The sequence below is a fragment of the Eleginops maclovinus genome, chromosome 5 (assembly GCF_036324505.1).
Source record: "Eleginops maclovinus isolate JMC-PN-2008 ecotype Puerto Natales chromosome 5, JC_Emac_rtc_rv5, whole genome shotgun sequence".
In the NCBI taxonomy this organism is placed as follows: domain Eukaryota; kingdom Metazoa; phylum Chordata; class Actinopteri; order Perciformes; family Eleginopidae; genus Eleginops; species Eleginops maclovinus.
In genome coordinates this window covers 3897899-4042077 of record NC_086353.1, presented here as the reverse complement: position 1 = coordinate 4042077, position 144179 = coordinate 3897899, and the positions used below count along the sequence as shown (strand labels likewise).

General features: G+C 40.9%; 3 protein-coding genes across 3 annotated transcripts in view; 2 read left to right on the top strand and 1 right to left on the bottom strand.

The window, feature by feature from the left end:
* LOC134864100 (neuropeptide FF receptor 2-like) overlaps positions 1 to 4296 on the top strand; it is a 5138-nt gene extending 842 nt beyond the window's left edge. Inside the window, exon 2 of the mRNA XM_063882874.1 lies at positions 1020 to 4296. Within this exon, the coding sequence (XP_063738944.1) occupies positions 1020 to 2016 (997 nt within the window). The 3' untranslated portion in view covers positions 2017 to 4296. The remainder of the gene's footprint in view (positions 1 to 1019) is intronic.
* Positions 4297 to 41280: 36984 nt separating this feature from the next.
* On the top strand, positions 41281 to 106062 carry mad1l1 (mitotic arrest deficient 1 like 1). Its single transcript, XM_063882862.1, has 18 exons — positions 41281 to 41409; positions 42722 to 42885; positions 42970 to 43110; positions 43279 to 43458; positions 43546 to 43670; positions 43813 to 43894; positions 45744 to 45874; positions 47038 to 47152; positions 47625 to 47686; positions 52685 to 52771; positions 53465 to 53609; positions 58289 to 58429; positions 58952 to 59008; positions 60441 to 60532; positions 61873 to 61963; positions 75436 to 75661; positions 80719 to 80912; positions 103466 to 106062. The coding sequence occupies exons 2-18, from the start codon at positions 42742 to 42744 to the stop codon at positions 103613 to 103615; spliced, it is 2163 nt and encodes a 720-aa protein (XP_063738932.1). The 5' UTR covers positions 41281 to 41409; positions 42722 to 42741; the 3' UTR covers positions 103616 to 106062.
* Positions 106063 to 118317: 12255 nt separating this feature from the next.
* Positions 118318 to 129546, bottom strand: LOC134864079 (protein ELFN1-like). Its single transcript, XM_063882847.1, has 4 exons — positions 129257 to 129546; positions 128012 to 128165; positions 126379 to 126545; positions 118318 to 124651 (listed from the first exon to the last, which is right to left on the bottom strand). Exons 1-4 carry the CDS (start codon positions 129544 to 129546, stop codon positions 122545 to 122547), a joined length of 2718 nt encoding a protein of 905 aa, XP_063738917.1. The 3' UTR covers positions 118318 to 122544.
* Between the last annotated feature and the right edge of the window lie 14633 nt (positions 129547 to 144179).

Below are 144179 nucleotides of genomic sequence, written 5' to 3'. Positions count from 1 at the left end.
TCTAGTAGTAGTAAGTCTAATAGTCTGTGATTTAATCTCAGCCCCCATTTAAAAAAATCTTTTGTTCACTTACAAACCATGATGCGGCCTGACACATTCACAGTGAGTCATTAGAGGCCACTTGGCCAAAGTCACTCCATCTATCATTAGCAGTTCTTGTGTGTCCAGCTCTGTTGGCGGCCAAGTTCAATTCTCAATGGCCAATTTAGCATGTGGAATCGTAGGACCGCTGTCACCAAGAGAGTGGTCCCTGAGGAGCTGCTCGATAAAATAAATCAGTGATCTGTCCCGTTTAAAAACATTTTGTCATTCTTTTTGCTTCCTAAGAACACAGGCTATCAAAACCAAAGCAAAGCTAATTTTACATTTACTCAACTCGATGCAACTTTTCGTTTGCAGGTCGTCTTTGCAACTTGAAGTAACCAAATGTCAATATGTAATCGGCTCTACCGCCAATTCTCTATGCTATTAAAACAGGTTTAGAGTCCCTGTGTTGTTTTCCCTAATCATGAGACCTCTCTATTGTGTGCGCTCTTTGACATTATAGCCTCATTGTCTGCCACTCACTTTGCAACAGTGTGCTGGGAACTGTGGGAAGTAGTGTTGATTATCCAGAGATAACCTTGAACCTAATGGGTGTTTCAAGACAATGGTGTTGTTTACAATTCTGTCATATGGACCCTTGTATCTTGTTGGTGAAAAGAGAAGTACATGCAGAAGTCTGAAAGGAGCTCGTTGTTATGTCAGTGACAAAAAAATGAAAACAAATGAGCTCCTTTCAAGAATACTAATGAGTGTAATCAAGCTGCGATCCATAACTTCATAACCTTTTAATTATATCCTCAGGCATATCAAAGAGCATAGTAAACGAGTGTCTTCAGCAACGGAAAATAAATACACCTTAATTGTTTCATACACAGATGGATATCATAGATCGAAATAGAGAGAACATTTCATTTATGAATATTTATGTTTTTAATGTGAATTCCATAAAAATGTTTTTCCCTTTTCTTCCTCAGATACAACGTGCTGCTGTTCGTGATGCTTTACTGCCTGCCAGTGACCTTTAACCTCACTATAGGCTTCCTGACTGGCAGGCGGCTTTGGGGAGGAAAGAAATCCACGTTTGCTGATCTGGATCCCCGCAGCAAAGCTCTGCACGCCTCACGCCTCAAGACGCGCCAGAAGATCGCCAAGATGGTGGTGTGTCTGGTGCTGTTATTTGCGATGTCGTGGCTGCCGCTCTACTTGGCTGACCTTTGGATCGACTGCGAGGAAAGGCCACCGTCTTGGCTCTTGCAGACGCGGCCTTTTGCTCAGTGGCTGGGCCTGACAAACTCCAGCCTGAACCCCATCTGCTACTGTTTCATAGGGGATCTGTACCGCTCGGCCAAAGGGATGCGGAAGCGATACTACCAGAAAGTTGCGTCTTTCTTTGGCTCCTCTTCATTCTCAGGCTCAGCGGCCGTGGCGTCTCCTGCCACAGTGATTACAGACTCCAAAGGGACTTGTGCTGAGCGCCACCATATTGCCGCTGCTGCTGTGGCAGCGTCTGCATCCATTGTTGCGATCCCCAGGCTGTTAAGCTTGGCTAGGGCCCAGTGCCTGGGGCAGAAGGTCGGAGACAGTTCAGACAGCCGAGTGGGATCTGACCACAGTATCTCAGACTGGTGTCGGTCCAGTCCCAGTGTATGTGACAGCTCTTTGTTCCCATGCCAGCTCCAAATACCCCAGCTCTCCATACAAAGAGTAGACTTCCTGCCCACAAGGAGACACTCCGTGAATGAGAACACAGGGTCATTACCTCTAGGAATCGAGTCTGTGGAAATAGGTTTCCTGCCTTTGAGGCGGCATTCGGGGGAGAGAATATATGGTCCGTCAGCTGATAAGAGAGACATCATTACCATGGGCAGGGATGGTCTCCGTTTTTCTGGGCAGCACAGAAGCAAAACATCACAAACCTACTTTCAAGTGGAAGACAGGGAGGATGAAACAACCACTATGACCAGCCTTTGAGAGCTAGTATCAGCAGGGAAATATATTCTTTATGTGTCCGTCCTGCAGGCAGCACAAACACACACAGCTTCTGATTCATTCTGCAAGTAGACAGCGTTGGTTAATCCCTTGCAAAAGCCACTGTTTGTATTGAGGATAAACTGAGCTGGTCTTCACACTAATTCTTTCGCTGTTCAGTTTTCTCCTGGTACCAACAAAAACTCAGGGGCTTCATGATCAATGATTCGACCAATGAGCTCAGGCTGACGAAAGCAGTTGGAACAGTGGCGGAGAGAAGCCTCAAGGGGAAGAGTCATGCTTAATAGCCTCCGGCTGGAAAGCCAGTTATCATTAAAAATATCTCATTGAAGCAGTGCACCATTACACTCAAGTCATATCATAAATTATTGAGCTGCAAGTCACAGTCGTGTCTAACATTGGATCAAGACCATAACCCAGCAGGACATATGAGTGTGAGGAGTTTATTTGCTTCTCTTTCTCTCTGAATGATAGGGTAGGAAAATACTGTATCAGAGCTTCTGACATCTATTGTCACCCTCATCTTCTGCAGTCCGCGAAAGATGTACCTTCGCAGCAGTTGTTCATGCGTGCAGTCATACAGGAGATTTGAATGAAACATATAAATCAGATCATCTTAAACCTTCCTTATAATGACTTTTTTAAAATTGTCTTATGAACTGTGATATTGCTATTACAGGTAGGAAGGTATGATGCACGTATAAGGTGCATCAGATTACGAAAGTTGGTTAGGTTGTCCTAAACAAGCTAGTTTACGTCATTCAAAGGATGTTTTAAGAGTCAGTTAGTCACCCCTAATTAACCAAACAAACATGATTTCTCCTTTGCCTTAAGTGGTTTCTAATCATGGAAATAATTGTGGATTAATTTGACCTGGTGTTGAGATAACGTTTCTCTAATTTTGATGAATGCAATTGTGGTTATGGTTCTCAGAGGATTTAAAAATAATTGTTGCATGTGTCTTTCCAAAATCTGTGTCCTAGCCATCTCAATTTCCCTTCATCACTCAGTTTGACACTGTTCATAATAGTGTGTGGGGATAATTTCACCCCAACTAATCAGTAGTTAATTAGATAAATCCGTCTTGCAGATCTCATCCTCAGTCAGCAGTGGAGTAATGTTTGCAGGAAGCAGTTGACATGTTTTCTTGCGGATTTAAGAAATATGCCAGTTTTTCTTGTGGAGACGTCACCAAAACATACAGTGTGTCTCTTTGAGGCCTTAACAATTGGCTTACAAAATCCATATGCAAACCGGATTGTTTCAATCCTACATTGTTTACATCCATGTTTAGTTCCTAGCAGTTTATTTTTTTAAAGATATATTCTGCCATCTCTGCTTTATCAGATATACGGCGCATGCAATGTACCACGGGAAGTAGAGGGGTTCCCCAATGGTGTTTTTCTTTCCTGGTAAAGCCTGCATATTGCTGTGTGTTTAGATGTGTGTTTGCTATCAGTAAATCGGTGTAAACCTGTGAGACACACGAAGCAGAGAAATCTCAAAACCAAGACAAATTAGTCTGGGAATTCTAGATACCACTAAAGGTTAGTCAAACATGTTTCCAATTTAAGTGAGCTGACCTTTTACATTTTATATATCAAACTGGCTGTACCATGAATAGCTGTATAACAGTTTTAGGAATTGATAACAGGATAGGGGTTGGGTCAACCGGATTTGCTGCCTGATATACCAGCAAATGCCTTGTTGAGTAAAGGACTGACAGGGGGTGCAGTAATAGCTTTAAAGGTTAAAGAAATAGAACACACACACACACACACACACACACACACACACACACACACACACACACACACACACACACACACACACACACACACACACACACACACACACACACACACACACACACACACACACACACACACACACACACACACACACACAAATGCATGTACACGGACAACACCATCTACCCTCAGGCTGCTTGCAGTTGTTTGCAGGGCAGAGGTGGTGAATAGCATGAACTGCTGTGACATCAAGCTGCTAATCACACCCCCTCCCAGCAGAAGTGAAGAGGTGCAACACTTAAGGCATCAAATTGTGTTGAGACTGTCCTATTTATGTCATTGGATAACGTTGCTTTGTACCTCTATGCCATAAACTGTGACCGTGTCTTTCATCTCTCCTTCTCGCTTTACTTTCATCTACCTCTCTCTTTATCAGTTTTGCACTTTGTTGATAGAGGGCATGTGTAATTAAAATTGTACATTTGGTGTTTCATTAAAAAAGCAAACATTTTGTCCGTTTAACTCGATTAATTTTCTCATATTTTCAAAGAACATGATCAAGAACAGAGCTCTTACAACTTGTCCTTTGCTAATAGGATCTTAATTAACGGTGAGTGGCCTGAAATAGACGGGTACAAGTTTCTGCACACTTCTTGGATCCTTTTGTCCAATCTTCACTCCTCTTCCGCCAGGCTTGATTAAATCTTAATGGGATCGGAATTAAGTTATTACTAACTCTCATTGCTTTACGAGAAAAAGTTTCAAATAAGTAGGAGGAGGGAGCAGCTCAGAGCCAGTCTCATGTTTATGAAATGGACACATCGTGAAAATCTAATTTTGGTGAAGAGAATTTGGCAGCAGTCAACCGTTTCTATTCTATCTTCAAGCAAACAACAACAGAACAACACATTAAAAGGTTTTTTTTTAATTGGATGCTACTCTTGGCAAGATGATGAATTTGCCTGAGGTTTCTAAAGCTGTTAAAAATAATTCTGATATGGCTTTGGAAAGGTAGGTTCAGGAACAACAACAACGAGGTCAGGGTTTTGAACGTAAACATTCGTTGTAATTGAGCAAATAACTGAAGCTGTCATCTTCTTGGGAAGTCGTTGCATGTCATTGGCCTACACAAAGAGGACAGTACAGGCTGGAATTTAGTTTGAATCTTGTATGGTTTAAATCCATTTGTAATCCGCTTTATCTGAATCAGTCGTCCCATTCTGAGATAAACATGGATTTATGTCAAAAACGTTTGGTCATTTTGTGGTTTGAGTCGATTTTAAACAAATGGCATTCAAAATATCATTTTTTTTCTTTGCCTTATTCAGTCGATGAATGCATGTCTGAAGTTTTGTAAGACAAGGTGTCACCTTCAGGGATCACCTTGCTCCCCCTCCCTCCCTACGTCTCCCTGAAATAATGGATGACTCAAAAGTGACACGGCAGGGTCTGGGACGGGGTTTCCATTTAACCTTATCATAAAAACGAAGTCTTTGCTTTTAGAATATAAAAATATTCTTGCCAAATTCAGATGATTAATAATACAACGTTGACAGTTGTAAAAACGATGACGAGCGGCGAACGGAGCGACTTAACCGCTGACTCATTACAACAGGCAGAGCTACCACGCCCCCGTAGTTTTAAGCCTGGATCCCCTTCTTTAAATACCGATGGATGAAACATTGTCAGCAAGCTTTAAAGGCCTTTCTCAAAACGTTGTCTTACTAACAGTCATTGCATTTTGTGACATATTTTGCAGAATATTTGAAAGTCAAAAACAACAAGGATATCATATCCAACAGTTTATACAACTCAAAATGTATTTCTGGAACGATGGTCACATTTGTTCCACCATAGGAAGTGTTGATATGAATCAATGCTACGTTTTCTATGCTATGTTTGTTTCTACCTCTGTAGAAAAAGCAATTTATATTTGTCATAGTTTACACAACATCTTTTTTGGTTGTTGCATGAAACAAATGGACTGTTTCATGCAACAAGTTGAAGGGACCTGAGAGCACGGCATCAGTTTGTAAGTTTCAATCAGGTTCTTGAAGCACTCAGAAGAGTCTGGTGAGCACACACACACACACACACACACACACACACACACACACACACACACACACACACACACACACACACACACACACACACACACACACACACACACACACACACACACAGGCTCAAACACAACGTAATCTCAGGTGTCCCAAGGACTTATGATGAGGCACTTTACCTCATGATTGCTTTCATTTCTTCAGACATCCAGGCTGTTAGATTCTCTCAGGTCTTTTTTTGGACGAATCCTCTCATCAATCTGTATTTTCTTTGCACTTGACCCAGCTTTCTGCTTCTTCTTTTTCTAGTTTCTTTGTGTTTTGGCCATGGCCTTACTCCATGCGTCATTGCGGCACCAGTGTCAGAATCATGCACTAACAATAGCCTGCTTTTCTTTTCTTGTCTTGGACAAAATACAAGGGCCATTTAACGCTAGAGAGCATGCCCAGTGTAGTGAAATGCACGAAAGGCACAGACACCGTGAATCAAAAATGCTATGAAATGATCTGCATAATGAAGAGGTAACTGCTGCGGAGCCATAAACACAAAACACAGCTTATATTTTATTGAAGATGTTGATTACAGAAGGGAAATGGATTGCACAGAAACTATGTTCTGCTACTGACACAACCTCAAATAGCTTTTACTTAGCAGACTGTGCAGTAATGTTTCTTGCCACAGTGTCGTCTGGATGAGGCGGTTTATTTTGGGCATGTGGGGCAATTTTTATACAATAACCTTTAAGTATTTTGTAATTTAAGTTGTACACCAGGCTATGTTGTGTTTGAGAATTGTATTTCTCCTGCTCTCTTTCCCCTCGTTGTCCACAGCCATTGCCTCCAGACAAGCACATGAATTTGCAACCGTTACTTGAACTAGTCATAAATTCATACATAATCCGGATTGTGATCCTGATGCTTCTTTTCTTTGTGACCTTCGGGGCAATCAAAACCCTTTCAGATGATATACCGTGATTTGAGTTTTCTGACAATATTGACAAAGCCTTCAGAGATGGAGAGAAAATGTTGCCTTTAGTTAAGCCTTCGTAAATCTGTCGTGATTTTAACTTTGCTGTGAGGCTCAACATGTTCGTCAAAACCGTGAGCAGAAGATAAACAATCAGCAACTTCTTCTCTCGCATTGCTGATAATGTCCGACTCTCTTTATGATAAGTCTGTGTTCCTTTTTTGAGATGTTTTATAGTGGAAGGGCACAATTTCCAACACGGGTTTAACTTAAGTGAAGTGAACATGCATCTGCATTCGTAAAACAGCAAATAAGAAAGCTCTCGCTCTGACATGGCATGTCATTTTGCTAGAGTATCTCAGTTGTTCCTCTAAACAGAGACATGAGGAGGTGCACATGTCTAGTTTTCTTTAAGAGCTTCTGTATTACAATATGCTAAAAAGCATTGGGCCATCTGCTCATGCATATAGTTGCACTTCAACCACTTATAGCAGAAGGATCTACTCAACACATACAGTGTAACAAGCCTGCACCTTCCATACTGCATCTGTTATCTGGCTCTCTAGGTTTTTATTTACTATGTTGAGCCCTGATTAATGTATTCTACAGGATGGAGCATTAACACAAAGATGTTTCAGTGTTTACAAACTGTTGCAGTCTTGCAGGAGGTGATAGGTCTTTTCTACATCAGAGATTATGACATTATGATATGGTTTTTTGACTTGTAAACAAGCGGAGGTCTTACCAGTATCGATGATGATAGCCTTGTACTATCCACGTGTTTACCCGTAAGCCATGAAGGTGTGACAGTGAGCCAGCCAGAGCGATAACCGGATCTTTTAACTTAGGAAAATAAATGCATTTCAGCCAACACTGATTTTAGACAACCCTGTTTGTAAACTGCCATCTGGTTCTTGAAGCACTCACTGTGATGTGATGAGTGTGCGAACACATCTTCATTAAAACAATTTCAAATGCCCTGAGAATTCATGCTGCGACACTTCATGATTGCTTTACATTTTCCAGATATTTAATCCTTTTTTTCAATCCCAGATCATTTATTCCACATCGTTTCATCAATCTGCATTGTTCTTGGTACTCTTTCTCCCTACCACTCTTTATTTTCTTCTGATTTTGGTCATCTCCTTACTTGTTGCATCACCGCTATATCACTGTAACACATTTATTCTAACAATATTTTTTCCTTTTCCCTCCTCCTTCTCTAGCATCTTCATATTTCCTTCTCTCTGCTCTTGTGACAACAGACATTTGCCACAAGAGCATAGAGATGTGCAATGCTCTCTAAAGGCACGGAAAACATGAACAGAAAATGCTGTAAAATAGTTTGCAGAATAATGAAATCTCTGTTGCAAAGAAAATACACAACTTATATTGACAAGGTTGTTTTCAGGAGGGAAATTACTTTTTGTTCAACTGTGATAATGACATAACTTCCATTTTCTATTTCCTATCAAATCAAACATTGATAGGACACACTATGATGTTCCTCTATATTCTTTTAGACAATTTAAAAGAATATTTCTTAATGTGAAAAGGTCAAGGCTACACTTTCTTTAATGCACGTTCATACATGGCAACCGTTTTCTGCATTGATATTTTAATGCCTTTTTGTTCCCCAAGCATACATTTTGAGGGCATCTAAAAGGTCACTGGAAAGACTCAAAGCAGCAAAGTTAATAGTCTGTATATATATAAACATCAGTATGCCTCTCTACACTCAGCTATTATTTCTGCTGATTCTTTCCTTGATAATCATTGGTTCTAAAATACCTCTTTTAGTCCTACAGTGCAACATTGGTTAGGGTAAAATCCGAAGATAATTATTTACAAAAGTTCTGTCAAATAACTTAATGACCAACTGTTTTATTATTGAAGTACTTTACTTGAAAATGTTGGGACTTGCAGTGCTTCAGTAAAAGAAGCCAGTCAATTTGATTTTATAAATTAGACATCAAACGATAAAATGCCTGTCCTTTTGGCCAAATGCAGAAGGGCACATATTCAGACTTTGTTATTCAAGCTTCATGGGCACTCAGTTTCCCTGGGCAACTAGATAATGTCAACTGTCTATAGTTTATTTGTGGTTGTGTTTATTTTTTTCAGAAGTGCTTTTTCACACTCTCTCTCGCTCTCTTAGATAAAGGAAATACTGCTGTGATATTGATTCAGTCCAATGCATAAACAAAAATAGCAGTGAGTGAATCAGCTCACTCACCAGATGCAACTTCATCAAACCCGAGAGGCTCAGAAATCTATTTAATACTTTCTCAAAAAATTAAACTCTCCGCTGTCTTTCCAAAATCATATCATCTCCAGATTGAATCAGCCACGACCAAGACACTCCAGACCTGACCAGGCGAGCAGGAGGTCACGGTTCTTCAAAATGTAATTTAGCAAAAAAGCAGACAACATAATCTTGCTTGATTTAAAAAGCCTTAGTCTGGCACAGATAAGATCTTCATTTTATTAAACCTTTTATTATTGTTGCCCAATTGTTAAATCAGAGCCAGTTGTTGAATCCCTTTTATCTGTATTTGTGTGTCAACATGGAAGGGAGTATATGATGTGTTTAACCATATTTTCACTGCTGAAAAATGGGTTATAATTACACAGGACTATTACGAGTGTAATTACAGAAGATTAAAATATGGAAAGCATTCTGTTGGCTTTGGCTGACTGTCAGCCCTGCAGCCAGCTATAGCCTATGAAAGCTGGGTTGTAATTGCAGCATGTGAAAATATCTTCCACCAGTTGGCAGCTTTGCATGTCATCTGTCACCCTCAAGAAATGGATTGTTAAATGTAATGCAATCATAAGCTCAGAATGTGAATATCACAGTTATGCATACCACCTGTGTTGGTAATGAACGTAATCAAATATTTGCTGCTGCTGCTGCTGCTGCTATAATTATTTCATCTTTGACGTTTAAAGGATAGTCCCCAACTATTAATTGCTTTGTCTGAAAAAGCTGATGCAAAAACAACATAATTCTCAAGGTAGCTTTATACCAACACTACATACTTTAAATACTTTTGAAGCTAACTTAAGAACTGATTAGCAGTCAGTGAGAGCTGATACTAATCCAGTGACAAATCAGCTGAGTAAATCCCTTTTTTTGTTAACTTAGTGGTCAACATGTTGTGAGGATGCATCCAGAAAAACTAGCAAAATGCCTGCTCTGCACATTACAGCCATGCTAACAGCACTATGAGGCTGAACCTATGGCAGTGAGCTTAATGCTAATGTCAGCATGCTAACATACTAACAATGCTAACATGCTGTTTAGCAGGTATGCTATTTACCATATATATCATCTTCATTTAGCATGTTAGCATGTTAATAGCTAACAATGACAATACTAACATGCTGATGTTTAGCAGTGTTCATAATCTTATTTATAATTAGCACGCTAATTGCTAATTAGCAAACAGTCAACAGGCTCTAGTTGAGGATGAGAGGCAGGCCTGCCAGCTGTGATGTGTCATGGTGCTTCACATTAATTCACTTCTGGGCACCATCAAAATCTGTTTCGGAAGTCATGGCAATCCATCTCATCGTTGTTGAGGTATTTTTGTCTGTAAAGTGGTAAACAAAAAGCTTACAGGACACTAGTGCCATCCCTAGAGCTGCACTAATAGCATGGCTAAATGCTATGGGGCCTCTGAGAGCATGCTGTAAAAATACATCCTCCTTTGATTGTGTTGCAACCTAAGGAAACGGGGGTGGCAGAAAAACACATTAGGCCAATACCAGATATCCTGGATTACTATGTCTTAAGCTAAAATACAGTTTATTGTGCCATCTAAACTTGTTATGGTCTGATTTCAAGGCTTTGATGCTTTCTATTTTTCCTTTTAAGTAAGGAAAGTGATTAGTAAGCGACTATGAGTTTGCTCGACCTTGCACTTTTCTGCTGTAGTCCTAAGCACTATAGCAAACATGCTGTAACTGAGCTAGAATTTTAAACATTGCTTTGTCAAACACCAAATGCACACAGACTTCCTCAAGTTCAAACTCACTTTATAAGCTTCTTCCACCCTTGCAGCAATCCAACAGGAGGTATCACACAAACATCAGTTTAATGTAGACAGATTGTGATTTTACAATGAAAATTAATTAAATTGACCGAAGGCTCAGTCGGACTTCATTCTTCTCTGCATAATCTTGTCTTTTAAACATTAATTTACAAGCCGATTAGTTTATGAGTTAAATGTGTAATGCCCAGCAGAGTCGTTAGGGGAAAAATACACATTTTGTAACATTTAATAATGACCCTTTCAATATCAAACTAAGAAGAGGACCTTTCTCTACAATGACAAAGCACTTAAAATAAATGTTTAGTTTGGCTCATCACTCATTTATTCACCCATGAATACTTTTCTTATTATGTTGTGTAAGTAATCTTCAATCCCTGCAGCACTCGATTTCTGAACAGAACAGAACAAATTTGCTTTTACAAATTAGATAAACTTTTAGTTTTATTTCAAGGAGACAATGTTGCTCTGCAGGAATTAACTCTTGTTTTTTTCAACTGAAAAGACCAATCTGCTCCGTGTGGCTCCAGCAAGTTTGAAGGTCAATAGAAACAATGTTGTCTTGATGTCTGTTTTTGATTGTGAATGGAGGAGCCATTGATCCTGGTGGCTCACTCTCTGTTTTGTGCTAACCCCGCTATTTAACAGCAGACTGCAGGCAAATCACATTGCTAAAATCCCAGTTTGCATGATTTTGTCCCACTCCTTAAGCAAAATGAGTCACGTCAAATCTGTTAGTTATGTTTATTTATTACGTCTGTCAAGTCAGGTTTTCATGTGTTCACGTCATGTCATGTCTGTCTAAGTATTTATGTCATGTCTAGTCAATCCCCCGTGGTTCATGTCATGTCTCACTTTCCATTTCCTGTTTTATTTTGTACTTACCTCTTGTCTCTCATTTCAGACTCTGTTACTTCCTCCCTTTGTGTGTTTTCCCGCCATCGTCTGCCCCGCCCCTGATTGTTTCCACCTGTTCTCTCTCACCTCATGTATAAATAGTCCTGTCTCCCCCTGTCCAGTGTCAGCTCGTCTTGTTCGTTCCCTCGTTCAGTCGAGCCAGGCTTCAGGTTAGAGAAAGTCCTCTTCAAGTCAAGTGTGTTACTATTCCAGCCAAGTCAAGCTCAGAGGAATCTCTAGTGTAGAGTTAATCTTGAAGTTCTCTTTTTGTTAGGTTTTGTTTTTCCTCCTTGTGAGCGCTTTTTGTTGTACTGTTATCCCTACTCTGGTAGAAGGATTTTTGTTCATTTGTATTGAAAGATCTTTTTGTTACATTCAAGACTTTGTCTCTGAGTCGTGCATTTGGGTTCTCCTGCCTTGTGTCGAGGTCGTGACAGCTCCTCAGCTATGTACCTCAACATGGACAGACTGACACTGACACTTACTGACGCTTATGTCCCACCAAATGCACTTGAACTGAGCAGTGTGTTTTCTTTTTCCCTCTACTGTCTTTAGGGAGTAAAATATTGAGCATAATGGATTCCCTTGAGCTTTTAAAACCAATCAAAGTATTATCTAAAAAATGAATCAGAGGTGTTTAAAGGAAATGCTTTGTAATTCTGACAGTGAAAATGAGTTATTTATTACTGCAGTCTAAACTTTAATCATCTTTTTTACTGAACACATTATCACGCCTCTGTGATTTTGCCCTCACAGGTGAACAGACTGCTTTTTCACAGTTGCACAGATTTTGCCTTGGGTGTTTTGCAAATATGCTCTCACTTAATTACTCTCTCTTTCACCAATTTTTTTCGCATTTGCCTCACACTTTCAGGCCTTCATTCACTTCATCCTGAGCTGATCGGCGTGCATTCGACCGTAACATGGTCGCCAGTCAAACTTTAAGCTTTATGTTTGTTGCCTTGTCTCATTAATAGACTGGATAAACAGACACGAGCTCTGAGTGGATTTAGCAAGTGAGAAATAAATACATAGAGCATACTAAACAATTTGTCTAAAGAGGACGTCGGGGGCCAGCGAACCTTGCCAATGCATGACTCAGCACACACACACACACACACACACACACACACACACACACACACACACACACACACACACACACACACACACACACACACACACACACACACACACACACAGAAAGGTACATTAAGATTACCTTCTGGCAGGGACACAGAGTTTTATCCTGAGAGCAGCAGATAAGCTTTTCTTATTCTCCCAAGCGCAACAATCGAGATTGTTGTGTGTGTGTGTGTGTGTGTGTGTGTGTGTGTGTGTGTGTGTGTGTGTGTGTGTGTGTGTGTGTTCGTTGATGGACAAACCCTACTGTAGCCTGAAGTGAAGGGCAGTGCTCCCAACGATGGCGGAGGCTCTGTCAGTAAGCTGATGTGTGTCGCCCTCCTCAACGATTTCCAATACTCTATATCCAAATGAACTGAAGCGGAAACCATACGATTTTCTGACTTGGCGCCCTAAACCTAGGGAGATTTGCTTGGTGATACAGCTTCAGTCAATCATGATTACATGGTAATGGAGACAAATGAGCTCCCGAAATAGCTGTTTGGTAAAAAAACAAAAGAGGGGTATGTTCCTGCAGCTGTGATTCAGCAACATTGGCTTCTCTAAAAAAACATCCCCAAACAGCTGATCTAATGTGACTGTAAAATTGTGGTTTGAATTTGAACTTAAGCTTCACTGTTTTGTGTTTTTTGCACATGTTCTTTATGATTTGGAAATGTGGGAATACAAATGATAGCAAACGATTATACTTATGTTCTCTCTTTCACACATTATAACAAAGCACCAACACCACACCTCACATGAATTGGTGTGAATGGAACTTATGTGTATATGTAAAGAGCTGTACAAATTATGTTCGTGTACCATTTACTCAAAAATCCTTCCCAACACTTTGGAAAAGGTTATGATTAATATTCAAAACGTCCCTCTCTTCTGAAGCAGCTCCTCTCAGCTTCACAGAGCTTTAAACTGAGTCTCAGCTCAATGCAATCTTACCCCTTGCAACTTCCCTACGTTTTAATTCACTCTCACTGCTCTCATAGCATCTTTTCCATGTCCTCACACCAAAACAAATGCATTGTGTTATGAACAGTAGATGTGGTGATATGGATTCATTTCCAAATTGTTTGTATTTCCAAAACAAGGCCAGCAGTTACAGTTTTTTATTCTGAACTTTAAACCAATAAGCTTAACAGAGACCCTATTATGCTGTTTTGGGTTGTCCCTTTCCTGTGGTGTGTTATACTGTATATCTTCCCAAAGTCCCACACACTCTCCCCCCTGCCTGTAACGCCTCCATAGGACTCCTTTTTTCACTTCGGTTGGCTAGCGCTCCATCACATTGTACGCGATAGGCTAAGGGGCGGGACATCTTTAAGCAGTTGACGAATCACAACAGAGTCGGACAGCTAACCGATCAGAGCAGACTGGGCTCTGGTTTCAGACAGAGGGTGAAAAGAGGTGCTACAGCACAGGCAGTATGAGAAAAATAAAGAGCTTTTTGAACATTAAAGCATGGAAACATGTCCCAGTAGAGGCAGAAAATACAAATATGAATCTTACTTATGTAACTTCATCTCAGTTTACAAGCAGTGTACCGCTCCTGCCATGGGAACAGCAAATCTGAAAAGCCGGCAGTGAATGTGATGTATTTTTAGCCCTGTGAAACAACGTTGACATTTTCACCTTTAGATACCCAGTGCTAGATTGGCTCAAGCCCCCTGTGACTCTGAGCAGTCCAAACAGTTTTAAAAATGGATGAATGGATGTAAGAGGAAGCAACCAAGGGCTTTGGCTGGTCCTGATGTTGACACACTCAACGTTGTCAAGGTGGATTGATTTTTAGATGTTATTCTATTTAAAATAAAATCTTTTGCCCAAATGTCTGCAAAAATGCTTGGAAATCTCAAATGTCCCCTAGCTTTGCTGACCCAAGTCGACACAAGTATACATTTATTCTTCATATTTTTGTCTCATCTTTCAGAAAATGATACAAATATATAATGGGAAAGTGGTCATTTCTAGTAAAATGGCTTTGCTTTGAAAAAATACCCTAAATATGTTATTCAAGGACTGTAACAATGGAATTAATATACATTTAAGCTTCATTTTTAGCATATTTTTCTGTGAATAAGTGATTTGGGAAAGCGAGAAATTGAAAATGTGTTTGTGTTTTATTTATTTACATGTCTCATTGACACTTTATAACACAACAATGGGTCCGGAGAGGATTGTCTCCCCTCTGTTTATGTACAGGTTACCGAAAATGACACGAGTAGACATTAAGTCATCAGTCTTTTGTCTCATCTTTCAGAAAATAATACTGATGCATGAGGCACGGCGAGAAGATTACTGACATCCTTCATACCTGGCTGCCATTAAAGTCAGTCTCTATAGGAAGGTGAGCCTGAAGAGATTTGTGCTCATGCCAGGTATCAGCTGTTAGAGGAGGCTGACAGCCACCGTTATAAGAAGCTATTTATTCCTTTCCACTGTAGGTGTAGCCGGCCAGTTAAAGTGGTTAAGTTCAGTTTGAATGGTCCTGGTTTGGGTTTCAACACTACAAGCCCTCTGGCTCATCTGCAGAGTAATGTTGTCCAACCCAACAACACAATGCTGCTCAGAAAACTGATGACAGCTACATGTTTCAGTCTCTCTCCTACGGTTCTCCTGTCTATCTCCCTAAGGCTGCATTCAGACAAAAATAGCACTAAAAATCACAACAACCTGTGTAGGTGTGGATTTGATGCTTTGAGTGAGAAAATGGAAATACTGACTAGGAAATGTCAAGGAGGGAAAGACAGTGGATGATAATTTGCACTTTCTTGTGTCACAATTCAACACATCTGGCAAGCTATTACTGCAGCAATATTAGCCTCTTCCTCCATGCGTGGCAAACCTAGATTGTATGTAAGAAGTGGATAAAGTCAATGTGACATCACCCACTGGTTTTGGCATTTGGTTTCTTCGTCATCTTCTATTTATGGAGCCAAAAGGGACACCAGAAGTAGAGGCCGAGACACATTTAGGTGAGGAATATTTTTCATGAACAAAGACTCAAACTGTGAAGGGTTAAATGTTTAAGACCAACACATTGAGAGCACTCCAGCACCTTGGGGTAACAACCTGTCAATCACAAGGAAGCCCCGCCCTAAAACATATACTGTTTTTATCATCTATTTTAAAAACAGCTTTTTCCAGCAGGCTGTCAGGAGGCTGAACTCTCTCCCCTCTCTCCCACCTCTCAACCCTGCCCTCACTGAACCCGGACTTTAACACCCCCCCCCCCCCACACACACACACACACACACACACACACACACACATTATGTGTATAGGATTGATGTATACATATTCTATATATATTTTTATTTTTACTTTTTTTAAATACCTCGGGACTGTGGGAAACGTATTTCAAACTTTCTGTCTGTACACACTAATGGAAAGATTTGATTAAATGCGACCATAATTAATTAAACATACATCAAGCTTAATGAACAAGACGTTAAACTATCGTCTTCTTCAAAGAGAATTCGGGAAGATGGTTCAGGTCCATCAAATCACGGAGAAATAGACTCAAGAACAGTGTTTCCCTGAGTGCCATACGTGAGCTGAACAAAGCCAGACAATCAGAGCACTAATGCAACGGAAATGAACTTATGCCCTACTAAGTATGTGTTTACATCCGACTGCAGATAATATTTGACCTCATAACGTTTTTTAGAGAATCCATTTATTTGTACCTTTGTTATTATAAATGTACGTATAAAACACGTGCAAAAGCGTCATGTGCAACAACTTATTTATTGACCTTGACTGTATTGTTGTTTTGTATTTGAATGGCAATGTTGTGTTGTATTGTTCTGCACCATCAGGAATGCATAACATTTCGCTGTATTCATATAGTGACAATTAAAGGAATCTTGAACAATTGAATCCATAAAATCATCTGGAAATGTGAGGTAAGATAATAAATGTAATAAAATGTTATTGTTATTTTCTCATAGACTTCTATACAATCTTCTTTTTACGATCAGAGGAGTTAGCCTGTGATGGATATTAGAGTGAGAATTATTACTGCTTAATGGAAAATGTGTATATTACACACAATAAGTATCTAATAGTATTTAGATTTTCAGGCACCTTAAACTGTTTTGCTTGCAGCCCTACGCAGTGGCAGCAGGAGGGTTTAGTTGGCTGTGTTTTTTAAATCATTGCTAATATTTGTCGGAGTGCAGCTGTTATTTATGTTATCCTTCTTCTTCTTCTTCTTCTTCTTCTTCTTCTTCTTCTTCTTCTTCTTCTTCTTCTTCTTCTTCTTCTTCTTGGTAAATACCCACATTGGCCATGCTCGCGCAGGAGAATATATGCAGCTGGCAATGCATTCAGCTTTGTCAATGGATGTCTTTTGATGGAGGTAGCCGCAGGTTTTTTGGCTGGCTGCTATATCAGCTGCTCCACTTGATGAAGTTTAGCCATTGTGTATTCATAGGGGTGCACTCACACCTTTGCTAGACTGTGTCCTTTTAAGTTCAGAGCTCCCGAAGATACTTTATTCCTTTCATCCTTCCTTTTGCGACCATCAGTTTTTCTCTAAATCCTTATCTCCAATATCCTGATATTCTGTTTCATCCTTTATTCACCTTGCGTGTTTTACCATAAATCCTTTTTTGCTAAAATCTAATTATTATTTCATCTTAAGCTCTAAAAAATGCTCAAATAACCTTCCGTTTATTGTGCTCTCTGCAATTACTGCCGGCATGTTAGGTATGTGTGTGTCTGCATATCTAATGGTGTTGACATCCCCGGTCATACCTCAACACAATCAACAAAGCAGCTTAATTCAAACACACCACCAACGACATTGATTTGACTCTTATTCGCATTTCTTTGTCTTTGTTTCTCAAGGAAAGACTTCTTGATCACTATTAAAAGCATGTTTACAAAAAGAGAGTGTGACGATGTGAAGTAATGACCTGCTGCGCTCTGGGCTCTGCGTATGAATAGCTGAGTATATTAAAGAAGACATGGGCACTAAATCACAAAGAAACACCCCTCACCTACTTCTACACATGAGAGTTGGTGAGAGTTTGACTTTGAAACTAGATTATAACTTCTGAAAGATTCAATTACATGCTATTTCTCCTACAAATAAAATGTTGGATATTGCTTCTACCTCACAGCTTACTCACTGCAATATGGTATCTGGGGTTTTATTGCTTTCACCACATTTAGTGGAGATGTGTTTGGTCGGGTACCTAGACTGTTGATTACAGCACAAAACTCAACCATATAAATGTTGTCTGTTTGTGTAAGAGTTAAAAAACTAAAAATCTTCTTATGCATAATCATTTTTAGAGTTGTTGGCTTGAGGATTTTCTTACTTTAGAGTCAGGTTTCGCTCCTGTTTTCAGTTTTCAATGCCACAGAAGATTTGGATTGGATTTGTTTTCTTGGTCACAATGAAACATCACATAAACAACATGAAACCTTTTTTAACTAACATGCTTTGACAATACAGCAGATTAGAGTGCAGACATTTCTGTTTACTTCATTGCACATTGCTCTGTTAAAATAGGATTTATCAATAGAGTTCAGCAGCTTAATGGAGGCTGGAATAAAGATAGCTTCATGTCATTTGATCTGGCCTCACTCGCCAACTGTCCCTTTAAATTGTCTCCCACAGGCTTCACCTACCTTGGGATAAAATTCTCACCAGACCTGACAGAGCTATGGAAGCTTAACTTCTCTCCCATGGCAAGTAAAATAAAGAAGGACCTAGATAGATGGCACGATCTACCCTTATCCCTTATGGGGCGCATTAGCCTAATCAAAATGAATGTATTCCCCAGGTTATTGTATCCCCTACAAATGCTACCCCTGTGGATCTCCAAGAAGGTTGCTCTTGATATAGAGAGGGCATTCTCTAGGTTCATATGGCATGGCAAGAGGCCCAGACAGAAAATGAAAACATCACAGCTACCCTCAGACAGGGGAGGCCTGGGCCTGCCGAAAATAACTCTCTATAACTGGGCATGTCACGCTCGCTCCTGTGGAATGGTTACATGCTCATCTCGAATCCAAGCCCTGTCTAGATTCGTGGTCCGCTTTGCCGTCCTCACTTTGGAGCTTGGTCATGGGTGATAAGAAAAAGCTACATAGGGATGTCAAGAATAACCCAATTATATACAACACAATTAGAGTGTGGCAGGAAATCTGTAAATGTATGGGCAGAGGAGGTCATACCTCATTCCTGACCCCTCTTACGAGGAACCAGGATTTCCCCCAGGTCTCCTTCCAATATTTTTGACATGTGGCATGGCAATGGGGCGCGTGTGATTGGAGACCTATACGACAATAGGATGTTAATGACTTTCCAACAACTGCAGTCCAAATTCAGTATTCCCACAAAACATCATTTTGGCTTTCTCCAGGTCAGGCACTTTGTTGGATCCAGGACCTTACTCTCTCTTGACCCAGTCATGTACAGTGATGTTGAGAGGTTCCTTATTTCCCGTAAAGGTCTCACCCGTTTCATCTCTTCCTTCTATGCACTGCTATACTCTCTTAGTCCAGGTGATATCACAAGCATTGCACAGAAATGGGAGAAAGATCTTGACACAGAGTATATTGAGGATGACTGGCAGGAGGCCATTGTAGTATTTACATGTAATAGATTGAGAGACACAGTATAAAATATTACACCGTCTACACCTGACTCCTTACATACTAAATAAGATGGGCCGTCAGGTTTCACCTCTGTGTATCAAGTGTCATAGAGGGGTAGGAACATATTACCATTAGTTCTGGCAATGCAAATTGATAAAAAGATTTTGGGGAACGATCTCACAGGAACTGAGTGTCATCTTTCAAGCAAAGGTGAAGAGGGACCCGTGGCCTTTTCATCCTCGGCCTCCCCTCAAAGGAGGTGACTCTAACCCGTTTGAAGTTCAAACTATGCGACAAATTACTACTATTGGCCAGAAAATGTATTTTAATTAACTGGATCAATGATAAACCACCTACTGTCACCTTATGGTATAGGGAAATATTCCGGGTCCTCCCCCATGAACGCCTTAGTGCAGTTGTGAAGGGTAATGAGGGGTCCTTTAGTGAGGTGTGGGCTCCTCTGCTCAACTATCTACCTGACGAAATGACTCATCTAGTGACGAGGGGCCAGTCTTCCTTACAATGGCCACGCCCACCTGATATAAATCCGTAAGGGTCTTTTCTTACAGTGTGGCACTTACTGCTTGATGTATCACTGTTTACTGTTTACTTGATGTACCACTGTTTATTGTGGGATGCTGATGTGACTGGGACTACATTGTTGGGAGATGTGTGTGTATATAGAGCAATATGAGGAGGGTGCCTGCTTGCACTGCGGGGGCAGATGGGGGGCAGTTAACTGGAAGATTTGCCTGCTAAGGATAGATGGATGGCAACATTTTATTTTATTTTATTTATCTCTGTTACTGATATGATGGCAAAATGTATATTTTGTGTTTCTGTTGAAAACCAATAAAAATCTGTTAAAAAAAAAGAAAAGAAGATAGCTTCATGTTGTTGGTGTCACACCTCCTCACAAAGTCTTTGTGGTCTTTCATATTCAAAGTAAATGGGATGTTCAGCGTCGGTAATGACGTTTGTTTCGTGTTTCCTGACTGCCTGCTGGTACAGAACTGAATGAACTCTCTTCCAAAGGTAATGAAGCTTAGCGAATGTTCAATCATAAAAGACTTCATGCCAGCTCTATGATTTGTCTCTTTCAATTCCAACCATCTGACTGAGGGTGTTCTCTCTCCAGATTGGGCCACGACCTTCTGCCAGCCTCTCATCTCGATGCTGTCAGACTTTAAAACGTTTCCTCTCTCGACTGCTGTCATTACAGTGCGAAGGATGTGACCCTCCTCAACTCCATTCAGCTTCACAACAAGCGCCTATGGATTTCTCCTCTAAGTTCATGACACATACATCCCATCCGTCCAGATTCCCATTGATCTTCACCCATCACCATCACTGTCAAAACTGGGATGTTTCCTGTACAGCTCAAGGCATTACTACTAACAAGAAAATGGAGTCCAACAAAGTCTTATCCTTTACGACTCCTGTCATATTTCTGTTATGTAAAATATATCATTTTAATAACTCTCTAAGCCTCTTTTTAATCAAATCTCTCCTGATTTATATCATCTCCCAGCTCCGGTTCCATACCTATCACGTTAATATACGTACATGCTCTAAATCTCAGGAAGAGAGAGAATAAGCACATATTCTCAAAACTGCCTCTGTAGAGCAAAAAGTTGTTGTTGACTTTTGATTTATTTTACCTGTGACAATTATCTTTCCCTTAAGAGAATCCTCTAATGTCTTTAAACTGATTGTAATGACTCTTTAAGTCTCTTCCAATTAAGTCTCTCCTGATTGAAATCACATCGTGGCTCCCAGTTCCGTACTAAACTCAGTGATCCATCCATCTTCTAAACTAACCAAATATTCCCATCATCGCCTCTGTGAAACTCATTTTGGTTGACTTTTAATTTCCTTACCTGGGACAACATTTACCGTACCTGAATGTGCTTCTAATAAAATGGGAAATTCAAATTAAATACCAAAGGTTGGAACAATCAAGCTTCTTTTACATGTTTTAACATTGAAGTCATTTCATACTTCAGTTCATTGCATTAATCAGCCCATGTGTTTGCTGTTACTGTATAAGCACATTTGTACATCGTAGTCCTCCTTAAGATTATTTAATAGCCACTTAAGTTACGGGGGAACCAAAACATATATAGTTAGAAGGACAGGAAGGAATTTTTCTAATATGGTATTGGTTGGACAATGTGCTTGTTACTAGAAGTGACCATTTGATATATCACGACAAAGTAATTTCTTATTTTTCAAATGTCAAGCAAGCGACACATGTCAATTTCCGCTTGTTACATAAATCCAGTACCGTCTTTTTTTAAATAAACTTTCAATCAAATAAGAACAAAACTAAGTTCAGGGAAAGGCAACAAAACAATAGGTTAGGTGTAGGAAAACATTGTTTTTCGGGTTGAAAATAACTAACGAAGTGTCATTATTGAGGTATGAAAAGTTCTGTTTACAAATAAATTAACGTTGACTTCCACTTTCACATGGGACAGGGAAAGTCTGTTGTTCTTGGACCCATCTGTCCTCCCAACGTTGACCTCCTTGTTCTTCTTACTTCTTGGTTCATGGTTATGTAGTTTCGATTCAAATAGATTTAGTTGTATATGAACGAATTATAGTGCATTCATTTTCATTCCTACCCTCACCTATGGTCATGAAGGATGGGTCAAGCGGCCGAAGTGTGTTTCCTCCGGAGGGTGGCTGGGATCTCCTTAGGGATCAGGTGAGAAGTTCAGTCATCGAGGAGGGACTCGGAGTAGAAATAATATTTGAACGCTGCCCTCGGAACGAATCCCGCAGTCATATCTGGTTGATGTGGACAGACAAAGGGAGGTTTCAGACCCTCTGCCGGAACAGCTTCCCTTGCGACCCGAATCAGGATGAGCGATGGAAAAGAGGATGGATGGAATGGTTGGCTATAAATAGTGTGTGAGAACAGCCTGATTTGATGCACTGTTGATTTACAAGTGTTGATTGTTCAGTTTTAGTTTTGACAGTTCATTTTTCAGACAAAAAATTGAAGTCCATCATGAAGATATGAAGCCTATAAAGATCAGTGTTGATCAGCCGCCTGCTGAGATGTCTTTTGTGCCTTTTTTCCATCTGAACTGAGCAAACACTTTCTGTTTCAATATCCCGACAGCCGAGAAACCTGCTGTGACCATTTACTGTCTGGTACAGAAAACCAAGTACCTGCTTCAGGCTTGATCTAGTAGATGAATTCATTAATCCTCTGATTTACCAGTGAACATGATCATCATGATACAGCTTCTCTCTGCAGCTGAACTTGGAACATTGGATTTTTCTCATGGACCTGACTTTGTGTAGCTCATTGTATGATGTAAGTGAGCGTAATGTGTATATATATGTCAAAATTGATCTGGTTGAAATGCAATTCTTCTATTTATAACCATGGTTTTTGCTTGCACTTGAAAAGAGACTAAATAAATTATACTCCAAGATTTTCTTTTGAACAGATTTCATTAACGTTTTATTCCCCACTGACTATGATATTGATTCACTGTACTATCTCTTAATGCATATCGAGGTGCAACAGAGGTGCTAAGTTCAGCTTAAAAGCATTGAAGCCGGATATATAGCCCACGTATGGGATTAAAGCAAGTTCCCCCATATATACTCACTCAGTGACTCACTCCAACCTGCTCTCTAATGATCCATTTCCATTTTCCATTTCAACCACCTGCCAGCCAAAATGACACCTACAGCGTAGCTTTCGAAACGCTCATCATATTCATTGAAATCACTTCCATATATGCATGTGTTGCATATTATCAAATTGTATGGAGATTTACATATCCCATAGTAACTTCGCTTTGAATTCCGTCAACGCAGGTTTGTTTTTGGGGTTTTGATATGTTGGTTTGTTGGTTTGTTTGTTTGTCTGGGTTACAAAAAAGACACCAGCCTGATTTGCATGAACTTTATTGGAACTGTGAAGCATGTAAAAGGCAATTATCTGCTGGCTTTGTGACTGAAATACAAACCAAACCACTCACCAAGACCCCCAGGTTGACTGCGAAATAATTGGGTCCTTTGTAATTTCATTAAATGCACATTTGACAGGCAATTTGCACTCCATAATACAGCATTAATAAAGGCGAGACCTGCATTATATTTTTATCTTAAAGCCTTGTCTCGCAAAATGGCCTTTTGCCAAAACCTAATTCTCTCCAAGAAAAGAACGTGAATAATACAGAGTTGCTCCTCAGGCAAGTTTAAGTATATTGGGCTGTTTAAATAAAATCCTCTGGACGTGATCTTACATAAGGTGTGTATTAATAGATTTGTTTTCATTCTGGCAGGAAAACACCAACATATTGAACACAATAGCCACAAGCGGTTTATTCACAACTATTAAAAGTTATGTTTGTGTCAACATAATGAATTCAAATCCAATGCTTACTTCCCATTTCAACCCATCAGCTTCTGAGTCTAAATTACCTGCTATGTTCACAAGCGTGTCAACAATTTCTATCTACTGTTTGGCGCTGGGCATGTAACGCTTTCTGCTGAAAACATTTGACTGCAGGGTCTTGAAGGGATGTAAGAAACATAACAAAAGAAAAGAGGACATTTTCTTTGAAAGAAAAGCGTAGAGCGTAAAATCAAGAAGTAGCAGAATTATAAAAAGTAGTTGAAGAAATGAAAGCCTCTTAATATATACTGTGTGTGTCTATGTTGATTATGTATGTGTATATATATACTGTATATATAAGTGGGTGCTCAGATGTGTTTGTATGTATACTGTATATAAACATATGTCTTTTTAAAAATATTTTTATATATTTGTATTCTTTAATCCTTGGGATTGTGGGAAACAGTATTTCGATCTCTCTGTCTGCACACACAAACTGACAGATGACAATAAAGTCGAATTTGTAGTGAAGCAGCCTGTAATACAGTGTTTAGAAAACAGAGCAGTGTTTATTACAGATAAAAACAGGGCTAGTCACTAATCGCACACATTATTTCATCCATTCAAATATAAAAATATTGAACAAAGCAGCTCTAATGATCTTAATCTTCTGTATAACCCCCCCATTGTGGATATTCCTAAATGATTTGCTTTATCAGATGACCAGAAACAGTCAGGTATCTTTGCAGCACATGAACACTGGTTGGGTTCTAGGTCGCTGTGACAAAAAATGAAAACAAAATGCTGAAATGTGCATTGCTCCGAACGGGAACATACAGACGAAGGACACGAACATATACAATGCAGGGTGTTTTAGTGGAGGTCAACCGGGGTCCAACAGCAGATTTGTGCCCTGGGGCTGAGCAAGTTATATCAGACATGCTGACTAATCCGGGCCCAAAGGTCTATAGGTCATACATCACTGCAGCCCTCTGTGAAATATCTTCTGTTACACTCTACAAGGGCAGCGCCACCAAGGGGTAAACAGGGTCAATATTATCAGTGGTGATGTCATCAATGTCCAGCTCTCAGATATATGAGATAGTGGAGAAAACCGTAGTGGGAAACCAGAGGTGGGAAGTAACTAAGCACATTTACTCATGAGAACAACTTTGAGATACTTCCAATTTATGCTACTTTGTACTTCTACACCACTACTATTCAGAGGTAACTTGTGCTTGATGCTAATGCTTGTGTCCTTTTACTCGAGTACCGTTTGGATGCAGGACTTTTACTTCTACAGTATTCCTACGCTCTGGTACTTCTACTTTTACTCAAGTACAAGATCTGAGTACTTCTTCCACCTCTGATGGTAAAAAAGTAAAGCCTATTCTCCTGTTTGATTTTACTTCAACTCTGAGGAATAACCCAAACATCTTTCATTATCTGCACTCAATTTTTACCTTGACTTTTACACCTGCTAAAAAAAATGTTGATTCGTTCGACCCTCCCTCACAATATTTATTTATTTCTGTGAGTGTAGCTAGAATGCGTGACTCCTCTGCTTGTGTGTACACTGACTTGCTAACGGCTAGCATCATTTTACAGCACAGCTAGAATAAAAACAACAACAATTACAAAAACAGCAGATTGACAGGCAGCAGTGTAGGCCTGCACCGCCTATTAATCCCGACTGCGACACAAACCTTCTGTTATTTTCACGAGTCACTGACAGACAAGGAAGTATTTGCAATAAAAGTACAGATGGCAGCTCAGAGAGGAAAATAACACTGTTAATAAGGACATAAAATACATATTTCTTGTCATCCTCCCATGACAACATGCCTCAGTTATGTTGGAAATGGGTTTTGAATGTGGCTAAATGAATCAGGCAATAGTTATGAGAGCTAGTGGCTTTGCTGCATTAATTAAAATACATGCCTCTGTTGTCTGTTTCAATGCTCCCCATGACCTTTCAGTCTGCCTATTGAATGCATCACATAATAGCATGGCTCATTGTTGCTTTCACATCCATATTACTCTATGTGGGCCAAGAGTCTGTATAATGGCACACAATGACTAATTAGCACTAACATAATGTGGAAGTGGAGTAATAATAAAAATATAAGTAACACACTGTAAAAACACTTAACAACGGATCAGATGTATTTGTGTGATGAATGAACGATGCTCTTAATGACAACATTATTATCTAACCCTGCAGTTCCCACAGAGAAACAGAGGGTTTAGTGCCTTCAGCTTCTTGTTTTGGTTTTGTTTCTCAACTTTATGGCAGCCATTTTCTTGCAAAATAAGCTCTGCACACTACCTTCCCAATATTAATAAAAATGAATAATGTTGGAAAGAAGATATTGGAGGATTAAAAGGATTCATATAAAACTATTTCTAGGTTAGAGATAGGTTATAGTTTCCATAAACACAACCTAAAATGAATGTGTAAATACAAATAAACTGTTTGCCTAAACTTTTTTTAGATCAACTTTATAACTGGATGTCAGTTTTGGGTTTATAGGCTCCCATTATTGGCTTAGAATTAAATGATTACCTCTTTAAATATTAACATCTTCTAAATATCACTGGTTTTAAGTAATTATTTCACCACCATTCATTAATGATGAACAATATAGTATTAAAATATCTAATGTTTTAAAGGAGGCCATTTTCTGAACTGTTTGGTAGTTTAATCTCTAACAATATATGATAATCTATGGACTTAAAATATATCTTGTTAACCGTATTTTAGCTGCTTATTCTGACTATTTTTCTCAGTAAAAGTGTATAATATAAGCCCTGTAGTACTTTGTACTTTGTAAGGCTACTCTACTGGGACATGTCTCCATACTTTAATGTTCAAAAAGCTCTTTATTGTTCTCATACTGCCTGTGCTGATTGGTTAGCTGGCCAGCTCTGTTGAGATTGGTCAACCGGTTAGAGATGTCCCGCCCCTTAGCTCGTACAATGTGTTGGAGCGCTAATATGGGCGCGAGTGTAACAAAGTGATGTCGCTGTGTTACAGAAGTAAACAAAGGAGTAAAATGGAGGCGTTTCAGGTGGGGGGCGGGGGTGTGTGTATGAGAGGGATTTTAGCCTTTGCAGACCATTTACATGCACAAACAACTTAGTAACACACTGCAGGAGAGGGACAGCCCCATAATCCATAATAGGGCCTCTTTAAACAAATGGTTCCTTCCACCATTGCAACCATAGACACACGTGTGAATCCTAATGGATAGTGTTATACTCTTGGGTCTCTCAGCCAGTACCAGATCGATTAGCTCTAATGACTCTTTCATTCTGGATGGGTGCACAGCTTGAAAAGACACACAGAATACTTTATATATATAATATGTCAAAGGTTATTGCCTGTCAGCACCTATCTTTGTTTGACCAGCTCCCTGAGAGTATTCAGTGTTTGAAGTGAACTGCTGACAGGTCCATGGAGGACGGACATCAAAAGCCTGCTGGAAATAATCAGAGAGGAAATGATGAGCTGGACCTTTCGGCCAGAGTGAACAGAAGCTGGATTTGGATCTGTGTGTGATTAACTGCGTGTCTGATATCATGAGAGAATAATCAAAAGGGAATAAACACTGATGAAAGAAAAAAGAAAACTGTCCCAACGTTTTAAGGGAGACATTTGCGAGAGATACAAATTCACATTTAGACAGGAATCATAAACTTCTCTCTCCCCTTTACACACACACAAACACACACACACACACACACACACACACACACCCACCCCTCTGCTAATGTTAGAGGCCTTTTATGTGAGATAGGTCGATCTATCACACTAGGCTTTTTTATGTTTCTCTGATCTTTTTTCCTCTCCGTCTCCTTCATCCTCAAAGACAGGGTAGGATATAGTAGGAAGCAACAAATTAATACTTTGTGTTAACCATCTTATAAATATACACTATAAACATAGCAATATCATAAAAATATGAGCTTCGAATTAAGAAGCAAATAATAAAAAATGGTGGTCCGAAAATATCATATTGTGACATCTTGTGGTATTTATAGACATACGACCTGAGCAACTGCTATCCATCTAATGCTGATGGGGTTAGGAAGCTCTGCTGCTCTCTTCTCTCATTTATTTGCAAATAATATTATTACACTTCCTACCAATAAATGTGCCTTCCCATGCATGAAATAAACAATAAATTGTACACCGGTCACGGCCTATGCAAAACATCCTTAACTGGCATTGTGGCCTAATCCTGTCCTGACGGTGGAACTACAGCAAGCCTCTAATTTACAGCTATCACAAAATAATTACAGTCATACCTGCTGCTTTTTATTTTTCTCAGGATACGCAGATACAATTATTTATTCCATATGGTGTGATGTGTGTTGTGTATGCAGCCTGCGGATACATGCCGTCCCCCTCATATTGGATTTGGAATGCTGATATGAATGCCAATATCTACAGTCAATATTGGATGACGTCGCTATCAACAGGTTAACACAACTCTGTCGGGTTAGCAGTCTCATACGGCCTCTTTTCACCCTCTGTCTGAAACCAGAGCCCAGTCTGCTCTGATTGGTTAGCTGGCTGGCTCTGTTGAGATGTCCAGCCCCTTAGCCTATCACGTACAATGCACTAGCCAGTAGAAGCCGTGAGTGATACACTATGGTACAGAAGTTAAGAAAGGAGAGAAACTCCCTCTGGAGTGAACGTTGGGATTTAAGCGTTTGCAGACCGTTTACATGCACACAACCTATATGTATACAGAATGTATATAATATCTTGTTTTTCATTATAATACAATATTTTCAACATTATTATAGTTATCTTAAAATAGTTTTTTATGACGGCTCTAGTTTTTGGTTTTATTTGTATGTATGTATATGTATGTATGCACCATAACACCAGGACAAATTGTTAACCTACTTGGCAATAAACCTGTTTCTGATTCTGATATAACACACTACAGTAAACGGGAAATCCCCAAAAAGCATAACAGGGCCCCTTTAAAAACATACAAAATGTCTGATAGATTTCAAAATGCTTTCTTATCTTTGACAATATTTTAAATTCTATCCTCATGTAAACTATTGCAGTCAATGTGGAGCATCTTTACACTTCAGTTTCCCTCTGAAGAAGCAATCTGTCTTTGTAAAAAAGAAATAAAAGGAATATATTTCTAGTCTATAAAGAACATTAATGCATTCAAGCTGTTTTGATGAATGACTGTTTGACACTATTTTAAAATCTGCATTTACATACACCCTTGAGGATGGCCGGAGTCATTGTGTGAAGCCATTTTTCACCTGACAGGTAGCTGAATAAAATCTGTACTCGCTCATTGTTTTCTGCGTTTCTGAGCTTTAGCCTTGACTTATGCAGAATGAAGACAAGCTAAATATTACTCAGGCGTGTGCTGTGTGGATTCGACTGAACGATTACAAAGATTTAAGAAGTTTGAACCATTTTGCTTCAGAAAGTTCGGAGTATCGACCCAACTGTACATTTCATTTGTCTTCCCCCTCTTTCTATTTTTATCTTTGTCCTCCCCAGTGCTGCACAGCGTCTATAATTTGTTTTGCTTTTGACTCAGATTGACTTTATATTTTTCCAGTGTATCGCCTAATGAGAAAACAGTGAAGCAAAAAGCATCACAAATTGCACCTTAATGGGTAGCAGCAGGCCATTGTCATCCATAATGTGCAGTCATATTGTGATTCACTGATATGTGATAATTTTTTGTCAACAGGCGTGACTGCTCTGTGTACATTCATGACACTGGAGGTGGAGAATAGAACGTGAAATGCACTTAAACTGATGAATTATAAATACATTCGACAATAAACATCAACAAAGTATTTTTAGATGATGTGTTCTTACTTTTGCTGTCACACTTTAATAGATCTGGGGTTGATGTTTGAACCAAACTATATTATGTGTACTTATTTGTACAGGGGAAAGTATTTAAAGCATGAATATATAAGGCACAAGGCATTTATACTTTACTGAGAACTAGGGATGTATGAACATATGGATACACTAGAGTATAGTATGTGATATTATGTTTTGTGATACTGTGTATGTAACCCTGTCTGTGTACATTTTTACTTTGTTTGTTTCCCTAAAGAATCCTTCAGGCACCGTCTCAGATGTTCTTACTGACAAGCAGATGTTAAATTATCCGCTGAGATTGCACAGAATGTAATGTTATGATGTTGGATGTAACATGGACTGCAAATGCATATCCCAGTGTTCTGAATACATAGAAATATTCATATTTTATACAAATGGGGGGGTGTGTTGTATACAAGGACAGTTAAAAGCAATGGTCACAGTATCGTAAGATATGGCATCGTAAACCCTTGTATCACAAGACGTGTTGTATCCCCAGATTCTTGGTCATCCACAAAATCCCTCATGTAAATCTGGAGGAAACTCTGTGAGTACACCAGGTTACTTTTGGGAACTGTTAAAGTTTGTGCACATAAAAATTGACAATCCTCGAAGAGAGTCTTCCACTGAATCGCTCCACACTCTCCCGTGGTTGAGTGGGCTGATGATAAATGAACACACTGCTGGGTGGTAAAAGTGGTACATTACTCAGGAGTAAAGCAACACACGCACGCACACACACACACATTTACAGGAGCTCGATAATAGTCTTTTTTTTTAAGAACAGATTGTACTGAGACTTTCAGTGGTGACTAAGATAAGAACAGTTTGAGTCCAGGCTGCAAAACACACCTGCGACACAATGTGAATCTCAAACACAGCCACAGAAAACGTGTGTGTGTAACTGTACCATAATAAATGTGTTGATCAAACAATCAAAATGCATGCAAAGGTGAATTTAATATGAGGTAATTGACCTTTGTTTTCTTTGAAGCACGCATCACAGTAATTATGGTAAAAAATGCAGAAGCAATTTGGTGATATCTTTGCAGTTATGGTCGTGACCTGTCAAGAAATAAAATCATAAGCCTTCTTTGCCCGAGACCGAGTAAAAACAAACCCAAAGCAAAACCGATTAGATTAATGGTTGGTTTCCAGAGCAAGATTGTTTCATTTACTTCAATGCTACTCAAGTTTTTAGTTTACTTATTACTAATATACATAGTCTTGGAACAGTGTAAAGCAAAGTATTTTCATAAATGATCAAATGTAAAGACCTGGAGCATTTACCAGAAAAAAAGCCAGATATTTTATTCAGAAGCTGGAGTTATTTCTGAATCTGGAAACAAAAATCCAAATGAGCACTCATGTTGCTCAGAGTGTGTTGGATGGGTAAGTTCAAGCAGGTGAACATGTTTTATTTTCACAGTAAAAGGATTTCAGAAGACTCAAGTGTGTATTTGACATATTTATGTGAAAAGGGCTTAAAGGATGAAACTGATTTTCATTTTTAACACAACACATAAGAATTCATTTATATCTTCTAAACTTCACCTCTTCCCTTTCCCCCTGGCCTCATTCAAAACAGAGATTAATTGCCTTCCCCGGGGACACTAAATGTAAGTAGGAAGATGGATTTTGCTTTTGTTAAACCATAAATTACTTAGCTGAGGGTTAATTGATGGATTAACCACCCTGCTGTCTGTATATCATCACAGAGAGAGTACTGATCATAAAGAAAACAATATTGACGTCGATGGAAGAATAATAACGCTCTTTAATTTACTCTTCTTTCTTTGTTTTATTTGTACTATTTTCTTCTTGTACTGACAAAATCAGTCAACCACATATTGATTAGATTTGAAACAAATTGTGGAAACAGCTGCTGGATCCTTGTGTTTTACAGTAATGTGCATTCACTAAGAGATGTTCTGTGAACCAGTGGCATCATTAGCCATTCATTAAGGCTTTTTTCATTGCCTCTGTTAAAAAGTGTGACCACAGCAGCTGTCGGATACATAAGAGTAAAGCTGTGCTCACCAACATGTGACATTTCATCACAGAGGCAGGCCGGAGGAGGAGGAAGATGGAGAAAAATCAATAGGACAGAGGACATGAATCTTAACCTAGAAGTTGGTCCTTCCAATATTTTCCCTCTCCTCTTTCCTGCTGTGAGATTCAAAAAAATGTCAGCCTCCATCTCCATTTGACTTGCACCCACGTAGTCCCACCGAAGCTATGGTGGAAGGAGTCATTTTCTAGAAAGTGTCACACAGATCACATAGAAGTGAGGAAGCCATTTTTAAGGCTTCATTGATCACAAAGGATAGTCCTCCCAAGTCTGTGATTTACAGTAAGTGCATCAGTGTTTGATTGAGGGCATTGTAAGGATGTTACGATCAATGAGTAGACCCAAGCGCAGGACACGGCAGAGTGAGTTAACCAAGTTTATTCAGTTGGTAAGGTGTGTGGGAGTCGAGATCCAGATGGAGTGACGAGGACGTGGCAGCTGGTGACGGGTAGACAGCAGGTTGACAATGGTCCTGGAGCACAAGATAACACAAGTTAGACGCTAATCAAGGTACGGAAAATAACCATTAGCTGCTTTTGATGCCTCTGCGTTAATACCACTGTGGTTGATCTGGCAGAGAATGGTTGGGAAGCCGGGGTTGATATGCCGTAGCTGATGGCTTGATGGGAAGCAGGTGTCTGGGAGAGTGCAGAACTGATTGCAGCAGGAGAGTGGAGGTTGAACTGGGAACCAGGAGGAACAGCCACATCCACACAAAAACCAACAAATACAGGGAGAGGAGCAAGGATGGGGTGGAGAAACAAACACACACAAGGGAGATGGCTGGAGCAGTACAGCCATCTCCCTTGTGTGAGTGAGGTGAGTTTACTAATAAAGCAAATTTCAAAACGGCAATTTAAAGTGATTTAAAACTGCACAGCTCTTCAATTGCACATATGACCTTTTTTTATTAACTATTTCATAATTTAAATTCCTTGTAAAAATGTCTCTAAGTTTAATCATAGTTATAAAAATACTTTTGAATTTCCTCTTAAAATCGATCATTAAAATCAAGCATTGCAGATCTCTTCTTTTTAAAGAAAATCTTGTTTTCCTGCAGAAACTCATACTAAAAACTCTTTACTGAATAATAAAAACAAGAAAACAAAGCAAACTCAGCATAAGGTAAACAGGATTACAACTGATGTTCTAGAAAGAGGCATTTAAACAAATCACTGGTAAAAACGTGCTAATTATTCACAGATGGCACAACTTGTTCCCTGATGCTGAATCTCTGCTGTTTGAGCGCTGAACTGAGGTACCAAGCGTTGATCTGCGATGATTTGATACTTCAGGAACCTCTGGTCTTCATCTCGATTCCGACTGATTTCAACCTCAGCCACGAGGAAGCCCTGAAGACAATTCACTTCTTCTTTGGATGAGCAGCAGCCAGCCAATTTCCTCATAACTTATTGGGAATTCCTCGTATGTGTCAACCTATTTGGCAAAAAACATATTTCTGATTCTGACAAAAAACAATAAAAGCATGTAAACATATAGTGAAGCAGAAAGACTTTAAAAGGCCATTAAAAAAGCAAGCTGATACACATAAAAAGAAAGTAAAAATAAGACGGGTGTAAAATCCAAGAAAAGTGACTATAAAGGTAAGTATGGAAAGCTATGCGCTGCAAGATGAGAAGAATGTGATCAAAAAGGGAGGAGAGGGGCACATATGGTGTATCGATGTTTTATATCTTGCTGTAAAATGCTTCTAAAATGCCTCATTGTGGTCTCACCCACCAATATGGTAATCCTGAACTATCAGTCTGTGTGCTCGTCCAGTATATGACTGGTTTTCATAACAGCTGAATGTTAAAGATAATCCAGGATTGTCTCCAGAAGCAGCGACTGAAAATGCTGCTAGCTCCACTGTTGCAGATAAGCGATAAGTTTGTATGTGAAACCTCCATCAGCATCAACACTGCATGAACAAACATACAGTACCACCAGCCAGTAACTAGGTATTCCTGTGATACTACAAGGAAGAAAACAACAAAATAATATCCTGGCTAAAGTAAAAGTCATGAATACACAATGATCTGCTCCTGTGCTGTATATGTGTACATATATTAAGCTCATCCCCTGGAAATGACACCAGACAAACCCTTAAGTCGTATATACGAGTGGTGTTTTAAAGCAGGATCTGTCAGTCTGATCCAAACTAAAAAGACGTATTGTTGTCAGTGGGGAGATGTATCACAACTTAACGTATGCAAAAACTTAAAGTATGCAGCAATACAGCAATTTAGAAATGATAACCTCAGATAATCAGCATCCTGCAGACAGTAAACACGCTGTTATGATTAAATATGTTTGCATACTTGATTGCAACATGGCATCTATAATGTGTGCTTCACTTTTCAATAATTTGAATTCAGATGTTCACTCTCATAAGTAAAGCACCCTCGATTCATACTGCTTCAGTATTAACACACTGAAGATTGAGGAGAATATTAAACATGATATAAATCATACAATATTGATCTCTATCATATGGGAAAACCATCAACCAGCTGCTGCCGATGAGAGACTGAAAACATGTGTTTCTTACATGTATTTACAGCAGTCAAACTAATGCATTATTTAAGAGGCCCTTTAATGCTTTCTGGGGTTTGAGTAGTGAGTTATATAGGTTTTGATGCATGTAAATGGTCTGCTAAGGCTAACATTCCTAAGTTTCTCTCCCACACACTCCCCCCCCCTGCTTGAAAGGCATCATTTACTTCAGTGACATCACTACGTAACACTTGTGCTTCTATTGGTGAGCGCTCCCACACAGTGTACGTGATAGGTGCGGGACATCTCTAAGAGGTTGACTAATCACAACAGAGCCGGTCAGATTTCCAATCTGAGCAGACTGGGCTCAGACAGAGGGTGAAAAATATGAGAAAAATAAAGAGCTTTTCGAACATTAAAGCATGGAGACATTTCACAGTAGATCAAATACAAAATAAACTATTTCTTGCTCAATAAAAAGGTAAACACAGTTCTAAGTAACCATAGGTGAATTGGATCACTACCCCATTAAGACTGCTAACCCTATTTATTTTTGTTGACCTATTGATAGCACGGTCATCCATTATTGACTGTAGATATTGGCATTCATATCAGCATTTTAAATCCAATATGAGTGGGACCGCATGTATCCGCACACTGCATACACAACACACATCACACCATATGGAATAAATAATTGTATCTGCGTATCAGACTCTTGGTTACAGCTGTTTTCCCACAGCTTGCTCCTATTCTGCATCCCTTCTCTTCAAAAACCCCTGCCATTTCCTATCTCTTCTACCCTTATCCCCCTTCTCCCTTTCCCCCCCTCCTTTTTAATACCACCCTCACACCCTTTCATATTCTTATCCTCCATGTCGTGATGCTTCTTCTTCTTATTGTGTGTCAATCAAGCCACTCCAAGGAGAAAACCCATCTGTGCGATTTGGTTGAATTCCAGCCGATGGCAAGACACACTCTCACACAACGAATCAACACACACTCACATTAGATTTTCATAACACACCAATTGAGTCCCAATGGATTGCTGTTGGGAAGACTATTGATCTAAAAAGAGATGAATTCATGGATATATAATGCAGATTACATACATTCACATCCATATTTGTTTACTCTATTAAAACAACTGCGCACCACTTGTATATTTAGGGCAGGTGCTGGGGGATAACATATTTTTGTGATGAGTTCTGGAGTGACAATATTGCTGTTCTCTGGGGGGGGGGGGGGTGGGGGGGGGGGATGCCCCGCGGACACAACATGTGTTTTAAAATCCCAGAGTGGAAAAAGTCAGAAAATCATCTGACAGACATTTTCCCTCCATGTGTTGACTGCTTCACTGCACTCCTCATTCTGATCATTAATAATTGCGATTTATTTTTAATTCCTTCTCTGATTGTGGTTCCGTTATGCATCATTGCTTCCCTCTTGCTGTGTGTGTGTGTGTGTGTGTGTGTGTGTGTGTGTGTGTGTGTGTGTGTGTGTGTGTGTGTGTGTGTGTGTGTGTGTGTGTGTGTGTGTGTGTGTGTGTGTATGAGCATGCACGTCACACATAAACTAATATTGTTGAAGTATTGCCTCGGGCTCGAGAACAGGGAGACTGAATCAGCTATTGACTCTGTCCTTCTCATTAGAAGAATGAAAAAAAAACTACTTTATTGATTCCTCTCTTTAACCTTTGCCTCATTTGATCCCTAACATTGTTTTCTGTCCTACCTTGTGCTTTTTCTGCAATTTCCGCCTTTTCTTCTTCCCATTTCTGCCTTCCTTATTTTCCTTCCATCCCGACCTTCCTCTTTATGGACCCATCAGGAGTGCTATTCCCATTTCTCTTTCCTGACCTTCTGCTCCCTTCACATCCATTTTTCTTTTCACACCTATTTGGCCATTTCCCTCCTCTCTCTTCCACTTACTGATTTACAATTTCAATAGTTACTGACGCCTCACATTGCTTGACCATACAGTGACCTCTTGTTCTGTCTACTGCGATAGAAACATGATTTGACTTAATTTCCATCTCAGGCCCTCACACAGCAGCTCCCTTAACGAGTACTTCTGCATCACAAGGATTTCGTGATTCAAAAACACAAACAATAATTTCAAAGGTGAAGCCCAGGTGTTATCAACAACAAGAAATGAAAAGGAGTTAAGTTAATAAAACTCAAATGTAGCGAAGCAATGAAAATAAATTTTAAAAACTTTGTTTCCTATGTCCTTGACATTTGCCCATTAGGAAGACGCATTTCAAAACAACTCAAAGCACAAAAGCATGGGGGACAAAAATGCTCTTCCACTCATTAACAAAACATACAACAAAAGCAAACCATATCTCAATCAAACAACACAACTTAAATATCATCTGTTTAACCTTAAAATGTGTGTTTTGTCGATGCCATTTGTTGATCCTTTTCATAGTATGTGCCAAATACTGCAAGCAAACATGTCACAGCATGTACTGTATTCATTCCAGTATTTTAAAAGAGATAACAAAAGAGATGCACTTCGAAATTTTGCAAGAACAGTTTTTTATTCATTTGATTTATTGTATGCAGTTCTGTCCAGTCCTTTGAATAACACATACAGAAAGAACCTCCTGTACATCACCCCCATCCTTCACTCACTCCACTGGCTCCCTGTAACCAATCACCCACAGAGTGCTCATTATGCTCTACAAAGCCATCAACCACACTGGCCCCACTTATACCTCGGGGAACTGCTTACCGAACAACAATCTAAAACTTCTCGCACCCTCAGGTCTGGCAGCTCCAGTCTCCTTGCTGTTCCACGGACAGAACTGGCCAGCATGGGAGACTGTGCTTCCTCCTCCCTGGGTCCACATCTCTGGAATTATCTCCCAGAGAATATCAGGACCTCTGCATCACTCTCGGTTTTTTAAGAGAAGCCTTAAGACACATCTTTGCATGTCCTAGTTTACTTTAGTACGATGTTTGATCTGTTTTTACACTAAGCTCCCTAGTTTTGTACGTCCCGCTTTTTATTTTAAAAACGTTTCATGGATAATTTTAACTCTAACTAATATCATTGAATTATGAAGCACCTTGAGATGACGTTATTTTTAAAGTGTGCTATAAAAATAATATGTATCATTACTACTGTAGACTATAAACATTCAGACATGTGTTATGGTATTGATTTGAGTTTGAGCTTTTTCCATCATTTACCCTTAAGGAATTTGATCAAGCTCAGAAATAATCACACATCTTGAACTGGATTGAGAAGGATGGATTGAAGAGTTGTTTCCCACAGGTATATTACATGGAGATTCATTTTTTAGTTTTGTTAGTAGATATTTCCATTTAGTTTAACACACATTTAACACTTTAGTTTTATGTCTCTATGAGAACTGTTATGAGAAATGTGTGAATTTGCAAGAGAAGAATTCTGCTGTGCTTAGAAGGTGATGATGAAAATCAAGTGGACCCAAGCCTCACAAGTGTGTCTTAGCAATTAAAGAGAAGCTGTAATTGTGTTTGATTTTGTTACTTAAACCTCTCAGATAACACGTTATCCCACACGTTGCTTTAAGGTTAATTGAATTTACCATTCTGAAGTTAATTGATGAGCTAGAAAAATTGACTTTGCTAACAAAAAGCCAAGGTAAGAAAATAAACAACCCTGAAATAATATGGATTTATATTGATAATATGTCAGCTGCCAAAACCCTGTACAATTTACATGCCACTGCAGTGTTGATGTTTGTGTTGATGTTTACATGCTGTGAGCGGAAAAGCCACAGAATATCAGATGACTTTTTGTGAGTTGCTTTCACATTTACTTTTATTCACAACAGATGGCAATGAAGGGCACATCTGCAGGCACTTCTGCTGATTTAGCCCTAATGTTGTGTGTGTGTGTGTGTGTGTGTGTGTGTGTGTGTGTGTGTGTGTGTGTGTGTGTGTGTGTGTGTGTGTGTGTGTGTGTGTGTGTGTGTGTTGATGTGTATGAGCATCTGAATATGTGTTTTTTTTTTATTTAAATGTAGGCTACAGTATCTACGTCATCTTGGAGATATGGCTGTATTGAGGCCTACCTCAGGAGGGCGAGGACAGGTGGAGGCGGAAAGGAGGACGACACAATACCAGAGAGAGGCAGAGCGACAGACTGTGACAGATAAGGAAAGACAGCAGGCAAAAAAAAAATGTTTTAGCCACTAAGTGACGGAGATATGGAGTCCATGAAAAGAAGACATGAGAGGCGGGGGAGGGGCAGGGGTTGTAAGGACAGCTGACCAAAACGGATACTCTTGGGGGTGAAAAGATGAGAAAGAAAGAGACAGAGAGAACAGGAGCCCTTATGTCACTGTGAAGAGGACACGTCTTCTTTCTGACCTTTTCAGACAAATTCACACCCCTCTTTCCTCCCTCCTTTTGAGATCTTCCCCATCCTTTAAAGAAAGTGCTCACCCTAGTTTTCTGTTTGGGTTTTCCAGCTCTTGTGTTTTAGATATATTGGTGAGAAAGGACTTTGACCTGTGAACTCTGGACCTGCAGCCCTTACTTAATTTGACTATTTGCTGCACTGTTTTAAATAAGCCCCTCTTCTAAAGCATCCCAGTGTCTACAGTTCTTGCAGTTGTCACAACCGTAGTGGCGAGACTACTGAATGACTTCTCTGTCCTCTGTGTTTTCTCTCTGGTTGCGACACTATTTAGTATTCATTTTACAGGTGAGGCCTTGGTCCTTACAGAGCCCTTTCCCTCCCCAGTTGTCATTTTGAAGAGGACACGTCTTCTGTCTAACCTTTTAAGTCGAATGAACACCCCTCCACCATCCCTCTGTTTGAGATATCCGATAACCTTTAAAGAAAGTGCTCCCCCTAGCTTTCCGTTTGGGTTGTCCAGCTCTTGTGTTTTAGAAATACTGATGAGATAGGGCTTTGGCTGTGACCTCTTGACCTTTCTGCCTTCAATTAATTTGACTATTTAAAGCTCCTATTTGCTGCACTGTTTTAAATAAGCCCCTCCTCTAATGCCTCCCATTGTCTTCTTCCAGTTGTCACAACCATGTTGGTGTCAATACCAAATTACTTCTGTGTACTCTGTGTTTTCTGTCTGGTTGCAACACTATTTAGTGTTCGTCTTACAGGTGAGGCCTTGGTCCCTACAGAGCCCTTTCCCTCCGCAGGTGTCATTTTCAAGAGGACACGTCTTCTGTCTAACCTTTTAAGTCGAATGACTTTATCGCCATCATCCCTCCGTTTGAGATATCCCCCGACCTTTAAAGAAAGAGTCCTCTGTGGCTCCCTCTAGCTTTTATTTGGGGTTATTTGTGAGGAAGGCCGTTGACTCTGACATACAGTATTGAGCTGCTGTTGTCCACTGGGAACTCTTCATTTATATAAAGCTCCTACTGTTGCTTCAAACTGTTTTAAATTAGCCCCTCATCTAAAGCCTCCCAGCATCTACAATTCTTCCAGTTGTCACAACCGTGGTGGCGTGACTACTAAATGACTTCTGTGTACTCTGTGTTTTCTCTCTGTTTGCAACACTATTTAGTATTCATCTTACAGGTGAGGCCTTGTCTTTTCCGAGCCCTTTCCCTCGCCATGTTTACAGTAATCCGCTGGGCCTGCAGTTCCTTTCAATCATCAGCAAGACATTAATGTATGCGAGGTATAACAGGAATACTCTGGCCCATTGCCTCAGACCACAGCACTTGTTACAGAGCTAGCTTGGTCTTCGGGGCAGCGCTCTGGCTGTCAAATGCAGAGGACGAATTTCCCCTTGGGAGGCAATTAAGTATTTAAGCACAACTGGATGCATAATAATCAAAGACTCATTGTTGGTTGCAAGGGTTGTAACACTGGCTGTGTTTATCTCGTAGTTTGTTGTTTACCAAGATGCGAATAAACATGGATTTAAAAGCTTATTACAATAACATTGAAGCCAAAATGTTATTACCAGTAGCAACAACCCATATACTGTTTGCCATTAGTGCCACACGTGGACATAGTGTCATTGCTAAATAATGAGAATGAGAGTCATAATCAGAATCCCTTTATTCTCCCCACAGAGGTGACATTTTTAATGCCATCAGTGCCTGATTATTCTGCTATGCGTGTACATTATTACACTTAAACACACGGAGTAGCATGTGCATTTTCATGATGGAGAGCCCATCACAGCTTGCTTTTGAGCAGATACCTCATCGTGCTGAGGCAAATGTGGACTGATGAATATAGCACTGCTGCTCTCTGTGGGACAAACTATGCAAGTACATGTTTTGTTACGTCAAGGAAGTAACACACATCCACATACAAACAGGTGCCAGACTGATATAAAACCTATGAAAATAGGATACTATTTTCCCACTGTTTTGATTTTCTGAATCATTTTAGACTTTCCATTAAAGCTGTAAATTGTTGGTGTTGTTGTGGATGTTGTTGAAAGCAATTAAACACACAAAATCACACTCATGGGGCTTTATACATTCTGTACAGGAAAAGACAGTCCTGTCTTTTTGAACCAACACTTCAGGAAAGACTCAATGCAAATAAATACCATTTCCAGGACAGACAGACATGTTATAGGCGTCCCCAAAATACAATGTAGACAATCTAAATGACAAATAATAATACGTAAATGGTGAAGATAAGTCAAAAACAAGAATTTAGGAGGATTAGTCTTCCTCATTGCTCTTTCTGACTCCAAATGGATGTGGATTTATATGCAAAATAATGTTTTGCCTACTCATAAAATGGCATAAAAGCTGTCATAACGGCTGCCATTTCACTGTCTGTTGTCTAAAATGCCCACATACCTTTACCTTAATTAATTTTAGTAATCATTTAGGATATACATTTGTGTTAAGATCATATATCGATGTTAAAATCAAGATGTAAAAATGTTTACAGTGAACCTACTGAAAAAGAGACACTATCGCGATACGTCATTAAGTCTCGCGTTAGTACACACATCTCATTCTAGATAAACTGGAGGGATTTCTGAGTCTGCAGTGTGTGCAGCTAACATGCTAGCAGAGAAAACATAATTTATCTGTGGATTGACCGATTCTCTTCACAAACAACTTAGCTGTAAGGTAAGGACACGTGGTTCTAAGCCATACGTAATAACGCAAATGCTACTGGTTCCTTCAAGAGTGTTAGCATGTTAGCAACTTCTGAATCGCTGTGAAAACTTCACTCACTGTAACGGTAGCTACCTAGCATGTTGTGACACAGGAGCATAAACAACATTAAACAACTAAAAACAGACACAGCAATGCCGGGACAACTTAAACTTTAAGTGTTAATAAACCTGTGTTATTTTAGCTTTACCTGCTAGCTTAGTTTGGATAACTCATTGTTGTTGTTGTTGTTGTTGTTGTTTGTGTTGGTCACATTACTATTTTTGCTATCTTTACTATGTGTCTTTATTGACAGGTGATGTTGATAAATCAGATATTAATTATAAAACATTTAAACTCAGGAAGCTAGGGGGAGAAGTAACGTACGTATACAAAGCTCGGGGACCTTATTCAGTCATAAAAATACAATACAATCATGGAGGTACACAAAATAACTCCCCTAATCTTTCTTGTTTTGACGTATTTTATTTAACGGAAGCCAGCTGCTAGCTTTCGACGTTTTTAAAGCTGATGAACCTGAATAATTGTATGCATAAAATAACAGCCAATTACAATATATGTGATAGCGTGTATTAGTACGAGTGTTAAAGTGTACAGTAGTAATAATAACACACATCTTTAATGCTAAACATTTTAGGTTGCATACATAATAATGTATTGCTTAAAATAAACAGTGTGACACACTAATTGAATGTGAGGGGCTGTACTTGTATGTCATTGCCATGTTTAAATATTAATGGAAAGTCTGTAAAATGTTGCACAGGTCATATTAGGTATATATATTACGGTGTGTTGGCTGCTGACAGAGATGAAGTAGGTCTATTGACTCTGAGAGCTGTTGTTTTATTTGCTATTAAAAAGGAACATATGCTGTAGCTAAAACCATATTACTTGCAATGATTAAACAATTACTAAAGAGTAGTTCCTGCTACTTTCTTCATAGTGGCAAAATACAAAAAAAAAGTGTTGAATAAAACAATTAATTAAAGGGAATTATTTGTAACAATCAATTGAACAAATTGAATGTCAACTGAACCTAAAAGACATACAAAATAATGGTAGTTACATTTTAAAGTGCAGTTTTTTATTGATCATCTCTTTCAATTAACTGTATGAATTCCTGAGTGCAATATAGCAGTCTTTTGATAAATACGTCACAAAAGATTAAGGTTAAAACAAACAAGCCATATATTCTTCTGTTGCTAGTACTGCTTTCTAACTTTACTGACTGTTGCTTTTATCTCTGAATCTTCCATTTGTGCAGTACAACACCAGACTCTCAAGATGGATTTCGAAGATGACACCACTGTGTTAACAACCTTGAAGTCCTTCAATTCCTTCATCAGCCACACTGATGTTCCACAGCGGCTGTCAGAGAACTCAGCGGGGAGTGGGAACCTGCAGAGTCAGTACAAACGCAGCATGGAGGTACGCACGGCATCAACAGTAGGCTGTGAGAAGGAGGTATTAACATGCGACCTTGTTCACTGACTGACTTGTCTTTCCATTTAGTTGTTGGAAGCAGCAGAGAGGGCTCAGTCCAAGAATCGCTATCTTCAGTTGGACGGGGAGAAGAAGCAGATGGAGCTGAGTCACAAGCGAGCTCGATATGAACTTGAGAAGGTCGCTTCTGATAGCGCGCGAGACTTGGAGGTACACACTGCGCCAATTGTAATACAATATAAAGCAAGGTTATTACAAAATGCCGTATAAATACGACTTAAATGCTGCATGGCACAGTTTTAAAGAGTCGTCTGTAATAATTAAAGCAGTAATAAAAATACACTGGGTAAAGATGTTTCTCACCCCTTTATGATAAAGCATGAGGTGGATCGGAACCAGGATCTTCTTGGGCGATTAAAAAAGTTTGAGGAGAGAGAGACGGAGGCAGCTAAGAACCTGTCGGAGCAGGTGGAGGCAACCAGAGCTCTCCGTAAAAGCATGGAGGGCCTGAACAGGAAACTGGAGGAACGAGACACTCGACTGAACACTGCGAATCAGGTACGCTCACACAAACATGCACAACGCATTCATACTCTGGTCATGTCTCTTATTTTATGTCGGCTCACGTCTGTAATCTGTTCCCAGACCATCAGTTCTTTGAAGGATGAGATCAGAGAGCTGAAGCAGAGGATTCAAAACCAAGACTCGACAATTTCTTCTCAAACCCTTGAGAACCAGGAGCTGCAGGAACAGTTAGATCTACAGCGCAGGTACACACACACACACATACACACACACACACACACACACACACACACACACACACTCACACACACACACTGAGAGCTTTGTTTCATGTACTGCATGAGATAATTGCTGACCTCACTTGTATGTGCTTTGTATTTTAATCAGGAAGCATCAGGAAGTCTCTCAGCTTTGCCAAACTCTCCAAGCTGCCCAATCCTCCTGCTTAGAGCACATGATCAAGATTAAGGTATGTGAGGCGCGATCGACAGTACTGCAATAATTAAACCACTAGGGGTTAATTATTACAGAATTTTATTTGATGCATGCTAAAATGGCAGAAAAATCAGTTTTCATCCCTTCAAAAGTTAAATTTAACAAAATACATGGATTTTGGACAAAATGCGGTGGACATTTTTCCCTATTTCCCTATTATTTAGACAATTATCTTGAAAGTAACCATAATCCTAAATTGCAAACATATTTGACTTAACTTTTGGCCACTTTTCAATTTAATTTTTAGTAGAAAAAAAAAGTTACCGTATTTTCCGGACTATAAGGCGCACTTAAAAGCCTTACATTTTCTCAAAAAACAACAGTGTGTCTTATAATCCAGTGCGCCTTATATATGGATTACGGTAATTCTGGTTGTGCTTACTGACCTCGAAGTGATTTTGTGTGGTACACAGCTCTCACGGCGCTCTGTCAAAATGTTTTAGTATGACTTTGGTAAACTACAAAGCCGCACCGCTTGCAGCATTACGGCTGCCGTAGTCAGGAGCCTCGCGGAGTTGCACCAAATGGCACCGGTCAAGAGACACGCTTACGACGCGGACTTCAAACTCGAGGCTATCAGTCACGCAGTAGAACATGGGAATAGAGCAGCTGGGAGAGAATTCAACATTAATGAATCAATGATACGTATTTGACGTGTTATAACTGAACTTATTACTGACTTATCTGACTGTTTTGTTTCTGTTATATAATTAATAATTATATAATATGTATCCGTTTTACGGCATGTAGAAAAGGAGTGTGTAGGAGAGCGACATGCGGGGTGGGCGTGTGTGTGCGGAAGAAGTAGTTTTGGGAAAGTGAAGTTGTTGCCAGGTTGGCTGCGTTGTCGGCGAAGACAATAAAAAAGCATTACTCCAGCTCCGCTGTTTCCCCCTCCTCTTTCCTCAGAGTGTCACATACCCAGCTGCTCTTCACTACGGTATAGAGCATAACAACGCTGGAGGTAACAACATTTCGCTTAATGCGCCTTATAGTCCGGTGCGCCTTATATATGAAAACATTTCGAAAATAGACCATTCATTGACAGTGCGCCTTATAATCCAGTGCGCCCTATAGTGCGGAAAATACGGTAGTAGAAAAGTTTGCCCACCATGCACCAATTGAGATCACAACATACCCATGTAACTAATTCAAAGCTGCACTGAAGGTGCTCACGAAAATATGGTAATGATAAACACTACATGTATAATTTATAAGCTGAATTGAAAGCAGGAACTGACACTGGTAATGCGTACAACGCTTTTTGTAGCTTTCAACTCTCATTTATGAGCCGAATCCAGCAGAGTGGTAAACGCAGCGGCGTTCAAACACGCAGCTATTAACTCTGTTTGAACAAGAACGAGTGGCTGGATGAGGACAAGTCAAAGACAAACCAACACGATGCAGACCATCACAAACCTGGGTAATGTGAGGATGCTGTATACAGCGATAAGCTATAATATGTATTTGTGTTAGCCAAACGTGATGAGAAACTGTCAGTCAGTCTACTCTAGGTCTAGCTTTTCATTTGAGTGGTTGGACATGCTCTGTTGTTTTTAAATAATGCTTCCCTAAAGACATAATAAGGCTAAATCTTCATCTTAGTGTTCTAGACTTTTCCCATCTTTCCTCAAAGACATCTGGTTTCTAATTCTCCCTATCACATTTTTTACATGATAAACATTTATGCGTATACTAATTGAAAAAGGTTCATCCTGAAAGAAGTAAACAAAGGACAGAGCTCTGAATGCTTTGCAGAGCACTAAACTCTAATGCACTGTTTGTATTTCTTTTGGTTAATTTCTCTCCCCTTGTTCCTGCAGGAGTTGGAGCGGCGTCTGGCCCTGCAGGAGCAGGACATCGCCATCGTGAAGACGGTGAAGTCAGAGGTGGCTAAAGTTCCAGACCTGGAGAAGGATTTGAAGCGCCTCCGAGATGATAATGTGTTTCTCAGGTCAAATTGTGTTTGAAGTTTTTAATACGTTTCTAGAAGGTCTCACCTTTCAAAAGAATAGAGCGGCTTCAGCTTTAAAGACCACAGCCTACTGCAGAAATGTTTTGCTTCAAAACTCATGACATTTCAGTGTGACTTTGGGTCATCATACCGCACTCGGCATTCTGTGATGGGTGACTTTAGAGGAAGGGCGGTGGGAGAAAGTTAATACCTAACGGGAAATGTTAACCTTGCCCACAAGAAGTGCAGAAAAACTGCATTCTGTGTGTTTCCTTGTACATGAAAACAACCCACTGGCAGCTTACTGATTTCAGAAAGCATATGAGTTTTACATCTCAAGATAAATGATTAAAAATAATGTTACTTACAGAACTGAAAAGCTGCTAAAGATGGTTTTTGGGTTGTAAAATGTTCATTGAAAGGAACAATAATGGGTTTAGTGTCTCTCTCTGATAACCTCTGTCCATACCACTTTACAATAAGACTACCCTTATAAAGGGTTATTAATTAGGGCGTAGACACTTTATTAATCATTAAGAACCATTTATAATCAGTTCTAACATAGTTTTCATGCATCAACACAGGCTCACTATTTGGCAAGATGACTAAGCGTTATATTGGCGACCTAGCTTACTTCGTCTTCCTCATCAGACAGCATCCTTGGTATCTGTTGTTCACTGAGTTGATTCTCCCCCCATCCATCTTGATGTTTCTTGGCATCTCTCAAGCTAAGTAGCCAATATAAGGCTTAGCAGTACAGATAAATGTGGGCTCACTATTTGGCAAGCAACCAGTCACAGTTGCCCTGTTTATCTCTTGTCTTATGAAAGCTTACTAATGATTACTAAAGTGTGCACAACCTCATTAATAAATGAATTACTAACTATTCGTAAAAGCTTTGTAACGATAGTCTTATTGTAAAGTGGTACCCATCTGTCATTATTGATAACATCTATTGGCTCTTCTCTTCACTGCAATTCTAAAAGTAATTTGCTGCTGAAATAGTGTTTGACACATTTAATACAGTTCAATTTGTTCTGGTACAGTGAACTCACTACTGAAAAAAAACAGGTCAGGTTTTATATCAGAGTTTGAATGTAGCCAGGAATCAAAAGTATGCTTTTCCCCCACATCAGACAGTTAATATTGAGTGTTCTGCGCAGGGAGAGCAGGGAGAACTGCAGCCTGCTGAAGGAGGAGGTGAAGGGGCTGAGGAGGAAGCTGGAGAGGATGGAGAAGAAGACTGAAGAGCTGGTCAATATCGAACTGGAGAAGGAGGTTAACTAACTTTGCAATGTGCATTTCACTCTGTAGCATCAAATCAAAGTACTCGAAACATGGAATTAAAATATTCTCAGCTGACTAATGGCTCTGCTGGTATAAGTGGCAGCCCATATACTGGGGGTCGACTCCGGCCTGGGGACCATTTATGTGTGTCATCACCCCTCTGTCTCTATAATAAAGGCACTGGTAGTCCAATAAAAGCAAAACACAGACGATGCATATTGTACTCACAAATGCAATATTATGTTATATGCTGCACTTTGGCATCATTTTAAAGACCTTATGGGTTTAAATCCAGGATATTTAATTTAAACATTTATTGACTTTCCAGAGAAGTCTTATTGTTGTCTTTAAAACTGTGGTATATCTTATTTTTAACCTGCATTTGACAGCTGTCACTGTAAACAATATAACTGACTTCCTTTCAGTGGACAAACATCTGATCAATTCTGTCTTTACTCCTCAGAGGTTAGTGGAGAAGCTCAAAGCCTGGGAGAACCTCGGACAATCCACTGGACTCAACATAAGGTGTGTGTGTGTGTGTGACGTGCGTGTGTGCGTGTGTGTGGTGTGTGTGTGTGTGTGTGAGCACGATACTCATGAGCACCACTAGATAGAGCTGTGGTCTCTCCAATCAAATGTGCCTCATCACTGTGGATTGATTCCACTAGTGTCTATAGGTGTGTGTGTGTGTGTTTGATACCTGTGTGTGCATAGTGTCTGCATCCAGTCACAACTGGTAATGAGAGAATGACTGCATGTTTCCTTGTAAGCGGCGGAGCACATCCGACAGATTATAAACACTGCTGCCTGTGCATGCATGTGCAGGATATGCAACACACACACACACACACACACACACACACACACACACACACACACACACACACACACACCATTTTCTCTTTGATTAACTCAGGCTGTGATGCAAACAGAATGTTGAGTACAATACATGCACTTAGCATATTTGGTGGGTTTTGTACTGTGTTTGTGTGTGTTAGAGTGTGTGTGTGAGAGTGTGTCTACATGAGCAGGAAATAGGGCTGCAGGATTTGGACAAAACAAATCATTGCGATTGATTGGACTGATCTTTTGCTTCTGTGATATGATTCTCCTTAATGGAGGGCTTGTCATTTATGAATCCTACATTCTTATTATCATTGGAAAATAGAATGAAATAATTACGATGTACCAAACGTATGTTTAGTTTACGTCTGTAGTATATATTTCTTTAGCCAGGCTGTTTCTCTGCAGCTGTGAGTGAAGTCTATGAATTGTTTCCTCGTGTACGTCTTCCTGATTGTCTTATGTCATGTGATATAGGACATGGAGCATCAGGCACATTCATATTTATTAAAGGACCTGTATGATCTCAATTTAAAATATAGACGTGTCATGTGGGCGGGCTGTCAGTCATTTTTCTGAAGATCTAAGGCTCCCCGGGTAAATTGAGTTGAAAATTTGAAACCCTCCTGAAAAAAAATCAGGTGTTCACGCTGCCATGTCATTGGCTGCCTAAGTGCTTCGGCTGAAAGTAAACCCCCCCCCCAAATAAACTGCACTGCACAACAAGTTTCCAAAGGGCAGCCATGTGTGTGAGCCTCATGCTGATCAAAAGTAAAGGTTAATGCAGCTTGCAAATCAACAGTTAGAAACTCCTTCAAGCTGTTTTACCGCTTACTAAATGACCGGCTTAATTGTCAGGATGTTGTTTTTCCTGTGATGTCGAGGCGAATGGAGTGTTTTATTCAGCAGTCTGTTCACCTTTCCTTCACCCGCTTCATCAGCGCCGACTGGAAGTGAGGATTGACTCAGGTTTGTGCGTTAGTGGCATATTGTGAGGCAGTCATTATACCATCATGCATTATGTTAATTCATGTAAATGATTTAGGTGTGTATGGTTTGAATGTGTTGTGTGAGAGAGCAGACCTACCTGTTGGTCATTTCTGACCCGTTTCTAAAGGTTTTTATGCTGGAATAAGCGGCTGTTTCATCTAATGCCGGACAGTAACATGCATGGTTTCACACATACAACGTGTATAGCATCTGTACTAATCCACCACATTTACTATCCAGATTTCTTTTCTATAGTCAAAGTTTTCAAAAGAAACCCCATTTTAACTCAAAATTACAGTTTAGTTTTGTGTAAATTAGGTTAACTTAGCATACATTCCTGAAAGAACACTAAAACTTTTTGAAATCGAGTGGGTTTCAAAGGTTTAACCCAGATTTTGGTGATGATTAATTACATTTTATCTGGATTTAAGCCATTATGGTTCTTATAGGAGTAAAAATGATCAACACGTTTCAATAGAAAAGTCCATTGATGAAGTAAGTATTGACATAAACACATTGTATCAGAGCTTACTATGAAATATGTCATGAGGGCGGCTGGGTTTTGTTAATATTCGCTGGTCTGGAAATCATTTCTCATGCAAATTTCAGATTTTTAGTTTTTAGGCACTCAGTTTGTCACCAAATGTTTCAGGGTGGTCATTAGTGGTGTGAAAGCAGCATGTCGTGGAGCAGTTGTTAATGAGTAAACATACTGGCGCTGTAAATGAGGAGTTTGCCTCCTCCAACTCAGGATTTCATTTCTTACCAGCCATTTGTTTCGCCTCTCGGAAATAACTTTTGGGCTGAAGACGACCCTCGCCAACAACAATGCATGGTGGGGGAGACGAGCCTCACAGCCAGATCTGCCAGCAGTTGGCAGGTTGCTGGTTTCCCAATCTGATGACTTGTGCCTGCTTATGTGTTGTGGTTGACAATCGAATGTAAGATTGACATAAAAATATGTTGCATTGAAGCGACAGACCATGAAAATAAGGTTTTCTGGAAATAGGAAAGAAAGAAATGGGTTAGAAACTCAGTTGCTGGTGTGTGTGTTTCTGTACCTAACTAATGTGTGTGTTTGTACACACACCTTCATTATTGTGTTTCCCACATTAATGGATTCTGTCTTATCTGTTTTTATCTCCTAACCTGCTCCCAAGTTCCTCAATTAAAAACTTTGTCTTTCATTTAGCCGAAAACACCGGATTTCAGTCAGAGTTTAGAACAATTTGCCATGCTACTGAAAGATCAATCAGTCTGAGTTTTCTGTTTGAGGTTATTCTCCCCTAAAACAATAAAGCATTTTGTTTAGCAGCAATTTTGATATTAAAATACTCATTAAAGTTATTTTAAATCAAAAAGGCAGAACAAATTGGAAGCACCTTCTAAAACGAGAGAATTTACGTCATAAATCATCATTTTAAAGTGAATATTTGACTTGGAAAGCGAATTATTTGGTTTTCAGAGTGTTTCGGGAGGAAAAAACAATCAATTTTGAACAGACAATGGGGACACGGTGGTTTATTGGTTAGCATTGTTGCAAACACATGCAGGTTAATTCTGAATCTAAATGACTTGAATGTGAGCCTGAATAGGTTTTGAGTTTTCCTCTGCCCTGTGATGGACTGGCTATAATAGATGGACGAGTCAATCAAATTCAGTTTAAAAAAACCAGTAATAAATAAGGAACATTATAATCAGATGCATCCTTAGAGGTAGAGTTTAATTGTGTGAATAAGAAATGTTTTGCTTCCCAGACTCGTTAGTGGTGTACTTATTTAAATACCTGTTCACATTTCGAGTTGCCTTTCTCCCCCACAACGCTGATCCAGGTGTCGTGTGATGGATTTTACAGATGTGAATCTATAAATATTTCAGAGTGTAAGGATATGATGTGAGGTGAGGTTCACTGAAAAAACAAAGTTAGAAAGGATTTGGATTTTCATTGCAGCAGCTCCTCTTACCCCAAATCATTTCTAAAACTTCATATTTTTGTTGGTCTGCAATCAGTTCCCACAGAAATGTGAGCTCAAACCTAGCCTCCCAGTTGGCTAGCACTTCTCTGTCAGTGCATTTACTCTGTTACCTCATAGCAGTTCACAACATCTCACTCGATAATATGCAACCAACCTGTTATTAGCAACATGGCCCGCTTGTGACCTGCCAAAAAGATTCCCCAAAAGCCAGCAGAACACTTTAAAAAAGCTTTCCTCGTGAGATCAGGGGAAGCTAATCCCTCTCTGCTCAGGGCAGTGTGGAATTACCTACTTTGGGCACCGTAGTTATTCCATCAAATGATTCATGAACTCATATTTTAGTCATGAGATTATTTTCATACCTAAGGCTCCACCTTGTGGAATTGGATGTGGTGATAAATCCAGCCACCCAACCTTCACATTGCATACTTTGCTTTCCGCTTTTAAGATAACATCCGCCTTTTCCCTTCATCAATAAATATATATGTATATAGCGCATTTTCAGGTCTCAGGGCAGGCTGTTAGTGAGAGGACCGAGTAAAAGCTGAACAGGTTCAATCTTGGGGCCAAATTCTGCTCTTTTATCAGGTTCACATTTGTATTTTGTTCCTCTACTGTGACAGGTCTCCATGCTTTAATGTTCAAAAAGCTCTTTATTTTTCTCATACTGCCTGTGCTGCAGCACCTCTTTTCACCCTCCGTCTGAAACCAGAGCCCAGTCTGCTCTGATTGGTTAGCTGGCCGGCTCTGTTGTGATTAGTAAACCGCTTAGAGATGTCCCGCCCCCTTTGCTTGTCATGTATAATTTGTTGAAGAGCTAGCCAATAGAAGAGCAAATGTTACATGACGTAAACACAGGAGTCCAATTGAGGCGTTTCAGGCTGGGGGGGGGGACACATTTTAGCCTTTGCAGACCATTTCCATGCACAGAAACCTATACAACACACTACAGGAAAGGGGAAAGGCCAAAAATCGTGTACGGGGGATTACCAACAGGATTACAACGTTACAATCCGTTTTAAAACAAAAAAGAATATATTTAGAACCTCACAACATTTCACGAGTCCCAAAAAGTAAAGTTTCAAGAAAAACGATAATCTTCCAGTTCATCATTTGGATTCTCGAGTAAACCGTCTCTCTGTTGAAAAAGTACTTAGGAGCTGTGACGTAAACAAGTAACCCTCCCTTTAGCCCTGGATGAACACACCCCATCTCATGAGTCGCACTGAATATTAAACTGGATCCCTTTTTCAGGTGTGCAATAGAGTGGCGGCTGAAGTACGATTTTGACTAAGCTGCTATAATGCATGTCCATTTCACTGGAGATAAAGAGATAATGGCCTTCACTTATTGCACAGATCCATAGATGGAGCAAGGATTCAGAGTTTGGAGGTCACACGCTGCATCTCTGCTGTGGGATGTGCATTGTTGAGTTCCCATTGTGTGTTTGTGTTTTCTAATCTGTCAATCTCTCCCACGGAGTGAGTTTGTTTTGTGGAAGTGTGACCGGTATTTAGCCCACTCTCATCCCTCCCTGTGCTGCTCATGTCATTTTATTTTCCAGCTCCCCACCGGCCGAGTAACAAAAGAATATGGAAACACTGTTGTACTCATCCGTTCTGTCCTTTCTGTTCTCTGAGTCACATTGATTTCTCATTGTGTGAGTGTGTGTACACATGTGTATGATAGCTTTTCTGTCTGTGACTGTTTGTAGGAAACCAGAGGATCTGTCCAGGGAGGTGATTCACATCCAGCAGAGAGAAATTGCTCTGAAAGAGCAGAACTACACTCTCAACAGCCGGTAACACACACTCCTTCTCACACACACACACACACACTCACAAAATCCCTCTCCCTGCCTTCAGACTTTTTCCTCTCATTTCGTCTGCTTGAGTTCCTCCCTTCCCCCATGTATCTATTAGAGCGTATCTCTGAGAAGTCCTTAATTGTCACAAAGTTAATTAAACCGGTCCTGATTCTGATAGCACTCCTGACAGTAACCACTGGTGTGTGTGTGTGTGAGTGCATGTGTGAAAGAGATTGTGAGTGTGTGAGAGAGGGAGTTTGCTAATTAAACTTGTCCTGTTTAGGCAGAGGTGATGTCTGTGGGTGGGGGGGGGGGCATGCTCTGTTGTATATTGATGCAGCAGTCCAGCTAAGCAAGCTTTCATTAGCTAACAAGCCTCCCTCTTCTGCTGAGTGTGAGGAATTATTATGTAATATTAGAAACGGCAGGAAGGGGAGGGGATGAGGGCAGCTTTTGCTATTATTATTGTCCTGGTATAATTATTGCCCTATTGATCAGACTTGGCACAAGTTGCTGCTGCAAATTATTTCCAGGACAGTCAGGGAATTATGTGGTGTCGTTCAGGTAAGTTCTCTGAGGAGTATTATTCTAAATCCGCAGATTGTGGGAACATCAGCACTAAACAACATGTTTTCTTCCCCCCTGTTATTAACCCACACACACTGTTTTTGCTGTCCACCCCATCAGTTTGAGGAGTGCAGAGCGCACGCAGAATGAGCATAGAGCAGAGCTGGCACAGCAGCGCAGCAAGACTCTGGAGGAGCAGAAGAAGAGGGAGATGCAGGAGAGTCTCGTCCGACGACTTCAGAAGAGAGTCCTGTTGTTAACCAAGGTCACACACACACACACACACACACGCACCACAGACACATTGGCAGGGATCAACATATCAATATCATGTTGATATGGTAACATGAATTATTTTTGCACCATTTTATTTATCTTATTTGCACCATGTATGTTGAGTTGTTGGAGGAGCATGGGATATAAGATTTTTATTGCGTTGTATATGCTGTGCATATGACAAATAAAACCTTGAAACTTGAAACTAAAGCGTCTTAGATTCAGGTAGTGCAGCTGTCTTCCAATCTGACTGTTGTACGTTCGGTCCCAGCCGTCTGTATGAATGGGTGAATGATGCCTTCTATATCAATCAGTCCATCAATCAAAATACTTTATAATCCCAGGGGGAAATCAGGTTTGGTGTTAAACTGTAAAGCCCCCTGAGACAAATGTAAAATATGTGATAAGCTTTGATTGATTGGCAGTTGCACCACATTAAAATAAAGTAAGTCCATATTTATATCGTCATAAGTTTAATTTAAAATGTGTAAGTGCTCTGAGGAGTCGTGCAGGCTGGATAAAGCACTATATAAATGCAGTCCATTTAGCATATTGTAATATTTATAAGTGACCTTTCCTTTCCGTTTTAAAGGCTGCATTACAGAAAAGCGATTTATGTTCTGAAATGATCGAGCTGTTCGAATATTGGTCACCGCCGTCTTAGTCATTCTACCCACATAACTAATGGTTTATATATTAGGACGCACGATTATTGGCAAGTCACAATCTGAACGAGTGCAATCTTAAAATCACAAGAACTCTTCCTCTTCTTCTTCTCCTCTTCTTCCTCTTCCTCTTCTTCCTCTTCTTCTTCCTCCAAATCATGCAGCCCCATTACCCATCAAACATTACTATTTATAAATGTTTTCTGACCAACTTGTTGCATTATCGATATCAAGGAATTTCACCAGGAATATTGCGATGAATAATTTACTCAACATCTCCCAACTCTAATTCAATCCCTCACGAAACAACTTTTCCATGTCACCTTATACTCTTTAGCCACACATCTCAAGGCCAGCTCAGAATTTCTAATCTGCCCTTTACCCCTGTCTCTCTCTCTCTCTGCCTCTGATTGGTCGATAGAAGTCATGTGACTCCTCTGTCTCACTTCCACCTGCTCTGCAGCTCCCGACTAGACCTCCCTGTGCTATTGATTTCTCCGTCTGTGTAATTCCCTAGGTCAACAGGATCAGGCCTCAGTACACAAATCACACACATCCACTCTCAGCAGCGTCATAACTAAGCAGAGCCACAGGCATGCTGGAAATATGACTTTGCACAAGACTGATTTAGCAGGCCGCAGTCGAGCGTTTGCACCCAGCATTCAGAGAGTATGAGTTATTGTTGTTTACTATACAGCCGTGATGTATAAAAAAAAATACCCACTGCAGTTTGTGCTGAATACTGGGCTTTTTACAACTTTCACTATTCAGTTTTTTCAGGAATGGCTGCTGGGTCAGGGGGTTCCGAATCCTCGTCACCTTTGTCATTCGGGATGATTTTGCATTCCTGTATGCATTACAAACATACTAATGCATGTAATGGAACTAGTTGGTGTGCAAAAAAACCAAAAACCTTTTAAGATTATAACATAAGAAGAGACCCGTAGCAATCATTACTTTGACTGAAATTAACCTTTTAGTGCACGTTTTAATGATGTAATTAACCAGATATAGATATTTAATACACCATGCAAGAGCAAATAATGTAATTAATTTGATAAATTGCCCTGCCAATAAAAAAACGAAAGAAAGCGGCGAATATTTAAAAAGAAAAGACTAACAAATATTGTCTAAGCACACATACTGTATTAATCAACTTCATCTGATAATAATAATAATAACAATAAATAAATAAAAATCTTATTTATTATTATTATTATTATTATTATTAATAATAATAATAATAATAATAATAATAATAATAAATTGTATTTATTTTACAACATTAATGTTTCCGCTGCACTATTTCTTAATGTCTCTCATTGTTTTGCCTTGTTTTTAAAGGTGCTATATAAATAAACTTGCCTTTCTTTTCATTTATTTTATTTAAAAGGCGCTTTTTAAATAAACAACAACACACATAACATATCTCTGCCTTGCAGTTTGGCAGCAGGTTAAGAAGAGAACAAATATTATCTTTTCCTCTTTTTCTACAACACAAAATTTCCTCTATGCCACGGCTACGCCCCGCTCAGATGTTTTGCTTTAGTGGGACAGACGCACTGAGGCACAGTCACATCTTCACGCACTAGATAAAACAGTTGACATAAAAGCAATTTTAAAAAATAGATGATGGAAACGGTAATGATAGTTTTATCACGCCGTCCTCCCTCTCCCTTTTTGTTTGTGTTGTTGCCTCAAATGAGAGTTTCTTTCTATCGTAGGAGAGGCGACAGATTTTTGATTTAGATTGAGTGAAATGCATTGCGCATTAATAGACTGTAAATAGCCCACGGGCCTGCTGGTTAGGATCGGCAGGATACACACATACACACTGACCTCTAAATGTGTTCTTATTTACTTGTTGTCCTTCTGTTGTCTTATTTTCTGCTTTCCAGGGTTCTCACGTCGGTGTAATGTTGCGTGACAAATGATGCTGCTTGGGCGCCAAAACACATAAAGTTGAATTAGGGATGATTTCACATTTAGTGTTTTTAAATGAACCAGACTCAGTCATCTTTAAGTGGATTATGTGGGTTTGGATGCTGCTAATCACAGGCTGAATCTGATGAGGGTAATCATGCTTTGTTTTCAGAGACTAGCCTCTGAGCTAATCTGACAGAGCAATTGCAGTCCATTATTCATAGATGTTTACACCCTGGAATTACAAGGTGCTTTTAGGCCTTTTAAATAAGACGGCACTACATGGCAGTCGACATATATTGCACACCGTTATCTCAAATGCTATTTACTGCAGGTATTTATTACCTGACTTCAACCTGGATTTCACAGCCTTCGCTAAATTAGCCCCGTTAATAATAGGCTATTAAGCCTTCATTGAACCTCAAAATTCACCGAGGGTCCTGAGCAGCAAAGGCTGTTTGTGAGATGTTTATTAAAAGCCTGATTGTCATAAAATGCAGCCTGCTTCGCTTTCTAACGCAGATCAGAGCGGCGCAATGAAGGGAGGCGAGCAGACGCGTCACTTTACCAGCGCTGACTGACAGGGAATCTGCATCGGATGTTTACCAAGTGTTAAACTGCTGAGACTGTTCTCACTCATCATGTTACCTGGCAACAGATTCACAAAGTAACATATTGACTAATGTCGTAATCATTCATTACCGTTCTGAGCTCAAACGAGTACATTTGGAGACGTTTTATAGGTGCAGTTTTACTGATTAATGTTAAATGTTTTAGTGTAAACAGGTCATTAAAAAGTGGCTAATAACATTGCTGCTTCACAAGTCGGATCGGAACCGGTTTTCGGTACCCAGCCCTATTCATAAGGTATTATATTACATTTAATTTAGCTTATGCTTTTATTCAAACCACTTACAATACGTTTTATACATTGGCTAGAAACAGCATTGGAAATCCCCCCCCCAAAAAAATCATTTTGTGTCCTCCCTTCAAACATCCCGGGTCAATTAAACACAACATTGAGAAATGGAGGATACTTTGTTCTCAAACTTTCACAGATTATTTTTCCCTCATGGAAGTTATTTAAAGTTTACTGGTTAAAGAAAATGTGATAACCTACAGAGGCAGTTTTGGGGCTTGTGTTTGTTTTTGTTCTGTGCCTGTCACCATCACATCCATTCATGCAGAGGCAGGGGCTTCCATGCAGCGTGCACCTACTTAATGAAGCACGCACGCACGCACGCACGCACGCACGCACGCACGCACGCACGCACGCACGCACGCACGCACGCACACACACACACACACACTTGTTGGTCATTGCCTTTGGAAGCAATTTAGCAACATTTATCTATGTGTTTACTCGAACCCCCAACTTTCTGATCGTTAGACGGCCACACTACCTCGCAGCCACATCTTGCCAATCTTTATGTTCTTAAACATCCTGACTTCTTCTTTTATACATTTTCTTTGTTTTTTTGCTATGAGAATGAACACTTATATATCAAGCATGCAAACACACACTGAGACATGTGGGCTATTTGCAGACGGTGTGTCAGATTGACAGAGTGACACTTGTGAAGACAGTGACTCGAGGATGTTTTCATCCTCTCTTCTCTAAAGGAAGCAGCCTTGTTTGTTTATATACAGGACGGAGTTGAGGACATGTATTTTATTCCAGTGTTCTAGAGACACATTTTATTAGAATGTTCCAATGATCTCAGATAAGAATAGGCAGCATATTATTATCATTTGTAAAGATGTTTCCCTGTCACAACTTCGATTCCAGAGATTTGTTTTTGATTTGATTATTGAATGAGGGAAACGCGCAACCATAACCTGCAGCTCCTTTACTCACAGCTTGGATGAGAAAGGCTCTTCTGTGTCGTACCTTGCTCCTCTTTTACAAACACCAAACACTCACGCACAAGTAACACAGACAAATCAGGAAATAGAAGCTTTGATATTCTCAGTGTCTTCACTCGATTGCATACAGTTCTTTAATGTCATGACTCTCTTTCTCCTTGTTGAGGTGTCATATTAATGTGTGTGTGTGTGTGTGTGTGTGTGTGTGTTTAAGGAGCGGGATGGCATGCGTGCCATACTGGAGTCGTACGACAGCGAGCTGGCTCCCACTGAGTACTCTCCACAGCTGAGCAGACGTCTCCGAGAGGCCGAGGACATCCTTCAGAAGACTCAGAGCCACAATGTAGAGATGGAGGTGTGTGTCTGTGCAGGCTTTTACACACAATCAAAAACACTTGCATTCATCATATCCTACTTAAGCTTCCATACAGCCAAGTTTATTGTCTTCAAAACACATCTGAATACATTGCATTGATTTATACTCATCTGAGCGTCAGGGAAATGTATTATCACGCTGTTTGGTGACACTGCTCGTAGCTTAAGGCTGTGGAAGTGTGCGAGGCTCAGCTGCTGCTTGTCTGCTCGCTCAGTACTCTTGCTTAGCGGACAATTTGACAGATATCTGCACTTAAATCTGATAAGACTGAACTTGTAGTACACAGGGGCCTTGTGAGCAACACTGGGAAGAAATATGAGAAGGCTAAAGTGTCAGGGTTTAAAAACTGAATGGAATGAACACTTTGTATAATATATGGTCCCCTCTGCCCTGCTTAACCTCTGTTTCTGTCAATGCTATATATCAGTCGGTACAGGAAGCCATTTTTATTTTTTCTCTATTTTGTATTTAACAGTTTTTTCCTTTCATTCTGTCTTTCAGGCCCAGCTGATGAAAGCACAGGAAGAGACAGGGACCCTGAAACTGCAGCTGCAAACTGTAAGTACTGTGGGCGCCAGTGGCTCAGTCTGTAGGGACTGGTTTGAGACCTGATCAGAGCAAAAAAGAAGTGGGGTTTTGCTGAATTGTTAATTTGGCTTGAAGGTTCCTAAGTGAGTGAAATGACCCGGAAGTACCTAAATGACAGCCACGATAAGAGTTGTTCCGATTCTTTAGAGTCTAGATGATAGGAATGGAGCTTCAGTACCTCCTTTAAACTCTCCTTTAGGATACAGGATCTCTAAGTGCTGCAGTTGTCGTTTCCTATGTCCTGATGAATTATCCTATCCTCTTTCCCTAAACCCATGACGTTTTCCCCTGGGGTTAAGGATCAGATTTTTTCAGACAATTTCGACCGCAACCACAGTAAGGACTGGTAGCTGGAGAGGTGCAAGGTCAACACTTGGCCACTGTTGAGGTGTCCTAGAGCAATGCACCAAACCCCAAAATACTCCTATGCTTATCTGATCATTTTCCACGATAAGCAAGAAACAAACACACTTTCACTCAAGTTACTAATACCGTTTCATTCTGGGACAAAACACAGCGTTTACATATATTCTTTTATATATTTGACACACTTATATCAGTGCCCCTCCAGTAAGTACTAAAAAAAGATACAAAAAGTAAGGTTTTAAAAAAGCCATTAAATGTCATGTAGGTCTTCATCATCAGTAATTGTCACTGCCACTATTGGTGCTCAAGTACCTCTTATGAGTCATTACCGTGATCCTTGAAGGGGTTCCCAGCCTTTCTGTGAGTCTAAGATGCTCTAAGGCCTCTCAAATTTGTTCCACTGTGCTCAAAAACAAAGGCTTTTTAAAAATAATTGCCCAAATTATATATGTTTTGTTTTTCTTAATTGAGGTTTTTGAAAATGACAGAAAGTTACCAAAAATATTGATTCCTTTTGAAATATGAGACAAAGTGAGAGCTGGCAGGTGTGACCTGAGTGTGTTACACACTCTGTGAATCTCTTGTTCAATGATCTCCTTTCTTTTCATGGATCTTTGTTGCTGAGGAGACATCAACATAGCCATGGCAATGAGTATTGACGCGTGAAATCCACCTGTCTGGTACAGCAGTAATTACTCATCTGTCTTGGGAAGACTGGGAGTGGGGATGAGCTGAGAAACGGACAGATGCTCTCAGAAAAATGGGAGATGGGTGTGCAAATGGAAATGAGGGATAATTGCAGGGAGGACAGCAAGATTGAGAAGACAGACAGACTAAAGACTAGTACTAGGGGGGGAAACAGATTGGGACATTGTGGAATGGAAAATGAGTCAGTAGACTAATGGGGTATAAAGGACAGGTTTGTCTGGATGTCTCTCTGGAAAGATCTCCGTTGGAAAGGGTCCTTTAGGGTCTTTCTGCCGGGAGGAGCTCTGCGTTGGTTTACCAGGCCCACTTTCTCCTCTGTTTGTCACAGGTGGAGCTGGAGCTGGAGGCCTTAAAGATGCACCAGGCCTCTTCTGCTGACAGCAACACCTCAGAGACCAAAGAAGAGGTCAACATACTCAGGTAGTTATCACAAGTACACAAACTATTGCAGAAAAAAACAACTTGCATATACATTTCATTTCCGTATAAATTAAAGAGGCCCTTTGATGCTTTTTAGGTGTTCCCTATCCTGTAGTGCGTTATACAGGTTTCTGTGCATGCAAACGCCTCCATTTGACTTCTGTAACATAGTGACATCACTTTGTCACACTCCCGCTTCTATTGGCTAAGTCTCCAACACATTGTACGTGATAGGCTAAGGGGTGGGACAGCTCTAAGAGGTTGACCAATCACAACAGAGCCGGCCAGCTAACCAATCAGAGCAGACTGGGCTCTGGTTTCAGACAGTATGAGACGAATAAAGAGCTTTTGTCTCAGTAGAGGAACAAAATACAAATATGAACCTGAAAATGAGCAGATTATTTCCTCTTTAATGGTGATGATTTATTATAGTGAGAATAAAATGCACACCTTTGACATCAACTGAATGCCAAATCCTTTTTTTTGTCATTAGTTTATAAGAAGTTGATATAACTGGAAAGATAAGGAAGACACAATACTAGACAATGGGATATGTTAATTAAATATAACTTAAACACTGAAAGAATAATGTCAGCAGGCATAAGGACAAACAGGTATGCAATATTATGAATACACTATTCTATCAACCAATTTTGTTTCTATATATTATTTGTCTTTCTAATTGTATTTTTTTATTATTGTTAATATCATTTTTATTTCAGTTTTTGGAAGGAAGGGAAATCATGTCACATATTGAAGATAGATAGAATCAGAGGATGAAACCCTCTTTATTTGTCACATACATGCACACAGCAGAGCACACACAGTGAAGGTGGTCCTCTGCATTTAACCCATCCTAGTACTAGGAGCAGCGGGCTGCTATTGTGCAGCGCCCGGGGAGCAATGGGGAGGGGGGATTGGAGGAGTCTGGTGCCTTGCTCAAGGGCACCACAGCAGGGCCTAGGAGGTGAACTGGGACCTCTCCAAGTAGCTGTCCACTTTCCTTATTTCAAGTCTGTTTGGGGACTTGAACCGGCGACCCTACGATTCCCAGTCCAAGCCCCTACTGACTGAGCCAGCAGTGGCTCGAAATATTGAGCGTAGGGAATTCAAACCCTCACCTACACAGAAAAAATAAGATTATTCAAACTGTTGCAAAAACAACCGATTCACAACCTGAGACGGGGAATATTCACACATACACCAAAGGTGGATTAACTCCTCTGTGAGCAGAGCTATACCTCTAGGATTAGCATATTGAGTCTAAAATGTGCATAGTCGTTTTATTAATAAACAAGTAAGTGAAAATGTGTGTGTGTGTGTGTGTGTGCATTGTTCAGACAGAAAATTGAAGATTTAGAGTCGGAGCGGCAGCGTCTGGAGGAGCAGAACAATATTCTGGAGATGAGGCTGGAGAGACACAACCTACAGGTAGGCACCGAGACTTCCCTGCAACACTCCTCTGTGATGGATTTACACGTATGGCACAAAGAAACCAATTTAATAACCCCAAGGGCCAGCAGCCTAGCAGGTATGACTGCAGATTGATTCACAAAAACGCTCCCTGTATCTGACAGTACAATTGGACCCAGGTGTGATTTCAGCGGGGTCCAATGGAAAAGTTGTATAACCTGTGGCTGATTTTAAAGTCCTCTATTGGATGAAGGGATTACAATTGACAGAGCAGTGGGAAGGGAGAGATACTGGACGAATTAAATGTATTCCCTGGTGTGAGCTGCGAATGAGACTGGCTGAAATAAAACAAGTTCTGTTTGGGGGTCACCTAACTTCCCACAAACACACATGCATGACCGTGTGCATTTAATCCAGACACTTTTATCTCGCAGAGTTACTTAACTAACTCTCCTCAGTTAGACAAGATCCCTTTTCTGTGCGTGTGCGTGTGTGTGTTCCATCTCAGTGAGGTCCTCTAACTCCCCGGACTCATACTGTACCAAACTAAGCCTACCAGGGCACTTTAATGAAACGTGTGTGGGCAAGCGTGTTGCTTCCATTTAGCTGTGGGGTAAATGAAATCCATGTGTTCTCAAGCATGACCACCACTTTTAAGGCAATGTGTGTGTGTGTGTGTTGTGTGTGTCCAGGTTTAAGGTTGGACAGTCAATGGATCAGGTCAGTTCTTAATAGTAATTTTATATGACTCCTCTATGGTCTGATGCACACAAAGAGAGCTCTACATCAGTCCGAGTGCAGAGATGAGTGACTGAGTGGAGAAGCATTTGAAAAGAGAAATAAATGGCTGCATGAAAGACGTGCAGAATTGAATGCTTGAATAAATTGACAATTGGATTTTAAAATGACATCAACCTTCACGTCAGAATAACCCACCATCTCCGTCCCGTCTTTATATTGACATCGTAGAAACCAGTGTGACTGTCGTCCCCTCAGATTACCGGTGTAATGATGAGACGGCTTTTCACGGAGCCGTGCTCATTCAATCATCCCCACCAGCAACCTGTCACGAGGCCATACATCTGTATTATATTAAACGTATGTGTGTGATGAACCATGGCATGTTAAAGAGCTGTACTTTATGATGATCATTCAACAGATGCATCCGAGGCCATCTGCATTGTGCAATTACACATGCTCATTAGAGATATGACAGGTTTTCCAGTCACCTTCACAGAGAGACACGAACGTACAGATACAAAATCTATAGAGGAAAAAAATAATAACAAGTGTGATGGACACTTCTGGAGCTATGAAGACTAGAGAGACACGGGGAGAGCTGGTACTTTGATGGCAAACACTGAAGGTTTATTATGAAGTTAACAGCCGGAGAATTGACAAGACATTTGGTGCAGCCACGAGTTGACACAGCGGTTTGGCTTGACCAACCCTGAGGATCTCTATTACAATACGATGATTTAACTAGTTCCGAATGGACAATCAACATTGCTCAGTCACCAGACTAAACAAATATGGATCCTAAATCTAACTAAAGCTGTCGTACATGAGAAAAGAATGTACGCCAGGGAACCTACGTTCAGATAAGAAGGGCTTCTAGATATCCCTGAACAATAATCTCAGGTCAGCTTTTGCTCGGTCAGAAACTGGCATCAACAAATCGCCCAAGCTGACCCTCCTTAAGGGAGATTACTGCAACCCGAAGGCCAAAGAACTATGCCATAGGAAAAGAGACAGAGGAAGGACAAAATTATGATCTAAGTCAAAGGTTAAACACCTAAGCAAAAATATTCCCCAACAATAAGGATAGGGAGTTCGTTGCCCACTCCATCCGATCGCTCCCCCACTCCGACATCTATTCGCACACATTTTAGCAGAACAAGGCACGTTTTATATAGCTCCTTCAACACAGGGCTATTCAAAGTGCTTTACAAAACTAAAAACATTAAGAAATAGTGCAGCGGAAACATGTTATACAATGGCATTTAAAAACAATCATTGAAAAGCAGAGAGAATAAAATAAACAGAAAACAAGCTAATATAGAATAACACAGGTATTAAATACATGGATAACAGTTACAGTACTTGCAGGATATGAATAGTTTTAATAAAAAAAGAGACAAAAATAAAAAACTTCAGCCTGGATTTAAAAAAGTTAGCAATAAATAATGATTATCCTCAAATCGTTTAACATAGCATTTCATCTTTGATAAATTCATCTTCCCATATGTACATTTGTGTAAATACTTTTCAACAGGAAAGATTATAACATGGTTATTGATGCCAAAAATGTGAGAGTAAATTATATTCTTTTTTATTTTACTATATAGGACAGTGATCATGGGGATTTTAAGGATCAAAACTAGGGATGCGCCGATACATCGGTGAGACATCGGCCGATGTTAGCCCTATTTACCACCATCGGCACATCGGTAAATAAGGCGACATCACCGATGGCAGTCGCCGATGTTTGTGTTTTGCTACGTGACCGGGAGAAGTCGCGTCAGCGTCGTTTTTTAAAGATCTGACGGACCAAATCTGAAGTCAGGGCATCATTTGGAAGGATTAGAACAGTAACTATAGGTCTGCCGTAACTTTAAAGTCACTCTCCTCTCCTCTCCTCTGTGAGGAGCTGCTGCTGCCCACTGCAGGACTTCCGCCCCGTGTAGCGGGGTTTCTGCCTGATCGGTAAATTAAATCCATCATTCAGTGTTCTTGGGAGGCCGTCGTTTATATTTGTGACTTTGTTATACTTGCCGCTACTCCCGTTAACTTCCAGAAACTTACTATGGCTCTCTCAACCTCTCTCTCCCTCTTACACATGCACACATGTACCCCCCACTCTCTGTATTAAAGGGATAGGCTGCCTTCGTCTGCATGGTGCTACTATTACAGTTTGAATAGTAAAACATCGTCAAAAATTGTTATTCTTAACATCAGCATCGGCCGACATTTTTTCAATCGGTGGATCCCTAATCAAAACGCTTGCCAGATCATCATCCTCTACTCCAAATGCAGTTTTAAGTACCGTAATTTCCGGACTATAAGCCGCTACTTTTTGCACAAGCTTTGAACCCTGCGGCTTATAGTCCGGTGCGGCTTTTCTATGGATGTTTCATGGTTTTTGTCATATCGTAAGAGGTTTTGTTTTGGTTTGTTCCGCTGTTGCACGGCACTACTTTGTCTGGCGGAAGGGCATGTGATCAGACACACAGTCACGGGGGAAAAGAGTGGTATGTTGGTCACATGTCCGTCCGCCAGGCAAAGTAGTGCCATACGAATTAGCGCGAAAAAGAGACTAGATTAGCAAGAGCAAAACGAGTATTACAGGAGCAAAGGAAGCTTTCATCCACAAACCCTCATTATGGCAAACAAAAGAAATGCATATGATGCAGCTTTTAAATTAAAGGCAGTTGATTTGGCTCTCAACGAGGGAAATAGAGCTGCTGCACTTACCCTTGGTATAAACGAATCAATGGTGAGACGTTGGAGACGCCAGCGTGAAGAACTGGCTTAGTCCAAAAAGACGGAAAAAGCTTTCAGAGGTAATAAAAGCAGATGGCCCAAACTTGAAGACTGGGTGCACACACAGAGAGCAAACGGGCGAGGTGTTTCAACTGTGCAGATCCGACTGAAAGCCAAAACAGTCGCCACCGAAATGAAGATAGAAAATTTCAGAGGTGGACCATCCTGGTGTCACAGATTTATGAAACGATAAGGACTGTCCATCAGGGCGCGGACGACTGTGTGTCAGCAACTCCCTCCCGACTACGTGGAAAAAATAACAAACTTCCGCAAATTCACACCAAGAAAGATATATGCATATTCTCTTACACATGGTAATTGAACATTAAAACACCTGCGGCTTTTAAACCGGTGCGGCTAATGTATGAACTAAACAGGATTTCCCCCTAATTTTAGCTCGTGCGGCTAATATTCAGGTGCGCCTTGTAGTCCGGAAAATACGGTAATTGCTTATAATAAAACCTCCTTAGTGTGGTTAGTGTTATTTCTGTATTAGTGATACAACTTGTACTTTGAGTATTTTCCATATAAAATGACCTCATGTTGATTTTAAAATGTTAAAAAGATGAAATGATATGAATAGTATTTGGAAAAGTCTTTCAAAGCAGTCGCACTTCACATCGTACTTAAAATAGTCATGTTTAGGACTAATTATTCATGTTCCTTTCATGTTTTTTCTTTGTGCTGCTAGGTTCTTTGTTTTCTTCTTCATGGTTTCTGTTTTTAGTCATGCCAACTTATAACTTCTCTCTTTGAGGAGGGAGGGAAATGTCAGCTTTGAGATTAGAGCGTGTGTTTATGTGAAGGAGCAGAGCTGCGGAGCTTTCATCTTTTTATTTTCAGAAGTACTGGATTCTTTGTTTATTCCAAACATTCATTATTGATGATGACAGAACTGTAAACACATTATGTCCTGTGCACCAGTTCTTTTTTTTTTTTAACCTACCACCACTGGTTGTTCAGTAGAGTAAATGTGGAGGCTTTCTGAGCTGGTTTAAGGTTATCGATTGACAACAGAGAAAAAAAAATATGAACTTGAGGAGTTCTCGCTTTGTTGTCTTTAACGATGACAGGGTACATTTGGAGGGTGCTGGATGTTTGTTGTGGTTTTAAGGATATTTGCCCTGAGTTTTATCTGATAAGGTCAAAAACCTGTAGCGTCCTTCAGTCTTATTATATGGAATATTGTTATTTGCAGAACATCTTTTCTGTCTTTTTTTGTTGTGACCCTGTTTACTCCTCATTATGGCTTTAACAAGTCCAGCAGATTTAAAGCTACACAGCCTAACAACCTCAAAAAGATCTGTGGAGTAACGTATCTTATTCTATTCCAATATGTCGTTTGTCTTCGTTACCGGCAGACTGTGGCAGCAATAACAGTCGACTAACTACGGCTGTTCTTTGTCTTTTTGCTCATGCTGACATGCCAGGGTAGACGATAATTGGCATTGCAAGAGGTTGCATCAACCTTCTGATGTACATGTGCTTACATGGGCATGCACCGTCGTGTAATATACCCAGCCGCAGCGCCTTTATGTTTAGACCTAGTTTCACATTGAAACAGGTAAAGGGGAAAAAGCTATTCATATGTGGGCTTGAGTATGGTAAGGTAAAGGTTTTTTCTGTCTTGCAGTAGGTCTAAGCGGTGCTCCTGCTGCTGCTATGATGAAGGTTAGCATTGTCATGGAAGTTTTACCTATTTTAAAGGTTAATTGAGGTTGAAGCCATGAAAACAATTTAGGTAACTTAAAATATGATTAAATGTTTGCAAGCAGTCCCCTCAGGCTGGAAGTCTTCTTCCCTCTCCAGTAGTGCGGCTAAAAATAAAGTTCATCCTGAACATGTGGTTTTATTGCTATCGGGTCAGGTAATACCAGAGATTTTTTGCTCTCTCATTAGGTATTTTGTTCTTCATAGTGTCTGGCAGATGGACACACAGGGTAATTGCCAGCAGCCGACATCTTAGCCAGCAGGGGAAATAAAATCAGAGCCTACTCAAACAGCAGGCCCTTGTGACATGAACGATTACCTCTTTCACAACCAATATCCTTTAGGCAACCTTGTCCATATCATAGTTCACTGAGACAATTGCATCGTGTTAAAGACACATGTATTATTTATGGCTATATTTAAGACGGTGCGATTTACAGACGTCCTCATATGACCGCCAAATCCTTAAATTAATGAGGCCGTTGCACACTGCGCACAGTTAAGCTCAGATTGATGATGAAGTGGTGGATGAAGGACGACAGCAACAATCGAGTGCAAGGAGTAGCTGTCACTCCAATCAGGTCTGTGTAAATGTCCTTCATAGCAGCATCCTTTAGTTTACAATATGTCTGAATGTATGAAATCCTTCCCTTTATGGCTATGAAGCTAGCATTACAGTTTTCTTAACTGTACACCTTCAAATAAGCATCCCCCCCCCCAGACAGCGTGTCTTCCCATCACACATCACAGCTCTGGCATGTAGGGAGATGTGTGCATTGGTAGGCGGAAAACAACTTGACGTTCCTGTGTAAATTTGAACAGCGTTTTGACTTTGGAGCCAAAGATGATTGCAGCGCTTCTCGGCTCCCTCCCAGTAAATCAGTGGAGTGATTTGAGACGTCAGGAAAGAAAACCCCTTCAGCAATATGCAATTTGACAGAGAAATGTCAGAAATGACAGTTATGGTGAAACACATTTGATTTAGAAGATGGCAGTATATACATTTGCTGCTATTTCAAGACTTTCAAAACAGAAATGTGATAGCAGGATAAGTTTCTTAATACAGTCCGTTCAGACCTTTAAAAGCCTAAATCAGGATTTCTTGACCCTTTTGAATTACTACTATGTCTCGTTTAACATAATAAAATGTCAGTGGTAAAGAAGACCCAGCTGTCCAGTGGCTGTCAGAACTGGAAGTCCAATTACCGGGTGAAAGAGTTCAACGTGACCATCTTGCATGATGAGGAAGAGGATGACTTATCACACATTCCAGTTGTTCCTGAGGGAATCTCCGGCGCTGTTCTTGTCTCCATGTTGAAAAGCTGTTAAAGGAAGAGGAGGAGAGTTTGCAGCTCAGTCTTCCATGGAGGATTCTGCTGCTCTGCAGACCTTTGTCTTCATGCTCTCTAGCCACAACCTTAACCTACTCTTGCATTTCCATGAACTCCCAAAGGCCCAGGTCCCTGTGGCAGAGCCTACCAGAGATTCCGATGCAGATAATATGTAGTCTAAAAATCTCTCAGCTTTACCATGGGAGGGAGTCGTCGTAGCAGTGTTTGTAAATCAGTATCTGACTGTTATTTCTCCTTTAAATCATGATTTCGGAGAGAAGACGACTGTCAGGCTTCCACTGTTCTGCTCTTTTATAAGAGACAGAGGCTATGATCTTTCTCCAGACCTTTTCTACTTCATTCAGAGATCCCTCTGTGGACCCTCACAAAACAAACTGAAGACACAGATTGGAGGGTGCTCCAGTTTAAGATATATTTGCTTTTGGCTCTAACTGTATAGAAGCTAATTATTGATATTAATGCCCTGCCAGCGCAACTTGACAGTTGGCAGTTTAAACGAGGGAGTCTGAAGATGACCTTGCAGCCTTATCCTGATTTCATCCCAAGGATGATCAACTTTTGCTGACCCATGGACTGGAGCCCTTCGGCTGCACTCCTACTGCTCTTCAGAACAACATGTTCTCTTCTCAGTTTGTGCTTTGCGTGTGTATTTGAGCTTAAAAAAAATCCCTGTGGAGTTTTAGACCTAATGGCGCTATGGAGCTGTTTTGCATGAGTGGCTCCCAGTTTTGTTTATCTTGTGCTCATGGGAGACTGTCACTAATCAACTTCCTATGAAGTGCTGCAAAATGCCCCAAAACATGTGTGGACCAAAGAAAGAATACTTTAAAAATCTGCTTTGCAAATTATTTACGAGGAAGGAAATGCACTTAATGTGATTGTTAGACCTTAAGGTTGTGCACAATGCATTTGGGTGAATCACATTGAATGTAAACATAACTTTAAGGTGATTTACAACTCCAAAGGGGCCCGTTAACGAAGGATTTTGCCAGATGGGCTTTACACGGATAAGCCCATTGCCACATAAGTCTTTCTCAGTACATAACAGATGCTTTTACACATCCACTATTACTCCTAACTCAATCTTGAGCTTTCGGGATCCAATTGGCTTATTTCTACCTTCCACCAGGGACCGGTGTAAGAGACTCTTTGTCAAGACATCGGTGCTGCAGATAGCTGGTCATCAAAAGGAAAAAATCACTGAGATATAACCTTCACCTAGATTCATCCATGGTTCCTTTTATTGCCTTGGGTACAGAGTTACAGTTCCTGCTTTACAACTGCTCCGTGTTCATACCCATCACCTTTTCAGCGTGGAGAAGAAAACAAGGTGGAACGCATCGGCCGAAATGCAATCACGAAACCCATTCGCTTCCAATTATGCTTTTTATTAGCCTGGCTAACAGTGTACTTGTTAAACAATTCGATCATAGATGGCGTCCATCAACTCCCACTCAGTTCTTGCCTCTCTAGTTTCTAATTAAACTGTTGACAATTGTCTGGTGTCATGAGAGGAAGTCTTGGGCTCTGAAAAAAAAGGCAACGATGAAACCTGACCCAGAAAAATAAGGAAATGGATCCTCTTCACTACAAACATGATGAAACTATCATGATCATATCTGAGGACAATATGGACATTAAAATGGACTCTATGTTCTTACTATGTGATCTTCTTCTGTAACACATCTCTAGAATCGTGTAAATTAAGGTCAGCAAACAGTGACCCTGGACGCCTAATGATATAGATAATTTACTGACATTGCTACCAACAATTTATGTCTTCACTTGCAGAGTAACCAGGACATGTTCTCTCTTTTTTTTTTACATCCATTTCGCATGTATTAGGGTAGCACCATACATCTGAGTAATGGCTATCTGAATCTGTATGACCTTCGCTAGTAAATAAAGAAATAGATCGTTTTAAAATGCACTTGTGATTCCGTTGCAACTAGTGAAGTCGATTTGTAAAGCAGATTGACTTTGTAACCAATGTCAAGAAACCGGCTAAATCGTGTTCTGATGATTTGACTCTGGGTTTGTGACTCATCTGTCCCGCCATTCAACCTCACTTTAGTTCATGTGGTTTACGGTTGTGTGTAAGTGCGCTTTTTCTTCATTATTTTTTGATAGTACCCCTCTGCTTTCACCCTAATGCTCACCATTAGTGTGTCACCTGTTCCATCAGTGACTCATGTGTCCCCTGCGGTTGCTTCTGTTTTTAGTACATAAGTGGATGTTTCGGAGCGATTTATTCAGCCCTGTTAAAAACAGACATTGTTCCCTGGACTTCAAGCCCCCTCCCTTCTCACTCTCTCTCGGTCCCGCCTCCTTCTCCTCTCTCCTTCTCTTGATCTTCTGCTCTCTTGCTCTCTCCCTGCCTCTTGCTCTTTTTCACAGAAGACTCTGCTCCCTGGCATTAGATGTGTTGTTATTGTTGTTCTATGAATAAGAGATATGTAGCCTCGGGCTCTTAGAATGGAACTGCACCTTGCTGAACTGTAAATACTGTGTGGAAAAGAAGGCTTTATATATGCATGTTCACACACACACACACACACACACACACACACACACACACACACACACACACACACACACACACACACACACACACACACACAATAGGCCAACTTTAATATTAAGCAGTTTGAAGCTCGACCAATTGGGCCTTTTTCTGATTTTGCAGCAGCGAACTTAATCATAATTCACAAACACATGTTGCACCACTTTCCCTTTCTTTTGGGGCCCTAGTATGCTCGTGTTCAGGTTTATATTTGTATTTTTTGTCTCTACTGTGACATAAGCTCTGTATTTTTATCATACTGTCTGTGCTACAGCACCTCTTTTCACCCTCTGTCTGAAAGCAGAGCCCAGTCTGCTCTGATTGGTTAGCTGGCTGACTCTGTTGTGATTAGTCAACCACGTAGAGATGTCCCGCCCCTTAGTCTATCACGCACAATGTCTTGGGACACTAGCCAATAGAAGCTTGAGTGTTACATAGTGATGTCGATGTTACAGAAGTAAACAAAGGAGTCCAGTGGAGGTGTTTGCAGACCGTTTACATGCACATAAACACACTATATGAAAGGGAAACCCCCCAAAAGCACAACAGGGCCTCTTTTTAAATGAAGGCTTGCATGTGCAATGGAAGGTAATAATATCTTTCTCCACTTGGTGTTCTGAATGTTCAGAGTTGTTGTTTCTATTCCAGAGGATAAATCCTAATCACATGATTATTATGTTTTTGTTAAAATGAATGAAAACTGAAAATGGCCTTTTTCCATGTTTGCTCTTTTAGTGTGATATAGAGAACTATTTTAAAAAGATGCTGCTGGTTGTTGGTTACTGAAGGCGATATGCGATAAAGAAAAATGCTTTACTTTTGTTTTTGCCGTTGAGAAGTCAATTAAATCTTTGCCCCTCGGCTCAGTCCAGGCATCCCAAAAGTGATGTATGAATTCCACAGCGAAATCTGTCTAATTTTCTTTAGCTTGACCTAATTTTAGGGGAGTATGTTTGAAAGAGTTTTCACTGTTTGACAGCGTGTAGCTTTTGGCTGCGTTTTTGAGGACTTTACTGTTCTTTTTGTGCTGCGTTTACAGCTCAAATCTACATATGTCTCACACTATCTGGCTCTCCTTCCTTTTTCTTTCGCTGTTTGTCTCAACACACACACATACTCATCCTTGAATAAACCCCTCCTTATACAGATGTAGAACTTCAAAAGATTTACGCAGGACAAAAATAGGCCTTGACTCTATCTGGCTGTGACGTGTGTGCAGTCCAGTATAAAATGTTTTGATATAAATACAGACATTCTCTGCTCCTCATTTTAGAAAGCTCAATCCTTTTAAATTATACAAAGCGTTATTTATAAAGCGTGCACGGCATTTTCCCTTCACCCGTGCTACTTTTCCTCCACGCTGTAGGCTATATCACCCTAACCCTCTTTTTGTTTTTCATCGTGTTCTTTTTCCGTGTCCTTCACCGTCTCCCATCCTTATATCCCTTTTCTCCTCATCTGCTTCTTGCTCTCCCACACGCCTGTAGTTTATTTCGCAATCGTCGCTTTGGGGCATATGGAATCTAATTTAGCTAGTAATCAAGAGCTGAGGTGTGTGTGTGTGTGTGTGACTGTGTGACTGTGTGACTGTGTGTGTGACTGACTTTATATTGGCATTAAGCTGAGATAGACTCTTCTCATTTTCCCAGACTCGGAAGAACAAACTAAGTAGGAAAAGACGGTAATCACGCTTTAGAAACAGCTTTCCTTTTTTTGCTTTAGCTTCTTTTTTTTGAGGACTTTCTCTTATTAATAACATCAATCTGTGTTCACAACTCATCTCTCTTGTCACGAAAATTTGTGTTGGTCTGTCAGATAAATACATTGCCAGGGTTTCTTTTCATGAGATCTACAGTTAAACTATTTAAATGGCCTATATTGATATTGTTGCAGTGTATATATAGAAGGTTTCTAAGGTTAAAACACAGCATTGCACATTAATAAATAGTTGCCTTTGCCTTGAATCAGTGGAGGTTTTTCTGCTGCTGTGGTCCTCACCGCTGTGTGCTGAGGGCAGAGAGCGGCACGCTGGGAAATAAAGCAGGTAGGCAGTCTTATGCACATAACTCCGCAGTGTGCTCCTGTAGCCTCTGCAGGCAAGATTTTGGCAGGCTAGGTAAAAGAAAAAGAGTCAAAGTTACACAGAAAATGAATATCTTTAGATACAGAAAGTTGGAAATAAAGCTTCTTGTTTGATTTCCAAATGCCCCGTCTCCTACACATGCAGACCTGCCTCATGCGTGCGGAGTTGGCATCAGCACTTATTGCGCTGACTAAACGGCTCAGAAGGTACAAAGTGAATCATTAAACTCAGATCTGTGTTGTTAAAGTGTAGTTGGTTGCTTGCTAATGGAAATTAGTTTTTACTCACCAGTTTTTCATGCTAAAAAGTTAACAGCGTAAATGGAAAGTTGAAATGTTGCCAAACCAAAAGTGACTAATGAAAAGCCCAACACACAAGAATTGTAGAAATGTAAAACTGAAAGCAAATGGGAAGAATGTGGTTCTGCTTTTCTGAATTGTTCGTTTTGATGAAGAGCTGAATTACAGATACCCACAACCAAGGCCGGTCCTGCTATTCCCCTCCCCCAAACACACTCGGCGATACACTTGATGCAGGATCAGAGAGAAATCTTAATTTGTATTTTATTTTTTTGGGCCCCCCTCCAGACCGGCCCGTGTGCAATTGCTCCCGTTGCTACCCCTCCAGAGCCGGCCCTGCCCACAACTTATCCAGTCTAGCTATTAAAGAGGCCCTATTATGCTTTTTGGGGTTTTCCCTTTCCTGTAGTGTGTTTAATAGGTTTTTGTGCATGTAAATGGTCGGCAAAGGCTGAAATCACAAAGTTATGTCCCCCCCCCCCCCCCCCCCCCCCACATTGTTGCCAAATTGCTCTTAGGGTACATTTTATGTTGGTCTGAGTAATAATTGGACTACATTTCTCTACTAAAATGAATCAAAAAATAACCTTTGTGCAGAATCTGTTTTTGTTCATTTACTTTAAGGGACAGTTTTGTCCCATCACCAAGAAAGGTCAGACTTTATAAGAGTAACCAAGTACCTAAACTATGTATCCAAATCAAACGACAGTACCAGAGAGAATGAAGACGAGGCCATCCCACATCTTTTCGCTGTGCTTTAGCTGACCAAAAGCAATAAGAGAGGCTGCTAGTTTAAAATATACACATTTCTGTTGAATCATTGAGACAGAAAGCACAGATTGATTTCTTGGAAAGCCATTAAGTGCCCACACTTCACCTCCCATCTCCTCCCCGTTTATTCCTCTGAATCACAGTCGGCACATTCTCTCTGATGGTTCCCATAGAACTCTTACCGGCCTTTTGATTATGAAAGTCTGTTCAAGCAGTTCTGTCTTGTCCATGTTTTTCGGCACAAACACTTCACAGAAATGCGTGAGTACAATGAAATGTTTTCAGTTCTTATGCAGGCATATCTGGTGTTTAATGTTCTCTAGCCTTGTGCGGCAAACATGTGTTTAAAGCCTGCAAGTTATTATGGGGGAGGACTATAGATTAGATAGATAAAAGAGGAGGGCTTCTAATGCTGTTTACAATATCAATAGGGGGAAGAATCTGCACTGAGGAGTGTTGGAGACATGTTCCCATGGAAAAACCTGAATTTGAAGATACATTTCTGACCTTGTGTTGTCATTTCCAACTAACACCATTTATACATTATCATTGATGCTTTTATTTAGTTCTCAACCGATCATTCTTCGGGTGGTTTCTGGGCTATTTTGAGACATCCTTGAGAAACTGTGATGGGTGTTTTTTGAGCTTTTTGTAAAACTAAACATTGGTGACCAAGTTTTTATTGAGTTTTCCAGTCACCTACACAAAGAGACACACATAGGAGTACCGTGCCCACTCCATCTTTATAAATACAGTCCATTTGCCAAGGTGTGTGTGTATATACAATCATAGTTTACATACAGGATATAACCAGATCAGCATCTCTTTAATAGCCTGCAATGTTTCTCCTTCAGCCCATTACAGATGTGGTTGACAGCTCTGAGAAATCCATTGTTAGATAAATATAGTAATCCACTAATTGCTACTGACAGTGACTGTTGTGGCCATAGGGTTGGTTATAATTGGTTTTCCGACACATCCAAAGGTGGACTGGCCATCTGTGAATTGCTATGGCTAATGATCGTTTTAAATGTAAACTTGTGAACTCCACGTTGTGTGAATGTGAGATAGCCTCGCAGCCTGTCAACATAAGTGTGTGCGCCCTTGCGTTTCTCCTACTCACCTTGCAGGATTGACCGAGGTCTGATCGAAGTGTCTTTCTGTCTCAGGGTGACTACGACCCCTTCAAAACCCGAGTTCTCCACTTCAAGATGAACCCTACCACTGTCGCCAAGCAAGAGCGCCAGCAAGATGTCGAGGCTCTCCGGGAGGAAGTGACCCGTCTCAGTGAACTTGTGCGCTCCTTGCAGGAAGGAGGCGCCATGGTCCAAGGCGACTGCAGCATCAATGCCTCCGGCTTCGGCCTCAGTCTGCCGCCATCCAAGGAGGTTGTTGGTAAGATAAACAACTTATTACTTAGTCTGTACACACAAATGTAATTCTACTGTCACCCTCCCCATGGTTTCTTCCATTTTCTCCTCAGTTAGTTGTGGGATTTCTTTTTCCCATGTCCACTGCACGAGGCAAGAGTGTGTCGTATGCTCCACGCTCTGTAAATCCCCCATGTGTAATTTGTGTTATTGGGCTATAGAAATACAATTTCATTTAAATTCAAACTGTAAATTATAGAAGACTTTTTCAGAATTGGCTCATTAAGTAGAACCAACCGGGAATTAAATAATACGGATGGGCAGTGGCTTTTTCCCATTTCATTGTCCATCACATTTCCATTACCATACATTATTTATGGTGCTGAACATGGACCCTTGGATTAGGGACAACATTATAGCCTCTCAAGCACAGCCCAGACGACATTAATGTAGCACACAGTAAGCACATGCACATAGATGTTTTAACTTAAGCTATAATTATTTATAGCTAGTTTTTATTTCACTTTCTAGCAGCTCTAAAGCGCTCGAGTCAGTTGCTCGTCCATCCACACTTTGGCGGCCACGTTTCTTTCCCCTGGAGGCTCAAATTTGTCCCGGATATCAAGTGTTTGTGAAGCTGTGTGTGTGAAACATGAAAGCATGGAGTGTTGCGCATGCTTGTTCGCAGCTATTGTTTTTTTTTTAATACATCATTATCACATTCTTTCAGCTCCTCTTCTCTTTTAGACTAATGAGAGAAAACACTCTTCTGCCACTGACCCAAAGAGAGTAAGAGTAAGAAGGGAATTGCTTCGTTGGTATTTAAGGTCCCTGTGGTCTCTGTCCTCTCAGGTGGGAGTGTATGAGAGAGTATGATTGGGAAAGTTTAGTTATGACAGGGTTAAATATTTAATTGGAGTTCAGGGCAGATCAGCGCCGGAAGTCTGGTGGCTAATTTGTCTTCAGAGAACCACAGTTCTCTGCTCAGCGTCTCATATTCACTCCTCCTCCTCCTCCTCTTCTTCTGTCTTCCCGGCACTCTTACTCATCTTCTCTCTTCACCCTTACTCATACTTCCTTTCACTCATGTCCTTTTCCCTTGTCTTTCATTTTTGCCTGTCTGCTCCTGACCCTTTCTTCTCTGGAAATGATAATTGAGTTTCTTACCAGTGTGTTAGATTTCACCTCTAGCAGGTAATGCAGCCCTAATGTGTGATATCTGTCCTCCTCTTCAGACCAGGGTTAAAGCAATGGGATGTCTGGGAAAGTATGAAGGGCAAACTGAATTCATTTCATGCCTTTGAGATTGGCACTGGTGATATAAAAAAGCCTCGTTTTATATACTCTATACGACTAAAACATAAGTTATAGACCAGGTTAAACCTCACCGTGAAATGTAAATTAACCCTCTGAGACCCACATTAGGACATTTCTGTTTATTTTGTTTTTTTGCCTTGTAAATGATCATTTTTTACAGTATAATCAAGTTTGACACATCCCAGAAATCAGCACAACCTCAGGTAATGGTATATGTCACTCATTAAAGACGTATATACACTATCTTAGGGGGTATTTAGATATAAAACAAAATAAATCTAAAAACGCACCTTGAATTTTTTACTTATTTCATTAAAACAGAACTGCTAAACCATAACATTGAAAATAAACATTCATGGCAGAAAGTTGCCCATATTTGTTGGGATTGTGCCAGAAGTAAAATTAAACTACTGAGCAGTTATCCAATAAACTAAGGGCCTAATGGGTGAAAACGGCCGTAACATGCCATGAAAAATGCCTAATGGTCCTTCAACAGAGTGTCTTCTGTGACAATAGTAGATTCATCAATAGGAAAAACGTTGTATAAAAAAAAGAAATTGATATCTTACATTTCCAATATTCTTTCCCTAAACAGTGCGTCTTAGTGCAAACAATAAATGCTTTCATGAAGTTTCCATTTGTATTCTGAACTTCAACAGACGGCCACTGTTGTTGTGCAGAGGAGCTAAGTACACTCCCATTCATTATTTTTTTTAATGGGATTTCAAACAATTATAATTGGGAAAAATATGAAAGGAAGACCCGGATTAAAGAGACAGACATGATTCTTTAATTTGGCAAATTTTCCACTAGGTTAAAGACAAACCTTGTCTTATACTTGTGAAACCAATGAATGAGGCTGTGATTGATGCTATTAAGTATTATTCCTGACTTTACACTTGACTGCGTTTAGTGAATGAGAGATTATTTTCTTTGTTTCGGCCCTGGAAGTGTCTAACTGAGTTTCTTTGCCGTGGAAAAAGCAATTGTAGTAAGTAAGTTATTGAATATACATACAAAAGTTAAAACACATTCTTCCCGTTGTTCAACTATAGGGCTACTCAGTAGTAACACATTTTGTTAAGGGACCATGGTCAGGAGTTAGAAATTAATCTGTCAAGCCCATCATTCCACCATTCTTTTACTGCTTTAACCAATTTCTGCAAGAGATACAAATACATACTCTGGGTGTACTTCAGGTTGGAAAATAAGTTGCTAAAGATATATAAATAAGGGCCTCCCTCCTTCAGCAGGGAAATTTTCTTGACAGGTTTTAAGAGGCAGCGCCCAGACCCGTAGAGACCAATTAAGGGCAAAAGTCAGAAGTAACTAACTTTCTCCGACTTGACAGATGGTGTAAAAACCTTTTTTTTACCACAGATGCTTTGATTTAGCAACCAAACACACACATTGGAACATGTGTGTGTACATTCCTGCACAGGAAATTGATGTTCATTTCCTAGCATGCCTGCCTGTCCATTTGTCTGCAGGCTGCAGTCAATACAAGCGGCGTCTACTTCATGCTGTCACTTGAGAATTTGCAGCCATTTTCAGGGCAGCTTGATAGCTGTCATATAGTGACAGTTCTGTGACGATGCTGGAGTCTTGAAACAGTATTTATCAGCGCTGACTGACACTCAAGAGGAGCCCAGGCACCCAGGAGACAGACAGGCACACAGACAGACTCTTTCAGTTTATACTTTCTAGACATCCACTCTTTTGATAATGATGGATAAAACTATAACGGGCTAAGATGTATGAAGAGGAGAATGATGAGTAGGAATACTTATCAATCAAGGCAGGATTAGAAACCATGAAGTGCAACACCGCTCCTGCAGGAATATAAGATTTAAGAAAGGTTTGGACTGGTTAGTGTTGGCTGAATGTAAATCACACTGACTGTTTGATGATCCTTATCAAAGAAGGTGCACTTCTGAGCAACTGAAATTCTTCTGACCTTGACAATATTAATCAAAGTTTTGTTAAATAAGCATTTTATTTGCCCCAGGGGAAAGGTTTTGGCTTTTTTAATTGTCTTCATGTTTCACTTTAACACATGCTTTTAAAGTTAGCATAGTAGGGCGGCTTTTTACACTAATTTCCAGGTTTATATCAGTATTTTGTGCCTCTACTGGGACATGTCTCCCTGCTTTAATGTTCGAAAAGCTCTTTATTTTTCTCATACTGCCTGTGCTGCAATACCTCTTTTCAACCTCTGTCTGAAACCAGAGCCCAGTTTGCTCTGATTAGTTAGCTGCCCGGCTCTGTTGTGATTGATCGAACCAAATCAAACTTAATTTGAATAGCCCAATATCACAAAACACGTTTGTCTCATTGGGCTTTACAGATTAAAAGCAAACAACAACATTGTAAATGAAGACAAGATAGTGTATGTAATACAAATACAAATAGAGTAAAATAAAAGAAGATAACAACAAAAGACAATTAAAACATGCCAGCTCTAACCGAAGGCTTTGTTAAAAATGTAGGTCTTCAACGCAATTTCTAAAAGTTTGGACACTCTCTGCCTCTGATTAAAACAGGAAGTTGGTTCCAGAGCATGGTAGCTGAACGCTGTGACTCCTGATCTTGTTTTGCGGACTCTGGGCACCACTAAGAGACCTGTACTCTGGGAGCATAGTGTTCTAACAGGGCAACCAATCAACCACTTAGAGATGCCCCGCCTCTTAGCCTATCACGTAAAATATGATAGAGTGCTAGCCAATAGATCTGCAAGTGTTACATAGTGATGTCATTATGTTACTAAGTAAACTAAAGAGTTCAATTGAGGCATTTCTGGCGCGGGGAGGACTGTGTGGGAGAGAAACTCCCTATGAAAGGAACACAGGGATATTTTATTTTGATCAAAATGAGAAAAGGCCAAGACAAAAAGTTTGATGGATAAAAATAGCAACACAACAAGACTGACAACCAAGCTCACTGCTATTTAGTTTGAGCAATTTGTCCACTTTTCACCATGTATGAAAGGGATAGAGGCTACTCTCCCTCCAGAGATGTCTGGGTTCACATAAAAGCTTTCAAATTGAACTGTTCTTTTTGGCTGAAATCACACAAATGGCCCTCAAATGATGTTGACTATTGATGTCTCTGTCAGGAGACTCCACTCTACGGCGGGGATGAAAGTTAGCCCCAGCTGTCTGGTGCTGGATTCAGATGTTTCAGCGTCGCAAACTTCTGAGAATATTTCAGTGACATCATGGAAACACGGGCTGTTCTCCTCACTCCTCACATTACTGTCATGCACAATCACCCTCTCACATGCATGTTTCACTTTAATTTTGTGCAGTAAAGAAAAATTACTTCCATAATGACTCATTTTTTTAGGTCATACAAACTAATTTCTCTGCCCTCTCAATTCAAGTCTTCCAATTAAAGTAATTATCCCAAATTGATTTTCGACAAATTAAAGTCGACCCCCCCCAGATCATGCTTCTCGTCTCCATTAATCTCGGTGCTCCCAGCTCTGCAGCTGACTCTAAGAGTCACCATTACACCACTCTGTGTGTTTTAATGTTTTGTTAGCACTAAGTGAGCAGATGGAGTGCCTCAGGGAGTGTGTATTTGATATTGAGCCGTCCATCTATGCTGCATTAGCTAAGTGACTTGAGCATGCACTTGTGGAGCTCTGCCGAGAGGAAGTGGTGTTACAGAATCTTAGAGAGGAAACTCTGATTGACTAATATATATAAGAAGTGGTGTTAAAAAACGACCAATGTATTCTCAATTTTTTTGTGTATGTTGCAGATTTACGAAAGCAGATGGAAAGCTTGGAGCTCAAAATCCAGAGGCTGAAGGAAGTGTTCCAGAGGAAGATTCAGGAGTTCCGCACTGTGTGCTACGTCCTGACCGGATATCAGATAGACATCACCACCGAGAACCAGTACCGGCTCACTTCAGTCTTTGCAGAGCACATGGACGACTCCCTGCTCTTCAAAAAGGTACCACACCCCTTTCCTTCTTTACTTCAATGCTAATCTGACATTACTTTGGTGCCTTCAAAGTCACAGTAATAACACAAAGAAAGACACAAAGGTTATGCATGGATGTGTTTAAAAGTAAGTCAACCTTTAGCAGCAGAAAACACACTTTCAGACAATCAGAATGTCACTCATCTTTTCTCTAATGCCAGTTTATTTTTATTTCTATTTTCTTCTGTCTACACTTTAGCGTCGTTTATTTCTTCTTTTTATTTCTAATTATTTTCTATGCCTTGTATTATGTTGCTGCAACCCAAACACTTCCCACTTTGGGATTAATAAAGTAATTCTTATCTTATTTATCACAGCTGGTAAAGGTGGAGCTAACTACATGTTATGCTGCTTCTGGATATTTGTACTTTATAACAGTGATTAATTATCCGTTCATTTATATTTGTATGAGCTACCTGAATCTGTAATGGAATAAAGTACAACCTTGACTTCAAAATACAGTGGAATAGAAGTGTAAAGTAGCCTAAAATAAATATACAAGTACGTCAAAATTGTATTTATGTACAGTCCTTGAGTTGATGTCCTGAATATACTGTGGATCAGATATGGTTGTGTGTTCCTATGAGCTACTGGCAGTGTGTGTTTCCGTACACACCTGCATCCTGATCATCTACGTAAAGGCATGAGGTTAAAAGGGAAACACTGTCAACAACAAATCTCCTACAGGCTCCAGCGTCTGTGTGAGCGCTGATATCCGTCTCTGTGGGATCTTTCCCCCAAGGCTTCAGGAATTGCAAATTTTGACCTTGCAAGGTGTTTTTTCTTCTTTCTGAATCCCCTCCATATCCACGTTTATGCACCATTAGTCCAAAGTAACAGCTTTGTGCTCGACTCAGCCATGCAGGGGGAGGAACACTATGCTAACAGGGACTCTCCTCTGTGTGTGTGTGTGTGTGTGTGTGTGTGTGTGTGTGTGTGTGTGTGTGTGTGTGTGTGTGTGTGTGTGTGTGTGTGTGTGTGTGTGTGTGTGTGTGTGTGTGTGTGTGTGTGTGTGTGTGTGTGTGTGTGTGTGTGTGTGTGTGTGTGTGTGTGTGTGTGTGTGTGTGTGTGTGTGTGTGTGTGTGTGTGTGTGTGTGTGTGTGTGTGTGTGTGTGTGTGTGTGTGTGTGTGTGTGTGTGTGTGTGTGTGAGAGAGTGAGTGGAGGAATGATGGTGTGTATGTTCGAGAGGGAGAGAGTGATGACTGGGCGATGTCACCGGGCCGCATTAATCGATCACCGCTCCCCATGCGCTCATTGAGTGTGCTAAATAAAAACTGCATGTTGGTCCCTCAGCTGTGGAGAAAGTCCTCCTCCTAAGTAGCTGTACAGTAAACGCTTCCTTTTGTGCTCCCTATTCTGAAATGTTGTCTTTAATGAAATGTATTATGTCACAAGTTTCAAATCACCATATTAGGTTTGTTGAAAGCAAAAATATTAAGTTGAACCTAATATTTTTATATTTGAACGTAATATTATTTCAGTCTCCCTCCTCTCCACCCTGTCCTGGAACACTTTTCCTCTCTTTGTCTCTGTCTCTAGTTGTTTATCTCCCACCCCCCCCCCCAACCTCTGTGTCCTCTCTGATCTCAGTGTTTTGCAGGAGCTAATCGCCATGTTGGCACTGTGTTGTGTTATGATAGCAGAGCCTCTAGCTACAGCAGACACCGTGGAGAATCCATACCGGAGAAGTTGAAGGCGGCTTTATTATCTCGGCAGGGCGATTTTTGTAGTGGGCGACTGTGCTAGACTATCACGACCGGTCATTACTGCCTTGCTCAAGGACTCCGCTAGGGAAGTAGAAAGTAACGTGGGGAAAAACATTTGAACGTGCATGTGGGCGCATGGGAATTTTTTTTCTCTTCCCGCTGGTGTGTCCAATCTGCTTCATGCAACCCACCTGCGACCCTGCCAGAATAGATAACTCACTGTCAATATTTATTAACCTCAGACTGCATCCATAGAACACACACACACACACACACACACACACACACACACACACACACACACACACACACACACACACACACACACACACACACACACACACACACACACACACACACACACTCGTTATGCCCTCATATTGCTCACTGTCACACTCAAATGCACACATACTCCAATCCCAATGCTCTCTGTCACACCACCTCCTATCCCCCCCACTCGCACCTCTTCCCCTGCATACAGATGCCCACACACATACACACACACACACACACACACACAGATGCTAGCACTTCCTGTATTAGCATTCAGGGTGTTCCCCCACTAGCTGAGTGTATGACACATGCCTGGTGGCCTATGGGAGCAGAGAGGCCTGTTCCACTGATGGTATACAACTCTCGCACATATAGAAGAACACACACACACACACACACACACACACACACACACACACACACACACACACACACAAACACAAACACAAACAAGTGCACACACTAATATCAATACACTGAATACTGTGGAGGAGAGGATTAATGGTTAAAGAAGGGAGGAGGCGAATTAAAGGTGTGAACCCTTTTCATGTTTCAGGACTGAGAGAGAGAGAGGTATAAACCATGTCGTAAAAGTTGATCAGATTGGCTCTCCATTTGGTGTTTTAGTTTCTGCTGGTCTGTCCTGCTAAATAACAAAGTATACTGCAAGAATGTTCTTGAAGTCACCAGAAATATGAAACGTAGTGATGTCAAATCTATCACAATAATTATGTGTGATATATCACAATTATTCACAAGTTTGAAATACTAATATTTACTTGTTTTTTTTTAACTTTCTTATAACATTATTTTCGATGACTGACTCTTCTGACACTAAATCATCGTCAAAGCTGCTGTGATGAGCCTCTTTATAACGTATGCTACACAGAGCACATGCTCCTATGCTATTCTCTCTCCTGCTATCAGATTGCTAGCACTATCTGTAACGGCACATCCAATCCATGACATCTGACAACCAAGGAATTGACGGCTGCTTATCGATATCCAGTGGTCTCCCTTTTCACTTACATGCGATCCATTGTAAACATCTCCGCTGGAATCACGGGAGGAAGTTAGGGTCAAACTTCATGATGTAATGAATTAGCGTTAATTTTTTAACCCATTAAGTTTTCCAAATTAATCTCGAGCATTAACATGTTAACATGACAGCCCTACAATATACATAACATGCTCTTTAATAACTGTATAACTGTAATCTGGGTTGTGAGAATATAAAGTGGGCTAATTGTAGGATGTGGAGCAAATGGAGGCTTTTGGACAGGAAGCAGAGGAGTCTTTACAAATAGGATTCTAATGTTATTCACCCCAGCAACAGGGTTGCCAGATAATCCTGCTAATATCCCCCTCTAGCAGAGGCAGCCAAATCCCCCTCCTATGGTGTAAGCTGTTTAACCTGCAACTGTCGCGTTCCCTCTCTTCTCTCTTTTCTCAGGCACTCATTATGTCTCACTCTCATTGGAATCATTTCTTCATCCTTTATTCACGTTCGCATTTCGGCTATAAATTGGTAATTGAAATATTTTAAGTTAGAATTGTCAAAATAGTGTGTCTTTCCTCATTCAAACCTGTGTGAGTCTCCGCTGGGAGGGCAGACAGACACACTGGTGCAGTTATTATGACTGCAAGAAAGGCTTTGCCACTAACTTGGCTCAGGGGATGTGATTTAGACTAATGTTCTCACATGTTATGTATGAAACAATGTAAACAATGATAGTAACTTATAGAAATCATTTCATAGTGTTTTGGCTGCTATATATCTCGCTTATCAACTGTTGTTTAATTGATACAATTAACAGGGCTCTCAACATGGCTAAGAGCTAACGGTGCTAACGTGACTTTATTCTCTGCTCAGGACACTAGGTCTTTATATACCGAATACTTGTGCAGCTACATTAATGCTGTTCATTTTGAATTGGATTGATTTGTAAAGTCTCAGTGGTTACCAAATTATTTAAACAGAACATACATGTTCAAAAAGCTCTTCATTTTGATCATACTCCCTGTGCTGCAGCACCTCTTTTCACCCTCTGTCTGAACCCAAAGGCCAGACTGCTCTGATTGGTCAGCTGGCATTGTGTTGGAGCGTTAGCCAATAGAAGCACAAGTGTTACATAGTGATGTCACTATGTTCTGGAAGTAAATAAAGGAGTCCAATGGAGGTGTTTCAGGCAGGGGGGGAGTGAGTGGGAGAGAAATTCTCTTTAGGGAACTTTGGGATTTCAACCTTTGCAAACCCTTTACATGCACCAACACCTATGACACACTTGGGGCGACTGGCTGTGAGGCTGTGCGGTCGTCTTTCAACCAGAAGGTTGTGGGTTCGGTCGAGCAGTCAACATGTCGATGTATCCTTGGGCAAGATACTTAACCCCGATTTGCTCCCGATGGCTTAGGGTCCAAACGGTGTATGAATGTGTGTGAAAGGCAGTTAGGTACCTAGAGCAAAAAGTGTACTGTATGAATGGGTGTGAATGGGGTGAATGACATGTAATATGTAAAGCGCTTTGAGGGGTCGAAAAGACTGGATAAACCACTATACAAGTCCATCTACCATTACTACAGGAAAACCCCCAAAATGCATACAAGGTTTCAGATTCAGGGTGGATCACCCACTTTGCTCTATACAACATGAATGGTTGTATAGAGCAAACAGACATACTCAGACAGTAAAACAAATATGATTTGATATCATCTCATGTTATCTGCACGTTGCCATATGTTTGCATTTCAGCATATGCGTGTTTACATGAGGATAACCACATTCTGTTACTTGTTCATTTCAGCATTGAGTTTATTGTTTGGTTCATTAAAATGCGCACCCCCACAGCATCCACCGCAAAATGTTGTGATTTTTCACATACATTGGTGAACTTCAAAGCCACGCTTTTGTTTTTGATCAGTTGTACTTAATAAAGGCAGAAGTCAGAATGTGTGTTAAAGCCGCCCTTTGAGCGGTGGGAGATCAGATGTTGTGGGCGTCAAAGTTGACTTCTTTCACAGCGCTGCAAACGAGAACCAGAACTCTGCAGAAGCACCTTAGTCATAGATCTGTCAGCTAATAAAGCATTAATGCTGTGTTATGTTAAAAAGGCTCTGATGACAGAATTATTATGCCAGGGGAGGATGGTGTTGTTTTAGTCTAACGGGGGCATGTGTGTAATTTATATTCTTAGCTCACCCCTAGGTGAGAGGGCTGATTAGCATCAGTGATTAGGTATTTATGAGGCTCTGCTAATCAGCGACATAAACACCTCAGCTGAGTTATTTGAACATTTTTCTTTTAGAAGTTTCAAGGAGAGGGAGGCACCGCCTGCATTTTATGGCATTGACATTTAGCAATTTGAATGTTCGGATAAACACGGGGTCCAAAAAGTCAGTCTGACATTGAAAAATGGTGATTTATTTTTCATCATAAAATAATGCTGGCTGGAGACAGGTAGTTGCTCAAGTGAATCGGGTCAGATAAAGACTTGAAATTTAGAAACCACAGTTGAGCAACTGAGTCGAAGTAGTCAACAACAGAGGAGCAGTGTAGACAAACACATCATACAAGTTGTGTGTCTCTGTAAGTAATCTCCCCAAGCAGACCCACTGCTGGGCTCACACATCGCTGCTATTGATTAGCTCATTAACAAACAAACAAACAAACACTCCGAGCCGCGATCTCCACAGCACCCACTGAAAACTTCTAGACGTTCTCTATCGAGCGGATGACTTTTCTATCTTTTCCTTTCCTTCCTCCTTCCCTTGCTCTCTTTCTCGCCCATCCTTCACTTCCTTGACAATATCTCCCCTGTCTTCCCTTCCTAATGAAAGGAGGAGATAGAATCTCAGGGCCAGCTCATTAAAACGTACTCCCAATTAACTGTCAACCTTCTCACCACAGAGAGATGGAGGGACAGAGAAAAATGTGTGTAGGGAGGGAGGAGGGGAGGTGATGCGTGGAAAGAGCAGGAAAAAAATGACAAAAGCTTAAGAGAAAAATGTGTGTGTTTTCTGAAAAATAATTTGTGTCTGTGTGAGAGTGGGAGAAGAAAGAGGACAGTTAATAAAGTACAGTTTATGAACACTGTCAAGTCTTAATGACCTGTCTGTGTTTTATCAGCCACTTGGGGATGATTAACGCCACACAAATGTGTGTTTGCCCTCGAGTCTGTGTGTGGTGGGTGTGGTGGTGTGTGTGTAAGACAGAGTGTAAGCCATCACGGCTTGAATGGTTGAGTCATTTGTCTGTTATAGCTTTATTTTAAAATAACTTTGACGCACAGCTCGACCGTCAGGGTTGCTTCTGGCTGCAGAGCCAATAAGACTCGGACCATGGGAGCGCTTAAGAAGCAGCAGCTCAGATGTGGCCAAAAAGGTTTATGGTGTCACTCTCTCTCATACAGACTCTCATTTTCTGACCAATCAGATTTAATGTCACTCCACTGTGATCTGAACTAGTGGCAGCTTCTTAAAGTGATAAAGGCCCATAAAGGTGTTTTCGTCTTACAACCATTTATTTTATTGATTAGAGAGCAAAGGAGCGGGCTCATTTTAAACTGAATAGCAGTCGCTGCACAACAACTCTATTGACACCCAGTAAGGTGTAATAAAAAAATCAATCACAGCTGATTTAAAAACGAGGACAGTTAGAGACCCGTCTGTTTATAGTCGGGGTTATACTTACATGCTGCTTTCCCTATCTCAATTAACTATATTAACAAAACAGCTGTATTTATTCTGGAAGGACACCTGAATTCATATGTTTTTTTATTTATTCAGATAAGGGAGCTGCCATCTTAAAATGTTGGCATAATTTGAACCAGAATCTGTGCACTCAGGGATTGAAGTCACAATGACAATGTCCCGCCCACACACCCACGTTAGCCAATCAGGAGCCAAGTTATCCACCATTTGTTAGCAATAGCCACCTAGCTGCTACGTTAGCACTGGGTAGCTGTTTGACTAGAGAAACACAGCATCAAACCATATTTACTAAAAAAAAAAGAACATTCATGATGCAATTGAGGCATGCTCTATTACAGAGTGACTGTTGAGGAAAGTGAAGTTACATCTCCTCTCGTAGATCTCCCCTGCTGCCTATTTCACTCAGATAAGCTGTCAATCATTACGTCTCATCCCCTCTTTTAAAATATCAAATTACTGACTCACACCAAACTTGAATGCTGAGCACTTGAACATACACTCCTGTGATGAAAACATCATAAAACAGTGTTTGATTTGCACACAGATCTGTTAGTGTTTCAGATCCACCTGCAAACATGCAGAGAATAGGGTTTTATCACCTCTTTCACATGTTTCTGTATTTGTTTGCCTATCTTTATATACAGTCTTTCGTTTGAAATCATTCCCAGTGCAAAATGGGTTTTGTATTATTAAATAACGGTAAGATCAATCATGCATTCCTATCATGTGTTGTTTTTACTGATCTAAAATGTCTTTGTGTGAGTGTCTGTGTGTGTGCACAGGCTCTTCATGTGTGTAACAGAGAGCTGAGAGCAATGAAATGAATATGAAACTAAAAAGGATAGATGAGTGGGTGTTTTTTAAATATTTTGGGAAGAGAAAGGAGGCTTGCTGGGACTGAATTTCCCTTTGCTTGCTGACTGAAACAAAACACTCACTGATGTATAGCTAAAAGCTATGAAGATAAACATGAGCACTAATAAACAGTAAACACAAAGGCTAATGGGAATACAAGAGTGAATAAATTAACCACATTTTCTGTGGATTTGACTTTATGTACTTAAACCTTCAGAGATATCCTGGAGTTAGAATCGCAGAGAGAGAGGAGAGTGTTGACTCTGATTTCTCCTGACAGTTTCCTGTCCTGCTACCCTCGGGGTGTGTGTATATGTATGTGTGTGTGTGTGTGCGATTGTCTGCGTCACTGGCTCCTTTGGTCGATTTTTCCTAACATATGTCTGCTGTCTCCATGGTAACCTGATACACCAGAATCACAGTCCACCTGAGGTTGTGACTTTCTCAGAGGAGAGGAAGGGCTCTCCGGCTCTGACACAGGTTCACCTTTAATGCTGTCCTCATAAGTCCAGGTTTATCACGAAACAAAGCCAGAAACGAGATTATATCGGCCCGTTCTGTTAGGAATATAGTTATACGGCTTGCATCTCATGGACTTGGTTTTGATTGTGCACTCAGGAGAGAATCGATGAATATTTTAGTAAGGAGAACATCAAAGTGTGTTTATAGGAAAGCTCCTTCATGTACACAAAGTTGTATAAAGCCTTTTGTGGCGGCAGAGGGAGCAGCATGAAGTTACTGCAGAGTTCAAACTGATCTGGGGTTTTCGATTTAGACCTGCAACCAGCTCTTCATCTCTGCTTGAGTCTCATTGGTTCATGTGAGGTCCTAACCACTTGACCTCAGGCTGTGAGGGTCAGCGTAACCCATTACCCAGGGCATGACACCCCTGGTTACAGCTACCTCACATAGACACCTGGCCAATTCTAGCGCTAAAAATGCTCCGCAGGGGCAGGTCTCGCCAAGAATTGGAACTCAAAATCTCCGACCTCCAACTGATGGAGGTTAGATGCATTGTGGGAAGTGTTAGGCAGTGTCTCCAGGTCTTCAGAATGCATGCTATCAAAGCTACGATACCTCTGGTTCGGCTGCAACAACTCTGAGCTTGTTTTTTTTAGCCATTTATCTTAAAAGCTGTGAAACTGTGGAGTATTTTACCTGTTACCAGCGGCTCTTTGACTCAAGCGGTCTGTACCAATTTGAAGGCCACAGTTTTCTCACTAGAAGGCTAACATTTGGAGATTGTGTCTTCTGATCAAACTGTTTTCACTTTAGTTTTTCCTCAGTAAGATTTAAGATAAATGCTTAGGTTGCCCTTCAGTATCATAATAGCTCAAATGTTTGATACTGTTTTTTTCTTTCGCACCTGTGCAGATTACAGTACAGTAAAACACCCACCTATCTCATTGGGTTTGCTACCAAGACATTTAGAGAACATTTCTGTTTTGTTTGATCTAGGATTGTGCTTTATATATGTTTGTCAATGCTGCTTATGTAACACAAAACATCAAAAACCTGGTAGAAAAAAAATATGTTTTCTCAGATTATTCTCAAATAAATCTAAAAATGTACATAATGTCTTTGTTGTGTTTAAAGGAAAAATAATTCATAGTAAACTACAGATCACGACATGGAAGTTTGCTCTAAACAAGATGTTGGTAAAGGACCAGCTCGCCTGAACTATAAGACTGGTTTATAGCCACAGGTATTTCTTCCCTGTGTTGATGAGTCTCGGAGATGCATGATTTCAATAAGCTGCAGAACACGTCCGCACAAAACTCGTATCTGTAAAAGTGCCAACACATTATTACTGCAGATTCACCTGTTGCTGAGCTTCTTAACATTCAAGCAACAACATCTTGTTAACCAGCTAAGCTTGTTTTTGTTTGGAGCCCTATCTGAAATGCATAGCATGTTGTGTGCGTGTGAGTTCTGTCTGAAATTCAGCCTGCATAGAAATGTCCTTTTTCTTCCTCGCTCAGAACGTGTTGCTCGGAATTCAAATGGTGAAAACTGGGATGTGATTCCTCCGGCTTTATTTAATGCTACACAGAGTTCAGGATACTTTTATCCTCTAACTACCTCTTTAATTAGCTCCCCATCTCTCAGAGTGTCATCCAGGACAAAGCGGTTAAGCATAAGTTTCTCTTTCTGACAAAACGATTCAAAACATTTAAAAGCGGAGAATTTTGATAAAAAATGATAGTTAAAAACCAACAGTTATTTTCATAATAAATGGTATTCTAGGAGCTTAAACCGCCCCCATGGTTATAACGTATTCATTTATAATGTATTACACATCTTGAGGTTATTCTCACTTTATGTAAATGTTTAGAAAATGAAGCTGAAGAGATAATCGACAACGATTTTATTCAGAAAGAGTTATGAAACTTTAGAGCAGGATAAAAGCAAACCAGGTAACAGGAACGATGCGCCCTCTTACTTTGGGCGTGCGCCCTCATACCAAAATGCAGACTTACCCTGTCAATTTTTAGTGAGTGATGCCAGAAAACAGTATTTCTTATCATCAGAAACTGTAAAATGACTCAGAAAATATGAAAATAGTGTCCGCGGTTCCATCTTTTATAAGGCTGTCTGTTCTTCGTGAGAATTTATATATCTTGTATACAAGGTCAGAGCCACAGTATTGCCATCATACCATATTTTTCTAGAGAAAAACCATATGAAAAATAATAACACTAAACTGTATTTACATAGCACTGTTCAGACCGAGTTACAAAGTGATTCACAACATCAGAACAGAATACAATTAAAAAGAACGAAATGAAGTAAAGGAAGTAAAAAATAAGAAACATCCATCTTCTCCCGCTTTTCCGTCAGGGTCGCGGAGGTAACAGCTCCAGCAGAGAGCCCCAAACTTTCCTTTCCCTGGCCACATCAACCAGCTCTGACTGGGGGATTCCAAGGCGCTCCCAGGCCAGTGAAGAGATATAATCCCTCCACCTGGTCCTAGGTCTACCCCTCGGTCTCTTCCCAGCTGGACGTGCCTGGAACACCTCCCTAGGGAGGCGCCCAGGTGGCATCCTCACTAGGTGCCCGAACCACCTCAACTGGCTCCTTTCAACGCGAAGGAGCAGCGGTTCTACTCCGAGTCCCTCCCGGGTGACTGAACTTCTCACCTTATCCCTAAGGGAGATGCCAGCCACCCTGCGGAGAAATCCCATTTTGGCCGCTTGTATCCGCGATCTCGTTCTTCCGGTCATGACCCATCCTTCATGACCATAGGTGAGGGTAGGAACGAAGATGGCCCGGTAGACAGAGAGCTTTGCCCTCTGGCTCAGCTCTCTTTTCGTCACAACGGTGCGGTAAAGCGACTGCAGTACCGCTCCCGCTGCTCCGATTCTCCGGCCCATCTCACGCTCCATTGTTCCCTCACTCGAGAACAAGACCCCGAGATACTTGAACTCCTTCACTTGGGGTAAGGCTTCATTCCCTACCTGGAGTGGACAATCCATCGGTTTCCTGCTGAGAACCATGGCCTCAGATTTGGAGATGCTGATCCTCATCCCAGCCGCTTCACACTCGGCCGCGAACCGATCCAGTGAGTGCTGAAGGTCACAGACCGATGAAGCCATTAGGACCACATCATCTGCAAAAAGCAGTGGTGCAATCCTTAGCCCACCGAACTGCAAACCCCCTCCCCCACAACTACGCCTCGAAATCCTGTCCATGAATATCACAAACAGGATTGGTGACAAAGCGCAGCCCTGGCGGAGGCCAACCCTCACCGGAAAACGGTCCGACGTGCTGCCGAGGACCCGGACACAGCTCTCGCTTTGGGAGTACAGAGATTGGATGGCCCTGAGCAAAGACCCCCTCACCCCATACTCCCGCAGCACCTCCCACAGTATCTGCCTGGGAACCCGGTCATACGCCTTCCCCAAATCCACAAAGCACATGTAGACCGGATGAGCGTACTCCCAGGCCCCCTCCAGGATCCTTGCGAGAGTGAATAGCTGGTCCGTCGTTCCACGACCAGGACGAAAACCGCATTGTTCCTCTTCAATCTGAGGTTCGACAATCGGCCGGACCCTCCTTTCCAGCACCTTAGAGTAAACTTTCCCGGGGAGGCTGAGTAATGTGATGCCTCTGTAATTGGTACACACCCTCTGATCCCCCTTTTTAAAGAGAGGAACCACCACCCCGGTCTGCCACTCCTTCGGTACTGTTTCCGACTTCCACGCAATGTTGACGAGACGTGTCAACCATGACAGTCCCTCAACACCCACAGCCTTCAGCATTTCTGGGCGGATCTCATCCATCCCCGGGGCTTTGCCACTGTGGAGCTGTTTAACTACCTCAGTGACTTCCCCCCGTGAGATTGGAATTGATCCCCCTTCATACTCCAGCTCGGCCTCTAACATAGAGTGCGGAGTTGTCAGATTCAGGAGTTCCTCAAAGTGTTCCTTCCACCGCCCTAACACACTATCAGTTGAGGTCAACAGCGCCCCATCCTTACTGTACACAGCTTGGATGGTACCCTGATAAGAAATAAGAAACAACCAGAAGTAATCAAACATTAAATCAAATGAAAGCAATTCTCCAAATAGTGGGTTTTTAAAAGGGAGATTTAAAAGAGCAGAGTGTTCAGGTCATTCTAAAGTACTGCCATTCCTTAAAATTAGGGATGCACCGGATCCTGATTTTTAAGATCCTGCCGGATACCGGATCCACTGCTTAAGATACTGCCGGAACCGGAACCGGATCCTACTCGGATCATCAGCTAGTACATTATAATGCAGTGAAAACCACTTTACAGTTCATTACTTCATTTCCTTTCCTTAACAGATGAAACATACGCAATAACTTCTAACATTATCTATTTTATTTCAATAGTTACTTGGAACACACCGCTGAAATGTGCAGCTTAACGTCATTTGTGTACAGGCTTATTGTTCAACTTCTGTTCAATAGTGGTCTGAGTACCACTCTGTGACTGTGCTGCTGTGGTACCTGTAGCCTCACTGACGTTAGACTCGGCCTTGCACAACTCATACTCCGTTGGATGCTTTGCACGGAGATGTTTAAACAGCGGAGATGTTGAGTAGTGTCTAGTGTCTTTACCTCCACGAGCCAAATTTGTACTGCAAAGCTTGCATATCGCGCGACTTGAATCTCCCTCTTTCAGTTCAAAGTACTGCCATACAGCACTTTTTCGGCTCAATGCATCCATTTCCGCCGACGACTGCTAGCACAATGGAGGTTATCTTCTTTAAACATTTAACGACGTAATCACGTTGTGCGTACGTGCTGTAGGATCCGGTCCGGTTGGGGCACCGGGTCCGGCAGTAACCGGACCTCGTCAAAAACGCCACTATCCGGCAAAACCGGACCCCGGATCCTGGATCCGGTGCATCCCTACTTAAAATGATATTATATATTATGGATTTTAAATAAAGGTGTCATGCAGTGGCTAAACGTTTGTAATTGCACCTTTTTTAACTCACAAATAAGTGAACTTAAAAGTAGAAAATATGTTATTTAAATATCAAGGCACATCTTTAGTTTTAAGATATTGTTCTATGTATTTATGGAAGTGAGAATCAGGTTGTTCAGAAGCAACTCGCTTAATAACTTCCTTTTGATATATGTACTCATTGTATTTATCATTAAGAAGAATGCTTTAAAAACTGTAAACACAAATCTGATTAGAGTATAAATATGGATAGAAATTGAGTTGATTAAATTATTCTCTTATCTCTCTCTCTCTGACATCCTCCTCCTTCCGAATGCAGAAAAAAAAAGAAGCTAAAATCTGCATTTAAATTGAAAGCTATTCATCTGCATATTTCTGATTATTCAATTAATTTGCCGTCTGTTTTTTCAACCCCAACAATCAGCAGCTACGCCATGCATGCACAGGAATGTTTTGTTGTTGTTGATGCTGCTGTTGTTGGTTGGACAGTGTTGAAAAAAACAAGAAGAGGTGGAAATCTTAAGAGGCAAAGAGGTAATTGAGAATACTTTTTGAACTGCAATGCATCATACCTCAGCACAGAGATGAATAGATGATAAATATATGCAGCAGAGGGAGGTGAAAACATGACAGAGAGGGGAAGACGGAAAAGAAAGTCCCCTCATTAGCGGGGGAGAGCGGAGACCGAGGTCAGCTGATCTGTGAACTGCATGTCGCCACCTTAATATAGACCCATCCGTCACGTATACACATGCACACACAGTGGGGAGCATTTATTGCAACAGCGGTGTGTGAGTCCTGTTTAGGTTCAGTGACGCTGTCTTTAAGGATTCCATGAAGGCGTGAAAAGCGGCTGCTAGAATATACATATTTTTTTTGGAGAGAGGTGATTAATCATGATCTGTGCAGCCCGTCACAGTGCTTGTCTTGCCGGTCACAGAAACACATAATAGAAACGGCTCATCAAATGGAAATGAGAACGCGCAGAGCTTTTGCAAGTTGGAAAAATCAAACCGCCAAGGGCACTGAGTGGCGAGGCGAGAATATGATACCACCAGGCTTACAAAACACACGATGTTCCTTTTTAAGTTGAAAAGATGACTATTGATTATATGATAGTCCTAATTAGTGGAACATCAAGGCTTTGCACAGTCAGTGATAAACAAGTTTGCATGAAATCAGCAGCTGTGGTTACATGTAAATGAAACAAAAGTAGTGTAATTGCAACAGAATTGGTGTGGGAAGAATGAGTTGATTAAAGACATTAACACGAGGGCGAAAAGTTAATATTCATTTCACCCTGTACTGTTATGAGAGAAAAAAACCCAATGCAATTAGATGAAAATATAAGCAGTAGAACCACAGCATGGCGCAATGGAAAATGTTTTTAAACAATTAAAAATGAAACCGAGGTTAAGTCAGACAAATTGGAAAGGGGGCTGTGAGGTGTTGCCCCTGGTTACGCTGTGATGTGTGGATAAGAAGAGGGGGTGTACGGAAAGAGAGAGCGATAATGAGGGGTGATTGATGAATGGAGAGGTGGAAAAAGATATTAAGAGTTAATTTTTTTATGCCTCCATGATAGCCGTTGCCTGAGGCATTTTTGTTTTACGGTTCTCCGTCAGTACGTCCTTCCCATTCTCATGAACGCAATATGTCAGGACATAGGCGCCGATTTATGTTTCTGCCGGTGGGTGCTCATGTCAATGTCCCACACCCCCCCCCCCCGCGTCCATGGCATGACATGCACGGCACGTGGGTGCTCGGCCTTCTCCGTGGGTGCCCCGGCCCGGAAGCACCCACGGAATCGGCGCCTATGTATCAGGATGTCCTTCAGAGAATCCCGACAGATCTAGCACAAATGTCCACTTAGACTAGAGGATGAACTGATTAGATTTTGGTGGTCAAAGGTCACATGATCTCATTTAAATGCTTAAAGAGGCCATGTTATGCTTCTTTCTCTTTCCTCTAGTGTGGCTTCGGTAGGTTTTTGGTGCATGTAAATGGTCTTCAAAGGATAAAATCCTTTTAAAAAATGGGCGGGACATCTCTAAGTGGTTGATTAATCCCAACAGAGCTGGCTAGCTATCCAATCAGAGCAGGCTGTGCTCTGGTTTCAGACAGAGGGTGATAAGAGGTGCTGCAGCACAGGCAGTATGAGAAAGATAAAGAGCTTTTTGAACATTAAAGCATGGAGACATGTCCCAGTAGAAACAAAAGACACAAATGTGATCCTGAAAATACGTTTAATAGTGCTCCTTTAATTGATCTTATGGACGGACTTCAATGGAAACTGCAAGTTGATCAGCTGGTATTGTAGTTGATAAATAAAGGCCAGTCTGGTATGTACCAAATTATCTTGGTTATAGATAATATAGGATTAACATAGAGGAAGTCCACAAAAATACAAAGCTAATTTCAAGGTCAGGAAAAACAGCCGAAATCGTTGCCTCTCACTCTTATCTTTGCGCTGGCAGGAAGACGGAGGCAGTCTTCTGTTTCTGCTTTTATGTCTATGTTTCTGTCTCAGGGTGTGGGTGCGCACCTTTTACTCTAAGCCCTGTCTGCTCTGGGGGATAGACAGTGTTTGTCATTCAGCCGGCATGCAGCTCCTTGGTTGGATGAGGTCACTACAAAGCCCCGCCCTGCATCTCAAGACAGGAAGCATCGATTTCCTTTAATTGGATAGACGTATGAGAAGAGGGGATGAATGGGGAAGGACTCCTCCTCTCCGCCGTTGAGCTCTGTCCTTCTTAGACTTCGTATGCAAGTTTGTCTTACCTGTGTTCCTGGTCTGCGGGTTGTTGTGTGAAACTGAAACTGGTTATTACCTTGTCCTCACCTTGCGTTATTTTCTGCATCTCATTCGCTTCAATGGATTGAGAAAAATCCAGTTGTTTTTAAAACCAGAAGCTTATTGTTCTCAAAAAGGTCAGATATGGTTTAAAACACTTTATAGTGAAGCGTGAATATACTAATGAGCATTGATAAGGTCAGTATTTGAATAAAGCTGATTTGAAAGTAGCTCCTCCTGACCTTTTATCCACTTGTTTTTCTGACAATAAAGATACGTGTTCGCTGACAGTGAGGCCCTCTGAGGCCCATTCTTTTAAAATCTGCTTCTCTATAAGCCATCAAAGCTGCTTTTTTTTCTTTTTATTGCACATTTTAGCCCCCATGTGATGCATGATGTTTAATTTTAATCAAAAACGTAATTCAATAGCTTAGTAAATCATGCCTTAATGGTAGTAACAAGCAGCAATGACTCAACCACTCCAAATGTACTCTCGTGCAAGATTGTTCCACTGTACATGAACGGAATAACACAGCGTTAAAACCAAGTACTTCATTAGGCAGATTAGCTGGTATAAGTACAGCTTCATTTCCAGTAATTTAAAGGGCCAGGTATGGGCTCTCTGTGAGACATTACCAGGACAAGCAGGGTGATTGCATTAGTGTATTCATTACAACAAGTATGCACTTAAATTTGCGTAGAAACTATCAATCAATTTAAGATTCGTTTTCCACCTGTTGTATTCTGCCCCCTTATGAGAAACTTGACAATATATTCAGCATTTCTCCCCGCATAAAATCAGCTCTTAATACCTCTAGATCACTGGTTCTCAACCAGGAGTGTGCAGCAGTTCAACAGAGAGTTGAGCAATAAGTCATTTAGATTTTCAGGTCCATCTTTGTATATTATTCCTCAAAATTAAGGATTAAACAAATTACAAACTTACTTTGTGTCTCAACTCTGTGTTTTCCAGAGATTTGTCGCAGTGTTCTGGTGCAATGAGGGATTTTTAGGGACATCACTTGAGGCAATTGATCAGTTTTCACACAGCTCCCTCTGGAGCCCAAAACTCCTTTTTATTCAGCTTTTTTTTCTTCCATATAGATACTCCCCAAGACCTGTAAACAAACTTTGATGTGTAAAACCTTTATGCATTCACTCTTATATTACCCTAGCTTAGCCTTGTGTATCAGTTTACTCAAGCTTTTTGGATTTGGACACCTAACAGGAAGCTGTTTCTATGCTGTGACCCCCACGTTCAGGTATTGTCCTCTAGTGTCAATATTGGGTTTGAGGACTGATTCCTGCACCACTCTGGGTCACCAAAAAGAGATTTATTCTCTTTAATGAACTTATTTTAAAGAGAGTTTAGCATATTTGTATTTTGCACCTCTAGTACGACATATTTACGTGCAATATTATTCAAAAAGCTCTTTATTTTTCTCATACTGCCTGTGCTGCAGCACCTCTTTTCACCCTCTGTCTGAAACCAGAGGTCAGTCTGCTCTGATTGGTTAGCTTGTCGGCTCTGTTGTGATTGGTCAACTGCTTAGAGATGTCCCGAAAACAAGAGAAGCTACTGGTGAAGATTTCTCTCAGTTCTGCTCTTGTTCTTCAGTGCTGTATCCGTACTTTCTCTCCATGGATTGGCTGAATGTAAATTATGTTACTATGGAGTTGGGTAGGAGGAACATTTGCATAATTGTGCAAATCATCCCTTGCATGACAATCACTATAGTCAAAAGCTTCATCCTGAAATGTAAAATCATCTGGCTGTAGCAGGAAGAATTATGGGTCTGTCAGATCCTTTACCTATATTTGTATTCGGTGTCGAGGTGAACATTTCCAGATAACCAGTAATTCTCTTCTGACAAAAAGAAGCATTGAAGCGTTTTTACATCAGCTCGTTTTCTGCTCACTAGAACCGGGTCATTAAAGCAACAAGGTTGTGATGCTCTCTTTCTCTCTGATACATTCATGAGTAGAGAGCTAGTCTGGATCTCACCTTGACAGTTTAATATCAATGCAGCTTAACATCTTCAGGTACAAAAAACGCAGGTACCGAAAGATATACCATTTTACTGCCAGTGCCTTTACACTAGAACCTCATGAAGAGCCAGGAATACATTCAGTGCTAAAACAGGGGAGTCAAAACCTCGATTGCGGAGTGTGTTTGTGTGAAGGCTTTGCACATCAAGTGTCCCCGAGTGATTTTGTGGTTTTGCTGTCCTTGTTTATTCTGGTTTACTGCCTTAGCTCTGTCGAGAGTAGCCTGGTTGGAAATGTCTTTTCTGATCCCCAGTGAGCAGGTACCTGTTCAAACAACTACCTGAGCTTTGTTTGTCACACATTCTGAGTCAATGCCACACTGGTGGGGGTGCTTTAGGGATAGCGGTGTCAGTTTGTCAGCCTACTATGAATTGACATTTGGTACATAGTTTGAGGTTTTGCAATTCATGAAACCCTTGCTTTTTCTAACACTTGGTTGATCTAATAATAATTTACTGATACAAAATGAATGACATTCCTATTAGCTTCATAGATGTTTTGTGTTTAGTGCCTATTAGCAAATGTTAGTTACACTGCCACAGCAATCGCGTCATGGCATGCTACATTAGCATTCAGCGTAAGGTAACTGTGCCTCAGCCTAACTGAGCCACTAGCACGGTTTTAGACGCATCACATGCTGCCAAACTTGTAGGTCTAACCATTAATTATTATATATTATGAATCTGTTCGAAGACAAATAAAAATATGAAGTGCAGGAAAACTGTAAAACAATTTATAGAATGTAACGAGGAGAATGAGATAACGGCTCTAATACCGACACGTCTGACTCAAGAGACCACTCCAGAGGATTCTTAAATCTTTATCTCTAGATGTATGGCAGCCATTCCAGTGTCTGTTGAATTCCAACACACGGAGAAAATTGTCAGTAGTTAGAGAATACAAAACTCATTTAACTCTGGGCTGTATATCAGATGAAATCAATCCTTATTTGATTTGTCTCCAGAAATGTAAAGAAATCCTCGTTTAAAACTCTCCGTGTGTTTCTTTCCCATCACACTTGGTATTGTCATAGTTTTGTGTTTTTTATCTTGATATACCAGAGAGACTTAAGTGACTTTAAAGGAGAAGTTTCACTCCGTTGCGTTGAGGTAGAAAGGTGAGTGTTGGATTCTCCCTCTGCGGAACTCCTGGCTTTATAGCACTCCCTCTCTATCTGAGACCCAGAGCACCGCCGCTTCACTTCTGTGTCTGTAACCTTTAGTAATCTGTGTAAATCTGTAAAACCTTTGCTCCGACGTGTGTGTGTGTGTGTGTGTGTGTGGGGGCACTGGTGTTTCTCCAGAGATGGAGGCTGTTATCTTAGTTTTTCCTTCTCCACAAACAGTGGGTGTCCTTGGGTCCCTTCGGCCTCTTATCAAGTTCACACACACACACACACACACACACACACACACACACACACACACACACACCCACACACCCACCAAAGTCTGTTCCGTGTGCAAACTTTGGCAGGAGGTGTTTAAGACATTGAGATCTCCATGGTAACTGGCCGCAGAGTTTTTTCTTTGATGTATGTGTTCCATGTTACCAGAGCCACGGCCGTTTGTAGAGACGTGTGCAAATGCTTGTGAGTGTGTGTGCCTGTGATGAGAGCAGCAGCCTGAGGATATGGCAGAGCTTTCAGAGGGAACACACCAGGGAGCGCCGGGGAAATAAAGCCTCAGAGTGCGGCGGTGAGATGGAGCGATGGAGAGAGTAGTCTTGAGAACGGCGGTGTGATTAGAAAAAGCCTCGCTGCAGCGTCCACGGCAGGGAGGGGAACATTGATTTTTAGGACGAAAACAAGACCTCAGGTTTGTTCAACACCCAAACGTACATACTGTTTAGTAAGTCAGAAAAATAATAAGTACGCAGAGAGATGGAAGCAAAAATCAAGTAAAAGGGCTAAAACCACACTGAAAAGAAACGTGTGAAGTCCTGCATTGACTTTATTAAGTTAAAGCAAGTCTGTGTAATAAGCAGAATGTAAGTAAAGAATATATGAAAAACAAACTAGAGATTATTAAAGTGAAATGCCAATTCATTTTCTCTGAACTCTCAAAAAGCTGTTCTTGTATCAACTTAACATCATTGTAAACTCTCAAAACATCCTATTTTTTAACATCTTTTACAATCCGAAATCATACCTATTAAAGTAACTTGTAACTGTGGAAGCAGTGGTTTAGTGTGCTGACCCCACCTTGATCACCACTGCATGCCTTTGTGTCCTTGGGTAAGACACCTCTAAATTGTCCTGTGGGTATTGTCCACAGTATTTAATATTTACATGTCTTATATATGTGATGTAGAGCACTTTGAGCACTTGGAAAAGCACTAAAATAAATACCATGCATTATGAATTATTAACTGAAGAGTGGAGTGGAAGTTTTAAGTGCCACTAACAGAAAATATGCACGTAAAGTACAAGTACCTCAAATTTGCATTTAGGAACAATACTTAACGAAATGCACTTAGCTACATTTGAACACTTAGTAGTATCCTATATTTAACATGAATTCTTTAAATGTAGTATGCAAGACATACCAGGATGTTGTACTGCATACGGTCCAGTAGTTATTAAAATATTGCAATAGGTGTATTAAGAAAGTCATAGTGGTTATACTCAAATGTATGAAGCGGATTAATGGGGACAAAAAATACATAATGGTAGATAATCACCATCTGTTCACACCAGAGGAAGCAACTTCTCTTTGAAGGAGGAATTCATAACTTTTTGATAATGAGCCAATTAAAGACAGGAATACACATTTAATCTGGAAACACCTCCCTGGTCCTGCGTCACGGTGGCCTAGAGGTCTAAGATGCTTACCACAAAACCCCAACAAATCCCCCCTGCAGACCTTTGTAGCATGTCATCCTCCACCCTCCTTAATATCCTCTCTCCCTCATAAAGAGCCAAATGCCAACAGAAAAAAGAAGAGTCAGCAGGGTCACAAGACTTCAATGTTATCAAAGAACAACTTTTATTTATTTATAGCTTCAACGCTTTCCATTTCCATTTAGAAAAATATGGACATTCAAGCCCAGAGCTCACGGCACAGATCTCCCACACCTCTGACTAGTGATGTTTGGGTGTTTTTAAGTATGTCTTTAAGTGGTGGCCTGACCCTTTCAGATTGGAGTATAAGGGAAATACTTGATTTTATGTAGAAAAGGCAACGAAAGAAAGCAGCCGGTGTGATTACCAAAGCAGACTGGAACCTTAATGAATTGATAGTTTGATGAAGTGTTAATTTAAGTCATAAATTACTCTGGAAGAAGACATTGAAGCTGATTAAACAACCCTGACTCTCAAATACCCAATTTAGTCTTTTAAAGTGAAGGTTATAAACAAAATCATCACTGCATTAAAAGAATGACCCAATAAAACTGAATCAAGCAGCATGGTACTCAGCACTGACTACAGAGTGGTGCAGGAATAAGTCCTCAAACCCAATAATGAGTTAGCATTTTTAGCATGTTTGGTTCCCTTGTCTCAAAGTCAATGGGTTGCCTGAAATAGGTATTTGGTAACACCAACAATCATCAGTAAATGTGTCCTATAAGCAACGGTTGCTAACTACGTGGCTAATGAAGCTATCATCACAGCAAACATGAATCCACATTAGCTTAGCAGTCATGTCACTATGGTGTGGGTAACTTCTGGATTAGCTTGCAAAAATCGACCCCTTCCCTGATGTATAAGTGAATATCGGAGCATTTCTTCCACATTTGTTTAAAGAACGACAGTGTAAAAACAAGTCATTCCTTCTGTGTGTCTGAAGCCCTCTCCACTCTTCACGTAGCTTTGCTTTAGCTCTGCGCAGTGAGCTAGCAAATGTCATTAGTTCAGTTATCCTCTTCTCTCACCCCTGGGAGATTTGTCGCTGTTCACAGGGAGGAGTGAACAGCCGAGTTCACCTCCGCCTGTTGTGTGTGAGGAAGCACACTAATTGGTTTATCAAGTAGGATTTACTTTCCCCCCTTTTTTACTTTCCAATGTCCTATTGCTGAGGTCAATTTTGAAAATAATAATGCCGAGCTCGTGGGGGATTATTCTTCAAAATCACAAGTTATTTATTTGCAAATCACACCGGGCTGGATGAACATTTACTGAGTTGGACACCCAGTGAATAAAAAACACTAAAATGATGGTGTATTAAATCTTCCTCTGGGATTTCGACCTCTTATTTAATTTATTTCCTGAGTATTGCCCTTCATGTGTTCTATAATCCTTCCCTTAATACACACACACAGATCTGTGTCTCTCACACTCATGGACACAGGACACTTCTCAGACGTCTCCATCTCTCCCCTGCATGTCATAGGGCTGGTCTCCTCGCCGCCTCCCGCTACGCCTGCAACGCTTTAATTACTTTATCCCTGGTTTCTCTCATTCCTTTCTCCTTCACTCCATCGCCCCGAGCTGCTCCTCATTCCTTTTAATTAATCCACACAGATTTAGACACCTTCACCCTGCTGTGAATGCACGCACACACACACACACACACACACACACACACACTTTGAGAATCCCCTGTAGACAAACACTACTTTTAAGTGATCTCGCAACACTTTGAAAGTTGTTCTCTGGAGATGGAATCGGTGGAAACCCCGGGTTCTTATTGTTTGATATTGTGTATTGTCTTTTGATGGGTGTGTGTTTTTTTTACGTGTGTGTGTGTGTGTGTGCAGGGATCCAATGGGAGCATGCAGCTCATGGAGACCGAGTTCTCCAGAACCCTGGGCGAGATGGTGGCTCTTCACCTCCATCACCAGAAGAGCATCCCGGCATTCCTCTCCGCCGTGACCCTCGACCTCTTCAGTCGACAGACCACCATCTGAAGGCCACTGAGAAAAAGAAACGGGATCACTTTTGTTTTTAATTTCCTGTGTCTTCCTGTCTTTTATTTTACCGCCTCGTGCGATGGGTGTTCTGTCGACAGCTCTGACACGGTGCAGGCGGCGCTCTGATGTGGATGTTTTGTTTGATGAGTTTTCAGAAATGCTAAGAAAACAACTTCCCTATTTGTCCGCTGAATATTTCATCAGTGACTCTTTGAGAGACATTTTTCGATGACACACAAGCTACTGATATTTTTTTTTTTTTACAGCTGGACTTTGAAGTACACTTCACACCCAGTTAAATACACACAGTGTGGCGAAACGTGTGTGTGTGGTTTTCTGGATCTATAGAAGCATTTTGCGTGGTTATAACTGAACGGAGAATTTTTATACTCTTCATTTTGTGTCTTCTTTCTTTGGCCGTCATGTTTGAGGTTACATAAAGATTGCTTTTCTTTATGGTCCTTTCTGCTAGAAGAGGCAATGAAATAAAGTCACTGAAATAAAAGATAAGAGTCAACCTTTCCTCCTATTCAAATCCTGGCCTACATTTTGACTGAGATAAATTGTCAATATTAAATCTGTGAAAGGTTTTCAGTTTTAAAGCTCCACAAAAAGTAGGACAGAAAAGATGCTGCTGTTAATGCAAAATGGAGTAATAATAAGTGAATATGTGGAGTCATTTCAGAAAAATAAAGGTAGCAAATAGCATTACTTCTGACCTTTTTTAAAAATGCAACTGCTCTGAAGTACCGTTATTGCATATCACACTCATGTTGAAGCGTAGACCCAAAAAACACGTCATTTTTACAACTTTCTTTTTATAATTTTGTTTTTATTGCTCCTTTTCAAGGATATACATGACAAGAAAAACAGCGATACAACACAAGGACAATACTCACACACATTCAAAGGCAAAACACTTTTCTTTTTTACAATACAGCACTTGTTTAGGACTAGATTTGTGTTGCTTTGCATTATTATTACATGTTCATTCTCATTTATTTTGAAAAATGATCAGCCTTTCGACAGAAAACCAATCCTCAAAAGCTTCATAAACATTGTTAAATTGATATTTGAGTGTCTTTAAGTAAACACACACAAAGGACCAGGTTTGCTTTATTGTTCGAAAGTCGCAGCTCCCTGGAAATGCATTTATTTCTGCTTACTTAGAAACCAGTCTTTGGATATGAATTAGATTTGAATGAACTATGAATTCCTCCTGTGTTTGGATTGGGTTAACGGCAGTGTGTGTCGCTGTGAGTAATAACACGAGATAAGACGAGGGGAAATTTCTCTCGGCTGCAATAAGACGAAATGGCAGAAATAAACATGGGGGTGAAGAGGAAGCTGGGGAGCAATCCAATAAAAAGTGAGAAACAAAAGGAAGCGAGGCAAGAATAAAGCCACTTATCACGGCAACAATATAAGCGCTCCAGCTGGTGCCGCCATATGTCTCAGGAGGAAACATATTCTCCTGTACATGCCACATACTGTCCTTGTTTTTCTTTTTCGCTACTCATTCATTTTCACAACACAGCATTTCTTTTGCACACCCTGCAGCTCTCACCTCGAGGTGATACAACAAGAGTGTTTCATATAGGCAGGACATACAGTATGTTCTCATTCAGGTGGTGTGTGTGTGTGTGTGTGGTGCGCTGTTGCTTGTATTGCTATTCTCCTTTATTCTACAAAACCGAGACATTTTCATTAAGCAATCCACACTGACTTTTCCTTTGAGAAACTGGACGATCTAATCCTCTCCACTCTGTTGCTGCCTGACCCCACACGCTGAGTTTCCAGGTGTAATGACTCCATTAGGCTCTCCAAAGACAGGCAGTCCCATGTGAGCGGCCAGACTAAGTGCAAGTCAAAGCCCTCCGTACAGCAGTGTCTTTAGGAAGGAGCAAAGTAAACACGGACTCCTGGGAGGGGAACGGCTTACAGGCAGGCCTCTGGTGGGCGGCCTGCACCCATGGGCCTTGTTAAGAGCGTGTTGATCCTGACATTAGCACCAGAGGTCTGAAGACTGTCTGGATTCTACAGGCTTCGGGACGCTGAGGAGGTTCAGGCTGTACACGGACCATTCTTACTCATCTATAGCCCCGGGAAAAACTTGAGACCACTTCAGCATTACATTTTTTTTTGTTCTATTGTATTCTATAAACTAACGACCATCTTCCTTTGTGTTGGAATTCAACAGACACTGGAATGACTGCCATACATGTAGAGATGAAGATTTAAGAAAGATTTGGAGTGGTCCCTTAATTTTTTCTGGAGCTGTGTGTTCTTCAATTTGGGAATGGTTGTCTGTGGCACTGGTAGTTATCTTTGAGGAGTAAAATAAATGTAGCATTTCTATGTATTTTTTTTGTATTGGAGAAAGCCAAAGGGGATTTGTGGCAATCTCTGCCTGTGCTGAAAGATGTCGTGCTGTGGCATGGCCAGCACTTGAACACGAGTCAGGTTAGGGCTGGAGTTACTTGGTTATGCAGGGCCCTGATTAGCATGATGTGAAATTGCCCCTCATGCATTTGAATAAAACCAATCTGATGATGCCAGTAGAAGTGCAAGGGTTTTCCATTTACAAAAGATCCAGCTAGCTCAAGTTCTGCTGCAGTGCTGCATCGGCCACTGAAATACATGCAAGTGCATCATTTTCGAGAGTAACACCCTTCATAGACAAGATCAATCCAAATGTGTATAATGTAGACTAAAAAAGTACATTTGACACAGGACTAAAACTTAAAAACTAAGTGAAAGTATTTTTATTCAGCTTGGACTAAGACCAAAGAGTAAGACTAACACTAAATCCTAAAACTGCCAATATCTGCCTGGATATAGTTCAGATCCGCGCTACACAGTACACCTGTTCAGAAACTAATCTTCCAGATACGGGCTGGGCTCTTCCTCTTTCTGTTGTCATGGCCAGAAGATTGTTGTTGTCTGTCTTGGTGTCAGCCCTATAACTCCCAAGTGTTGGACAGTATCAGTGGAGGAAGCTGTCGAGCTAGAGAGTAATGTTTTGGAGTTTTTTTTAGTTAGCTTTGAAAAAGTATCAGACAAGTATCGGGAAGCCAGAAAAGAAAAGAGCCGGCTGTGGCCTTGTTAGAAGATGGCACAGTACCAGATAAAAGCAAATACTCGGATATCTGCCATTGCTTTGCCAGTGAGAAACAACTGATCCAAAGGAAATACAATAAGAGTAGAAGAAACAATTCATTTCTGTAATTAAAGAAGTTAAAGGAGAGTACAGCAGATGGGATCTAAATGCCACGATGTTGGTGTGATGGTATAATCTAAAAAGTTGTATAGAGAACAGCAGCAGTAGAAACTATGTGACGTCCTCGTGATTTTCTTCTAAAGGGTCCCTGTTATGCTTATTGGAGCTGTAGTGTGTTATGTAGGTTTTAGTGCATGTAAATGGTCTGCAAAGGTTAAAATCCCTGTGTTCCCTCAAGAGGGAGTTTCACTCCCACACACTCCCAGCCTGTAACGCCTCCATTGGACTCCTTTGTTTGCTTGCGCTTCTATTAGCTAGCCTCCAACACATGGAGATAGGCTAAGGGGCGGGACATCTGTAAGCGGTTGACTAATCACAACAGAGCCGGCCAGCTAACCAATCAGAGCAGACTGGGCTCTGGTTTCAGACAGAGGGTGAAAAGAGGTGCTGCAGCACAGGCAGTATGAGAAAAATGAAGAGCTTTTTGAATATTAAAGCATGGAGACATGTCCCAGTAGAGACATAACTGATATGAACCTAAAAAAAAGGTTAAAAAGTGTCATTTGTCCTCTTTGAGAATAAATCCATTTTTGGTTGAACTGCTCACATCGCTTATTTACACTACAGGACATTACCTGGAACATGGGGTCACAAAGTAGAACCAGCTTCATTTGTATGTGTCCCTATCCCAAAATGATAAATATGAATCTGAAAATGAGCAGAATAATGTCCCTTTGAAATTCTACATGCAGAGAGAAGAGAAAGACAGGTCCATTCAGCTCCACGTGATTTCCTTTTCTGTTTTTCATTACCTGTTAAAGCATTTTCTACTTTCCTTTAACCTCTCTACTCTTCCTGTTCTCTCTACTCTTTTATTCATTCCTCTATCTTTATTTCATCAGCCCATCATCTCTCAGTCCAAAACAATTAGTACACCCCTGATATCTCATTAACTATAAATGAAGATGGAGACTCCGGTTGAAAATGCCAAGCTCTGCTTTATAAACTTCCCAGCATACATCACACACACACACACACACACACACACACACACACACACACACACACACACACACCAATCCTCATCAAGCAGTGAACAATACATTTTGAAAGGCATGTTTTAAAGAGCAGAAATCATTCAAAGGCAGCACTGAATCTTTAAAAGCAATTCTCATACATGTTTAATTTATTAGGAAGTATAGGAATGGCATTTTAAGATCCATCTTTCGTTCTTTTTTTCACCACAGAGAAATATTGATAAGTGAGGCCCGCTGAGGAGAGTCATCATCACTACAGAGACGAGACTCAGCTGGAAACCAGAGAGGATTATGGGACAGAAAGAGAGTAGAGACGGGACCTGTCACACTTTTTCTTTCATCTCTCATCCCTCTTTTATGCCAATCCATACCTTCCTCACTAGATTTATCCATCTGCCTGTTTCGGGAAGTGGTGTATCTTCCCCTCTGAAGTGACTCTTTGTCCCACCTTTTCCTCCAGCTTCTCCCTCTCTAAAGTCCCAGCAGAGCGAGGCTGAGCAGCTGCCATGCTATAGTTTAGATCCTCAGTATTCTTTTCCTTAGCTTCCCCTCGGAGCAGAATCAGCATGATACTGTACTCACAGTGTGTGGGGGAGTGTGAGAAAGCATGCATGTGTACATAAAGTAATGTGTGGCACTGCAGCGGGGAAATTTCTACGCCGTATGACCTGCTTTTGCACCTGAACTGAAATGAAGGCGTTGAAATTGCGCAGGGGGGTTTTAGCTGATTCTCGTCTTTTTCAAGCGTGGTTTCAATTTTTTGCCACCTGGGTCTCATTTCCAGAGTTTTGTTCAGTTATTTCTAGCTGTAATATTAATAAGCAATTTCCTGCCGATCTGGAAATGCATCCAAATTACTAAAAAGAAGTCCAACGGGGCAGGGAAATTAAATCCTCTATATTTGTCAAACCCATTTACTCATGTACTCAGCACACACACTGAAATGTGACCTCTCCATTTTACGCATTTTTGAAGCAACTGGGAGCAGTGGGAGGATCCAGCACCACAGCTGTGCCACGGCAATGAATTGGGAGCCAAACCAAGTCTCTACAGACTGAGCCACTGCCAAAATTAAGGGTTTAAACAATATATTATGTGTGTTGCCCGAGATTTGTCGCACTGTTCTGGTGCAATGAGGGGCTTTTAGGGACATTGATCACTTGAGGCAATTGATCAGTTTTTACACAGCTCCCTCTGGACTTTTTTTTCCACATATAGATACTCCCCAAGACCGGTAAACAAACTTTGATATGTTAAACTTGTTGAGTTTCTCTTAAACTCAAATGATCCTTTAAGAGTCACTATTTTGGCACCCTATCTTATCCTGGTGTTTGGCTTAACTCAAGGATTTGGACACCTACAAAGGAAACTGTTTCTCTGCTGTGACCCCACGTTTCAGGTTTTGTCCTTAAGTGTGAATATGGGTTGTGGACAGTTCAACCAAAAAGAGACGTATTTTAAAGGAGGCACATTCTGCTCATTTTCCGGTTGAGATGTGTATTTAGTGTCTCTACTGGGACATGTGTCCATGCTTTCATGTTCAAAAAGCTCTTTATGTTTCTCATACTGCCTGTGCTGCAGGACCTCTTTTCACCCTCTGTCTGAAACCAGAGACCAGTCTGCTCTGATTGGTTAGCTGGCCGACTCTGTTGTGAATGGTCAACTGCTTAGAAGAGAAACTCCCTCTGGATTGAGCTTGGGGAACATTTACATGCAAAAAACAAAACAAACCCATACAATTATAACAGGGTCTCTTTAGGTCAAAGGTAATTATTTATTATATCAGTCAGAAATCCGACAAAACAAACACTAATGTCTCCAACAGCTCTATATAATTATCTGTCTAATCCCTTTGATTATCTTTAACCCTACAGATTTGAATCACACTGTGAGCATATTGTGTTTCAATTAAAATTTAACTGAACATTTTCAAAGCAAACCCTTTTTTAATTAACTTTAAAGATTGATTTCCAATCTTCAAAGACTCCATTATGTACCAGCATTCCTCAGTTTGCAATCCAGTGTCCCCTAGAGACCCAGTACTTTAAATGGTAATCCGTTACATTGAACTCCTCTTTTTGTTTGTTAGTTTGTCTGTTTGTTTATGCATGCAACTCTAACCAAACACTTATTTGTGGCAAGGAATTTGAAGTTCTGACATCTGATATTCAACTGTCGACCAACTAATTGACGACCAGTACATTGTTGGAAATTAACAACTACATCACAGATGTGGTTTAAAACAGGAAGTGATTTTTTTTGTTCGTCTGTGTGACTGACGGACTGAAATGCCAGTTGTCAATTCTGCTTGAAAGCACCAACATGGGGAGTCATTCAAATGCTCCCTCTCTCATGACAATAATATAACTGACAAAGCCTTGAACCAAAGGAACTGCGTGATGTGATGGATCGACAAACTCACCCACATTTCAAGAATCTGCAGGTTGATTTTATGCTTTTCTGTCAGGAGCTTATTATCGGAGGCTCCCTGGAAGGTGGGGAATCAATATTTGGAAAAAACAATCAGCTGGAAGTTAATGTAGATGGTTTTCAATTTTCTCTCAGTGGTTCAGCATGTTATGAAGCTGCAAGTAAATTATTATTTTGATGGTTTGCTTTTTATTATTCAATACGGATGAAGACAGACGGGAAAGGGGGAAAGAGAGGGAATGACAGGATTCAAAACAGCGTTTCCATCCATGGCCTTGGGACTGTTACGGCAGACATTGATTGCAGCAAGAGCTTTATCATGTCTCCATTAGGATAGATTAGATTTATTGTCTCCAGGGGGAAATTCATCCATGAGTTTTCTGTCCGTCAAAATGTCACTTAACTGTTTGTGTGTGTTAAAAACAAAGTGTGTATTGCATTGTTTTTGAACTGGATTTGGCAGCAATGCTTAGAATTTGACTTTTGGACTTTAAATTAAACTCACTGCTAGTCTATTTGACATCCCCGCTATCAGGTGAGTGCTAGCAGCAATGTGTAATAAAAGGGCAGAGAGCAACACAGACCTTTTATTGGGAGTAACCTGAAGGATTCTTGCTGATTTCAATGTGTAACCTAATGCTTCATTGTGCTTCTTGGTTAGCTTATTAATAAGTCAATTTGGATAAAAGCTTCATCTGAATGAGCTGACAAAAACTGTGTGTCCTTAAGCTACACACATTCAGTTAAGAGTGTTGAATGCTAACGAAGCAAAAAAGAGCCATGGTTTTGAGTTCCAAAAAATGGTAAAAATCTTACATTTACAAGTAAAGTGTGGCCTCAAGTTGGTTATTTTCATCCATTAGCAGGGGCTATACCTCATTATCATCCTCTGGCATAACAATTAGCAGAGGCTAAAGATGCCGTATTGCAGTCAGAATTGGTGCCTTACCAAGAGAACACATTTAGACGAGGCTGTAACGGGTCAAGGTTTACACCTCTGCAGCCGGCCTTCCGCTGAGCAGCTTCATTAACACACCTCTCTCCATTCATTATAACATTTTGGAGCTGCTGCAGCGCTTAATGTCTGGCAAGTGTAATTCTCGACCGTGGCTGACTCTAATCCTCACTCCCATACAGTATGTATGTGTGTTCAGAGGGCTGCTGGAAGGCGTGCAGGCAGGCAGGTCTCCAGACAGACTCCAACATGGCTGCCAGAGCAAGAGACTGACAGTTTGGCTAATTAGAGCACTTTTAATTTGCACTGCCTTGATCTCTCGTCTTAGCCTCCTTCAATCTGGGAGTGTGTGTGCAGGAATGCAGGCTGGGTGTGTGTGTTTTCAGCAAGTTTCAGTGTCACCTTGTGGTAATTTAGAAAGGTGGGATAGTTTGAAAGAGAAAACAGTCGTCATTTAGCCTTCCTCGCACTTAAACCATCCTCTGCTGCTCGTTCTTTGCTCATTCATTCTTCTTTTTAAGTGTCACTTTATTCGTGGCTCTTTAGTCCTGTTTTTTTCCCCCCTGCATATGGCCCCAGATTTCTCCACGTACACACTCCTCAAACTGTTTTAATCAAAGCAGAGTTTCAGGGTCAACAATCTTCAGTGCTCGACTGCTAGTTGTGCAGATGGGGTGCTTGTTGTGATACTAAATGCTAAAAATCTTGTTTTCAGACTTGAAATGTGACTGCTCCACTTTGAGATTGTATCTCCTGGATGATTGGCCTCATAAGATATTGAAACAGCACACAAGTTAGATACCCACTGACCTAATAACTCAACAGTCATGCTTGCCTCTCAAGCCTCCCTCGACCTTTCCACAGTGTTCCCCTACTTACACTGTACATTATTAATAATGCGTGGCCTATCATGTGTGTGTGTTGCAGCGGGGCCCTCCCTCTAGCGGGTTGATTTTAATATGAAGTAATACAGGTGTGGGAACGTCTCCTATTATGACTCCTAATATCAAGCCTCTTTCTTTCTACATGCTGGCCCACATAGCCCTGGATCTCTGAGAAAGACGGCGAGCCTAAATCCCATTTTTAAAAGGTTATTTCACAAAGACAAGCCCCGAGGCTCTGAGAAGAATCAAAACAGTGAAAATGAGCAAAAGAACCCGGTCTTTCCGCCCTCTTTTATCTTCCCTAGACCCCTTTTTTCTTAATTCTGTTTCCTGCTTCTTTCTGTCCTCGTATCTCTTCCAGCCTCCGTCCCTGCCGGAGGTGTCACTGTAAATGCCACGTGGAGAATGAAGGAGCGGATTATTGTTGTGCCTGGGGAGGCCCTGTTTTGTTCTCCGACAGGCATCAGGGTGGACGGCTATGCAGTGATGGGGGAGACAGGCAGCACACATAAAAAGAAAGATATTTTCGGTCGCTGCAGCTCTGGCTGTGACGAGCCTGACAACTTATGCGCCAAACTCGACTGAGGATTGGGCGCCTCCAGCTCGCCCCGCCAGACTGCTTTGATAAGACCACATCTAGAAAGGGCAGCTTTCAACCACAGCGCTTCAAGACTTAATGTAGGGTCTCTTGCACCGTGAGCTGCAGTAATACCGGGAGTTGTTTGGCTGCCCTTTTCAACCGTTCGCCCCACCAGGTACTGGAGTGAAGTCTTTCATTCTGCCCGCCCGGGAGTGCTCTTTAATAAGCTGGGACTGCGTCATGTGCATCGCTGTAAATATCACATGTGCTTTTAAGAGTTCAACAACAGATCAGGAGCCAAACTGTTTTAAATGAAATATTGTAATGGCTTAGTATAGACATACATTTTCCCAGCATCTATGAGTGCAGTGGTTTCAACCTTGGGGGGATAACTACCAAAAATCAAATTACATGATATATGAAATTACATTTTAGACAGGTAATGTATTTCACATTACATCACCTGTACCATCTTGCTTTATTACAAGGCTTTGGTGAATACTCAATTCTGATTGGTCAATTTGGAGGTTAATTCTTGCTGTCAAGGATAACCAAGTGTGCAGTCATATCACTCCGCAGAAAGGAGTCCGGACTTTGGATTGATAAATGGCTGAACTGTCTACAGCAAAGAAAAGAAAATCAGGGCAAGAGAAGGAAAGAGGTTCAAGGATGTTTTTTTAAAAAAGTGATAGACTTCAGAGAAATCCACAGAGGAAGACAGACAGGAAGTAAACAGGAACACGGTATGGACCCTGGTAGTGTTTATGGACTGGTCAATGGAAGAGAAACTGGTACCCAGTGATCCTGACATTTTTTTTTCTTATTAAGAGCAATACGATCATTTTTAAATCAACATTGTGGATCAAGTCGTTTCCTGTCAGGACCCTGATCACCCTGTCGGTGTTAATGATCTGCTGGCTGCATATTATTCCGTACTTAGATTTTATTTAGTCTATTAGTGAGTGTTAAGTGAGCTCCACATGAATATCTGACGGGGGATTTGCAATGGGGTCAGCAGGGGTGAAAATTAATGCAATGCCAAATGATTAGTGTAACCTTTCTGTGTAAGAAACATGATAAAGAGGGAGGGAGAATGAATTATGTTCGGAAAAAAGGACAAACATATTGTCTTGTTCATGATTTAAAAATCTGCAAAAAGGAACAGAAATCTCACTTTAAATGAACAGTATCTTCCTCTTAGATTCTTATAAAATAGCTCAACGAAAACCTGGTTAGTGTTTCTTCCCTCTGCTAAGTAATGTGCTTATATTCACCAGGTTGTCTCATTGAACCATTACACAGCATTAACGCCCACTTGCATTGTTTTGTAGCTTACAGTAATCATTTGTCACAGTGTTTAGACACCATAAAGCATTTAACCACGCATGCATTGCATCTACAGTTAAGTGCAGACTGCTTACCAGCAATCAATTTGCATCGGATGTGGACTGAGAGCGTGAACCTGATTATTCTCCAGGGTCGTGACCTGAAAAGATGGTGAGTTAGTGCACCCAACATGAATCTTGTGACTGCACCGACATCCCCCGTCTGTGTGTGTGAGGGTGAGCGAGAGATCTGAGGTGTCACACGGTGAGGAAAATGAGGTTTGAGAGAAAGATGATGTAACTGTAGAGACATAGCACGCTCACCTGCCCTGGGTTAAAATCACACAGGACAGATATGAGATGTTCTGATAATGAAAGTACTCTGTTAGGACATGTTCTCGTCTTGATGGATACCTCCCATCGTCAGGCCCCTGAGCCACTTGTACCGCAGCAGTTTAAAGATAAGGAGTAATAAAGCTCGCCCGTGATGTACTGAAGCTGCAATTTTGCCTCTCACTCAGCTCAGAATGGAGGGGGGGTTGTGCTCCTGCTCATGCATTACACCGCCGTTATGAACAGGGTTATTTCACCTGGATAGAAAAAGAGCCCCTGGTCCAGGCTCACTCTACTGCAGGGCTGTCATCACCTGCATGGACTTTTTCTCTTGAGAAGAGGTGTGAAACATCTCTAACATAAGAAGGTATTATAAGTGTAGCTCCATCCGTTAGAGCCTTAACTCCTCCTTTACGGTTTAAGAACATTTCTTACTTTGATTGGCAGTTGGATGAGCAATGAATATCACTGTTTTTTAACTCTGAAAAGACAGAGACTCCCGTGGAGACATTTACTTTAGTTTTAAGGATCTGCGTGTAATATTTAGGGGTATTTTATTGGCTGACACTTCTTCATTATAGGTGTAAAATCACCTTATAATGTGGTGTTATTGTTACTGTTAGGGAATACTTTGCTTAGGTGTTTAACCTTTGACCTAGTTCATAATTTTGTCCTTCCTCTGTCTCTTTTCCTATGGCATAGTTCTTTGGCCTTCGGGTTGCTGTAATCTCCCTTAAGGAGGGGCAGCTTGGGCGATTTGTTGATGCCAGTTTCTGACCGAGCACAAGCTGACCTGAGATTATTGTTCAGGGATATCTAGAAGCCCTTCTTATCTGAACGTAGGTTCCCTGGCGTACATTCTTTTCTCATGTACGACAGCTTTAGTTAGATTTAGGATCCATATTTGTTTAGTCTGGCGACTGAACAATGTTGATTGTCCATTCGGAACTGTCTAAAACCTCATATTGCAATAGAGATCTTCAGAGTTGGTCAGGCAACCGCTGTGTCAACTCGTGTCTGCAGCAAACGTCTTTTCTCCCGCCGTTAACTTCACAATAAACCTTCAGTGTGTGCCATCAAAGTTCCAGCTCTCGCATGTCTCTCTGAGTTTCGTCTCCATTAAATCTGCCGTTCATATGTTCATCGGGAGCGGGTCCTCTACCATGTTTAACCATCATGTTCAGCAAACCAAAAGAGGTCCTTTCTTGTTTCTACTTTACATAAAGACCACCGTAGTTCTCATATTTGAAAGCGGAGGGGTAACCTGTGGGGTTAGCCACCTGAACATGACCTTTAACTTATTCCTAAACATTGCTTTATAAGACAGTCAGTGTGTGGGTAGACTACCTGTGTTGTAGCTAGACTAAGGCTCTAATATGAGATCCTCTTCAGTGTGTGTTATTGTGTTTTAGAGTGCACACAGACACTGGCATGAGAGTGCTGTAGCCCCACTGTTTCTCGCCATTAGCAATACTCTTCATAAAGCACCATTGCTGAGCCCAAGTGTTTGTTTTACCACAGCTGAAGGGGAATAAATCTTGTTCTTTTAAAGTTAGCACTTCATGCCAGCATTAGCCTGTGAGAGGAACATGTTTGGAGGGCCTGAATTATCAAATCTAAGCAGAAACAGTCCCCTTATGTTGGTGTGTTCCTATTTAAGGATAAACACTAAGGGTTTGGTTGGGAAACACTCAATATAACAAACTTGGATTAGTTGAAATGCATCAGATTTATTGCTGAATTTGAGTTAGTATGTGGCTGTTATTCCAATTTATATGACGTAATTGTGCATTACATTATCTCAAATATGGATTTCATCAGGCTCTGACTCAATTGAAAGAACATAAATTCTCACATTGACTTATTGCCCAACATTACTCCATAAACCAAGATGTCAGACTTGAAAAAGCTCCTTCAACATCCGTGAGACGTTATACAAGTGGTTATACACGCTGAAGTGGGGCTCCTCCTGATCAATAAACTCATCTTGTTGTGTCGATCAGTGAAGGACATGTACTTACCCTTCACTGGGTATGACAAACTTAGTGTCAAACTGTCTGCAGTAGTGTTTTTTTGGTTTGGATTTATTTTAGATTTTGGTCCTTCTTTTGTAACCATGGTATCAGACAGTATTATAATATGTGCTCGAAAAGTAAAAAAAGTAAAGCCCTGCCAATAGTTCCCAGAGCATTGCACTTACCTGCGTCATGCAGAGTAAAACTTCTCATTAAAAGCCTCTGAATGAAATTGGATGCTGTGTGGAAAATGGCTGTCTGGGGCAAAAATAGACTGACTTTGTAAGTAAAGGTAGCCTAGATTTTAGATGATGATGTTTAAGCTGCTGACAGTTCAAACGCTAACCATGGCAAATGTTTTTTGTTGGCAATAAAGTATCCTAAAAGTGTCTCAGAAGTAGGACTCATCACTGCAGTTTCACGGACAAACACTGTGTAGATTTTCTCACAAAGAGAGCTTTTTTGGCATTATAAACCACAAACTCCAGAGTATGTTCACTCCTCATTAGGTGAATCACTTGGTCCATTCATTTTCAGCAAAGAAAGCATCGTAATCCAAATACACGGTCCAAAAAGAGTCTTTCATCCACAGTGCCAATACAACATGACATTACTCTTTCTTCAAGCAGTATTTTAACTGAGGGTATCTTGGGTTTGTCAGTTTCCATGTTTATCCAAGTTTTCCCGCAGGACATTTGGCAGATATTTATGTTTGCTCAGATTACGTTTGGACTGAATTTGCGAAATCTCTTTTTTTAACATAGGTTTTTACAGGATTATATTTAACTACAGGCCAAAAACTGTTCACAGATTTCATCCAGTCATGGATTTAACCAATTTGAATTAATACTTGTTATGTCTTCATATGGCGTGGTGTTATAAATAATCATTGAGTACAAGTTATATGTTTAAGTAATACTTTTTTTCTGACTGTTTGCAACCTAGCTTAGTACATATCATTGCAGGAAAATGTTGGACTACATTTTATGTTTTGCCTCTACTGCTGTAGAACGAGCCATACAGAGAATGTTAAACATTGGAGAAGTATCTCAACATCTACTGGGGTGATTGGCACACATGTTTGTACAGACACTCATGTGGGCCATGATGTGTCCTTATGTTAGACAGTTTCCTAGCATGCACTGGGGCAATTACATTACCGTCATCATTTTATCAGTGTAGCTACTCTGTCACTTGTAGTATTGAGATCTGCATGGCATTTTACTGCAGTGCTCCTCCGGATGAACAGAAGACTAATAACTTTGCTGGTCCCTTCATTTCATTTCTTGTGACATAGCATAGCCTATGGTGACAATTCCAATTCGCTTCTGCTTTGCTTTATCACCAAATACCTGAAAAACTAATGAAGTTCCCATCCGCCTCAGCTGTACATCTGCGTGGTAATAATAGTCACTGACGTTAGCATTTAGCTTAAAGCACTGCTGGTTCACAGAACAGCCTCACAGAGCTGCTAGCAAGGCTAGATGGTAACATAGTAATGTTTAAATGCTTCAATTCATTTGTGTTTAATTGGAGGCAGATACTGTATGAGATACCGTGGCAGGATTTACAGTAACTTTAACTTCAAAAGTTTAAATAAGAATGTTCTTCTTCTTACATTACCATCATCAATTTATCAGTGTAGCTGCACTGTCACTCGAATATTGAGATCTGCTTTCCGATTAGCATGTTATAATTATTGAGATTCTCAGCCTCGACAGTGAGTTGATGACTCTATGCAACAGTGATGATTAATTTAGTTCCCTGACTGCAGGGGAATGGCAATAGACATATGATAATTTTGTCTTTGAGTTATACAGTGGGAAACTCCTTGCAGGCACTGCATTCATTAACAAGTAGCTGTTGTGTTTGTCAGATAATCAGTGACTTGTGTTTCTGATGTCAAAAATGAACTGAGGAAAAAGTAACAGCTTTAATTGTAATTACACAATTATATAAGTTTCACACTTGGTTATAGTGTTGCCTTCAAAAGAACATACATGTTAAAAGATTAGACATTTTAGAAATTAACAATAAATGATTTAAGCAGTAGAAATCTGTCCGTATACTGAACTTTATAAACTTCAACGTCAGATAAACCATGTCTACAGATACAGTTACTTTGACAGTTTATGTGTTTTCTACAGGACACAGCTACCAGGTTCAGAGCAAACCTCAAGCGCAGTTTACACATCTTCTAAGGATACGACAATTTCATGATTGTGTCCTAACCCTAACCCGAATGAAACCTTACACCAGCTAAGCTAATAACTGAGAAACAGCCCCAGCATGTTTCGGGATTGCTCTCTCATTGTCCGGCAATTTTTCATTCCTGAACAAGCATTCCCATTACTCTATAATACCTTTACTTTGGAATTATAGGGACGATCAACACTTTTGGCACTACCTCTTCTCAAAACTTTCAACAGTGTGTTCTGTGGATTGGTCACAGTGGGACAAAGCCATGGAAAGAGATGGTTCTGTTGAGGTGTTTGAATGCCAACAAATGGGTTCTCCCCGTGTTGTGTTGAGTGTGTAAGCTAAATCTCAGCGGCGTGTTCTTAAAACCTGAACAAGTTCCACCAAAACTTCTCCGTACCACTGGAAACCTGTTTGAGTTTGGGTAAACTGACCCTTTAAGCATGTACTAAACCAAAGCAACCAATCGAAAAATGTTGAAATGTGAAAGTCCTGAGTGTGTTTAAAATGTCTGGCAGATGAATGATTTCTCCAGGAAAGGAGACAGTGAAAGAAAGGCTATTTTATTGTGCTCATTTTAATTTTTTTGACAAGAAAATAAAGAAAGAAAGCCTCTGAGAGATCCTATGGCAGAGCGTTCTCTCTCTCTCGCTCCTGAGTCATTCACTAGAAGTGTGTAACACAAGCCTCCACTGAGGGTTTCCTTGCATCATGCTCCATTGTCGTCTCTGTCTGTTGTCAGTAGGACCTCTATTTATTTCCACTTTCTAGGCATTGTTGTTTTAAAAACACAGTTTCTCTTCATCACTGTTCAAAGAATAGCAACACTGATCAGGGTCAGTGTGGACCGGTCGCCTCCACCGTCAGCTTGTTGTCGTCTGACTCCAGACGGCACTGCTACTCTCTGACACGATAAAATCAGGCCATTATTGTTCATAAACAGAACAGAAAAAAACCAAAAACAGTACTTTAATACATCGCTACATTGATATTACTGTTACTCAAAGAATGCTCAAGTGAGGCTTAAGAATCAAGCAATTATAAAATTGCAGACATGAAAGTATAAATTAAGAAACCAGGACATTTTTTCGATTTTCAAAGCAATGCTTTCAAAGATTAAAGAAAATCGAATGTTTTAAGGCTGTTGTTAAGTTAAAGCCACAATCTGGGACGCGTAATGCAAAAACAAACACGGCTCATCCGTTTCCTTTTGGATCAGAGCTGGAGTGTTTGCTGCAGAGGAACCGTGTCCATGTAGCTGCTGCAGTATGGGGAGAGGAACCTGTTTTTTTTACCACACTAATGAATGTGCTTTTGCAGTGCTACAAACAGCTGTGGTTATTTCACTTTCCCACGATTATGGCTTTAACTGGGCTTAATGACTTGAGCATTCTGAACTCATTATAGCAGAGAAAAGAGATTTTATACAGTGTTTCCATTCACCAATGAAGGGTTCATTGTTTGCCAGCTCTGTTGTTTCCAGTGTTTCAAAGTTGGAGTCAATTCTGTTTCAATTCAGAAATCGTTGTGGATGAGATTCAGTCAGTATAAACATTTGTAATTACAAATTGTTCGTCAATACTTTGAATCCTCCATTCAAAATCCACTGAATTGAAATGTTGTCGACTCCATCCCTGGTTTTACAGTCCTCTAACATGAGTTGCTGAATCACAGTTCTGTATAGAAAAAAACATCAGTATTTAGTTATCACATTTTTCTCCTCTTTTCAGCCTCCAGTATTTAGATCCTGCAGATATTGCAGACGTACATGTAGTCTCATATCAAACACGCTAGTGATGCTTATCACATTTTACTACAACACCTCTAATATCAGGAACTTTTTCCCATTGAAAACCTTTGATAAGGCAAAACCCCATTGCTATTACCTCGATAGACGTCTTATTTTGGGCTTCTCTTTGAAATTTGGTCCAACTGGTAACAGAAACTGGAACGTTGTCCATGATAATCTGCCCAGAGTGGCCATATTTAGTCATTTAGAAAGCCAAATGTTCCCTATTTATGTCCAATTCTGAAACACAAGTGGCCCTCTGAAGAAAGTTGTCTAACAGACAGATGAGGACACTGTTTTGAAATACAGCTCTTACATTAGAAACAGAAAATCCAGCTGCTAAACAGTATTAATTTCTCTAAGAATACATTCATCTGTGTATGGTTGTGGTTGTGTATGCATGTGCTAGAGTTGTCACTGTAAGGGTGATGGTGGGTAAATAGCTGGGGCCGGGTGAAGGGCCGTAAGGGTCAATTTACTACCACAGTACTTTGGTCTTAGATGATTGGAGGATAGAAGGGGAGCAGTGAGCCAATGGGTTGTTTTGTGCAAATTGATGTTGTTCTCGCAAACTGATGTGTATCGATGAGACGAAGAAGAGGTCTGTAAAGAGTAGTATTCAAAATCATTTCAAATACTTCCTTGTGATTTACCAAGTTGGCACAATGGCACCACAGTGGAACCAGAGGAATCAACAAATAAAAAGGTAGAAACCTGGGAGAATGGGAGGAAGGGGAAAAATAAATGGTTGATAAAACACAGTGGAGCTACAGTGTATCGGGAAGGAAGCTGAGAGTTTTAAGTCTTTTCCTTAAGAGTCGTTTTCTGATTTTGAACAGTGCAGATATGTTTCCCCTTTGGGAATTAAAGACATTCATTTGAAGATTAGAATTTTTTTTTTGTTCGATTTCAAAATCAAAAACGTACCGTTGTAAGGGAGCAGGTAGGTAACTAACTTGGGATTCAGATTTCTGAAAAGTCTCAAAGATTTCAAAACCATGTTGTACAAACAAAACAGTCACCTCTGTTGCAAATATAGATCTTCTCTCTCTCGTCTGTACAGCGTTCCCTCGTCAGGAGGATGAGGAGCGGGTGTGGCGCGCGGGGCTGGGAGGGGTGGGGGGGGGGGGGGATTCACCAAGAGAAAAAAGACGGGCTTGTGTTTGGCCCAGCAGAGAGCACATTCCTCTTGGTAGAAAAAGAAGGAGTCAAATGTCTCGTCCATCAAACTGTTTGTCTCTGTTGGTGTGCACTTCTCAGCGGAGAGGTTCAAAACAGTCAAAACACAGTCACACGACAGAACCATGCCATATTCAAATAATAGAGTATTAATGATGAGGAGCATAGGAATAATAAGAAGACCAGTAATGTAATAAGAATAATTAATAGTAATAACATATCATTCTAGGTTTTTTAAATTCTGTATACAAAAACAGTGGCGAGGAGAAGTTGGTACACAGTAGGGCTCTACGATCCCCCCTTTGTTTGATTTGGCACGTTATACTCTCTCTCACTGGCGAGAGCTACCTACTCTTTCTCAGCACAGTTTAATATTACTGTTGCCTGGCGACCCATCCAGAAATTGTCATTTAGATGTTTTCCAAATCACAGCAACTCTTTCAAAATGTCTCTTTTTTCGAAGCAGCATCGCAGGGCGCAATGCCAAAAAAACAACCTCCCTGGTAAAAGCGAAATCTTCAATCAATCCACCGCGGTAATAAGAATTGGTAAGGTTAATCTGCCATGGTCAGTTTTTAATCAATGTCGGTCCCAAGGCAGATTAAAAAGCGTAGCCATGATCAGGATGGGTTGCCCGGCAGCATTTAAGGTTTCTGCTCTTATTGTTGATTTTTTTTCTTCATTCAAAACTTAGTACAAATAGCTACATAAGTCGGAGCTATAATGTGTGTTACATTACAAAAAGTAACTCAGTCTCTCTATAAGTTATGATTTTCAATATAATATATTAGTTTGGTCCTTCTTCATGTTCTCAGAAGCAAAGGCTTGGTTTGGGTAAAGTGTGTGTGTGTGTGTGTGTATAAGTGTGTGTCTAGATGCTGTAAGTTGTGTGTATTTACAGGTCATTTCTGTATCTGTATCAATGTGTTATGGGTGCAGGTTTGTTATTCTCCATCTTCAAAGTGTTTGGGGTCTCCAGATCAGGTCTTCTGCTGGGCGGACACACCCTTCCAGTAGTCCAGTATGTCGTGAAGATCCTCATCCTTGGCGAACTGAACTTTCCGCCTCAGCGCGTGTCCTGCTGCAACGTATCCCTCGTCCTCCATGGAAGCCTGCCGGTGCCTCTTGCGGTGGAGTTTGAACCTTTCCCAAAGCCCCAGGGTCGGGGTGCACAGGAGCCCTTCATCCTCCTCATCTTCGTCGGGGCTGGAGCAGTAGCTGAGGTTGTGGTACTGGGGCGAGAGCGGGTAGTGTGGCGAGAGCTGGGAGTAGGCCAACTCCCGTTGCTTGGCCTGCCTGCTGAGGGTGATGGGGTCTAACATGGAGGGCTTACGGCCCCCGGGGTGGTGGTGGAGCTCCTGCAGGATCTGTGGATGGTGCTGCAGATCCTGGAGGTGCTGCTGGGAACCGGGATAGGAGTGACGGTGTTCGTTGTACTGGCGGATTCTCTGGGCTTCAGCCCGTAGTATCGCCGCTGCCGGGTTGACCGTACGAATGGCCTCTCCTCCTCCTCCTCCTCCTCCCCCTCCCCCTCTTTCTCCCCTCTCCCCGGGCGAGGTCCTTTCGATGTAGCGAGTCTCTGACGAGTGGTAGCCTCCTTCCGAGCGGAACGAGCGAGGGCTCCGGGCAGAACCGGGAGAAGAGGAGGTGCTGGGCCTTTTGGAGGTCGGAGGTGCCTCCATGCTGTGGTGTCGCTGCAGAGAATGATGATAGCTTCTCCCCCTCTCTTCTCTCCCTCCTCTTCCTCCCTTATACACCGGGGAGAGGAACTCGTTTCCTCTCTCTCTCTCTCCTTGCTCGGAGAGGAGCACCAGCTGAGGCTCTGCGGTAGAAACAGCCCCTCCACCTGCGTTAGAAGGGGATTTCATGCCCTGTTGAAAGGATGTAGACTCAGATTTGAGAGCATCTATGCAGTTGTTGATGATCTGGTTGACTTTATCAACTTCTTTAGCGATGGTTGAGATCTCTGCGACTGAGCCCTGGGGATTTGCTTGTGGCGACATCTCCCTTTCTCGCTCTCGTTCCCTCTCCCTCTCAATGCCAGATCCTCTCACCTCCATGTAGTTCAGTTTAGCAGGCTTGTGCACCGGTGTTTCTATCACCTCCTGCAGCTTGTACGGATCAATCTCAGCGCCCTGAGGAAGGTAGGGCATTCTGGACAGACTTTCTCCAGGACCTAGCTTTTGGGAAACAGACCCTCCATTTCCTCCCTCTATATCCCCTTCTCCACCGTACTTTAGCTCTATCAGCGTCCTTTGGATCCTGCTCATCTTTCTCTCCTTCTCCTGCATGATCCTCTTCTTCCTCAGGCAGTGAACAATGAAACCCAGGAAGAGTAACATGCCGAACAAGCAGCCCAGGATAGTCATGATGTAGTGGGTGGCTGACGACTGATTGGCTCTCCTCTCAGGCCCGTCCCGGCGACCAGTAGAGATGGTCAGACAGGTGTGGTTGAAGCGCAGGGAGTTTCGTATCGAAGCCACACAGTACCTGTAGTCAGTGTTGGGTTTTAAGTTCTTGAGCTCAATATCTTCCCTTTGACTTTTAAGATTCTGGATATCCGTGAAGAAGCTGTTGTTGTAAAGAACCAGGATGTACATTTTCTTGAACGGATGAGGGATCTGAACCGTGATCACAGCTGTTGAATGTTGCACCTGCTTCAGCGTCATGATGGGATTGGTGTCAGGGTAGCCTGACAGGGGACCCAGGCTGATCACCTCGTCAGGAGGAGTCCCGGAAGCACAATCGTCTAATCCGCAGGGAGAGGCAAAATCTGGGAGAGGGGTGGTAGAATCTGCCGCGCGAAAAAAGGGCGTCACGCTGCTACCATCATCCGTGCAGACGAGATTGAGCACGTAAAGGGCGTTGTGTTCGGAGGGCTTTTGGGGGTTTTGGCTCAGGAGGTTGTAGCCAAAGAATCCTTGAGGGGAGTCGCACACCATCCTCTCGCTGGTCCTGTTGGGGAAGGCCGAGAGCCAGCGCAGGAAACCCAGCAGCTCACAAGAGCAGTTGAAAGGGTTTGTGTAAAGTTCACAAGTAGTCAGCTTCGAGAGACCGGAGAACAAACCGCTATCTAGCACCTGGATCCTGACAAGAGACAGAGGGGATCATAGATTAAAAGGTGAGTTTTACCTTCATAAACATGCACATAGCTGAGTACAGTTTCCAATCTGTCATAGTAATAACTACTCCATTGATTTAGCGTTGCACTGCTACAACACTTTCTGTCTCATGATGGGGAATCATCAGCATCGATTAACTCTTCCCCATATTTTTAACCCTAGTTCCTACCTTACCCAAAATGCAACTCAATCACCAGTATGTAAGTCAGATGCAGTGTCTCATTTGCATACTCCCATAGCTACATTGCATGTCATGCACTGTAAACACACACGGTACGGGAATTGCTACCATGTAATGTTGTCTTAAATCGCACAAGGCTGCTTTGCCCTACCAGAGGTGGCGATTGCTGCTGTTAGCTAGCAATGATTGTTCGCGTTACCAAAAAATTAAACACTGCTTAACTTACCCAATAAGGGGCTTATTTTCTGAACCAATATAGTGGTTGAACATCTCGTAACTTCTGTTATTTAGCCAAGAGGGTGTTTTTTGAGGGTGGAAAGCGCCCAGTGTTGCTGGATTGTCTGACTGTTACCGAGTGCACAATCTAGGTACTCATGGTGCACATCATTTTGCCATTTTGCAATGGGATGCAGTTAAACAAAACAGCATCATTGAGCTCCAAGCCGCAGAAGGATTTATATATATATATTTTTTACTTTTCAAACCTATGCTGTAGTAACCCTTAAAACCTGTAAACAGACTTTGATGTGGTATATCTGCAGGCTTTCCCTTTAAAAGCGCTTGTAACTCTGTCTCCTTGTACTTCAGGTTCTGGTCTTAAACATTTCCCAGAGTACCTTTCAACAAGCCCCTAAGAGCAGTTAAACTTCTGATGTTACTTTTACATTTAAGTCAAGGGATCAATACCATTTAGGGGGCTGATAGTAAGAACGGAACAGTTATTCCCACTGAGAAAAAGTACCTCAACCTATATTGTAAAGATGGCTTGGTGCAGCATTGCATCATACAGTAGCTTACTGGAGAAAAGGTGAGAGAAAATTGTATCCCTGCACCTTCTGCTAGGCTGTTTTTACATATATACTGTATGCCTTTGGGTAGAGCTATACATACATAAACTATATATTGTTATTATTAGTTTACTGAGAAAACTGTCAGTGAGAAAAAAGTTTTCTATGCTTTTCCTGCAAAACTTTTTTCCTAGTAAGTCTTCAAAACATCTGTGCAAAATTGAAACATTTAGAAAGCAGCCCCTGATCTTGACAGACACTTAATATATTCTCCTATGTAGGAATGTTGAAACCCTGTCATTGTCTAGTAAGCTTCATACACTGATGAAGGGCCAATCATAAACCTAGAAAGACGGGTCAGATTGTGAGTAGCCTTTTTCCTTTTGTTTCGTAACTCGAATCACAAACAAATAAGTTTAGAGTTAAATTGAATTGCTACAAAAATGTTCATTAAAACTATTATTTTTTTAGTGAAAAGAAACAAACCCTTGCATCAGTATTTACGTCAACCACATCTTAATAAACCACTTTCATTAAACCATAATTAAAATTGCTCCTCATTTATATCGCAGTCTTCTAATTGGCTAATCATCAACTAATTGTTTAAGTGCTTCCACATCGTGTTCTCCCTCTCTCTCTCTCTCTCTCTCTCTCTCTCTCTCTCTCTCTCTCTCTCTCTCTCTCTCTCTCTCATTAGACACACACATGGCCCCGAGGTGATACCTGTTCATGGAGAGGTCGATGTTCTCGAGGTTGGGGCATTCCCAGAAGCTGTTGTGTGTAACAGCCTCGATGAGGTTGGCTTGCAGGTAGAGATACTGCAGCTTCCCCAAGCCTCGCAGCATCCCCTCTGTCAGGTTCCTCAACTTGTTAAAACCCATCTGGAGAACCTGGAGAGACAAACACAAGTGGGATTATTCTAATCTCCGAAGAGCCGGCCAGCGCAAAGCATCACACACGCTACAAGCTGGAAACATGCAGAACAAACAGACGACGGTTCAGCACAATTCCTGTTTCACATGGTGATCTAAGCCTCGATGCTGCGTTTCATTTACTAAGATCTGTCTTGTTCACATTTTACCTCCTGGCTCCGCTCCAGCAGCTGGGATAGAAGTGTACTCATGCCAGCTCATTATGGCTGCATTCAGATCAGTTTGAAAAAAAACAAAACTTTTGCCTGAATGTTTTCTGGAAGCTATAGTGAGCCAATGTTGTCCTTTATGTGCGTCTGTGTGTCTATCTGTGTGTTTCATTCGGCAACAATTCAGATCCTTTACTCAGAAAAGTAGCAGTAGCACAGTTTGAAAATACTCCTTTTGATTACAGACCTCAATTCACAGTTCTGGATATTATTAGTAGCACTAATGATGGAAAACCTTTTTACTACGGTTGGTAAAATACTGAATGCACTTTTTCAAGGACAGATAACGAAGACCCGAGTGTATAACAGTGTGTATGGAAGGATGTTTATTACCTAGAACACAAGCACTATTTTAGGCATATGATAAGCTACACTGCCTGGCCCAAAAAAAGGTCACACTCTAATATTCGTTGGACCGCCTTTAGCTTTGAATACGGCACACATTCGCTGTGGCATCGTTTCCACGAGCTTCTGCAACGTCACAACATTTATTTCTGTCTTGCTTTCATTTTTCACCAAGATTTTTGTATTAATGACGGGAGATTAGGACCACTGCGCAAAGTCTTCTCCAGCACATCCCAAAGATTCTCAATCAGGTTCAGGTCTGGACTCTGTGGGGGCCAATCCATGTGTGAAACTGATGTCTCATGCTCCCTGAACCACTCTTTCACAATTTGAGCCCGATGGATCCTGGCATTGTCATCTTGGAACATGCCCGTGCCATCAGGGAAGAAAAAAATCCATTGATGGAATAACCTGGTCCTTCAGTATATTCAGGTAGTCAGCTGACCTCATCCTTTGGGCACATTGCTGAACCTAGACCAGACCAACTGCAGCAACCCCAGATGCCCTTTTTTTTGGCCGGGCAGTGTACTACATATTAGGGTTTTTATCCTGCCTTAGCATCAATGTGTAGCTGCATTTCTAATGTTGCATTTGGTTGAACTGTTCATTTTAAGTGCTTTACACAGTGCCGGTTAGTTTAAAATACCCTTTTTGGTGTAAAACAATGACAATACTTTAACATTATGAGCACTTTAAGTCTCAAATACATGTAAACGGGTGGAATATTTCCCCCTAAAGTGGTAGAATAAAGTATCTTGCATTCCCAAATACCTCAACCTGTACAAACACAGTACTTGCACTTTCCTCCATTTGGGTGTATTCACTAACAAGTGCAATCATGAGTATGTGTTCAAAATGAAGATTGCTCACCTGCAGGTTGAATTGCCCTGAGAACGCTCCATCTTCCACGTAGCTGATATCGTTCTTGGTGAGGTTCAGATAGGTGAGGTTTCCAAAGCGGCTGAGTGAGGAAAAATGCACCGACCGAATCTTGTTCTCATTCAGCCGCAGATCCACAATGGTGCTGTTGAGAGAAGAGTGAAAGCTGTAGATGTTTGAGGCAAAAAAAAACATCAACAAAACTCATTTATCCAAAGTGTCTTTTAGCTCAACATCCTGAGCATCATAACCGTTTCTGTGACTTCATTTGCACATTGCCACGAATGAATTGCGTCTGGATCTTGATTCATAGCTGCACTTGTTGCTCTGGTCTTTCTGTTGCCCAATTCTTTATATAAAATGCCATCTTCTTAGTGCTTAGTACGCATCACACATACACCATTGATACTGTCCTGTGTTTGAACGTGCATGTGATAACAGAGAATAGAGAAGAAGAAGAGAGACGTTTATTGTTTGGGAATTCATTTGCTGGTAATGAAGACTTATTAGGACGCCTTTAATGATGGATTCACCTCATAAATCATGACACATGGCTCCTCTCTACAAGATAATACATTATGCACCTTTAATAATGAAGACTATTAGTATTGATGATGCTGGTCCTGAGATTGCAGATGCATTTAATGATAAATTCAACTCATAACTTCCTCTTATTTCTGGCATCACCCGGAAACTTTTTGACATCCTCTTAGAGCCTCCTTTTTCATACTTGCTGACATTATCACTTGTTGACATTAGATTGTCTGCGTTGTCTTTGTATTACGTTGATTTTGTACACAGGACATTTAATGCTCGTCCCTCCAGGGAGAACGATCATTCCTCTGTTGTTCTCCCCTGGTTTCTTTCACTTATTCCCCTGTTAATTGAAGGGTTTTCATTGGGAGTTTTTCCTAGTACGCTCCAGTGGTCTAAGGACAAAGGGCATCTGTAAAGCCCCCCAAGGCAATGTGTAATTTGGGATATAGGGCTGTATAAATACAGTTTGATTGAGCCATTATACTTAAGAAAAGTAGTTCCTAAAAGGTTTCTAAGTGCCTTAGAAAATCATGCACCAGCACTCAGAATGGTTTGGCTTATTTGAAGCGCTTATACTTGCTTGTTTCTTGCTGTGCATGTGTGTGGTGTGTGTGTGTGGTGTGTGTGTCGATGTTTTATTGCAACAGCTTAATGAAAATTAAGGATTTATGGATTGATGGATTGATTGATTGTCCTCACCTGTTAATGTGCGAGGGGATGGCCTCATAAGGCGGCTGGTTCATGCTGCAGATAGCGAGCCACACGAAGCCTTTCTCGCCTTCGATGAGCCAGCAGTCGGCCGTCACCATTGGCAACCGCATTATTGACAGCAGGGCGAGCCAACAGAAGAAGGAGCCGGCGGTGGACAGGACCACCGATGAAGAGCCTCCGGTCACGTTTTGTCTCTGCCGTCGCTGTCCTGTCTTCTGGGCCATTTGGGATGTCGTCACAATATCCATTGGAGAAAGCCGGGCAGAGGTGCCTGCCATCTAACATTTACTCACGCTGGCTAGTGCCATTTGAATAGGAGTTAGGGCTTGTTTGTACAGTAATGTCAGTGAGTGGTTGCCTTTTTTCAGATCTGCTGCTTGAAGTGTAGCCACAGCATGGTAAAATGTGTTTCACTTGTCTTGGTTTTGTACATTAAGTCGTAAAAGGAAGGAGGTTTGGTTCGAATCACTTCCTTGGCAGTATGTGTCTCTAGGTAAACTGTATCGATTATTTAATTAGGGGGTCGCATTTGATTTGTTGTGTATGAATTGGCAAAAGGAAGCGGTCCTGGTGCCAGATTGGCTGGTGCTCATGTTTTCCGTGGCCATCTGCATCGCTGATTGGATAAGCACCTCTTCTCTTTCTTCCTCATCGCTCGCTGCTCTTTACTCGGTGTGAGAACTCGTCCCTGGAGGGAAAAGAGGGAGACAGAGATGAGAGGAGGGTGTTGTAAGAGAATCGCTAATGAAACACAGTGGTTTTATACCAACAAACACAACCCTGTTACCAGCCTGATGAGAAAGAGGAAGTTATTGCTTGTTATATAACAATCTGGCACACATACACCCACACACAAATGTATGAATGCACACACACAGCTCCGATACTCTGAAGACCTTTTTTGACAAGTCCAATTAGCGCACATTGGTGCAGATACACAACGAGCACCTGCAAATCTTAAAAATACACACAGCTTATTGCTGCACACACACCGATTTCTGCCACCCTATTAGCTTCTGGGCCTTGATGGACCAGCGCTAAGAACGGGCCCTATTCTGATACTGTGTCTAATTAATTAATCTGCTCTAAATAAAACACTTCCTGGGGAAAAAAACAGCTGATGGAACGAGAGAGATAGTGGGAGGCAGGGGAAAAAGAGAGGCTTCAAGAGCTTGTGGAGTGGTGAGGAGGAGGATGCAGAAGTGGGTGCAAGAGAGTGGAGAGGAAAGATGTTTGGGGGAGGGGGAGGGAGCAAAGAGCGAGATAAAAGTGAGGGATAAGGCTTTAAGGAGGAAGTGATTCTGTGAGAAAAAACAGGAGGCAGGGATGCAGAGTGGCTTTCTCCGTCTGGGGAATTTTCTCGAATAGTGGCTCCCTCTTTTCTCTGAGAGGCTTTATTCTCAGCGGTGAGAGGAACAAACAGGATGTGACATTACGGAGGGGAGAGAGAAGAAGTGGGAAGAAGCCAAAGGTCCGGCCTTCCTCTCAGGCATCTTCTGGCTGCTCTTCCCCGCCTTATTGATTACAGATGAGTGGCGAGGCGGAGAGGTGCTGATGTGTCACCTCTAATCTAAGAGGGAGAGCGAGGCTTTCTGAACTTTTCTTTGTCCTTGTTGAAGAGCAAAAGTCCTGACGTCACATCCTGGTTTAGCTGCTGTTCCTCGGGCCTTTGTGACTCACTCTTATCTCTGAATGAGAGTGTCTTTGATCATTCTTCATTAAAAAGAGGAGGGGTTAAACCATGCATATTCTCGGATAATGATGATGTACTGCGTAATTACAACGCGCTCCGTTAAAGATGATGTTGACCAATGCTCTCTTCTTTTATCTTTCCAGCTTCTTGTAGCTTTAATTTCTGCCTCTGAAGCCAAGCTAGCGGCTCTGTGCTTGTGTTTTCTAATGTTCATTATCTCATTCTGCATGTTTGAGCGCTCATTTTGCATGCTGAGACTGATGAGAGGAGACATTAGTTTGGCAGATATTTGATTATAAAACAAAGCATTGGACTGATTTTGCCGCTAGATGAAAGTAAAGGGATTACCAAAGTTATTACAACACTTCCTGAGGGGAACGTGGATGTGCGTAGAAAATTAATCAATCCATCCAACAGAAGTTATATTGAAGTAGATTATTTCAGGTGTACAGACGTGCCGATGGCTTGTGGTTTGATACCTAAAGTATATAAAGTAATTACTTTTGCCATAGCCTAAGTTTCGCAGTCTTCATCTCTTGTTTTAAACCTGTACAGAATTTGGTAAAAAGGCCTTTTAGACTCTGCCCTTCGACTTCGACAGACTAAAGCTGTCCGGTATGATTCCTCTAGTGAACTGCTTTAAGAAATCTGGAAGAAGCTACCATCGAGGCCTTCCTAGGCTTTTACGTTTTACCCCTTTTACCCCTTGGCACATCTCTTCTATAATTAAGGGATGTACTTTATATTTCCATGTATGACCACCTGTCTGTGACTTCGTATCAAATTGATGACCTGGTCTCTCTTGAAGATAAGACGTTGTGTCTTGAGGAGGTTATCTGTATACATAAATATACTATGTGTATGTTATAAACAACAACAACATCTCTCTGATTCATAAGGATCCGATAAATAGAAAATGATCCATGACTTGTTATTTCACCTTCTCTTCACATGAGCCTTCTTCTTTGCATCTCTGCTGCTGCATCACAAATATACCATTTCCATTGTGCTCTGTTTTAACTTGCACCTGGTTATTAACAAAGAATAATAAAGATAGTTCATTTAGTGGTAATGAAGATGTATTCGGAGGCCTTGGTGTTAATTCACCTCGTAAATCATGGCTTTCATCCACAAGAAAACACATTAGGCATCTTTAACAATACCAAATATTAGTATTGATGACACTGGTTTTACTTTGCATCATATCCAAAACTACATTTTGTGACACTGCCAACCCCCCACTGTTCAGCTCTCAGTGTTTATTCTCATAGCTCGTCTCTCAACCGGGCCCAGTCTGTCAACCTGCTGACATTTAATCTGCAACAGTCTAGGGCTGGTGGGAAGAAATTGGTTTTACCACCAGCTAAAAAACTGACGTAATAAAGATGTACCATCGCTGTCCAGACAGATCTTTCAGGGTTGGGAGGGTTACTTGTAATGGAGTCTGTTACAATTAATAAAAAATTGAAAAATCAGTAACCTAATCTGAGTATCAAAATACAAGAGTTATGTAACCTGATAAAATGTAATCAATCAATGCAAACAATGCATATGAATAAAAAGAAACTAAATACCGGTGACACTTTATTTTGATAGTCCATCTGTTGCCATTCAGAAGCATGTCCACAGTGTATCTGTTGACATGCTACAGCACCGTTCAAACAGACAAGCAACAGGTTATTAACCACTATTCAACCTTACTATTTCTAGCTTGTCAGCATCTTCTAAATCAACTACTCATAATCAATCTGTCAGCTGAAAGTCAACAGGGTCATGTCGACTATCTGTTGAGAGTCAAGATGGCAACTAAAGATTACATTAAGGATTAGTTGACGATCAACAGATAAGCTACTGAAGATGCTGATAATCTACAAACAGTAAGGTTGAACAGTGGTTAATAACCTGTTGCAAAAAACATGCTGACAGTCCAAAGACACTTTCTGTAATCTATAGATCAACACTTGAGATGTACCTTTTCTTCTACTTGCAGATAGTTGAATGCATGTTACTTGTCTGTTGAAACAGTGTTGTCAGCTGATGGACTATCAGAATAAAGTGTTACTTAAATATCAATGAGATGTTTCTAAAATTGTATTTTGTAACACAGCAGAGCAATGTGACCTTAGAAAAGAAGATCCAAGATATTTAAGACCAAAAGTCTGTCCTCTGCTCAGAGATTTGTATTTATAGGTAATCGTGCCTTTCATTATTCAGGCTATACAACACAAATGACACACATGAGCAATTACTACAGTTTAAAAAGGCAGAAATAAAGTCTAAGCTGGCAGAAATGCTCTGTTTTAGTTTAATACACACAGTTAAACTCATACACAGTATTTTATTAACATTTAGGTTCACCTACTGAATAAAAAATGAACAAATGAACCAAAGAAAGGGAAAACTATAAAGCAGATTCAGGCTTAAAGTATTCGCCTACAGAACAGATCTGTATCTGCTCTTGTTGTAATCCTGCTAGTAATCCTCAATGTTTATAAATGAAACAATAATCTGATTACATCTTTTTTTATGTAACTGTAAGGGGATACCTGACTGTATCCTGACTACGTCGCCCTGTTACGTATAATCCGGCACTCCCTCTGTCAAATGTCGACCAGATTTAAAAAGATGTTTCTGTCCCTCTCAAATAGAATCTAAAAGTTCTGACGACATTCAGGCTCTCTAAATAAACATCTCAAATGTACACTGTGAGCGTTTGTAGGACGCGAAAAAGCTTTTCCAACCCAGTCAGCATAATCTATAATTGATGGTGAGACTTCCTCCCACATAGCATGAGACAAAACTACCCTGTTAGGGCCACCGCAGAAAAAGTCGGAACCGCTGCCAGCTACACACACACACAAACAGACGCACAGGAAACATGCATTCTGCTGACCGAGTGTTAAGTCCGGCTAAACAAACTGTTGGTAGCGGAGAACACGGGGGTGTGGAGAGGATGCAGAGCAGGCCGGGGATGAAACTGTTTAGCTAACATGCAGAGACGGCTGATTTCTGCATGACCTCTTTCTGTACGGAGGTAAGTGATGTCGACTGAAGAGGGCAGGAGACAGAGTAGCAGTGCAGAGCGGCAGTGCAGAGCAGAAATAGATACAGGGGGAAGCTACCGATTTGCACTTGACCTCCTTTTGTAGTAAATATTCTTGTAGTAGCTAACGCAGGAGGAACTGTAAGGAGTCTGTTGACCACTTTTCCAGTTTGCATCATTCATCGTTCCCGTTACTCTCTACACACAGACCTGATGCTCGTATGTTTGAGCACTCAGCTTCATGACCGACTTGCTTTCCAGTCATGTCACAATCAAAGATTTATAGTGTACAAACCGTGACATGGGGTCAGACTGAGGTGGACTGTAACCTTGCTTTACTTAGAGGATGACAGTGAAGGCGTAGAGGGCGTGTTGGTTTTTAGAATATATTGTGTAGATCTATATGTTTTCTGAAAAAAATGGGCTTGGTGACTCAAACAGAGACAGTGCGTCACCTTTATGACACCAGCGAGGGCACTGAGCCTCTCGACGGGAGTGTGTGTTTGTTCTTTAGCACATCTACACACACCCATACCTAAAAGCATCCAAACTTGCTGCTAAGCTTTGTGAACATGGATCTTAAAGAGGTCCTATTCTGCTTTGTGGGGTTTTTCCCTTTCCTGTAGTGTGTTATATAGGTTGTTGTGCATGTAAATGGTCTGCAAAGGCTAAAATCCCTAAGAGAAACTCTTCCACACTCCTCCCTGCTGAAACGCCTCCATTGGACTCCTTTGTTTACTTCTGTAACATCACTATGTAACTCTTATGCTCCTATTGGTTAGCTCTCCAACATATTGTACCTGATAAGCTAAGGGGCGGGACATCTCTAAGCGATTGACCAATCCCAACAGAGCCGGCCAGCTAACCAATCAGAGCAGACTGGGCTCTGGTTTCAGACAGGGGGTGAAAAGAGGTGCTGCAGCACAGGCAGTATGAGAAAAATGAAGAGCTTTTTGAATATTAAAGCATGGAGACATGTCCCAGGGGAGGCACAAAATAAAAAGTACAAACCGGAAAACGTACGATAGGGCCCCTTTAAAACATTCATCTTCATGCACTCATTGATGACTGAGTCTAAGGGATGTAGATTACAACTCAAATGCAGCAAAGGACACATTTTTGACATTGAAACAAATACTTTAAACTTTTAAACCTCCAGCAACAGAAAAATGTTTGATGTATTTCAGATTTTTGATCCTCTCACACCTCTCTGTATCCAACAACAACAGAACAAGATCCACAGGGAAGAGTTCAAGCTTTTAAAAAATACAATAAATATGTTGAGGAAGGTCGAAGCTTCCCTTTGTACCTCTGCCGAGAAAGCTTCATTTTCAGTCGTGTTTCTTTAATACAAGTACTAAACAGATTTCACTGAGATTGGTTGAAGGTTAGGTTGCCTCTGGAACTTTAGAATTTTGGCCTTTGCATACCATTTACATGCATCAAAACCTATATAATAATTGGGCCCATTTTAGTTTACACTCTCCTTACTGTTGTTGATTTCTTGCAAGTCTCCAAATACACACAGACACAGACACACACACACACACACACACACACACACACAGCCTCCCATCACCCTAACGTCCATTTTTCTCTGCATGCGACTGATGAGCACTTAGGATATGGGTTACACTCCTGGACAGGTTGGAATTGGAGCAGAAAAATATGAGAACATTCATAACCCCATATACGTGGACACACATGAAACACACGGCACACCATCTCGGTGTGTAGCCGTGTGTCACACACTCTCATTATAAACTATACTAAACCAGTGAGGAAAACTGTAGCATGCAACAGAGCTGCGGGAAGCAGAAACAGAAATGTGATGATGAAGGGGAAGGCAAAGCGGAAAGACAAAAGACACAGTATGCCCATATACAGAAGCATGTGTGTGTGTGTGTGTGCTGTGTGCGGGGCTGTGCATGGAGTTAATCCACATGTTATTTGCATATAGGCCAAAAGGGGTGTAGCGTGTTTATATTTGCTGTAATCTGGCATCAGAATGCTGTGTGGCTAAATGCATTTTAAAGTTATGATCCCTGGATTGTTTTATCAATTTCAATTATTTCTGATTCTTAAGGTTTCATTCGTGGTAATGGAGTCTGCTATACTAGTTCTGTATCAAATCCAGCATTATCTGATGTCCTTGTTATGTGTCCTGGCTCAGGGGAATGAGCGTCTACCAATCAGATGGTCAGTGGTTTGATTACCAGTCCCTTCAACATGTGGAGTTGGCAAATGCTTGACCCAATATCTTTCCTGTTGGCCTAGCAACAGTAATAACGTGTACGTAACTTGGTTTGACATTTTATTCCAATGTAATTCTACTATTTTTACTATTATATACACATTATCAGGGCTGTATTGAGTAACTTCAAACCAGAGGTGGAAGAAGTATTCAGATATTCATGTTTTTAAAAGCCAAATCTTAATCCGGACAGTAAAGTTTTGTAAGAATAAATGTACTGGAGTGAAATGCATTATTTCCCTTTGAAATTTAGTATGAAGTAGCCCTAAATGGAAATACTCAAGTAAAGTACAAGTACCTACTAAAGTACAGTACCGTTACCTTTAACCACTGCTTTTAACCCAACATTTGCTTCTTCAAGTGTTTTAGTTTTGTGTTTTTTCTTGTGAAGCGACTACAGGAAATGCGATGTTCGTAATATGCGCTAACCAGGATTTTAAAAAATCTTCTGCATAGCAAGAAATGATATCTTTAAAGTACTTTGTTTACCTTCAAAAGTAGGTTTACACAACCAAAAGTGGGCGTTCATATTTATAGAACAGCATGTTATCTTATACCTCTGGTCATTTCTAATGGTATTATTTGACTGACCTTTAAGGGCCTGAAAAGGCTGTGTCGCTTTGGGAAAATTCAACTTTTAAATGTCTAATTCCATGGAGGATAAAGGGCTTGAAATCACTGAGAGTATTGTTGAATGTAGAAATGTCAACATATTACAGTTGTTAGGCTAAACAGGGTTAAGATTTGCTCCAGTAGGTTTGGCGCCACAAAGTGTTTTCAGGCCCTTAAAGGTCAGTCAAATAACACCATTGGAAACAACTAGAGGTCTAAAATAACATGCTGGTCCTACAAATGTGAACTCCCAAAAACACCTTGAAACATGGATTATTTTGACTATGTCTATTGTTCTTTAAAGTTTCTAATGTCTTGAAGTTAAGATAAATAAAACTTCAGTTGAACTATGATGTTTTCTTCCTTCCAACAGTAAAGTTTTTGATTTCACTTTGAAGCCGCACTGCAGACGCTGCCATACGCAGCTTCTCTTAATGCTGTATGTTGATTTACAAGGCTATTTTAGGCTTGCTCCCAAAGAATTTAGATATTTATGAAACACAGAAATATGGACTTAAGTAGTGTACAGTGTTTTTCTTTGTTGCCTCGCGGCCTGACAGAGACGTGCGAGACACTCTCTATGATGCTTTGAGTTCATCGTGTAAATTTGTCTGCTTAAAAGCTTGAAAATTCAGAAACTCATTTCACTGTCGGAGTTCAAAGCCTTCGTTGGAGCTGTGCGAGATGAATCCATGGGAGTTGTCATCGCTCTGAATACTTTTTTTTTTTTGGAAGCTAGGCCTCTGTCTCTCAGTCTTTCTGTCTGTATGTCCCCAGAAACCTCTTGGTATTATTTATTTATAACTTAATCTACAGAATGCTTCGCCGTGTTTGGTGAGGTCTCCCTTGCAGGATTTGGCTCTCAGAAGGTGTAACCTGGTTAAATATAGATTTAGCACCAAAAAAAAAAAGAGTTCCCTTTGCTTGTCTTTTAACTTCGAAGTTTATTGATTCCTCAGGATGCGGGGATGTCAAACCGTTGTCGAGTTTGTGAGAATAAATCTTTTTCCAGTGTCTTGGGACTTCATATCAAACCATATTACACCGAGTACAAAACCACTCGCCCCCTGGTGTGTATGCACTCACACACGCAAACACAGACACACTTTGCAGGGCATAAAGGACACATGAGATTTGTGCAATCGATGAAAGTGATTCATGCGGATTAGATTAGATTACGGAGCAAAGGAGAAGTGAAGAGGAAAGACAGAGTCGGGAGAGAGGGGGGGAGATCAAAAAGCAGTCAGAGGGAAGTACGACTTCACCTCTCCGCCGAGACACAGCGAGGTCTGTCTGACGTCCGCACGATTAAAAGACATCATGAGAATGTAATTTGTTTTGACTCCCAGTCTCACCCATCCCCACTCGTCCGTTTTACATCCCCCGCCCTCGCCCCTTCTCCCCCTCCTTGATTGACTTTTAAGGAAATAAGGCTTCAACATCACACAGCATCACACACGCCTGATGGGGAGAGAACGCCTTCGTCTTTCCCCTCCGCCTCTGGGGTTTAAAAGTCGGGTGAGGAAGGGTTGGTGTTTTGGGGTGAGATGAGCTGACATCCAGACTCGATATAATGGACATTTCTATAAGAGATATGGAAACACGGAGCGTGACGGACGTTTCTATTATAGAAAATATTCCACTGCCTGCTCCCCAGCCTGTGTGTTTACAGAGAGGCGTTCACTGCTGTGCTGAGTGGATTGCAACGGGGACAAAATGGGGCAAAAAAACCCACTATTTAAGCAAGCTCTTTTTATTTCTCTCATCATGATACAACATCTTGGTCTCGTCCCTCTATGTCTATCTTTTCCCCTCTCACTGTCTTGTCTCTGTCTTTGCAGTGCGGGGGTTACGCCAGAATAATAGACTCCGCTGATATGAATCTCCTGCATCGGCCCTGCGGTGCTCCACTTGTCACTCCCCTGCAGAGAGACGTGAACATGTGCGATGCCATGGATGATCCTCCGTGGCGAAGCAATGCATGGTTACATAATGTGTTTAGTATTCAGACAGGAGAAAGCGAAGAAGAGCACAGGGAGAGAGAAAGGATACGGAGGAGGGCTGAGGAAATGAGAGCAAAGACAAGAGTGGAGACATGTCAGAAGGCAAGGCACGTTTATTTATATAGCACCTACACAGAAGGATATAAAGAAGGGTGCTTGCACTTTGGCATGACAGTTATCGTAACACCTTACACGACTTGGTGGACTACTCAATTCTGATTGGTCAATTCGGACATTCCAGTGGTCTGCTATTTATTGCTAACAGACCGTTGCTAAGGAGAACAGACTGTTGCTAAGAGGAACGCTCTGATCAAGAAGCTATGTGCAGTCATTTCAATCCACAGAAAGAAGTCGGGTCCATTTAACGTCAGCTGTCAACAACAACAATTTGTTCCTTTCATCTTCTGTTTCCAAGGAGGAGAATTAACTCAATCAAGCTTTTAGTATTTATTTAAAATAAGTTGAGCATTGCATTTGAGGTATGCATCTAAATCATTGTATTTCTATCAGTGTACGGTCCAAGGTGTGTGGACAGCCCTGTTTATTCCCCTGTGTACTTTTGCCTTAACCTCATTCAACATCTACTACACAATGCATGTTTTATCGCCAGACATCGGAGGCTCGTCCGACTGAAAAAGAGTAAAAACTCATTTGAACACAAAGAAATATGTAAAGTCCTTCAATGTAGAACATGCTTTAATTGGCAAATGTGTTTTGTTTCTTGTTTCTTTGTAATAAATTGAACTCACTAATGCATGTTTTCACAGAATCGGTAGGAAATCCGAGGTAAAACCAGGTGTGAGACAGACGACAGTGTTGATGGTGTGAAGCTACATCAGAAAATTACCACCATCACCTGACAAAGCACTTTTCCAAAAGCCGATACACACAGAAAGACAAACACGTCTGCACGGATAAACAAACACGTACACAGGTGTGCTAACTCTGCATGTGTGTGTAGTCTCTCTCTCTCTCTCTCTCTCTCTCTCTCTCTCTCTTCTCTCTCTCTCCGAGCAGGCAGTAGGCCAAAGAGGGTTTTAACACGCTTAATGGGATTTCACACTCTGAAGTACACACATGTACACACCCTCGGACACACACTAATGTTGAAGATAAACATGTCTGAAAGCTATGTGTGATCCCAGACAAATAAACACACACACACCCACACATGCACACTCTCCGATATAAAAGGATTTGTCAGGCTCCCACATTGTACACATGCAAAACTAATGGACTCCAATATCCACACAGAAACATTTCTGTTACTCCCTCATTTCCAAAAGACGAGGCTTTACACACCTGGCGGAATGGAAACACACTAACACACACACACACACACACACACACACACACACACACACACACACACACACACACACACACACACACACACACACACACACACACACACACACACACACACACACACACACAGGAAGCTGGATCCACTGTGCAAATATGCCATTATGTCTGTCCTGCATCGGTGTGGCATTACTGTGGTCATTGTGACCTGTTGCCCTGCAGGTGGTGTTTCTGTCTTTTAAGTTTAAAATATGTGATTCCTGAAGACTTGAAAGGTGGCTTTGAGAAGTTTGTAGCTTTCTTTTTGCAGAGGATAATAGCCGGGGTAAGATTGGCATTCCCAGGTGCCGCTAGATCCGAATGGTGAGTCATGGTTATTAAAAAAAAGTGTCTAAATGTTCATAGAAACTTTTCAAACTGCTCTTCTTCTACTCCTTCATGGTTGATCTGCACCTTCAGTCACACTCATCCCGATGAAGCGTTTCCATGGACATTTTGACACTTTATTTCCTGACTCATAACAATTCAATACAGAGGAATACATTCAGTCTATAGATCTATGTATTCATTTACATTTATGCAGAATGTTTTGTCAAATGATGGACAATCCAAGATCATGTAACGTAGCTTTCATGTCAATGTGTTGAAATTGCATTCAAACGGCTGATCTTTGAGGCAACGCAGTTTCTAAAATAAAAAGAAGCTGCGGTATGAGCTGTGTCGTGGTTCATCCTGGTGGATTAGTAGTAAAGCATACCACATAATGAGAGCTTCCCGTGTTTGATCCTGTCAAAAAACTATTTCGGTGCAATTCAATCCAACATTTTTTTATGCACTTCTTCTGACAAAACATGTGGAAACACAAGAAATTTTCAGGAAAAAAAGGTCAATTTTTGCCAAAGCGACTCATGTTTGGGAAGGTTTGTAGGACTTGACTGGTTTCTGCAATGAGGAGATTGTAACCTGACTGATATTATTCATTTTGAAAGAAATCCATTGAACAAAAAATGACATATTTACAAGCCCCCGAGATGAACGTGGGAATTGTTTTCACCTACTGTAGAGGGAAATACCACAGCCAGGTGTTTATACTTCTGTCTGGTTGTGGACAGACAATGTCCCCACGATAGAAGTTATGTCTAGAAACTTAAAGGTTTATAATTGAGGTCAAAATAAGTTCCACAGTGTTTTCTACATCGTGAAATCTGGCTCTTGTTGTTGCATGTTGTTCCTGTCTCCCCTTTGTATCTTGAATTGTATCCAATAAAGTAAAAGTCTAAACTGTATAGGTCTTATCCAATTTGAAATAATCCTGTTCTACCTGAGAAAACCAGACTAAACTGGTCCATAAAACAGCATGCATTTCAGAAAAGTTGTGTGTAGAAATAGAAGTGTGTTGTCTAGCAACTGAGAGCACATGTAGTTATTGATGCACCACATTTTTCTCAAGGGTGCACATTAATTACACTGTAATGTGGTCTGACCAGACACTTACTGCTGTGGATACAAGCTGCCAATCTCTACAAAAAAAGCTCCAATATTCTTAGAGACATCTTTGAAGCCTTCTGCTGGTGATTATTTGATTGTCAGAAGACTCGTTTTTTTGTGAGTTATTCCTTTGAGAGCACATCTGTTAAGAGAGATGATTCTCAGAAACACATGTGTTATGAATCAATCTAATCAGATGCTCCTCCAGGCAAAGCAATGCAACATTATTTATACTGCAAGTTGCACTTAAAAGCATTAAAGGGGCCTGTTGTGATCATTTTCCGATTCTATATTTCTGTGTTCTGCCTCTCCTGCGACATGTCTCCATGCTTTAATGTTCAGAAAGCTCTTTATGTTTCTCATACTGCCTGTCAACAGCACCTCTTTTCACCCTCTGTCTGAAACCAGAGCCCAGTCTGCTATGATTGGTTAGCTGGCTGCCTCTGCTGTCATTGGTCAACCACTTGGAGATGTCCCGCCCCTTCCCTCTAGAGGAAACTTTGGGATTTTAGCCTTTGAAGACCATTTACATGCATCAAAATGATAAAATGACATGAAATGTTCAAAAGTCATGTAAAGTACAATGATTAAAGTAAGAGTGCAGAGCTTTATTACTTAGCAACATTTTCACTTCCATTTTTAAACTACAGCTTCTTATTTTCCATACCATGGTGTACTTATTTGTTTAGTTTTGTATTTGTTTATAGTTTTTCATAACTTTAAGTCTACTCTTTTTCCATTTGCCTCTATAATGCCGTCCCCGCTGCAGGACATAAATAGGATTTCTGAATCTGATGCTGAAGATATGAATGACTACGTTATGACAATAAAAGGAAATACTTTTTGGAGTAGTGGACTGAATCACAGCATAGTTATCGGTTGTCTTCAGAGCATGCGGTAAAATACTACACTGAGAGAGTGAGCGTGAGGGAGAGATTTCTGGGTAATAGAAAGCGGGGCTTATGTGCTCTGGTAGCTGGACCGTGTTATGGCCTGTCTGAAAACTTTTGCAAAAGTCTAGCTTCAGAACTTCACCAGACAAATGACCGGGGCTACATGCCATAACTCACAGAAGACATCAACTCTCTCTCTTTCTATTCCTACAGTATCTGTCTACACAAACACACACACACACACACACACACACACACACACACACACACACACACACACACACACATACACACACACACACACACACACACACACACACACACACACATACACACACACACACACACACACACACACACAGCGAGCAGCAGCTGAAGAAGCATCACTCAGACACCTCAAGCTGTTCATTTCCTTCCTGCCTTGATACATGCAGCCAAGTGTAAAATATTATAAAAGCTGCATCAGTGTTTACACACACACACACACACACACACACACACACACACACACACACACACACACACACACACACACACACACACACACACTTTTTTCCACTGCCACTTGCTGAAAAACACATTGTATTCCTACGACCTGTAACTTTGCCACGAGCACATTTGTGTTGGTGTCTCTGCGTGTTGATGTGATGTTCACTTTGTGTGCGTTTCTGACGGACGCTGTGTGAGTCGGTGACTGAATTTTGGGAGGTCGGAAATAATGGAAATGCTTTTCACCTGCTATCCAGGTTGCTGATGTGTTGACAGATAGAGAGACGCCCGCCGCTGTGATGGTGGGAACGGCAACTGAGACAAATGATGGATATAATGGAACTCTGTGGCACAAACACACACGCCATAAAACTACAGAAAGCATACGTTCAGTGATATTATCTGTCACACACCCCAACCCCGGCACAGCGACACATCATAGTGACTGACTGCATTTTGATTTCAATCTGTGTGTGTGTGTAAAATCACTGTGACATTTCAAAATGGATGTTTTTAAGGGACCATATTTTGTTTATGGATTCTGTTATATTGTAGAGTTATGGCAGGGACTTTAGGAACTGACTGGAGGTCAGCTGAAACAATCTTGTATTATGTTATCACTCTGCAGCTATAAAGTGTATATATACAGAGAGTGGAACCAGTCAGCGTGACGGTTTGTGGACTGACTTTTTGAACCCTTGAGTTTGACGTTTTGGCTTTTTCTGAAACCAGAACACACATTTAAGGTATCAGAATCGGTTATAGTTTACTTAAAACGCATTGTGAACGGTTTACAATTGAACGACGAACACCCTGGTAACTAGCTGTCACTCACAAAGAAGCCCCGGTCTTAACCTTTATCGTCCATTTTACTCTAAATAACACTCAATGGGACCATAAACAGAAAAATGAGCACCATAAGAAGACTTGAATCAAGCATTTGAGACTAAAAACCTATAAGAAAAATGTCACGTCTGTGATAAATCATGTGAGAAATAAGATCTTTCTCTCATAGACTTCTATACAATCTGACCTCTATTTGCCGGCTATTAAAACGAATGAAAGACACTTCTACATTGGCTTAACTTTTCAGAGCTGAAGGTTGCTCCTAATCAACTAGAAAATATAGTA

Excerpts from the sequence above, each read along its gene's own strand:
- mad1l1 (XM_063882862.1), top strand. The coding sequence starts at position 42,742 with ATGGATTTCGAAGATGACACCACTGTGTTAACAACCTTGAAGTCCTTC. Across the intron at positions 47,153-47,624 it reads ATATCGAACTGGAGAAGGAG|AGGTTAGTGGAGAAGCTCAA; the intron begins GTTAACTAACTT and ends TTTACTCCTCAG. Across the intron at positions 58,430-58,951 it reads GCCACAATGTAGAGATGGAG|GCCCAGCTGATGAAAGCACA; the intron begins GTGTGTGTCTGT and ends TCTGTCTTTCAG.
- LOC134864079 (XM_063882847.1), bottom strand. The coding sequence starts at position 129,546 with ATGGCAGGCACCTCTGCCCGGCTTTCTCCAATGGATATTGTGACGACA. Across the intron at positions 126,546-128,011 it reads CAGGGCAATTCAACCTGCAG|GTTCTCCAGATGGGTTTTAA; the intron begins GTGAGCAATCTT and ends TTGTCTCTCCAG. Across the intron at positions 124,652-126,378 it reads ATCGACCTCTCCATGAACAG|GATCCAGGTGCTAGATAGCG; the intron begins GTATCACCTCGG and ends GTCTCTTGTCAG.